This window comes from Thunnus maccoyii, chromosome 8 (assembly GCF_910596095.1).
Source record: "Thunnus maccoyii chromosome 8, fThuMac1.1, whole genome shotgun sequence".
NCBI lineage: Eukaryota > Metazoa > Chordata > Actinopteri > Scombriformes > Scombridae > Thunnus > Thunnus maccoyii.
Genome location: NC_056540.1, coordinates 18,987,129 through 19,103,201, shown reverse-complemented (window position 1 = coordinate 19,103,201; position 116,073 = coordinate 18,987,129). Strand labels below are relative to the sequence as shown.

Below are 116,073 nucleotides of genomic sequence, written 5' to 3'. Positions count from 1 at the left end.
TCTGGCAGCACATGGTGGCCCAACACCTTACTAAGACACTTTATGTTGGCTTTTCCTTTAATTTGTCATCTGTCTGTATATACAGCATGTTTGTTTGTGGCTTAAATTTAACATTAGTCAACAATTAGGTATTTATTCATCAACATTGTAACACTTGTAATAGTGATCAAACATTAACATGAACAGTGTCTCTAGCCTAAAATCATTTTTGGGGGTAAACTGAGCCATTGACTCAACTTGCCCCAATGTCACTGGCACGTTTTACTACACAACCTCTATTTTGATAAAACTGTTTCACACAGTGGCTCAGATCCACAGTTATGCTAAGTTTATGACTTGTTTTGTAGTTTACACTGACTTAAATTAACATGTAATAATGTCTAAAACTTATCTTTTTTAATTAAGATACAAGACTGATAACTTTAGTAACATGATGAATTCACTTGGCATGGCAAGAATCTTTTTTTTTGCTCTGTTTTTCTGACCACTCTCTCCATGTGCTTTAGTCCAAGATGGATTGAGGAATGTTAACTATTCTTTCTTAATCTGTGGTCACATGATTACTTTTGCTTATAGTTACCTAGATAAAGGGGGTGGCTCATTTTACCCACTGGCTCTGTTTACCCTGTCCTCCCCTACTGGAACTTGATCCAGTTTAGGAACTTGATCAAACACAACTGTAGTGGTCAAGAATCAAAATCAAACAGAAATCAAACAGAATCAAAGGGCCACTGACGCACCAAGGGCATGTGGTGTACGCACACAAAAGAAGTCCTTGCAAAATTTTTGCATTTCATGGTACCTGCTGGTTCTCTTGCTCTGGTTAAAAACCATAGACCCACCCAGGTGCATGCTGGTCCTATACCTACCTACCTACAAAATTTCAGGTGCCCATAATGCAACGCAATTCACAAAATAAAATGAAAACTAAACTAAATTAAATATTCTAAACAAGCAAATAATTAAACTAAACAAATACCTAACAAAAAAAATACTATTGAAATCTAATCTTAAGTAAATAAATAAAAATCAAACAATACTAGTAATAAAATAACAACCAAAGTAATAAATAGCTCCTACAACAACTTTATTAGAAATATGCATCATGTAAGCATCCAACATCCTACTTTGTGAGCTGCAGCTTCGACCTCCCTGCACAACGCCCTCATGCAGCTGCCGGTTTTCTGTTTCCTGTTTTTTTCACGCTGCTGGTTTCATGTTTTATGTTTTTTTATGATTGGTGGATTTCATAATGTGTGCATGTCTGTGTTGTTGCTCTGTGCTGTTTTATTGCGGAACTGTGCGGAGTCCAAAACAAATTTCCCCATGGGATATATAAACTAAAATAATTAAGGTGGGGAGACTGATACCTAAAATATTTATACTACAGACATACTACAATCTTGTTTCACATTAGATCGTGTTCTTGGCTCATGAACACTCTTAGTGCAGCACTTTTTGCTTCTCTACTGCTGTTGATGTGTCAATATGAGCAGCAACTGCCAACTATTTATCATCAAAACTGTCTTTATTTGCACGTGATATACTGTATATACAAAGAATCAAAATAAAATAGTAAAATGTAATGCCTAAGGTTTGGCAAAACACTCAGTAGTAATGAAAATGTAATAAGAAGCAGAGGTGATGCATTCACCTCATAAATCATGACACATAAGCAAACAAACAAAAAAAATCACAATTTTTTAAGCCTGTCTTAAAACAATAGTGTTGTGGAAAATTGCCTTGTCACTCAATAAACACACAAAAAGAGCATCAGCAGGTTTTGAAATAATGTAATTAAAAATACAGTCAGAAGTACGATGCAGAATATTTCTGAGAGAGAATATTTCTAAGATATTTCTATCTACCAACCGGGCCGTCAGCCAGTTCTTAACTACTTCTGTCAAAGGTCAGTAAACAGGTTTTAAATAGGATTATGGCTCAAAGCTCCTTCAGTCTAGGTGTAGAGTGTCTTCACAGATATACATTACAAGAATGACAACATACAGGTATGTTATCAAGTTTCAGGAATAAACGAAACATCTCCATTTATGTCCACAGTTTAAAAGGCAGTAGGCTAATATTGTAGATAGACACAGCAGATCGGTGTGTGGACCAGGTATCAACTGACACAAATAACCTGCTTACAAGTGTCCTATAGATATCCCAGGTTTCATGTTGCAACCCAGCTGTCTTAAAGGGCATGACAATACAGAAAACAATAGGAGATAGATAGAGGAGAAAGATATATAAATGATTACCATTGTTAAATTACTTTCACAGCAGTCAGGTGCCCAAATGAACATTGAAATAGTTTTTTATTGCCGTAATCACTCCTTCTATTCATACTGACCATTAGAAGATCTTTAAATATCTTTTGTCTCATCGCAACACTCTCATGGACAACGATTTTCAGGACTTTGGACTTGGCGGTTGGCATAAACTGGTTTGTGACTACATCAGGATGGCGACCCAGGTAGTATATGAAAATGGTGATATGGATTTAGATGACTGGATTCCAGTTTCTAGTGGGAGAGGACGAGGAAAGGGAGAAAAAAACAGGCGAGATGAAGTGAGCCGAGTCATTAAAAGAAGCTTTGAAGAGGACAGATCAGATGAAGACAGTAGAGTTGTTCGCAAAAAGGTTGTGAGAGAGGAATTTACAATAATCCTTAAATTCAGAAAGGAGGATGAGCGTGTTAATCTAAATCCGATAGTCGAGGGTATTGAAGAAGAAGAAGCTATGAGAGGTGGAAATGGCTACGATTTTGAGAGATGGAGGCTTGTTGGTAACATGTAAAACGGAAGAACAGAAAAATAAAGCTTTGCATATTGAAAGTATTTGCAAGAAAATGGTGTTAGGACCCCTCCCTTTCTGCCTGCAGTGGTTCAACTGACCATGTCCTACAGGAGCTTGTTGTCAGGGAGGGTAGTTAAGATAATATGGTGACACCTGTGTAGGTCTTAACCAAGGTTTTAACTACCTGCCTGGTCTCATTATCTCTCTCTCTCGGCTTCGCTCCACATCTCTCTGGGTTTTGGATTTGTTTTGACATTTTTGCTGCATACACATTTGTAAATAGTTATGTTGTTTTATTTCTAATAAAACATTCAATTGGCACTTTAACCTGACTTATCTCCTCTCTTTATCACATGCATTGAGCCTGTGTGTGACAAGTGGGGGCTCGTTCGGGATCAGGAGTAGATTAGCTTTAGCATAATTCGGCCTGTTCTGGTAAACTGGCCTGGATTAAGTTGGTGTGTTGCAACCTTCTGTGGCAGGCAGCTGCTACTGTTTTGGTTTGTGTTGTAGGAGTGTAGACTGGTTCATTGTTGTCAGTGAAAGGATTCTGGGTAAGAGTAGAGTGACAGGGACTGATAACAGGTATTCCTGTAGATAAAGAGAGATTGCTAAAAACAATTAATGGCAAAAGGGTCGATAGTTTTTCTGTTCTTTTGGAGTTTCAGGAGTCTGTACTTCCAGAAAAAGTTACAATTGGATGTATGAGCTTCCCAGTTAGGCCCTATATCCCTCACCTGCTTCTCTGTTACAAATGCCAGAGGTATATAACAGCGGTTTGCAAAGGAAAGCAGAGGTGTCCCAAATGTGGAGGTGATTATAGAGTTAAACACTGTAGAAATAATTTGCAGCATAAATGTTGTAATTGTGGAGGCCAACGCAGGATAACTTATGGTGATTGTGAAGTCAGGAAGACGGCTGTGGAAATTGAGCAAGTGAAAGCTGTTGACAACATAAGTTATGAAGAGGCAGTAAAGAGGGTAAAGTTCACCAATTTTAAAGATCATAAGTAGCTCAAATAGAGAAAACTAACACAGCACTGACAGTGGATAAGATGATTTTGTTCATTGCCTATGTAATCAATTGTATCAATCAAGTCAAACACAAAAGAGAAAATTAAAATAATTGTGAATTGTGAAGTTTTTGGGTATAAAAGATGTATCCTGGGAGTATATAAATAAAAGATAAGACAATCTGATTATTCTACAATGAAATGCAAGAAGTTTAATCGCAAGTGGCCAAGAGTTTAAAGGATTCATTAAAGATCTTACAAAGAAACCAGAAATCATATGTGCTCAAGAAACCTGGTTTAAGCCAATGTTAGACTTTGTTATTAAAGGCTATGATTGTATCCGCAGAGATAGAAATGAGGGCAGTGGAGGAGGGTGTATGATATTTTTAAAGGAAGAAATACAATATAGAGATCTGGGTAGAGGAACAGAGTTGGCATATTTAATAAGGACAAGAAAGAAGAAGGACAATAACAAAGGAAATTAAATGGCAGATAAGGTTGCAAAAGAGGCCACCAAAAATAATCACATTGATTTGGCAATCAGCTTCAGCAAGACAGAAATCAGGAGCATTATTAAACAGAGACGGAAAGGTGAAGGAAAAGTGGCAAAAGCAATGCGAGGAAGAGAGGAAAGGATGATGGTTTTACAGAGTTCAAAGGAAAGTGGGAGAAAGAGATGAGATAATAATATCAAGATTTAGATTTGGACACACTGGACTAAACATTACACTGTTCAAAATAGGTAAACATAATATAAGTGGATGTGAACGCTGTGGGTAAGAAGAAACAGTAGAGCATGTTATGCTACACTGTCAGAAATATGAGGCAGAAAGAAGGCATCTAATTCAAAACCTCAGAAACATAAAAGTACACTTTGATCTAATAGATATTCTGCAAAACAACTCAAGAAATAAGTGTTATTTCAGCATCTTAGACTAACTAATTTGAGAATATTTGAGTTTTTTAAAATAAATATTGTGAATACCACATTGTGGTCCACACTCCATACCAGTTGGTGGCGGTAATGCACCAATTCGTTGTTTTCCAACCGCCAACAAACCTCAAAGAAGAAGAAAACCCTCCTCTTGTTCTGCTGCATTGATCCCATTGATCCAACAGCATCATGAAGAAATTGCACTTCCTGTTTTCCACCGCGGGAGGCAGTAACGGCCACTAACGGCTCTGCGCAGGCGCAGTGGCACTTCACACAACCGCAACAAGCAAACATGGCGGCGGCCGTCGACAGTGTTGTGAAAGTGTAAGTTTACATTTATTTCTTGTGAGAGTAAAACGACCAGTCATACAGGGGCGAATGTGTAATTGGTTAATCATTGTTTTGCTGTAAAACGCAGGAGAGTGTAAACAGCTAGAAACATCACGTATCCCTCAATACAATGTTTGTCCCAAGAGGATAACGTTATCCGCGGAGCTGCGGTTAGCTTGTTAGCTGTGGGCAAACAGAAATGAGGCGTCGTGGAGCTACATTTCAGCCGCTACTCATTCAATAACTGAACTCCTCAGGATTGAGTATACATGGTGTGACACACAATATTACCAAACTGTTGCTAGTCGCCCGCCAGCAGACGAAGGAGAGAGTTAATTTGCTCTAGTAACCTGTCAGCTTGGCGGGCGCTTTGTTGTTGAGAGGCTCGCTAACAATCAACCTTTTGTTCCTACGTCCCTCCGCCGGAGCTGTCGGTGTGAAGGGTCGTACTGAAGTCATATTTTGGTAATATATGTGTGAGTTCATTCAAGATCTTACAGTCAAAGCTACAGTCTGTGAGCAGCCCTGCTATAACAATGCGACAAATGGTGAAGCCGAGAATTAATACTGTATTTGAGAGGAAGGGCACTCACCCCCCAGTACCATATTGTGATAATTACTCCTCATCGATACGGCGAAGATTGCTGCCGTGTCCTAAATATAATAATGTTAAAGATATTACAAAGCGGTGGAAGTGAGAATGATGAATTACATTGTATGAGGACGTTGTAATATGCAGGCAAAGTAGCAGTGGCTCGTCCAGTTGAGCCATTTGCAGTGATTACACACTGCAGCAAACAAAAAGCCAATCTGTGTGATCCCATAATCAGAGAAGTTTGATATGTGCAGCCACATAACCACTCAAGAAAATGTGTTTTAACGTGAAAACGAGCTTTAATGTGAATGTATACATTTTTTTCCCAACTCTTAATAGAGTTTGAGTTTAACATTTGATAAATGATCATAGACTGATAGATTTGATATATTTGAGCTGATATTAACTTATTGACTAACTTATTATTAACAGCTATGTTGGTATCTGCGTACGAGTCGACAGATTGAAGTACAGAAAGGCCAAATATATTTTTGAGGTAAAACAGTGTTTTGCAGTTGATAGAGAACTTTATTAATCCCAAACGGAAATTAAAGCGTTACAGCAGCCACTTGACCTAAATTAAAATACAAAAACAATGAGGTAGGTAAAAGAAAAAAAAATCAATTAAAGGCTAAATTATATAAAGTAACTAAATATACTAACTGAATATAAAAATGAATAAAATAGAAGATAAATAACTGCAACAATTAGACCATTAATCGATTAGTTGTCAACTATTAAATTAATTGCTGACTCTTAATTGTTTGAGTCGTCGTTTAAGACAAAAATTTGTCCAAATTATCTGGCTCCAGCTTCTAAAATGTGAATATTTTCAGGTTTCTTTAGTCTTCTGTGGCAGTAAATTGAATACTTTTGGGTCGTGGACTGTTGGTCGGGACAAAATAAGACATTCATCTTGGCCTTTGTGAAACAGTGATATATTTTTCACCATTTTCTGGACCAAACAACTAATCGAGAAAATAATCGATAGATTAATCAATGAATGAAACTAATTATTAGATGCAGCCCTACGATTTTTATTAATTTAACTCTGTTGAATCAGTTTAATTCTGCCATATTTATCCAGAAGTTATTATTAACAGCCTGTCCTGCTCTGTGGTATTTGACCTGTCAGTGTCCAACGTCCACATTTCAGGCTGGGCGAGCAGTATTACAGAGATGCCATGGAGCAGTGTCATAGTTACAACGCTCGTCTGTGTGCCGAGCGCAGCATCCTCATGCCCTTCCTGGACTCTCAGACTGGTGTGGCCCAGTCCAACTGTTACATCTGGATGGAGAAGAGACACCGGAGCGCAGGTATATAATTAGCGCTGAATGATAATTCATTATTATCATTTATATTTATCATGATGATAGAATCATATGTTATTTACAAATACTATCAAACAAATCAAGTTATAGAAAGGTCTTGTTTTACCTGCTTGTAGACGTTTTCTGATGTAATGCATCACAGTGGAACACAGTTAATTGCATTGAACATTAAACTGATTTTCTATATGTGATTTTTAAATATTTTTGTCATATCGATTTGTGATGTACATCAATAAAATAGTAGCATGCCATCTGTGCAGAACACAAACCTTACAAGACACAAAAAGGCTAATTTATTCTCAGGGTATTTTCAAAGTGCCATATATCACACTGAGACTTACTTCACCTGTTGGTTCCTCCGTTATTACTGCTGTGTGACATCAGGTGTAGCTCCAGGGCAGCTGTACACCTACCCAGCCCGTCGCTGGAGGAAGAAACGGCGTTCTCATCCCCCCGAGGACCCCCGCTTGGCTTTCCCTTCTCTCAAAGCAGGTATCACAACTGGTTGAACTTTTCCTGTCACGGAAACAGCGAAGGCGTTGGGTTCATTCATGCTGGTATAACTTTACCATTAAAATGTTTTATATCTGTTTATTGCCCCATGAGTAGGTCTGTTTTCACATTTGTGTCCTGATGTGCGAGCATAACTATTTTGCTGAATGTGTGTAGCAGATTTGGATTTGGGTCTGAAGCGTGATGCTTTGGGGGCGGTGGATGGCAGCAGTCTGGAGGCCCTGCTGAAGGGGGAGCCCCTTGATAGGAGGAGTGGAGTAACGGACCTCCGCGGCCCTGAGGATGATGCAGCCACTGTGGAGCCTCCTGCCACCTCTACGACCACTCACACGTCCTCTGGGCGTATCCGCAAGGTCAGACTCAAAGTTGGCTTAACACTCTTCTTTCCCTCCAAATCAGTCACAGTTTGTAGGTGGAATGACAGATTTCTCCTCCAAATCTCTTCTCATCTATTGATAATCTTTAGCCACAATTGAAAAGTTTTCCTTTTCTGTTAAATCATGTACGTTACACATAAATGTCTTGGGGTGTGTTTTTTTCTCTCCATCCTCTTTAAACATGATGTAACTGTCAAATCATCAAACTGTATCCTCTCACTACTCCTTCAGTCTGCTGAGATCTCCAGATTGTCAACGCAGCTACACAGCCAAACCACATATCCACTGGCAGACTGCCTCAATGTTTTTTAACCTAATATATGAAACTGACAACAAACAATGAACAATAACAAATTACCACAGCTCTTCTACAGTCATTCTTATATCACATGAATTCCACAGCAAATTATACAATCCTTTGTAAAGGTAAAATTTGTCTAGTCAGATGCTCAAAACATTGGAACAGACAACTGTGCGTCTTAACTTAGTATTTTCTTTTACTAGCGTAAAGAAATAAACTTCTTTGACCCTCCTTTGACACAAAATAATTCTTAATCAACAGAACACACTGTCAGCAGTTTTCATAGTCTCTTTGCTATTAAGTAATTTCAAAGAAAAACTGTTTCTGGAAAGACACATTGATGTAGAATCTTTAAAATGTCATTTTTCATTGAAGTGAGGTGAGCACCACTAACAAAACTCCTTTCATCCACCTCGAACTCAGAGACAGATTAAATCGGATTTATCTGCACAGCTAGATACCAAGAGACATAGTATGAAAATAGTTGTTTTAACAGCTTTAAAAGTATCATTGAAATAACATTTTACAAAAGTCATTGTTATTGATTAACTCACAGTGTGAGCTATGTTATCATTTCAGCACTGTTTGACTGTCTGTCCTTACTGCCTGCATCAGCAACATCTTTATAAAGTTAGTATGTATCCTTCATAGAGATGCAGGCACAGCTGGTGCTCCGGTAGCCTACTGGTTAAGACGCATGCTACATAACTGCAACGTCTGCGGTTAGAATCCAGCAGTTGACGTTTGTTGCATGTCGCCCCCCCCATCTCCATCATTTCCTGTCATGTCTACACTGTCCCTGGCATTAAAATGCCCCAAAACATATTTGAAAACAAATGTAGAAGGCATGTAGGAAATATCTGAACAGTTTAAAAACTTCTTACCAAGCATCAAACTCTAAATGATGGTTCAAAGGTAATGAAGAGTTCATACAGTGAGACCTAATCCAGACCCTCTCACTGCAGAGAGTCCTGGACCACGACGACTACTTGGATGACCTTGACGATGAAGACTTTGAGGACGAGACCCCCAAGAGGCGAGGCAAGAGCAAGTCCAAGGTGAGTGCTGTGTCTTAATCTGCAGTCAGGTCCACCTTAGGATGCCAGAGGTATGATCACGGGTCAGTTTAAGCGCTGGAGCTAAAGCTTCAGCACATATTGATGTTTTATTTCACCAAATGTCACAGCTTTTTTTGGCTGTCATCAGAAAACACATGAACATGCAAATACATATGTAAATGTTTAGCGCTTTTCTCTCAGTATCACCGTACATCTCAACTGTAACGTGTTCTCCATGGGTCCTTCAGGGTCGCAGTGACAAAAATGGCAAGAAGAAAACGGAGGCTGCAGCCGCAGCGCTTGAGGAGAGGGACAAACCTTACGCCTGCGACAGTGAGTACAAGCTTCCTGCGTAGCGCCTGTGTGTGTGTGTGTGTCATGCATGTCGGCAAGAGAGGCTTTTGCTTTTCCCCTTGAAAGACAAAGACAAGCCTTCTGCTATGCATGGTGAGATCTGAAAGACCCCATCTGGAACTAAAGTTTGACAATATAGAAATTGAAAAAGTTGCCCTGCTGGATGCATTTTGTTGTTTTTTTTTTGTTTTTTGTTTTTTTTCCCCCCCTGAGATGCCACTCCGTGTGTGCTGTATAACTTCCTGCTGGCCATAGCTCACTGCGCAAATGCTCACCTCCGCTGTATGTACTAGCGCGTCAGTCAAAAATTAACCTTGTTTTGAAAAAAAAAAACCTCCATAAATAAAGCCGGTTGTGGGTTGATGTTCGGCGCTGTTTTCTTGTTCCACCTTGGGCCTTTTTGGACGGTAGTTAGCCGCCATCACCATAACACTCTTGTATCACCGTGTGTGTGTGTGTCAGTCTGTGGGAAGCGCTACAAGAACCGTCCTGGCCTGAGCTACCACTATACACACTCTCACCTGGCCGAGGAGGAGGGCGAGGACCGCGAGGAGATCGAGGCACCACCCACTCCTCGCCAGCCTGAGGAGCAGAAGAGTGAGTCACTCTCTAGTGCTGAGAGAGAGACAGAGAGAGGGGCGGGAGGTTTGGTTGCATGCGATGTAGCATGTGTGTGTTTATAAAAGGGAAGTCTCTCTCTCATTCTTTTTTTTTTTTTTTTTTGCTCTTTTCATTTTTTGATTTTCATAATTTTGAATCCCAAATCTGGGATTAGACTCAATATTCCTGACTGAAACATGCTTGCACAGTTGGGATTCCTGGCTTTTTTTTTTTTTTTTTTTTCCAGCATATCATCCATCTTTTTTTTTTTTTCCCCCAACATATCCATCGCATTGCTTTTCTTTTCTGCACGCGACACCGTGTTTTATCAAATTCATTCAACAAGTGCGTGTTGTTAGTTGTCACACATTCATTAGTTTGGGTCATGAGTCAATACATCATCAGCTACAGTAGTTTCTCAGATAAAGGGGTGTTGTCGGCTGACGTGTCGGGAAAAGGTTTGTGAAACTGCAAAAATATTTGATTTGTAAAATATATTTTACTGAAGTTACACAATAAGTGAGTCCTGTTTTGATATATTCATCCGGAGGAAGTTAGTGGTATTCAACTGGTTTTCCATGATAGCCCAGTTTAAAGTGACAGTGTTAATGTGCACTGAACGGTTTCTTCACTCATTCTCAGCAACTAAGAAGGGTCCAAACGGACTGGCGCTGCCCAACGATTACTGCGACTTCTGTCTGGGAGACTCCACCTTAAACCAGAAGACCGGCCAATCAGAAGAGCTGGTATCCTGCTCAGACTGTGGACGCTCAGGTACGAGCCTGTCATGTCTCTTTCCATTAACAGACTGTTTGTTTGCTAAGCCCTTCCTGCCATAGTTACTGTTGCTACACCTGTCAGGCTTTCCGTTCTGTTGTTACAATGAAAACGGTAATGAAGCTTTAAGTCCTTGATTTCAGACAGAGGTTGACATGACGACTGTTGCTAGTGGATTTTATCAGCTGCAGCTAGCTAGCAGAAACACTATTAAAAACTGTCTCTGGCTGAGTTTTAATGTTTCCAGCTGACTTGTTTTAAAAGGAGATTCTTGTAGGAAGGGTCTTAAATATGCACTTGATGGCTACACGCATATTGTGCTAAAAGACTGAGGCTAAAGCTGCAGGCTGAAAGATGATGATCCATGTAGAAGAAATACAGAAACAGCATCGTTCTTGTGTTGCAGTGTAGAGCTACTTAGTCCTCGTATTATTAGTACAATAATGAAAAACGTGCTCTCCTTCCTCCAGGCCACCCAACATGCCTGCAGTTCACACCTGTGATGATGGCTGCAGTGAAGACCTACCGCTGGCAGTGCATTGAGTGCAAGTGCTGCAACGTCTGCGGCACCTCAGAGAATGATGTGAGCACCTTTATGATACTGCTGCTGCTGAAGAAAATGTTGATTTTTTTTTTTTTTTTTTTAAAGTATCTTTCTGTTGTCCCTTTTACTTCTTCTTTACTGGTCACTGAAGTAAGTCTCACAGCAGTCGTGGTAGAACTTGTAGACGGTACTGCAGATGCCATTTTGCTGTGAAAGAATGTTGGCAGTGTTGCAGTATATACAGATGTAAAGTTTGTTTTTACAGCAGCTCATGAAACCAAGAGAAAAACGTCCTTACACTCAGTGTTATTGCAGCTTTTGCATGTTTTGTCTTGCCTAGAACACAACCTAATACCTTAATAACGGCCTTTTCTTCTCATTCCTGAGTGTGAGTTCATAACTGCAGGATGTGTCAGGCTGACAGTGGTTTTGTCTGCTTTTTGTCCAACCAAAATCTGTCCCCGTTGAGACAGACAAATGCACATACCGTCCAAGAGTGTGAATGTCAGACATGTAACAAAACTTGCAGCAACCTGCTAGTAGGGTAGTGACAGATGATGGAAAAAGTCAACAATGTGGTCTAATCCTTTAAAAACATCAAAATCAGTCAGTCAGTCCCCTGAATATTCGATTACTCTGCACTGTCTTCATAATATTACACTTTAATTTTTTAAACTTACACAAATCAAGCAGGAGGACAATTCATTTTACATAATGAAAATCTTAAATAAATGAATTAAGTCATCTTAAAATGAAAGTAAAATTAATATTTTAAAACGATATGAAATGACAAACCATGATGTTAGTGGATATTGCAGCTATTCGCTAGTTTTCTTGAATCCTAGTTGGTGGTTTTGCTCTATTAGAATTGAAGTGCATGAAATCAAGCTTTAGTTTGGCCTTTAGTCCAGTTTTTTTTGGGTGTGTGTAGGCGGGGAGTCTGTCTCACAATCTGTGCCTGCTCAGTTATCTCTTCTTGTCTAATTGGTTGACTGAAATTCACTCTGACCTTTTTGTAGGACCAGCTGCTGTTCTGTGACGACTGCGACCGAGGCTACCACATGTACTGTCTAACTCCCCCCATGACTGAACCCCCAGAGGGTAAGTTGACACTCAACAAGTTAAACAAGAGTCATGTGCACTGTGTTGGTCGTACCTGATATCATCACTTAGTCCAGGGTTACAGTCAGAAGCCATGAAGGTCGCTGCCCAGATTGTCCAAGGTCATCTTAATGATACGCCACGTGCCATCCGGTCTGATCTGATAGGTCGATCAGACTGTCACGTGTATAGGTTAGAAGATGACTGATTGGGGATAAGGTTGGGGAAACTTTGTCTTGTTCCATCACTCCCTGAAATATTTAAAAGTAATCTACTGTTAAGAAAATGCTGAAAATAACAGCTGACTTGCTGACCTCAGTTGCCAAATATATTGTGTTTGTGACCCTTCACAATAAAATCTGCCCTGTATTTGCCACTTAAATGGTTTTAATGTGAAGCAGTTGAAGTAGGAACTGTTGGGTTTGCATTAAAAGTGATGTAATACAGCTCTGATGAACAGTGGTCCGCTCACATTTTTCTGGCCCTGATCGGAGTCCTTTAATATAATACCGGCCTGACTTTCTGATTCTGAGTCCGATCCAATATCCTATATTTACCTAGCAGAAGACATGTGGAGCGACTTAATCAAAATACTGAAGGTCCTGGTTCAAAAAACTATTAAATTGATCAGCTTAAATTATTGATACGTGAATGAATGTCTAACTGGAGAATGCAACTCCTGAAATTGATGATTCTCTAGAGAGACAACGTCTCACTCTGTTGTGGTTGTTCGAGATACAGAAACACTCAGAAATTGAACAGTGGTGTTACAGAGTGGACACTCTTCCCTCACAAATGATCCTCGGCTGAGTACAGACACAAACTTGCAGAGAGAAAATAGCCAATGATTAATTTTGGCCTGCTGTCAACTCTCAGCAATAATGTTAAGTAGCGTTGGTTGATGTGATTTGTAACTGTCGACGTTTATGTTAACTGGTGAAAGCGATCGTCAAACACAGACTCCTGGACACAAGACTTCCATGGAGGGAGACTTTAATGACTAAATTTTAGATGCAGGTTATTTCAACACCACATTGTACAGTAACAAGGCTGATCTCATTGTGTTTGTGTGTTTTTGCAGGGAGCTGGAGTTGCCACCTGTGCCTGGTTCTGCTGAAGGATAAAGCCTCCATATACCAGCAGAACCAGAGCTCCACCCCAGAGTGACATCACATCCACCACCACCACCCCCCCAGTCCCGCCCCCTCTGCAACGGGACCCCACCCCCGAGCAAAAACGTCAGACCTCCTCTCTCAGGACAGAGTTTCAGGCTCTGTCCAGCTGTAGCTGAGCCAGACTGCAGATCGGCTTCACAAGTGTCGACCGGGGGGACTCAAAACCAAAACAGACCTCAGACCAGTCAGCGTGGGGATCAAACCGTCACTACCAACCTGCCTGCAAAGCCCCCCGAGGCTTGCTGTCCAACAAGTAAATATTGTGCGTGTATATACAGTGTAGACACACACACACACACACACACAAACACACACACACACGCACACACTCTCTCTCCTGGACTGTTACACACACTAGATACAGAGACAAGAGAGCATGCAGTAACCATAGTAACTGCTGTCTCCATGGGAGCTCCCAGGAGCAAACGGATTAGCATCACAGCTAATTATCTGCACCCTTTCACACTCAAAGACACAGTGTGGACTGTGGAGACCACAGTTTGTTTGTTTTTTTTTTCTGCCAAATTATCTATTTTTACTCCCTGGATGTGGGGAACAGAAAACATCACCACATACTGTATATGTATTTTCAAAATGAATCCTGTTGTCAAGGAGTATTATTATTATTATTATTATTATTATTGATAGTACTGTTCTGGTTACTAGTGGACTTTTGTAGTGACATTTGTCTGTGTACTTTTGTCTCATCCATCGGAGCATTTATCTGTTCGATGAGGTTTCCCTTAAGGGGAGCCGGTCAGTGCCAAGGTCCATCGTCACAGGAAATGACACACGACAACGACCAGTCACTCTGCTCCACGCAGAGCTTTTCATCGTCACTTAAACCAGCTTTGTTTCATTCCACATCAAAGATGGTCAAAACTGAGTCTTAAGTTCCTGCCAACAAAAAAACAACAACTTTTGGCTTCGACTCGTTAAGCTGGTAGCACAAAATCTTTGGCCTTGCTACTTTAACCATCTTTTAATTGCTGATTCCGTTATTTAACGAAACACTACAACACTGAGCATACACTGTAAGTCGGTTGAGCTCATGAGACTAAAACATTCATCACATTTTCTACATTATTTCCTCATCCGACAGAGCTACATTGTCTTATATGGGAAAAACAAGATTTTTTTTTTTGAGAAGTTAGATAATGCTGTTCTTATCGGGGGAAACTGATACTGGTTCCATATTTTAGCCTGCTGTGTGTTCAATATATGAAAGTTGTAACCATGAAGGCGCATTCCTTTTTCTCAGAGATGTCTTTTGTGCTAGCGTTTTTAGAAACCAGTTTGGCAGCGACGTCAACCTTCAAACGAGTCATTTCTTAAACAGCCGCTGTCAAACTGATCACACACACACACACAGTCGATGACAAACTGTAGCTGCTTTTATCATTCGTCACACTGAGGCAGATTTGCATGCAGATTGCACCTGTATGAATGCACACACACATCAGTTGGTTTTTTTTTTGGTTGTTTTTTTTTTTTTTTTACATTTTATATAACCTGTTATGTCATTGGTATTGGGAGTTTTTTCTAGTAGAATTTTGTAAAGTCTATGGTATAGCAAACACTTCAAGTATATAGCTCCTAATGCATTCTATGTACTGTATTGACTTTTTCTATTTTTGTTATGACTGTGACATGTTTGAATTTATTTGATTATTCTGATATGTCCGACCTCCATTATGAGTATTTGTAAAATGATGTACTTTGTTGTACTATTTTTATTTTTTACATTTCTTTGGTAATGAAGCCGATTTAGCCTGACTGAAATAAAAATCACTTTGAATTTGAATCTTGTGTCCATTGTTGTTTTTCAGCATTCAGTAAAGTTAAACAGAAATTTTTGTTTTGATCAGCGGATGTGGTGCTTATGACCTGCTTTAAATATGTTGGTTTGATAGAGAGAAAGATCAAATGAGCCACAAAACACAAGAAAAACCTCAGTTTATTAGTGGTGTGTGTGTTTCCTGGCTTCAGCACTTGGACAGCTCCCTTCTCTTTAGCCAGGCTGTGGAGCTGTCCGTGGTGCTGAAGTGCAGCAGGTACAACCAGACCTCATCTTCAACTGTGATTCTGACTTAGACCTTGTTGGTCTGTGTCTCATCCATAATCCTGCTTCATGTGAAACCTATCTTACTATTATCCTTCACAATTTGTTTTTTTACTGCTTGTTTTCTACAACTACAACTAAAGCAGTAAATTCCAGAGAAATACAGTCCAGACTGTAAGTGACATTTTTTGTCCTTCAGCACATTCAGTTTGAAATAAAAATATGGATACTAAATTGAAGAGCCAAGCCTCAGCTTTAATTTGAGTAGGTTTATATTAACATGGAAAGAACTGTGAGGAGATAAAACCCTTTTAACACATAGTGCCCAAGGTTTAGGGGTTCAAACGTAACTGGATGTTTCTACTAAATGTTAAATAAAAGCTGTGTGTTGTTTCACCATTAGTTCATCCACAAAAGAGCTCAGACGTGGCTCAAACATGATCTGAGAGCTGCAATTTAGATTGAGGTGGAGTTTTCTGTTAATATGAGGAGTAAATACTGTCTGGACTGTTTTGTTTTATCAATATATGGTTAATCTCAGTGGAAGAATAGGCTGAATTTGTTTAACTAAGTTATTTCAGTCATCATCCTTTATGTTTATGACAATACTTCCCAACCACTGAGGCCAGAGTCAACATGTCTTATTACTACAGCAGCATGTCTCTGTGATTAGCTCCTCCACTCTTGTTGAAAATGTGTTTTGTCTATGAAATAGCTATTGTAGTGACTAGCTGCACTGAAAACCTAATGGACGAGATGTCTCGCTTAACTATACAACTTTATAAAAGATACTGAAATGTGCTTCTTTTAAGTATAGTTTTAACACATCATGCATCTTTTTTGCTTTCCTTTGGTTTAATCATGTAATTGATGATACATTTGATGGAGTAAATGCAGACACTGTTTGGAGTTCAGCAGATAAAAAAACATAACACCCCTCTGTTGAAATCCACGCTACTTTGGATCGATTCCTAACGTGCGTCTTGTCTGATTCTTGTCAAATTTACCACGTTAAATTCAAGTGCAAGTGGGGCAAATTTCAAAAAGATCATCAGTTAGAGCAGCCGTGTGAAAAGTACAGGAGAAATCTCACAGGACACAGCGTTTTATTGCACTCAACAACTTACACCCAGGGACTCTCGCCAAACACAAACATTCAAAAAACACCTCGTAGCGTACAATCGCCTCCGTTCCAGCACAAAAACATGACCTCTGTGCTGAGAAGCTTTTAGGAAAGAGGGGGCCTACGTTATGTACAAGGCCAAGACAACAGTGGCTTAGTGCAATTATCTGGAGCGTGATGATCAGCCATGCTATGCCAGGAAAATACACACCAATACACACAAAGGCGTGATGAAAACTTGACATTAAACTATACATAAAATAACTGCACTGACTAAGAAGCAACTATAGAAACTTACATGTATAATCATCTGGTCTTTGAGGTTACTTGTGGCAGTTACAGTAATAGTAAACGAATACACTTTTGGGATTTTTTCTTGGTTTCAGAATAACACCTTGTGGTGCAAAGATAGTACTGTAGGTAGAATACAAATCCAGTGTTTTATAAATTTGTTGTGAGATACAGTGCATTAACAGTTGGGTGTAAAATCTGGGCTGGAGGTGCTCGGTACAAAACTATGTAAAATACTCATTTATCAAAGGTAAACAATGTAGATCTCGGGCAGCTCAAACATGTACAGCCACCGTGAAATGAAATGAAACTCACCTGTCTGTCACACTTGATTAATAATGGCAGCAGTGAAAAGTGGAAAACAAGTTGGACTACTTCTATAAGTCCGTGTGTTTTACCATACACCATTTGTACGACTGTGTATGTATGTGTGTGTGTGTGCGAGTGTGAGTGTGTGTGTGTCCTCTACAGTCTCTCAAAGCCGATGGAGCAGAGGAGGAAGATGGCGTACAGCAGCAGGAGACAGAGTCCCAACCTGCGGTCCAGCTTCCAGCGGTTCAGATGGACGCACAGGACCTGAAAGACGGAGATAGAGTCACTCTGACGTCGCTGCAGCCAAGATTTAATTTCCAATTTCATCACCTTTCCCATTTCCAGAGTCTGAGAACAAAGTCAAAGGCCGAACCCCCCCCCACCCCTCCCCCCAGATAAGATGATCACAAGTGAGGAAAAACAGGCAGCTGATGTCACACTCTGAAGATTAATTCTTTGATCAATTTTTCACAGCAGTGGTCAGTTAGGGAGGACGGTGGAGATCTACTTACAGTCAGTGTGACTGAGGCCAACAGCAGGATCACTGAGTACACCAGACCTTTGCTGTTGATTGTCACCTAAAAAAATCACATAAAACTGAACATTAACATGTTGCTTTAACATCTCTTTATATATATATATTTTTGTATCTATTAGTGATTTTGTTCTTCTATAGCAATTTGCTTTGTGTAAGGAGAACACCAGTGGGGATATCGCTTTGTTTTTAGGATCATGGCTAAATGCTGTTGGGTAAGATATTTGCTAGTGAAAGCAGCTGATGTTACCACTGATCCGTAGCTGACAATGAGAGTCCTCAGTGCCCAGGGGAAGCCAAGACCCAGCAGCACATCAAAGATATTACTGCCGATGGAGTTGGACACGGCCATGTCACCCAAGCCTGCAACAAACACACATGTACGTTTGCACACACAATTATTATCATTAGAAGGAAGGACTTTGTGCACATTTTGACATCCTGATTTCCTGTGGTGAACATACAAAGACATAAAATGATGCACTAAAAGCGATGTGACATCTTAGAATCTCAAGCTAAATGTAGTTCATAAAGGTGTTATGTACGGATGTGTAGGTATGGTGATACAAATAAAAAGGTAATGAAGGGATGATGCTTTTTTTTCTTCCAAAATGTCAACCCAAAGTTGAAGAAAAATGTATCATGAAATGTTTTTGCAGATAGAAAACAAAAACGTGTGTAAACACTTTTGCAGATTTATTTTATATCTCTTGTTTCTGCCTTTTACAGAAAAGGGTAGTTGCATAAAATGAAAGCCCTAGATGTCATGTAAAAGTTTTAATTAGTAAGACCAAATAAATCTTCAATCAGGGTCCATTTATTAGCTTTTCCCAACACTTTCAGCTGTGATAACTCCAGCTGACTCCTGATTCAGAACACAAGACACGATTAAAAGCTCCAGAAAAAGCTAGTTAACGGACTTTGAGTTAAGATTGTTTTCTCAAATGAAACCAAATTAACCTTCAGGTGCAATATTTTGATTTTATTTTGTAACATATCACAATGTATAAACAAGCAACAGTGTAAATATGTGTTGAGATGGGTTAACACAAACACACACACACACACACACACACACACACCTTGCCGGGCGACGATGAGGCTGGCCATGCAGTCAGGGACACTGGTGCCGGCTGCCAGGAAGGTGATCCCCATAATGACGTCCGGGATTCCAAGTGTGTAGCTGATTATAGTCACCTGGACAGAGATACAGAGGCTGTTTATATTCATATGTGTGTGTGTTTGTGGGTGTGTTTGTGTGTGCGGGTGCGTGCGTGTGTTTCGTACCATCCAGACCATGAGGTAGGAGAAGAGGGCTATCCAGAGCGTGGAGGACAGGAAGGTGAGCAGGTACCAGCGCTCCCACCGAGGCAGGTTACAGTCGGGCACGGTGTAGTAAAGCAGGACGCTCACCGGCCAGGAGAGCAGCCACTTCACACGCACACACCAACCATCTGAGGACATTATAACACACACACACACACACACATTTCCCCACAGGGATCATTACAGATCTTTTAAATAAATGATTAATGTCACACCGACGGATGAGGAAGTATTTGTGAGTCTTCATCTTATCTTTTTTTAATTAGCTCCATTAGCAATAAATGCATCTATTACAGCGGAAAACATGTTAAACAGGTGAAGCAGGAAGCAGAAATGTTTTCTACAGCAGCATGAAATCACAAAACAACTTTTAACTGTACAGAAGACTGAAATTTAGGTTGCAGTGTTGTCAGCACTATTTCATAGAAAGTAGCTGGTTACTGGCTGCTGAAAACATCTCTAGATGTCAACAGATTACATCATCATGTCCTGAGGCCAGTTACATAAATGATATTAATGAGTATAAAACTTGCTTATTGAATAAATATGAATATTAATGAACCTCGTCCTTCCTAAGGCTGAATTATGATTGGTTAAGACCTACTTGTTACTATGGCAACTTGTCCCAGAAGTTGTTAATTAGTACCTGCAAGATTTGTTTAGCTATAGTTAGTAGAGTACAACTCTTTCTTTGTAGAAAGATGTTAAAGATGTGTGTAATCCTAAAACTTCAGTCTCTTTTTGCACTTCCAGAGGTGCCTCATTAGAATTTAAAAACAAGCAGACAATCTTTTAAGCATTATAGTCCTTATTTTCCTGACTTTCCTTATTTTCGGGCACCAGGACAGTGTGTGTTTCATGAGGAATGTAATTGTTTTAAACAGTGAAGTGCCATATTGGCCAGGTCTCCTTTGTAAAAGAGCTTGTGTATCTCAGGAGACTTCCTGGTTAAATAAAAAAATGTTGGATTGACTCGAAATAAACAACAGTTACCCCGAGCAACAGTGTGGCTCTTCGTGTTGTTGTTCGTGTGTTGTGTTTTTATTACTTTTTGGACAACAATGGAGCTCTGTGGCACAGAGGAAGATATATCAGGCTTGATAGGATCAATTTATTGTTTGGTTTTTATCTTTTCATGGGATTTGAGAATAATAAGAAAAATATCAAATTAGATAGAAGTCTAAGACTACTGTGGGTCTGTCTTTGACAGATCCAACAGTGACATGAACATCTAAAATCCCATTCAGCCTCTGCATTTGTGTACTTTCATTAACCACTCACCTGGTATGATGAAAGGTTTGAAAGGAGTGTTCTCCTCTTCTCCTTCCTCCTGCTCTTCCTCCTCCTCATCCTCTTCCTCTTTAGGCTGTGCTCCCCCTCCCGTCTCTCGCCCCGTCTCTTTAGCCCTCTCCCTCTCTCCCCCCAGCGGCGGCCTGTCTCCCTCGGCCACCGTCCCGTTCTCCCTCCCCCACGTCCCGCTACCACCCACGCCCTCCTCCCCTAAGGCTCCCCCGTCTTCAGGGCCGACCCGAGCCCGGATCAGCCTCTGCCTCTGTTGCGGGAGAGAGGGGTGACATCAGAGCGAAGGAAAGGAAAGAGTAAAGACAAAATGAGAAACACGACGGGCTTATATGAATCATCTCTGACTTTACTGCAGCTAACAATATGAGAGTTGGCAGGAGGAGCGGTTAGGCAGCCAGGCATGTCCTCACATTCACCAGAGGGGATTTGGAAAGTGCTGATTGGGGGCATGGCAGAGAGCAGGGGCAGATTTGGCAGTCGCACTTTAATTTGGCTTTGGAAATGTCAAGCACACATGCAGGAGAGTGTGAGGAAGCAGATCTGAAGATTGAGTTCCTGTCTGCTTTTGTGTCGGGGATAATATCATGCATTAGGCAGCACTCCGTGTGTATGTGTGTGTGTGTGTGTGTGCATGTGTTTTCTTTGTGAGCTTATTAGATGGTCTCCACAGTTACAGGATATTTTTGGATATGGAAGCCAAGATCTCTCTCCTCATCTTTCTGTCTATTAACAAGGGATCCAACTTTTTCTCTCCTGATACCTCAAGTCATCTGACATACTGAGTACTGATTGATACCAGTGTTCTCCTTTCCCCCAAATTTAAAATCTCACTGCATAGAACTCATTGGGATCTGCTAAATAAAGTCAATATCAGAATGAGTAGTATTTTAATATCCATAAATATTAGTCCCTCCAGGAAACTGCGATTGCAATAATTTACATAAATTCAAGAAATCCAGGCAATATTTGCTAAAAGCTTGCAATTTTGTTAAATTACCACAAGTTTTCCACATGCAGTGGCCAAATAAACAGTCCGCTTGTGATTTGGACCAATAGTCATATTTTCAGGTTGTGGTAACTTAAGTCATCGCAGTGCATTCAGGTGGAGGATGGAAAAACAAAAATGATGCCATAGACCAAGCAAAACAATTCCTGAATGCTCCCACATGAGGTTTGCATTCAGTGAGTCAGAAGAATACAAGTTGATGTTGTTCAGACAGTAAAGAAAGACATGATCTACCTCAAACACTTTGGAAATGAACCTCTATTTTTATGTTAATGGATTTATTTTAATGGCATTTTTGACTGACTTTATTTGATGCTAATGTTGAGGTGAAATCTTATTTAATAAAGGCTTATAAATGGAACTCAAGAACAGTATTTTCTTTTTATATAACTTTGAGTCTGTTGTTTTCATGTTCAGAAAATACATTTAAATATTAGCACTGAAATGTAGTTGTTTTTCTGTGATATGCAGTATCACACTTTTTATCGAAAGAAGTGATCACATAGGACACATCATCGGTAGAAGTTTTTAAACAAATCGCATTATTTATTTATTTTGCTTGCAATTTTTCCCAATTCCTGCAATTTTACTGGAATGAGAGCACTTTTTGAGAAAAGCCTCTGCAAAATCAAACATTTTTGGCTGCAATAAAAAAACAACAACTGCAAAATCCTGGAGGGACTGAAATATAATGACTAAAAATGTAATTAAAATAAACAAATGAGACCAAGATGAATAACATTTTTTATTAGCCTCTAAACTGCCGTCAATATTAAGCTCGATTCCTCTAGAAATTTGCTGTTTGCTGCTTTTTGTCTTTAAAAGAAACAGCTTCACTTTTCTTCCAGCACAAATCAGAGTCTCTCCTGAGGGCAGATTGTAGGAGAAGTCAAAGAAAAATGGGTTAAAGAGAGATTTGGTCTTTTGAGTAATTTTTGTAGCATAGTGGAGAGGTGACAGGAACCAATGGTGAGAAAGACAGAGTGTGTGTGTGTGTGTGTGGGGGGGGGGTTGACATACAATAGAACTTGAATAGAACTAGGGATGTTGCGATTGCAGTATAAAGTACATGTGTGCACACCAGGACGCTCCTAGGGACTTTTTTAGAAACATTACCACTAAGAGTACCACTGATGTGACACATTTGTCTCCCTTGTGGTCTTATTAAGATGTCACAATTAATTTGACAGTGACATATTGACACTTAAAATGCTGCACAAGCACATTTAAATACCCACCAACCTAGCCGAAAAACCAGGGGAACTTGGCGTTAGGTGAAGGGTGAGAGCGCGTACAGTGTACCTCGTTGATGACCATGCGTCCTGCCATGCGCAAGCGGGTGAAGGGGGGGAAATGCGGGGTGATGAGAAGACGGAGGCTTGCCTCTGAGAAGGAGAGCTGGTGGGGGTGCAGGTTCATCAGCTCATCCACCATCACAACCCCGGAGTCCTGACCGGCCACCACGCACGAGTCTGAGGAAGGAGATGAGCGGATTTTAGAAGGAAAGAACAGATCAAATTAGTAAAAGAATGACAGAGAATGACAAACAGGAAGGAGACAAAGAGGACAGAGTGATAAAAAGCTTGTCCATCAAAGTGGTCTAGTTCTAATTCAGCCGGTTGAGAATCCACACGGGGAACGGAAATGGGTTTGACTGGCAGCCTAAACTGTGTCACTAGGTCTGTTGAACGCTGCTCAGAAACTGATAGAATTCTTTGATGTTTTTGATGCACATTTACAAACAGAAACAGACTCATGTACCTGGCTTCAGCGGCACCATGTCGTTGTCACAGTCTCCAATGTTTCCGACAGCAGTCGTCCGCCGCAGGCCGCTCAGACATGGCTGACCTGCTATGCTGCAGTGTCTTTCTACCAGGCTGCACAGAGATCTGTTGAACCTACGCAAGAGACAGACGCACACACACACACACACACACACACACACACACACACACACACACACACACACACACACCGGCATTAAAGCTTGAGAGATATAGTGTTTTTGTTGCCTATAAATCGTTTAGTGGCTTGATACAAACAACACTGGAGTGAGAGAATGAGACTTACTTCATGATGATTATGTAGATTCCATACATAGAGATCAGGATGATGGTCTCCCACCTGCAAGACATAAACACGTTCATAAACTCCACATGCATCACAATGACAGTCTGCGACTGTGTCTCGAAAACAGATCTGATAACAAAACAACACAGGCTGCTGAAATATTAAAAGCTTTTCATCACAGTCTTACCACAGGACTTTTTCATCATAGATCACCTGCAAATATAATTAACATATACTTTAATTACATTGCAAACATGCACTTTTTACATATCCTATCAAAAGAAACAGAAAACAGTAAAAGAAACTGTACATTTTTTCCCATCGATATATCTATTAAAGTGTATACTTTGGCCTATAAGTACTTTCACCCAATGTGCAACATGCAAACTGCAACTTGCAACATGAGATCAATGCCTCTTGCATTAATGTTGACACATTTATTACTTATCAAAAGAAACATCATAATTTAAGCCCATACATGAGCACGCAAGAAGACTATAGGACTTGTGTGTGTGTTATGTGTTAACAAACCTTTTTAATAAGTCCCACCTTATTTATTCTAGTCCTATACTGTGATGGACAGATATAAGTTGCAGTTTAGGTTGAAAACAAATTGATTTCTTAGGGGATCATATTTATTTCTGCATATTCTGCGTATTTGGGTCAGTGCATAATTACAACTGAAAAAACGAGAAATTACATGAAACATGAAGGACTTGCCAGTGGCCAAGTATTGGATATTCAAGATTTCTCACCAGAATAAGCACCAAGATGGACAAGATGTAGAAGACAGCGTCACGAAACAGAGGCCACCAGCTCAGAGAGATCGGCTGGAGAAAGCAGACACACACACACACACACACACATTGTACATGGGATGTAGAGTCAGATCAGGCAGATGGTGAAACATGTAATCCTGCGATCAAAGTCTGGGAAAAAAAGAGAGTGTTTATGCTGAAAGAAACAGGACACAGCGTACGTACCTGTCCGGAGAAGATGCCACAGAGGCCAATGATGACCAGGATATTAAACACAGCCGATCCCACGATAGTTCCCACACCCACGTCTCCTTTCGTGATAAACACTCCTAAAAACAAAGAAAGAAAGAGCAAGCCATAAATCATCAGAAACAATTAATTTAGCAATGATGTGAAACAGTGCAAGAAATGATGGATTGTATCTCCCTCCAAGCTGTACATAATATCTCTCCTTCAAATAGAAATATTGTGTCTTCAGTTCATAACCACAGGGGCTGAGCAGACGTCTTTAATCTTATACTACTGACTGTGTGAATATTGCCTAAAGTCACTCTGATACTTATCAAACAGTCTTTTTTTCCTTATGAGGACTATTTTTTTTCAGAGGTGATATATGAAAGGATTTATCAACTTCTTTGAGACACATGAATTTAGAAGCAGAGTTTTCATTCTTCCAGTTTCTTCCAGTTTCAATGACGTTTTAATCAACTGTACCTTGTGTCTTCTATCAAAAGACAGTAGAGTTGAGTCCCCCAGGCAGTGTTTACCAATCCCTGTAACCTTTTTGATTGTTTCTGCTGTAAATCCCTGACGCTATTTCCAAGTTCCAGTTTCAAACTACTGTTGTTCATCCTTCTTTTGACTGAAGAAAAATAGTCTTGCTGTCAGCTTTGTGACAGTGCAACGTTCAACCAGTCTTAAATGTGTTATTTAGCTTAAGAAGTAGGAGGATTTACTCAACCTGTAAAGGAATGCTTTAGTCCATCTGAAAAATTCAAAATCCAAATTTGGAGACACATTGTTTTCCTTTTATAGTATAGAATTTTTTCCAAAAGCCTTATTCAATTGTGAAAAAACAGCTTGTGAGAACATCTGGGTCAGAGGTAATTTGCAGGTGAGCTGGCAAACCATCAAGCAAAATGAAACGCACTCGTCGTCTTTGTTCACGTCTAGTTAATGTTGGAAAGCAGCCAATCAGTGCTGCTCCCTGCGTACACTTGACTCCTCTCAGTCCTAATCAGGTGAAGATTTATGTGATTGCAGGTAATTGGAGTGCCGATGGAGCAATCATTGTGACAACCCGTTAGAGTGAGTAATTGATTAGACTGACCAATCAAAGAGGTGAAGAGCTCGGGGGCGGAGCTCCCAGCTGCCATGAAGGTTGCCCCGGCAACATCCTGGCTGAGTTGAAGGTTCTAAAGGGACAGAGACAGATGAGTTTCATTAAATTAAAAGGTGATATTCGACATTTTTCTTATTGCTAACAAACTGCATGAAAAAAACAAATAAATCAAGTACTGCCTGTGAAAGCCTGATAACTTATTCCTTTGTGCTGTAGACCTCCACTGTTGTCCGAAAACTAATAAACACACCGGTGAGCTACACTGTTGCACTGGTTCCTTGATTATGATGAACATGGGCACTGTAGTTTATTTTGAGTCGACCTGACATTTACCATCCTGCTGCTGTTGATACTCACGAATACACCAAATGCTTAGTAACCTACAGCAGAAAATATGCAGCATTTACTCCTGTTTGAGAAAAACTACAGTCTCCAGCTGTATTAGGAAAATCTACAGTGTTTTTTTAAAATGAAATTATATATCTGTGAGCTGTTTTTTTCCTTTTTTGTCTTTGCTTTATAAATGGGCTTAGGTCTGAGGGCCACAGACAGGCTTTGGAAGTGATTGTGTATTGAGAGACGGACAGACACACTGTTGGTTTTGGTCTTTCATGGAATTTGTTGACAATAATAAAAATATAGAATCATGCTGGCTTTATGCTTTAAATATACAGGGAAATGAAATATTGTGCAAGTTCTTATCCCGTGTCCCTGTGTTAGTTTTTCACTCTGTTTCACTTGGAAATAAGTCACAGTATGGAAACTAAATACACTCTTACTGCATTTTCACTGTGACTTTAAATATTTTGGGGTTCAGAAAACACACTGATGCTTTGGTATAATTCAGATTAGCACCTGAGGATTATCACCTTTATCAGGGTGAAGCTGAAAGTTCATTATTGACCTTACAAACAGCAGTTAGCCAAACAATGTCACCACATCGTCCATTTGTAGCTGTTATGGAGCTTTCAATCATATCACATGATCTTCCTCAGAAGAACTTTGAACATCTACAATTACATGACGACCGGGCGATCTCCAGCTGCTGAAAAAGATCATGTGATGCAATCAAAAGCTCCAAAACAGCAACTAAATCAAGCCCAAAAATGACACTTTATGTCTTATTATCTTGTTCTCAACCACATTATGAATGTTAGTTCATACCTCTGATACTTTTTCCAGCGATGGCACAAAATAAACATCACACACAATGGCCAGCGCGTGAAACATGTAGATAGCCTGTGAAGTACAGGAGACACATTATTAGGTCCAGGTTTGTGTTTCTGTGAGCTTTAACGCAACAAAATGAAGCTTTTCAGATTCTTGGCTTAAATTCCAGCACTCACGCAGAGAACATGAAGGAGTACCGCTCCCTGCCTCCTCTGCTCCAGAGTAAAGATGTCTTCAGGAAACTCACTGATAGCTGAGAAAGAGATGGATAGAGAGAACATGATGAATTTAATGAGGGAGGTTTAAATCATTTAGAGAAACAAGAAACAGCAGACCCTGAACTAGAGGAAAATAAATGACGATGATGTTGATTAATTTATTAGTCAATGGACAGAAAATTAATCAGCAACTATTTTCATAATTGATGAATTTTTCAAGCAGAAATGCCTTTGTTGCAGTTCCTCAGTTGTGAGTATTTGCTGCTGTTCTTTCTCTTTTTCTTTGTTGTTTTTATCACTTTTAGATTTAAAATTTTTACTTTTTACATCCAAGGCATTACATGATCAGAGCACATCTCTCAAATTCATCTTAAATCCCACTCATGTTTTTTAGTGGATTCGTGACTAAACCAGTTCAGTTGTAATTCAGTTTTTCGCTCATTTTCTTTGACATCACTCCTCTTGTGACTTCTCACTATTCTTCATTCCACCTACACCCTGGTTATTATATTTATGTTCTTTTCCACCTCTTCCAAAAGGCAGCGATTCTTAAGAATTTAAAGTCCCCCTCTAGTCAAAAATGTGTTTTTCTTCTCGTTCCTTCAGTTGAATGTTTGAGCTTCACTGTGCAGAATGATGTGCAGCCACATTCATCTGCTGAACGTTTTGTCTGCGCTCGCCTTAAATCTGAGTTAAAGGTGCGTACATGTGAGCATGATTTGTGACACCTAGTTTGGAGCCAATCCTGGTCCAATATGCAATTTGCACAAGTGTGATGTGGAAACTTGAAGCCTCTACTTCACATACACTGAGAGTGGACTTCACAGTAAAGTAGGAGACATCTTGTGTCAAACTGTTACACTTTTGAAATATTTAGATATTCATAGATTCTGGACTTTTCAATGAGGGAGAATTCATTTAAAGTATTTTTAACAAGGATATTGAACTTTTAGTGGAAAAACCATATCAGACACAACATATCAATCAAAGCAGATTATCTTCCACGTCTTAAAACGTGTCTGCAGGGGGGTCTTTAACCTTAACAAGCATTTATTTTGGCTGGTTTAGATAATGCATCATAATCATCCTCTTTCTAGCTGCAAGGTAATGTTTTCCTAGAATGTGCTGTCTTGCGCATCAGCTCAAACAAACGCCACGACTCACTGCGCCATAAAAAAAGCTTTTATTATGAGGCAGCGCACGGCAGTAATCTGGGAAGCTGCTTCCCAAATGACTTTACCCACAAGGTTTTCTGATTCAGTTGTGAGACAGGATTTCTAACACCGCCACAGATGATGAAGGTCACAAACAGCCGAGTGAAACAAGTGTGACAAAAGTGGATAAGATTCTGCACAGAGGGAACATTGTGCAGTCAGAGACTAACACGCATCACGTGTAGCGACGGGGACACAGATATGGTGCGATTTTATGACAACATGTCACATGATTTTGTTTGGACACCCTGATCAAACGATATATTTTTATCATCAAGAAAAAGATAATATCCTTGAAAATAGCTATACGGTAACTGAAAGAAAATGTCTTTGAGGCCTTTAAGTTTGAGTCTGCACTGTATTTCCCCGAGGCATCAGGTCAGGAAAACCTTTTTTTTTTTTGATATACAGCTCAATATATTCTCTATAATTGGCTTCAAAATCTCCTCATCTCAGCATCAGACTGTAAGACTCTCATCACCATGTCTCTCTCTTAGTCTTTCAAACAGCTAAATAGATCCAAGCATGCGAGCTGCTGATGAGAGGGTACTAATCAGCAGGTCATTACGACAGGGCAGGCACTTTGAACAGCTCCAGATGTACACGGCATCCAACCAGAAATTCAACATTCAGTTTCCTAGCAACCATGTCCCTCAAAGGCCTAACTGTGTTTAAACATCTAGATGTGCAGAGTTTGAAGAAATGAAGAATGAGGTAGACTGGAGAGGTGGGTCGATGCACAGAGGAGATCGCACACGCTCACGCTGCCTCGGCACACTAAACACACAGAATGATGTTACTGTGACGACACATTTATTACTGCATGAATATCCAAACTTTAATCTTTAATGGTTGAAATGTCACCGGGTCTTCATGCTCACAAGTGACTTTGTGAGTGTTTTTTTCTATTTTTGTCTCTCCTGTCTCATATAAACATACACACATATAAACACGGGGCAGCATGTCTCACCAGTTCTACTGTCCCTGGACTGATTGTTGTCATCTTTCGGCTGGATGAGCTCTCTCTTGGAAAAGGAGATGCCACCCTTCACAGTGGGTCCATGGGAGCCTATAAAGGGATTATTTACATATAATTACATACACTAGCCGACTTATAAACCTACTGATTCATTATTATTTTCATGTATGGATTTTTTTTTTATTGAATGAGCACCAATGTGTTTGTGAAACATGGTGAGTTTATAAAAAAAAAACCTTCACTCACTGCATTACTCGTTATTAGCCTATCTATATTATTATTATATTATTACAACATAATGCTTTAAAATAATAAACAGCACGGTTATAGACAGCTTAAGTAACAGATAATCCTACTAAAGATGCAAATCATGGAAGTTTCAAGTAATAATTTTCGACAAGCACCTGTAACATCATCGAAGTGAAGGATCCAGGCGGCTGCGACCAGACCGACTCCGCAGAAGCAGAGCCGGGGGAGGAGCAGCGTCTGCCTCGGTCTCCTCGGCGCCTTCATCCCGCCAGCCGCCGCCGCTCGCCGGGCTCCCCGCTCAGAACATGCCGCCGCCGCCGCCGCTGCTCCCTCACACACCGCCGGCCTGATGATATCCTGCTTACAGACTGGATCCGACTGGCCTGTTGCTTTCTCTTTCTGATTTATCGTCTTTCAGCTGTTTTGGCTTTGGGCTCCATCCACGATCCAGGATTCTGTCAAAGAGGTTCGGCCTGTCATCAGCATCTCAGCATCCTGCACCAGTCAGTCCGCTCCAACGCAGCATCCGCGTCCAGAAACTAAAAGCTCCAGCAGAAACACAGACAACGAGTCAGCCGCCAGCTCCTCCTATATAAAAATATCCCTCGATTCAGACCGTGCTCACATCCCTCCTGTCCTAAATCTGGTCCCTCCTCCCCTTCTTTAATGTTTTTCACTCCGGGAGGAGGTGTTTTCCTGGAGTCACAGACAAGACCACCAGGGAGCGCCTTGAGCTGGGTGGGGCGACTGGAGAGACTGGCAGCATGGGAAGGCATGGAGGCATGGACACACTTTAACATGCAAGCAATAAAAATGAATAATAAAATCTATTTTGTGTCTTAAAAGTTATCAATAACTGACTTTCTTGCAGCCTGGATTGCTTGAAGTTGTCATGGTTGATCTGTCTTGCTTGCTGTAATGAAAAATAAAGGGTTTGGTTATGCAGTTAACACCAACTTAACTAATCACTCTTCCTAATTAGGGTCTAATGAGGTAAAGCCTGGAAGAGGTGAGGCCAAGACAGTTTTCACAACAGGAGATAAACTATAAGCTAATCTGTTTATTTTACCCATCTCTTGTGAATTAATACATGAAAGAATCAACATGTGACTGTAATAATTTAAGTCACATGACAACTTGCTGTAGCAGCTGGGACAGATTTTCTGAGTAAAACTTCAATCAGAAGTAAATAAAATCCTAACGTTGTACACAAACATCTTTGGTAACTTTTGACATTTGTTTTTCTGATTTAAAAATATTTCATATATTATTTCTTCTATTCTAAACCAAAATGAAGCTTGTTGGATTTTTTAACAGAAAACATGCTGCTGTGTCACAGCAGGAAAATCACAGGTTTAAGTGATCAAACTAATGATGACTGAATTCCATTTAGCTGGTTCAGGTTCAGGGTTCTGGTATTGTGTGTACTGGATCACCATCACACTATGTGGCTTACCAGGACAATTCAATAGTTGTTATTAGTAACACCTGAGCTGTTCCTACTGGGACAACTCAATATATGTCTTCTGTTGGAAAACTAAACTTTTTCACTAAAGGTTTCCAGCAAGTTACTGTATGTCAAAATATCCAGTTCACACAGGTTTCTGAATTCAGAATGTTTGCAATCAAATTGCATGAATTGTCACCCACTCAATAGTCATTTATATAATATGAACATATCTTTCTGAACTAAACTCACTGCTATAAAACAATTTTAACTTTTTACCAAATTCCTAATTAATGTGCAATGCAATTTTTTGCTAGCATTTCTGTAAAAATGAAAATATTTGTAAAAAACTTTAGACTTCAGAGTAGAAAACACATTAATATTCAACTACAAGACCACGACCCTGCACAGGATAAGCGGGTATAGATAATGGATGGAAACAAAATCAGCCAGATGAAGAGAGTTAACATGTTTATAACTGGGAGTGTTTAGATCAGACGGGTGGAAGGGCTCCATAGTGCACCCTGCAGTAGGGCTGTAACATCAAATGTGTACTGCTCCAGAGGGTGTTGATGGAAAAAAAGTCTCCTGCGCAGCTTCCTGAAGCCACAAAAGCCAAAACAGCGAGAGTGAAGATGAACAGCATCAACAGTCCTGCCTTCTGAACAGCCGTCTCCAAGGCAACTGCACACCTTTAACAACAGAGACACCAGACGGAGGATAATTAGTGAGGAAACAGAAAAATCTAGATGTAAATATGATACTTGAGGTTATATTCTTCTTTATAGTTAGACTTGTCAAACATCACAAACCAAAGTGTGAAACCTTTACCTTTTGTACTGAGGGTTGAATGTCAGACTTCCAAGTACAAGCAGCTCCTCAGCCTCAGTTTCCTCCTGTCGACAGAGTCCGATATACATCACTAATCTCCTAATTTCAACATCAACTGTCAAACCTCAGTTTTCTAGTGGCGTTCTCTAGTGGCCACTAGTGGAATTACATGTATAAATATTATTACAAGTTCAACAGACTGAACAAAGGAGAGTGAGTTCTTACATGTCTTCTATATGTGGAGTCTGACATGCTGCTTTTCACCTCAGCTGAAGAGGCCAGCAGCTTAATTTCTTCTGCAAACGACAGAGGAGGAACATGTGATCCTTCCTTTTCTCCCATCATGTCATTCAGAATAGCACTAAAAACAAGGAACAGACATGGTGCAGTATGAGTACCAACAGATGACTCAGTGTATGTGATTACTTTAACAGAGCGAGAGAATTTTGTGTGTTTTTCTTACAACGAGGCTTCATCCTGTTGGTTATCCAACTGCCTCCTTAGCTCCTGATTTGTCAGCTTGAGATCCTGGAGCAGAGAAAGATGGTCAGACAGCAGAACACACGTCAGCAGCTCAAAACATCCAGACCTTCCTCTGACAGCGGTCAATAGCTGCCAATATTGCACATTTTGTTCTTGTATTCCACATTTGTAAATCTGTTATCATGTCTTCAAGTCTTCAATGTGTTCTGTTATGAATTTCTGTTCTGTACTGATGCAAAGAGACATTTGCCCTCAGAATAAGTAATTTAAGTGATGAATAAAGGGTTACATCACATGTCAATGGTGCTTTTAGCATGTTTCATCTCATTGTTTTGGTTTTACAGCCCACAGCTTTGTTTTGGTTCCCTCTAACTGTTCTCATCAACCTCATTTCTAACTGCAGCAGGCAGCTGTTTTTAGTGAAAATGCTCTCATGAACCAACTATATTACACCTGCTTAGCACCAAAGAGCAAACAGACAAAGTCAGTGACCAGCTGGTGAGCACAGTGGAGCATTGAGTCGCTAAAGACTTAGATATTTTCCTTAGGTGTTTGTGAAAAATTGAATATTGGACAAACAGGACTACAAATTAATGCTCATGTTGCTCTTTGTCCTCTGGATCTGTGAATGGGCGACTGTTTGCTAACATGTTCTCTATATCAACTCATAACAATACTATCTCAATGTTGTATGTTTCTGCTGTCCCCAAGTGGCAAAATCTACTGATGCTGCTTTAACTAATCAGCAGTTGATCTGAACATCTTTACCTGTATGATGACAGAACACTCTTCTACTGTTTCCTCTGCATGCTTCAACATCAAGTTTTTCTATCACAAACACACACAAGGGAAAAAATGTGACGTTCAAAATAATGAAAAACATCAAGATGTTCATGTTGAACTTCAAAGAGAGGTTAATTTATATGACAAAATCTTGACTTTTGGGTCTGCTTGTCTATTCCTACCTGATTAATTAACTCTTCCCTGTGCTGCAGCCCTAATTGAGCCTCTTCAATTTCATACTGAACAAACACACAACATAACAAAACAGGAGCTGGTTGGTGAAATTTCAACACTGGTAAGATAAACAGAGAGACAGATTCATGGTGATAATTCAGTGTTACCTCGAGGGTTTGAAGTGCAACAGTTAACTTGCTCAAGCTGTTCTTGTCCCGCTCTGTTTGCTGCTGGACGCTTTTGATCTGAAGAAGAACCAAGTCAGGATAAAAGTTCAATGTTGTCCAAAAGCACTTCGGAAACAAAACTTCTGACCTGAACATGGAGTGATCACAATAAACAAGATCAAACCCCATCAGCACATTCCCAAGTAAAGCTGTGATTCCACAAGAACACTGGACTCTTAGGACTTTTTTCTACACCGAGCATGTACAGTGTGACTCCACACTGTAACCAGTGCTCTAGTATATGTTGACAGATTGAAGTTGTTATGTGAAAAGTACCTCTTACCTCCGCAGTTAGTTTCTTATTGTGTTCCTTTATAATGGTGTATTCCTTCTCCTACACAAAAAGATAAAAACATGAAAGGTCACCTGAAAATATTTAAAATGACAATCATCAGGCTATTTGACTGGCTGAAGTTTAAATTCTACATATAAGGGTAGTTTAGGTTAATGTGAATGTTATTAAGTCTCAAAAGTAGTCTGAACTTCTTTGTAACATAGTAGGCTTTGGGAGAAAAATAACATTAATGTACCACGTGTGTCAAACTTCTGTAGTAATAAATCCCTAACTGGCATTACTCTTTTGAATTTGCTATCTTATGTTTACATCAACAAACTTGCAATCCATGATTTCAGATTAAACACATAATTTATTTAAAAATCTGAAACAAATAACCTTGTGGAAATGAATTCTCTTCTACATGATCTCCTAGATGAATTTCTTGGTACAAAAGCTGTACAAAAGCATCTAAAAAGTAAAATCTTTGCCATATACTACACGGTCTTACAAGAGATGCCAAAGCAGTATGGCCAGGTTAAATACTTTGGCCTAGAACCTAGATTAGACTATAGTAAAAGACACGATTTGCCACTAAATGACCAGAATAAAGTGGTTTCTGAAAAATATATTACAAAAATAATTACAAATGTTTGTTCAAGTCAGCTCTGAGTGCAGAGTCCAAGTTAAAAATTGACAATAAAGAATATGGGTTCTGCCTATGAAGCGCAAATGAACCAAAGAAATAGAGCTGCAGTTTATCATGTGTAATGTTAATAGCATAATATAAGACCAGATATCACAGATTTTGATATGCTTAATTTTATGATTTAGCTCGAGTGTGATCTTAAAGGAAGCAAAACAATTAAGTGATACAATTTCCTGAACTTATTTCACCGTTATAGCTGCGTAATATAAAAAATGAATACCATATCATTTCCACATGGTTACATTTTTATGTCTAAATATATCTTACTGATATCACATAATAATACAATAACACTTCTGGCCACTCACCAGATTCTGAATATGTTTTTCATTGCGTCTCTTTACATCGGGGTCATCAGCCGGAAGCAACCTGCAAGGCTCCGCTTCAACCTGCTGAACATCACTCACCATCTTCTCCAGGCTGCAGACATACAAAGACATCTACAAGCTTGTCTACATAAAACCCTTGAACAATTAAGTCGGAAAATGACCAATCATGTTGAGAAGCCAAAGAAAAAAGATGGGTCAAGCTGATTGACTGACAAACTATAAACTGGTGCCAGTCAATGCAGTGCTTTAAAAATAAATGAAAGAATCAATTCTGTATTTTGCTAATAATAAGTTAATGGAGGTCAGTACAGGTTAGATACAGTCTCTCTTCTTGGTGCAGATAATAGGCTGAATGACTGATTCCTACATAAAGGAAATTGCAATCTTAATGAGAAGATATAAAAGCATGTTCTTAGGTCTCTGAATTCCTTAAATGAGAACAGTGATTTTAAGCCTCACATCAATAGGATAGAATGTTATATTTTCTAAAAAAATAGAGCTGAGAGCAAAGTTTAACCAAAAATTGGACCATGCGGCACTCCAAAACATATGTATAACTCAGAACTATGCTAACAGAGAATTTCAGTGTGAAGTCTGATAGTTACAACACAGGGACTGCTACTAGACAGAATAAATGTGTGACTAGTTACACTTTCACTTGTTTCCTCAGAGCGGTGTTGTCTGAGCGCAGCACTGCCATATCATCATCTGCTACATCTAGCCAGTGCCTCATCTCAGTGTTCAGCTCCCTCAGCTGACTCTGGCTGTAATCAAGCTCAGCTATTTTCTCCAGCATCTCCTTTGGTGTCCTACACAAACACGCGCGCACACAAACACACACAGACACACACGCCAGAGAAAAAGCCTCATATATTGCTGCTAAGTAACTCAACCAAAAGATTTTTTCCTGTGTGGGTTTCAATGAACATCACTCACATGTTTTCCTCTGTGAAATCCATCCTGCTGGCTCTCTCCTTCCTGGTGCTTGTCATCAGCATATGGTTCAAAATTACCATGAGGAACAACAAACAACTTTTAAGATATATTTTCCATTTTTCTTCTAAACAGCATGTATTCCAAAACATGACATTTATTTAAAAAACAAACAAACAAACAAAACATTACTACCTATAACTTAGTATTTGATGTAGTAATCTAGGGCGGCAATTACAATCATTATTTTTATTACTAATAAATCTGCAAATTATTTTCTTAATTGATGGGTTTGGTGGTCAATAAAATGCCAGAAAATAATGAAAATTGTCCATCAGTTTTCCTGACCAACTGTTCAAACAAGTTATGAAATTAGTGATATTTATTTTAATATCATAGAAGACTAAGGACACTCACATCTGAGAAACAGGAGCCACTGATTTATTTGCATGTTTCTTAGAATTACGTTACTTTAATGAGTTATTTATTAATTATCAAAACTGTTAAAAAATAACTTTGTTGATCAAGCAATCAATTTATCAACCAAGGACTTCAGCTCTACAAACTGTTAACTTATAACATAACTTACATAATTTTCTGTAAATCTAACTTTGCAGAAAGCATAAATACCTACAAATAAATTGAATTGTACAATAATATTTTCAAACATTTCTGCCAAACCTGAGCCTGATTTCACCTTTGATATTTTAAAGAAAAGGAATTTAGACCAGTTTAATTCAAACTAACGTTAACTCTTATGGAAATGATCTTTAGCTAAATTAAACTAGCAAACGTTAGTTCTCATAAACATCAGGGGAAAAATCCGGTTGACCGTACTTTCCACATAATAGGCTACATTTCTACAAAATCTAAAAGCCAGTTGATGCAGCATAAACACACTGACCGAGAAGATGTTCACTGAAAACAGACAAAGTTTGAATAGTATTACTAACTTGAGGTCGTCGTAGCGACGATAGCTAACGTTAGACAGTTATTATTTACAAAGAGCATTGGGGTATTTTTTTATCTAGCTAAAATAATAACATTTTACATGACTGTTTAGACACTTTAACTGTATTTGGACAAAATAAAGTCAGCTCTTTCACGGTATCGTTAGCTGAAGTTAGTGAAGTTCAAAGTTAACGTAGGTTAAGCTAGTTAGCAAACTGCTGATATTGCTCTGCTTGATAGTGGCGCACTAACGGTTTTAAACTGATAACAGCTTTAAAATAGACAATAAAAAATCTTACCAGCAAGTAAATCCACACTAATAAAGTTATCGCCACTGAATAGTAGTTCAGGCTGTCAAACCAAGCGCAAAAAGCCCGAGCTGACCGGTTCCACCTATCTGGCAGTAATGTTTCAGTTTAAATGCTAGCTGGTGATGAAATGAAGAAATGAAAAAAACGGCGGTTATTACATTGCGATGACGTCAGAAATGAAACACGTAAAGGTTTCCATGGTAACATTTCCACGTATGAAATTACATCCTGCTTCTTTATCGAAACTTTCATCTCAACTTCTTAGTGATTAATTATAAATGGTGTGTAGCTACTTATTAAATTGTTTTTCTGCCAGAATGACATCTGCACTAATGTGAATAAATATTCATTTAAAATCATTTGAACTTCATGAAACAAATAGTTCAAAGAGTGGTAGAAAATAATAAAATAACACAATTTTGACACAATTTATTTAAGCACTTTCAAATGACAAAATCAAACATCAAACAGGGTGATCTAACAAAACAATACAAAAAAGTGAAAAGAAATTAAAGAGACATATATATTTAGTAAAACAATTAACAATACAATATTTTTGGCTTTAATATAACTTTTGTCAAAAACAAGCAAGAGCATCCGAAAAACAAAGTAATTTTGTCACTACATTTTAAGGCCAGGAGAATTAAAAGTGGTTCCAAAAGTGCAAATGGAAAAAAAGGAGTTTAATGAGGTAAACAGTCCAGTTGTCATTAAAAGCTGTAAGACACGTTGCTTGAGTCAGTACTTGCCATAGTGTTACACTCCAGGTGAGGTTTGGCCTGTAGTAGTCCCTTACTGAAACTGACAGTTAGATTTTAAAAACTTTATTCACTAAATGACTTTACTTTAGTCTGTAAACTGCAACAGCATGTACGATTTCTGTTTTCTTCAGGGCTTACACATGCCGTCCTATTGTTGTAATTTAACAATTGAGACATCATTGTGAATCCCCTCTCAATGTCCCACTTGGTGTAAACAATATCCAATAAAAAGCTCATTTAGGACTTCATCTGGAGCCGGAGTGGAAAACACCAGCAAAACATGGTCTAAGCACCTAACACACAACAGCATACAGGAGTCTAATGATGGTGTATTTTATAATCCTCGGGTGAACCTAGGAATAGTGCAAGCCACGTTTTTATGACTTTCAGGTCAGGCACCTTGGGGACAGCCCAGCTAAGTAGCCGCCACCATTTTCGAGGTGATGCCACCAAAGAGTTCTTGTCAGTGTTTGTGATTGCTTGTTAACTAAGATTTAAAATTTTAATTTTTCCACAGTCAATAAATACATTCTCTTTTCAGCATTTCTTTAAACAAACATTTTTAGTGCTCAGTATTCCAAATGAACACTGCATATTTCTGTGTTAATATTCTGAGGCTAGCCTCACTGAGTGTACAGATATCCTTCAGGTCAGGCAGGATCAGTGTATCTTCACAATAGTAAACCCACAACTAGCAGCACAGGTAAAGGCCAAGAAGAAGATACTGGTAAACCATTATACCCAGTAACACCCAAAACAATCACAAACTATTCTTGCTTCTTCCCTCCCAAGCTACTTCTTGAACTGAGGTGATCTTCCTTGCTGCCCCCCCCCCCGATAATATTACCCATCACCACTAAAGTAAAGACATAGTAAGGGCTGTTGAAACTCTGACTTTCAGCGGTTACCGGGTGGGTTCCAGTGATCCTGTGACCTGGAAGTTTATCCCGTCCCCGGGGAGAGGTGATGGGATGAGCGGGCAGAGCCAGCAGAGGTACCAGCGAGCGCCCAGCGTGTGATACAGGTTGCCCAGGAGTCCCAGGCTGTAGGGTCTGCGGGTAGAGTACCACTCCCTGGTGGTCTGTCCCCGAAACAGCAGGAAAAGATGGAAGAAGAAGAAGGCGGACACTAACAGGAAGCCCACTACGCACGTGTCAGCGATGAAGGCGAAGGCAAAGGCACGTGCTGAGACCTGGCCTGGGAGAGAGAAGGGATGGGAACACTGATTTAATCACAGGGTGAACACTTGAATTAGTTCTTGACATAGATTCAGATATCAAGAGCATAAAGAAGGCATCCTTTTTGATTAAAATTTAAAGAGATCTAAGAAGAAAGTAACCTTTAAAGTTTGCAATTGTCTGCTAGTAATGCCATTTTTTCCACTTTTTTTAACTAAAGAGGCAAATTACATCTCTGACATTAGTACAAAAATCTTATAAAAATCCCAAATTGCCATCAAATAATCCTGTTCCCTGATTTGCAACTAATGATCATTTCCATTATTGATTAATCTGTCAATTATTATCTATATTAAGCAATTAGTCAATTAGTTTGGTCTATAAAATGTCCGAAAATGGTGAAAAATGGCGATCACTGTTACCCAAAGCCCAAATGTCTTCTTTGTCCAGAACAACAGTCCATAACCCAAAGATATTTATTTTACTGTCAGAGAAGACTAAATAAACCATGAAAAAATCATATTTAAGAAGCTGGAATCTGACAATTTGGACATTTTTTTCTTAAAAAAATGACTCAAAACAGTTAATCAATCATGGAAATAGTTGGTGATAAATTTTCTATCAATCAACTTATCAATAAATCATCTAATCATTGCAGCTCTATTTGCAACACTGCCTTCAAAGGCTTGAAACACCCAGAGATATTAAAGTGATAGATACCAAGCTATAAACAGTATGGGAAAACATTTATACAATCTCATCGTCGTAAATATCTTCATATCACTCAACACTATTTTTAATGTGTCATCTTCATGTATTTATGAATGTAACTACTGATCCCTGTGGACTGCTGTGAGTGATTAATGGGACACTATGACCGGAGCTCGCTCTCAAGAGAGTTATGGGAGATAAAAATAGAGCAGACAAGGAAAAAAAAAAAGAGGTATGCAGCATGAAGCAGGGACATCTTTGTTGTATATGTGCAGTCATGTTTAAAATACATTTCTCTGGAATAATTAAAATAATAAGTCAAATCTTTGTAGTGCAAAGAATGTTGCAAATATTACAAATGTTGCATTTCTGTTGGATTATTTTAATTCTTTCTTTCTTTAACATACTTGGTCTCTACATTGCAGCTCACTCAACTTTAAAAGCAGAATGGAAATATTACATTCTACCTATTGATACATAGGAGTAACCCTAATAAATGGTACCTGAAACTAGCATGATCCAGGGTATGAGCAGCAGCAGGACGCTGTGCACGGTCACGCCTTCCTTCAGTATGACAATGAAGACCTCGGCGTTCATCAGCGTGGCGTACAGGAGCCCAGACCACATAAACAACAGGCAGCTCAGGAAGTAGCGGTAGTTACGGAAACCCACGCACTGGCCGAAAAACACGCAGTGGTGGTCGCGCCGCAGCACACACACTTTGCAGTCGTAGCAGTGGGAGCAGCGCGGAGGAGTGTGTGTCTCACATGTATAACAGTACCTGTGGGGGGAAAATAAAAGAGGACAAAACTGATTATCTATGGTCAGAGATGCTCCTAAATGACATTCCACACATGAAGTTTAATGATTAAAAGTACAAATACATTTTAATAATCTCACTGAAACACACTGTGATCATTAGTTGGGGCCATAGAAATAGTTGACATGTGTTCATCCTAAAACATCTTTACATCTGTGAATAAGAAGAATTATGCGTTTTACCCATGCTAGAAAATTCTTTTTTTTACCAATAAGCTGTTATGTTGCCACACATTTCCTGCTTCTTTCCCCAAAATTTCCACACACATACAGACAGGTGACAAACTAGAGGAAAAACTTGAATAAATGAGAGGAGAAAACACAAGAAATGCAAAGCCTGCCACTCAAGGCACAGGGACTCACTCAATGGTACGAAAATGATTTGAATCATATGTTATTGCCTTCGCAGTCACCACATCACGGAGAAATTTCTGACCAATGTGTCAGCCACCACCATCATCAAAGCACAGAATGAGGAAATATGTTTTGGAAGATCCAGACCCTCTAAAAGTAGTTATGGCAGTTTGTTGAGGCCCAGCACCTCACTAAGACACTTTGTGTTGGTATTTTCCTTAAATATGTCACCTGTTTGTTCATGTTTTAATGGTATTCTGATTCATGATGAGAGCTTCCACAAATTTCATATCAATACCATGGAGAGTACTTCTCAACTTGTGAAAACCTACATTATAAAGTGGGGGCAAAGAATCTGAATCTGTCCCTCGCAGGTCCCCCAACTTTATGTGAGTGTAACACTATTTCATTAAACCACAAATTATTCATTCAGTACTGCTGAAGTAGTTGTATTATTATTATTATTATTATTATTATTATTATCATTATTACTACTACACCTGAGTGTTGGAATTTGTTATCTTTTTTTCTTTAATGTATTGCTGCATGAAAACGCCAGTCAAGTCTATCTTACAACAACAGTCAGGTGTCCATATGAACACTAAAAGAGGTTTTCCTCGCTGTAATCATTCCTCCTGTTCATACTGGCTATTAAAAGATCCTCTTCAAATCACTTTCAATGTAAGTGATGGGGGCCAAAATCCACATTGTGTCCACACAGTCATTTTGTGCTTAAATGCATTTGAAAGTTTATCTGAAGCTTATATGAGGCTTGTAAGTGCATTATAAAGGGATTCTCTAATGGCCAGTATGAACAGGAGGAATGATTATGGCAAAAAAAAAAATCTGTTTCAATGTTCATTTCGGCTCCTCACTCTTGTTTTATAACAGACTTGAAAATTTGTGAACCCGTCCTTTAAGTGTACTACTATGGCAGCCATGCAAATATAAAGTTATATCATTACAGTACAGCCATATTATTGAGGCCTTATGCTAAAAACCTCCACAGTTCTCCCTCACCTCCACCCCTGACCCATGCCCTCTCCTCCCAGAAACACCCCCTTGATGCTGGGACTGGTTTTGAGGAAGAGCATGGCGTTCCAGCAGATGTTTCCCAGCATGAAGTACTGGGCCAGCAGGTGAACCGCCTTCCACAAAGCCGACCATGCAGTCTTCTGCTGGTCCGCCTCCAGCGGAGCCTCGACCAGGACCAGGTAGCTCACCTCCCCGGTGATGGAGAAGACCAGGAAGGTGTTGAGGAGCACGGGGAGGTGGTGACACAACCTCTCGACCCTGCAAAACACTTTACTGCCAAAACTCGTCATGTTTTCTGCCCGTTCACCTCTACGTGTTGTTGTTTAATTCACAGTTTGACGATCAGTTTAGTAGAGGGACTCATTTAACCGACGCACCGCAATAACCGTTGGCTAGCTTAGTTAGTCAAATTAGCATTGTTACAAACGTTAGCGGGAAATTAACCGTATTTATAATATTTAATATATCTTCGGGACGAATAACTGTGATATAAGAGCTGCAATTTTACTCAATTCTCTCTACAAAACCTCCTTCTTTACAACCATCTCTGCTGCTGGACAGAATCAAGCCTCTGGTGACAGATGTTACATGAAAATACATCCGTAAGGCAGAAGATGAATGAAGATGATGTGGTTCCGCTTGCTTTAAAATACAAATAAACGCGTAATGAGGATTTTAGTGTGGTTTTGTGTTCAAATGGTGGACATTTTTTGGATATTTTACCTGTTAAGCGACACTGTGGGACACTTCGCGCCTTGGTGGCATTATTTTCAGAATCACTTATATTCATTCTGACTTTCTGGTTGTAAAATTTAAAGATTTACCATTTAAATGAGGCCAGGATTATGACTGTAATCTAAAGGGTTGAAGAACAGTAACCTTCTTATTTTGGGTACATTATTTTCGGGGTTGTGCACGAAAATGGGGTGCCTGGTAAGAGTGTAAGATTTATATTAAATTTTACATATTCTTCAGTGGGGAAAAATACCACTAAAACTAGTAATACCACAATATAAAAAGTAAAACAAAATAAAATACTCTGTAACGAGTAAAGGTCCTGCATTCATAATTGACTTGTATTAGTACAAAAGTATTTATTATCTTCAAAATGTACTTTAAGTATATAAAAATATTTTTAATGCATAATGGTCCATCTCAAATATTATATGTATTATATTATTGCATTATTACTATTGATGCAACAATATGCAGACAGTATTTTGATCTCACCAAGTGGCCAGGTTGGAGCTAACGTGTATTACTTTATATACTGTTGTGGGTAGCTGATGTATAAAAATGTCTCACTTGAAAAGATAACCATATTTTTGTCAATAAAATCTTAGTAACAATACATATAAAGTACAATACTTGCCTCTGGAATGTAGTGGGGTAGCAGTATATATCAGTATGAAATGGAGATTCTCAAGTAAAAGAACAAGTACCTTTAATATTGTGCTGAAGTCCAGTCAGTACCAGAGTAAATGTAATTACTTTACTTTTCACAATTGGCTGTCTTGGCTCGTATATAACCTCTGTGCTTTAATTCTCTGCTTTGCTGAAAATTTTTGTGTTTACTTCCTCCACCTAATGAACATCTGCCTGTTGGCTCTAGTCTTTAAATCCCAAAAGGGGGATTTGCCTTGACCAGGGGTCCTGCTAGAAATCCTGGGCTAGAACTAGTTCACCATGGCCCCTGAAACAGTAAATATACTGTTTATAATGCTTATTATTTGGGACTTTATGTTTAATATGTATGTTGTGTGTCTACATTTTCATGGGAAAGTCCATTTAAATTGACCTTTTTAATAACCTGGTTACCTGTAAGAGCTGTCACTGCATCACCACACCCATGTGAGGATTGACAGCACGTTCCTGGTCCCTCCCCCAAAGCACAGATCTTAATCCCTGTTAATCTCTGCATCTACTGAGAGTATGCAGTCATGGCTGCACCGAGGGAGAATTTACTATCTCTTGGGCATCTGACTGGCACAGACAGAGACACTTTCACAAATCGAAGAGAGCACAGTCTAAAAAAGAGGTAAGACCCTTTATGTTGCTGTAGAGACAAGGAGTGACAGATGTGGGTTTGGGGCTTTTTTCTTCCTCTAAATCACAATTTGATTCATTATGTAATTACAAAAAATATCAACCCTCCAAAATAATTTGCATAATGCACTTCTTCTATAATAAGGACTTGTACTGTTCGGCACTAGAGGGAGTGTAGTGTAGTTTATGGTATTTTTATATGGAAACTACAGTATGTGAAATATTCTGGAAATACTACACTATAAAATACTATAAATGTATTAAGTTTGTAGCGTGTAGTGTGTAGCATGAGTTTTTGTGATGCTGTATTTTGATGCACTGTCCCTTTCTCTCACAGTTTCAACAGGTCAATGACATTGCAAGCTGATTTTTCAACTCATCAGGGTCCCCAACATCTGTAAGTTCACAGACAACATGCTGTCCCCTATTATATATGTAGGTTTAAAGTTAAAAACAAACAAACAAACACCTGTGTACATGTTTGTGAATCTGACTCTGCGTGTGTGTTTCCTGCAGCAGGGTGATGCATCTGCAACAACGCTGGCAGGAGCTGAAGGACAGAGAGCGTACAGCCCAGCAGCACAACAGGCAGCTGCTGCAGCAGTTTGAGGAGGCTCAGGGCACACTGAGAGAAATGATGGCCCGCACTGCTGCCATGAAAACTATTCGGGTAGAAACACACACACACACACACACACACACAGAAACCTTCTCTTGCCTTATTTAATGCCCTAATGCTGAACCTTCATCTCGACCTTTGAACCCTGCAGATGGAGTATGAGAGGTACCTTGAGGAGAACTCCCCCCGCTGGCAGCAGCAACTCAAGGAGAAAACACAGGCTGCTCAGAGGAAGGTACAAGCAACTCACAGTACTTGGAAATCAGAAATATGTAGCTAAAGAATACAGAGACTGAAAAAATGTCTATGAAACATTTAAAAATGTCTTAAACATCTCCTCAACCCACTTCTTATGAAAGAAAAAACACTAAGATGAATTTCTAGTGTAAAATTTGCAAAATTACAGCATAAACCATAAGACGTCTCTTAATAATTGTGACAGTTTGTGGCTAAATATGAGCTATCATTTGTTTAAAAAAAAAAAAACATGCACACAGGTGTTAATAATTTTTTTGCTTGTCACTTGTCACACTCTTCTGTCGATTGTACACTGTATGCCATGCAGCCTTATCAATATAACAAAAAAGTGTGTTTCCTGGACAGAGGATGGATGAGTATTTGAAGATGTGTCTGAAAAATACAGAAGAAGAACAAGTGACAAAGTCTTCTGTAGATCGACATTTACTTTCACAAGGTTTGTCCTCTTCCCTGCTTGATATAAGAAAGGTTATTGCCACATCTGTTCTTGAATTTAGGAGTGTTTTCCAGACAATTTAGGAGTGTTTTCCCTGTCTGCAAAACACTCCTAAATTGTCTGGAAAACACTCCTCAATTCAGGGAACACAAGGGACTTTAACAAATTACTTACTTTACAAGAATGTTCCACAAAGTATTTTCCACAGCTCAGTTGTGTGGGGAAATGTTTTGTTCAGATATTTACAGTGAGCATCACACATTCATTAAGTCCTACTTCACACATACTCTACAAACTCCCATCTAACATGTATCTCTGTCCACAGGTGCTACCAAAAAGCCACAAAAAGTTTCTGCACCTCAGGAGTACTACAGTCAAAACAGCCACTTGGACTACAACAAAGATGACGCCCTTCAGTCAACCTGGCTGACTCACCCTCAACCCCAGACAGTGAGGTTTCCTGTCAGAGTGCCCTATCGACCTCAGGGCTCCTCTCAAGCTCCTCCATCTTTCCTCCCACATCCTCACCCGTTCCAGCTCCAGCACCTCGCTGCCACTCCCGGTCATCACCAACCCCGGCCCAGGCAGAATCCACCAGGCTGGGCCTCCACTCAGCCCGACCACTCCTGGTTCTGGACTTCTGGTGCAGCTGGGATGCCTTCAGGCTATGAGGCTTTGTGGGGTCAGCTCTACATGGAGGAGCCTCCTCCTGAGAGAGGGGTGGTACCTGTTGTAGCAGAGGAGGCTGAGACGAGCAGAGCACCAAGCCTAAAGACGGAGAGAGGTGGTGGAAGCAGGAGCAGTCACTTATCCCAGGAGCTGGACATTAAACCAGGTGGGAACAGCAGGTTGACATTTTCTGATAACACATCAAACAGGCACATATCTTCTGTCAGTATGTGTGAGATATTTTTTTATACATGTATCTTCCTGTAATTTCTGTGTGTTTGTGTACATCCTTTACCTAGTCCGTCTGTCCAGTGGCCACACAGAGAGCAGCGAGAGTGGCAGAGATTCCAGTCAGCCGAGCGGAGAGAAGAAGAGGAAGAGGGAGAAGAGAGGAAGAGCACAGCGTACCTCCTCAGAGAGTGAAAGATGCAGTTCTCAGGAGTACGTAATTATATTCTTGATATATTTATCATGGATTTCCACTTTGTATTTTGCTGCAACCCATTCAACTACCCCTCTTTTCTTCTATATATTCTCTCCCTCCCTGCTTCTCTACATCATTACTAGTTCTTCCTACCAGCTAAAAAACCCATGTGCCCATTATTAGTGTTGCCCTCATTTTACTTATGTACTTTCCTTCTTATCTTAGATGCCATTTTTTGTCAGTGGTTCCCAGCATTTTTTTGGTATGTGACCCTTAAGAGTCAAGCAATGTCCTTGTCATCGTTAAAGAGTTTTTTTGGGGGAGTTTTTCCTTGTCCAAAGGGTCTGAGGATAGAGGGAAGGCTGTATGAAGTACAGACTGTAAAGGCCCTTGAGCCCTTGATTGTCATCTCCCTAGTTAAATTTACACTTTTCACTATTACATATGATCACATGAAATTGTGTTTCCCTGGGCTTTGATGAGAAGCCATGTAATACGAGAGAAGAATTTAAAATATTGAGGAATTTAAATTAGTATGTACAAATAATAGTAAAAGAAGAGCAACACAAATATATTTCATGATCATACAGAAAAATACACAAAATGTGTTTTTTTCAACTTATTTCCTTTGTTGTTGTTGTTGTCTCTCTCTCATGACTGTGGCTCAGGATGTAGACTTGGTGGTTGATTAGTTGCAGGTTTGGTGTCCTTGAGCAAGATGCTGAACCCCAGTTGCTCCTGATAGTTAGGTCAACGCTTCGCACGTTAGCTCACTGCCATCGGTGTGTGAATGAGAGGCAAATTGTAAAGCAGTTCAGGTAAAAGTGCTACATACTGTAGATGCAGCCCATTAACATTCATTTGTGGACACACATTCCATGATGTGGACATGGTCCTTTAGTTCCAATTAAGGGAAATCTTGATGCAACAGCATACAATCATATTTTAGACAATAGTGTCTACAACTTTGTGGCAGAAGTTTGGAGAAGAACTTTACCTTTGTCAACACCTAATGCGGGTCGGCTTTATTGCCAACATCAGTGTTTGATTTCACGACTTTACATTAGAGCAAATCCCTGCAACCAGATACCAACTTCTTGTGTGAAGCCTTGTGTGAAGAATCACACATATGGGTGTAGTATTTGGGTGTCCACCTGCTTTATTTGGGTACCTTTTGACCCCCATATTCTGTACCATTAAGCTATGTTCTAACTACCATACAACCATACTTTAATTTGCCCAATAAACTTTTTTTTTCATCAATTTCCCTCTCAGGTCATCTAGGACTTCCAGTGCCATTGTCATTGCCTCGGTTCCAGCAGCCCGAACTTCAGAAAGTGAAGCCTCATCAGAGAAAAGCAGCACCAGAAGTAAGAAGACAAGGCGGAGGGTTGAAGAAGTGGCTGCTGAATCACCAAGGATGGAGAAGGTAGCAAAGAAAAGGAACAAGAGCAAAGGAGACAACCAAGAAAGTCACAATGAGGAGAGTCAGTGTACTAGCGAGGAGTCAGAGGAACCCAGGAGTGAAAATGCGGGGAATCAAAGTCCTGATGAAAAATCAGAGAGCTGCAGGGACGAGTCAGGATCCCAGAGGGAGGAGGGGTCAGGGAGCGTCAGTATACAACTTGAAAATGGAGATGCAGATAAATCAGAGCAGGAGAGTAGCAGCTCTGAACAAAGCAGAACAGGACAAAAGGTTGTGGAAGTAAAGGGGCACGAAAAAGAACCAGGAGATGGAGAGGAAGATGACGATGAAGGTAGTGAGGAAAAAAAGCCAAACAGCCAAAGAGATGAAGAACAAGAGGACAGATGTGTGGAGGATGAGGAGGAGGTTTCTGCAAGAAAGAATACCATAGAAGAAGAAGAGGAAACAGGAGCAGAGGATGAGATGGAGGAGCAGGAGTCAGATGAGGACCACGGAGATGATGAAGAGCAGTCAGACGGGCTTAAGAACGAAGACGGTGAGATCAGAAAACAGACGTCTCCTCAGGATGAAGAGTTGGATGAGGATGAGAGTGAGGGAAGTGAGGGCAAGATAGAAGAGGATGATGAGGGATCAGATGAAGAGGAGGACGGAGGTGGGGAGGAGGATGAAGAGCAGAGGATTGACAAGGCAGGAGAACTAGAGGAGGAAAGAGATTCAGAGGACAGTATCATCTCACCACAGGAGAACAGGTAAGACAGGGAAGGAATTTGTGATTTTCCTATCAATTAAAACCTGAAAAAGAACCTGAACGACGTGCAAACTTGTGTTTTCAGACCTAAAAAGATTCACATTATTCCAGAGGAATCAGCTGAAGACGATGACGGGAATGATGGGAGCAAAACAGGATCATCTGAAGACGACTCAAATGAAATCAGTGATGAGGATGATATCGAGAATCTCCTCGCACCTCAAATGCAGATAAAGAAAAACGAGTGAGTGGTTGTTTTTGATTTTATGCCGGTAAAAAACATCCTGAAATATGAATCTCACTTTTGTTTTTGTTTACTTTTACATTTTTAGAGAAAAGGACCTGAAAACTGAAGAGAAACCCGAAGGTACAGCATTATCATTTAATTACAATTAAGATTAAATGGATACAAAACTATGTTGATTCTGATTTATGTTCAATTTGTTTTCCAGCAGTTTGTGACAAAGTGGAGATTTTTCAAGTCACATCGACAAAGACGGATCAGCAGAGCGACTCTGATGAGTTCGACCATTTTTACGACTAAATGTACCAAAGAACAAAGGACCAAAACATACGTCAGTCATTAAGAGTTGTAATATATCAAGAGCATTTTTATTCAAACAAGGGAAAGTGGATTCAAATTTGTCATCAATAATTCAACATCTCTCACTTGGAACAACCATCACATTAAACTGTGCTGCTCACATATTCAACAAGGATGGATTTTATTCTTGGACTCAATTTTCATCAGGTTTCCGTCTCCTCCAATCAGAACCACAGAAGCTTTTTAACTACAGAATAACAACAACACTCTCTAGTAGATGTAAGAGAATACTCATACAAGAGGTAACAATAATTTATTGAAGACATTGTTATTGCTGCTGTATCTGAGTGACCAATATTCAAAGTCAAGGCATCATCATCATCATCATCATCCAGAGTACACAACTGCTGATCAGGCCACCCCACATGTCTGTTCGTCATATAAAAATAAACCAATAAGCCAGTTGGTTTCAACTGTTTTTTTATACATATTTTACATTTTCAGTTTGTTCCTGGTAAATGCAGCTCATATCTGGTGTCAATAAGAAATTTAAGTCCTTATTCTGATTAGATTTTCACCACCTGAGCAGCCAAACAGGGGCTCACTCTCTTCTGGTCCTCTGACGACGCGCTGCGCTGAATGAGAAGTCTGCCGTACGTCCCGCCCACCTGGCCTTTGGTCAGACGTCCAGGATTTACACACACGCAGCCAATCACATCCTGAGTGAAAAATGAAGATAAGATGAGGTTTTAAAAGACACTGTGTGAATACGTCACAGATAAATAGAGCCGTCTAACATGGACATAAACTCTGCTGCAAATGAAAAATTCTTCCATTTTAAGGAAGGAAACTCAAGAGACTTGAGAAGAAACAACTCAAGAAGAATTATTTAAGTGAGTTAACATGATGTAAAATCTTATTTTAAAATATTTTCTTGCCTCATTATATTGTCTTCTGCATAATTAAAAATGGAATTGACATACAGACAATCTACTGTTGCACTCCCTGTTAATTAAAACTGTAAAAAAAAAATTAAAAAAAGTTTTTACAAGGCTTTTAACAGGCTGTAGTCTGGTATGTGAGCTCTGTACCTTAACAAAGTAGCGCAGCTCAGAGGGGATGATGAGAACGTCGGGGGTGATCGGCATCTGACCGAAGCTCTGGAACTTCTCATAGTCCATGTTGACCTCCTCCACAGGCGGGTACAGTGGGTAATAACTGACAGTTAAAACAGAAACATAGCGGTTGTTAATGCCGAACAATGTCAACATAGAAAACAGACCAAATAACCTGTTTTAAGTCTTGTTTACTCTCACCTTCTCTGGGTCAACATGTGCTTTAGTATGCGTGAGAATCTGTCCGATCCAGTGCCGCTGCAACACAAAACCGACACCATTACTGTTACTGACGGCATGCATTTACATATTTGTAAAACTATCACAGACTGTACACTGCTAATAATTCATTTCTAACTCAACTGCATTGATGCATGAAGGTATGTGACTACTACAAATAGAATTTCTGTTAATGCCCTTCGTCTTCCTCACCAGCTGATCTCCTCTGCTCCCATGTGGAACAAGATGTCAGTGGACGTCAAGCCAAAGGTCACGCCGTCGATCAGCAGGGTGCAGGGGTCAGGGACCAGCGTCACACGCTGCACAGTATGAAGAGAAACATTACATTTAGCTGATCATGAAATGTGACCATCTGCATTTCCTACAAAAAAACCCAACAATTTTCTAAGTTCCTCTGCTTGATTGTCCGTTTCAGCCTGTATGAAAGAGATGTTGACTCAAGTCAGACAACTGAGACTTGAATCAAGACTCAATTCTGACGTCTTTAGATTTGACAAAATGAGAAAAAAAAAAAAAGAGCGCTACTTGACTGATGTTAGGACCAATAACTCCCCAAATCCAAAGTTTTGAATCATACTATTAAAAATGAGGCTTGGGACTATACTCACAGGCCTATTACATATTTATGGTCATTAGAAAGTGACAAGCAGTTTGTTTCATCTACATATAAAGTCCTACAGTCGAGTCTTTGTATGTCTGACCTGGGCCTGGTCCTTGAGGTTCGGCACGGTGAAGGGAGGCTGTGGGTAGATGAAATGATGGTTGATGTCTCTCTGGGACGGCACAAACACCAAACGACAGCCGACACTGGCAAAAGAAAATATGATTGTCATTATAGAACAAGACAACTAGAAGAGTCTACAGCTGTGGTTGTAATGAGATACAGTGGTGTTTTGAGCTAAATGCTAACATACAATGCTCACAATGACACAATGCATCAGATGTAATGTTTACAACGTTCACAATCTTAGTCTAGCATGTTACCATGCTAACATTTGCTAATCAGCACTTGACGCAAAATACAGCTGAGGATGATGAAAATGTTATTCGTTTTGCAGCTATCTGGATGAAGATGCCAAACAATCGAGCGACTGAGCCATAGTGTAAGCATGGTTAAAAACACTCTGTGACATTCTGGTAAAAAGTGTAAAAAGATATGAAACGTACCTTTTGGTGCCATCCACGATGCTTTCAATACATCTTGAGAAAATGGCCTCAAAGGTCTCAGTCACCTGGGCTTTCTGTTTGGGAAACAGAGGAGACGGTAACACATATTCATCATCAACCAGCTTGATTTGAGCAATTAACATGTTGGACAAAAGGATTTCACGTTGCCTTTTTTTGACTTGAATGCTAAATATTAGTTCCTGAACAGGAGAGTAATCTTGGACGAGGACACAAACTGTTGAACGTACCTCAATTTGTTCATGTTTGGAATCCACGAATGGGCCCAACTGGAGAAGAGATGCACATATAACATACAGTCATGTAAACTATTCAACAGTGACGTAGGAACAGATATGAGCATATGTGGAAGAACTAAAGATTGCAATGCAGCAAAAAGAGAAACCATACCAGCAGGCAGACATCAGGACGGTCCCTGACAATGACATTGATAAGGTCCAGCAGAGGGTCAAAGGTCAGGCTGTCAGAAGGTGTGTACGGTCCGCAGGCCACCAGGACATTCATGGGATCTGGAGTTACATAAGAAAAGAGTGTTTTCATGGATGTGAAAGCAACTGCAGTCATGCCTTCCTTTGTAGATCAAAGCTTTCTGTATGTTCATGTTCTTTTTTAGTCACTGGATTTACAGCAAATGTTACAGACAGAAAACCATGAGAAAGGTGCATAGTACAATTATGTTAGTCAGTAGCAGGATGCATTGATGTCTGTATTGTGCAATATAAAACCAACATCACTCCTTACCTTCATCCATCTCCATTTTCACCTCAGAAGTGTAGAAGGGCAGAGGGACTCCCTGAAAAAGACAAAAATATTAACAGAAGATACTCAGATACACCCCACTCTAAAAGCTGAGATACTCTGTTCCATCTAATTTAAAATGTTCAAACAATATTTTTGATAAATATTGCATTATTTTAGACTGCAATACATTGTAAGAACTTAGGAAATGGGTTAAACTGTAGCTGACCTCATGGAGTTTAGAAGCCATCAGTTTTCTTCCTGTTGTGTTCATCCCCTCCATCACCACCACCTGAGAAAATATGACAGACGAGGAGATCAATCTATACTCCAAGATAAATGCTACCTGACACATTTGGAAAGAGATGCAAGCAAGGCAACATGTGAATAAGAAGGAGGAGCATTTGGCCTGTGACAGGCTGGGAATGGTTGTTGTTGTCAGAGTTCTCGGTCAGACGCTGGGTGAGTCTCCAGCCCAGGTCCTTGGCATGCTCTGTTACTCTAGGTGGCCATATAACCTGCTGCACACAAACTCAGTGCACAGGCAAAGGAGAGACCACCATTTACTACTAAATGGCAGTAATCGCACAGAGTCATTGATGTCAAAAATATTTCTTAATGCTTTTCAAAAAAGGGCTTTCAAAGCAGTTTCATTTGTAGGTTAATCTGTCAAGACAAGACGTTTCCTTCTGCTCACCTGACCAGGAAACAGGGAGTACTCTTTGAGCTCTGATAGGTCCACAGGTACTTGCTGACCACCTTGCTCTGGTCCTGCCTCCAACAGAACTGACTGTGCGTTCAGTTTTCCATTACTGTCACAGCACACCTGACCCAACACAGTTATACTGTCCTACAGGTGGAGAGAAATAAACATCAAGCTGAGCAGTCAGGAAAGTGTTAATTATACAAATGTAATATATATAAATAAGCTAGTGTGGAGTCGCAGTTAGTAGTCAAGCTGAGCACTTTTTACTGGCAGGGGTCCACATACCATGATGTTTATACAATTATTGTTTTATAACAGATGAGAACATTTACATTCATTTAGTTTAGTTTTTTAAAAAGCCTGTAAATCAGCTGACTGGTTAAAAAAACCCAACAAACAAACATGTGAGTCTGACAAGTTTTAAGATGATAAAATATAGAGAACATACAAAATATCTGTGATTTTTCCAAAATCTTTGGAAATTAAAAGGTTTAAGCTTCTGTGATTTTACCATTTTTTAATAACAGTTACACCTCTGTACCTGTGCTGGCAGAGAGACAGGGGAGAACTCTTCGATGTTAAAGTGCGTCCGGAGGCCTTCACCCAGCTCCTCAATCTTCTCTGTCAACACTGAGGAACACAAATGCAAAGATCTGTATTATAAATGGGCAATAAGTACAAAAAAGTCATAAGGTACTGTCTTTACTTATATAATCAGACTGTACAGTTTCTTTTAAGTTGTAACCTCAATACATTTCAGGCGAGCATGTTTTCAGTTTATAATGAAGTCAGTGTTGTGTATGTATGGCACTTTTTATGTATGGTTACATGAAAAAGTGAAAAGTCCACCACGGTCACTGCCACTTATTAGTGTTTTTTCTTTCCTCTACAACTCTAAAATATATACCAAACTGTAACATCATACAATTAACTCTCTTCTTTGTAGTTTTACGACTTCACAGGCACTTCTGTTTTTTTTTTTTTTTTTTTTAAATTTCTCTCACCATTTCGAACGTCGCGTAGCCTCTGGAACATGTACTTGTAGCTGCAGCGGAGGCTGTCTTCGGGCCCTTCCAGCAGCTCCAGCTGGACTCCTACACCAGGAGCCTTCCTGCCAACCCAGCGAGTTCCCTGCACAGCCCCGAACGTGACCACCACCTCTCCTTTCCCACCACGCTGGCTGTACTTCTGTGAGGGAGTTGCACTGCAAAGACAGGGGAGGAGAAAAGTTGAGTCAGGTGACAACTAATGTTCACCAGAACAAGTGATGGTGGTTAAGTGATCAGTGTAATTTACTATTCTGACGCTTAGGCTGTGTGATGTTTTCACTTCAATTTGTTAAATAACCATTTGGAGAGTGTGTCAAACTCATTTGAACAAGCAGGTCAGTAGTAAGAATTAAAGACTATCCTGGATCTTTGGATTCTCACCATTATTATGGTATTTATACTTGTGGTTTAACACTTACTATTATATAAATTAAAGAAAGAATAAAACCAGCAACAACTAAGTCTCTTTGTAACAAAAAGCAGCTCTGTATACTAATTCGGAAACAAGAAATATGACCACACAAGCTGATGTCTACTTAGTTGAAGAGAGAAAATGATTTTAAGACTAAATAGTTGTTAGGATATGATAAAAGTGAACCACCATCAGAACTAGAAACTGCTGTTTTTCAGCAGCTTTCTGACTGTTGCTGTGTATTGTTGTGTACCTGGGAGAGAAGCTGGCAGGAGACAGCAGCAGGCCAGGGCTGGCCAGCAGAGCTACACTCCTCTTCGATTGAGGGTGTTCTGGGGTGGTTAACGCTCGTTTCTGAGAGCCCTACACAAACACACAAAGACAGGGTAGAGGATACTAAGTGAGCAAGCTCTTAAAAACATATCTATATAAAGAAAATTTAAACAAGAGGGGCAGCTAATGAGCCACACTTCTTTTATCTCAGCTTAGCTTTAAAAGTGCAGACCCCAAAATAAACCCTGTAGTTTCAGCATGCCACTATCATACCACTACACACAGCAATTTCATTAGTTCTTACTCCGACAAACAGTTTTTTTTTGAAGAGTAAACTGTGGACAATACTCTCTGAAGTCAAAGTTACAGCTTACCTTAGCAGGAGTAGAGTAGGCATCCAGTAGATTCTCCTCCTCCTCCTCAGCTTTGATTCTGAACACACAATATGTCAAGGTTTGTAACACAAGGGCATCACAGCGGACAGATGAACTCCAGAAAGAGGTGTTGCTGGATATTTAATGTTAAAATGTTGCTGAGAGTTTACTGCAAAGGATACAATTCTTGTAGTGAGTGGATGTCTCTAGTTCTGTTAAGAGTTTCTTCTCTTTTGAAGCTTTGTTTGGATTTATTCTTCTTGTTTAAGACCTGCCAAGAAAGTGGACACACTGTAAATACAAACTGATGCTGAGGACAGTGCACTCACAGTAGAGAGCCCAGGTCAAACCAATAATATCAGAAACACAATCCAAAAGTGACACAAAAAGTATTTATTGAATATATCATGAATTATTCAGAAAATATGAACATGGTCACCTCATGTTCAAATTGTTCCAGAGTGACCATGGTAAGTTTTAGTCCACCTTTTGTGGTGCTGTAAGCCACCCACTCCAGCACCATCTCATCCGCCTGTATCCTGTTACAGATACACTGCTCCACCACTGAAGACAGAGGAGATATGAAGGAAAGGAAGCAGAGCCGGTAAACAACAAGGCGACTGTACATACACAGAGACAACATGAATGTGATATTACAACAATGACTGTGACTAATATTATATATAAGAAGTGAAGGGTCAACGCTTACTACTTGAGCACATGATTCACATAACAATGGCTTAAATTTTTTTTTTTTTTTCATATTTTCATTTAATTCAGACAGTACACACTAATTAACACTGACATGATGTAAATGTGCCACATTTGGCCAAAAGGTACATTTTAATTGGCAGTCAGAGGAGGTTGATGTTGTTGGAATGGAAACTAAGTTAATGTTAATGAGCGAGACAAAACAACATAAAAGCCCATGTAATGATAGAGAAATGACAAGAAACCCAATTTAAGTAATTACAAAACAGTCACATACTGTAACGTTATATGACAGTAATCAATTAGCAGCAGATGAGACTAAACATCACTAACAATAGTTAGCTTCTTACTCTTGTCCAGGACGGAGTCATCATGGCAGGGTATGTCGAACATTTCCAGTTCTGACTTTAAGCTTTCTGATGTTACCGCTGACATTGTTTTTAAGTTTTATAGTTACTAAATTACGACGAAAGTGTGTTGGAGATCAACCGTTGGTTAAGTCCAGAGCTGTGGCGACGCTTCAGTGGCTAACGTTAGCTTCTGCTCTCACTTCATAACAACACCGACCGCTTGAAAGAGAATTTTTTAAAAACAGAAATCACAACAATTAGCTTCGAGTTAAGTGCTGGAAACAAGAGCTCGGAGTAAATCTCAACATAATTTCATTTTACCGCGAAAAACGGCTCTCGCTGTTGGCGGCCGGAATTTACGTCATATCCGAAACAATGCTCTTCTTCTGTGGTTTTACTGTCGGACTACAAACCAAAGTTAGAGGTGCATGCCGCCACCTATTGTACCGGAGTGTGTAACATCATTACTTTAAACAACAAAAACTAACAAATAAACGAAAAAAACATTACAAAGAAGGTATATTCTGGACATGAAACCTGTTTTGTTTAAATACTTAAATAAAGCCCTTTGAACCTGTAATTGTTGTCTTCTTCTTTGTTGATTTTTAGAGGCGATTTGCATAAAAAATGTTGCTTTACTGCCTTCTACTAGATTGAAAGTAAGACTCAATTCTCATATCTAAATCATTATATATAAAATAAAATAAAGTTCATCCCCACCCCTCATCCCATTCTCTAATATAACTTCTCACTCTAGGCTCTGAGAGGGCCTGGAAACCTCTTTCAACAGCTCCTGCACTTCCTGTAATCCAGGAATTTCCACTATATCCAAAAGCTTTCTCGCCACATCAACTATATCTAATCACCATGGCCAGGCAGGAGTCTGACACAGCGCCACAAAAAGCCACTGCTGCCGCTTACTGTTAGTGTTTATTCTAATTTTGCCCTCATAGCAATGAAATATATTTGTTTAACCAGTCTTGATATCCCAGTTTAACTTGTTTTGAACCCAGATGCAATACCACAACTTACATTACTATATAATACAACCTTACAGTCTCAGTAAAGCTTTATACACTTCATGAAACCTGCAACTAGTATTAAAGGACATTATATTGTACAGATACTCATGTTATTGTACCACATTGTTTATTTAGGGGTATCAACACAGGATTATGTCAAAAAAAATCCAAAACTGCAGTTCAATGTTGGTCTTAAAACTATGTTAAAGCAATGATATCTACTGTAACACACAAACTATAATGAAAAAGATGTATTTTGTCTAAAATTAAAAGTTAAATAGATATTTCTATTCTCAGCACAATTCCTAAATGCATTGCTACCTGCCTTAAATTGCAGATATATTATATTATTATATTAACAGCTTTCAACCAGAAAAAGAACTCTTTTAAAACACACAACGTTCTCAGATTTCTGTTCTTGTGGGCTCTTCATCACTCTCAGGATGCTCTTCCATCTGTAAAAGCAATGAAATAACACATTTTTGGTGACGTTCAAAATCCAACATCTAGAAGGATTAAAGTGTTTTTTTTAGTATCAGTTTGGTGATCAACAATCTCATCTTGCTCACCTGAACAGTGTGACACCTGCCCTTGGGAATGAATTTCCATGATGTCACCGTCCTCAGTGATTCACGGAGGGAGGCCGACAGTTCATGAGTGTCAGGCACCTGACAAACAGATACATTATGGATGCACATCTGACTTTTGTCATGCTATCAACGCATATACATGTATCCCTGTACTGTATGTAACAGGTATATTTGCAGTGTATCAGATGACCTGATAACATCTTTGCCAGTCATGTCAAATTATGTTGTATATAATTGACTAGATCCACACATATATTTTCAAATATTTTCATATTTTCACACCTTCATGCTGTTCAGGCAGGCATTTCTGAAGTCCATGTTACTGCTGCAGCTCACGATACCAATGGACGAACTGAGAATCACTTCAACAGCTGATCGCAGCTTCTCTTGGTCCTTACATGTCACACACACACACAACACCCAAACACACGCTATTATAGGAACAAACACTACATTATTTCAAAACCACACAGCCGCAGAGACATTTCAACTCTTACAGTTAGTGTGTGTCTGTGTATCTCAGACTTTGCTTGCCTTATTTCTGTGATTTTGGGATTTCAGTGTGTTCTTCAGCTCAGTCTGAAGTGCTGTTGTGACCGCTCGGCTGTTGTTGTTCAGAATATCCTCCAGGTGGTGCTCTATCAGTGCCTCAGTAGCTACAGTAGGATTACAGAAAACTCAGTTGATACCACAACTGCAGTGGTAACTTCTTCTTGTACTATGCCATAGTAGAAGGATACCAAAAGTGACCAAATGCTAGCTTCAATGCAGCACTGTGTGATTAAACATACTGCAGCTGTCTCTCACCCATAATATCAGAGAGCTGGGAGATGAAGGAGTCGCTGTGCTGCAGGAAGAGGAAAATCAAGAGCTTCTGTTTCATGGGGAGAAGATTTGATTCTCGCTGTGGCTCCTCACAGTTTTCTTGTTCTACTGTGTACACAATGCCGCTGCTATGGGCAAGATCTGCAGAGGGAAAAATGCAAAGGTTAAAAACATCTTTGCAGGGCTCCCTGGTAGCCTAACGGTTAAGTCACATACCACAACCACAACATCCACAGTTTGATTGCCAGCCGAGAGACCCATGTTGCAAGTCACACCCCTCTCTCTCATTGTTTCCTGTCTCACTGCATGACTCTCCAGTAAAAGGCCAAAATATATTTTTGCCAATAGAAATTTTGAAGGAAAAGGAACAAAAACATAATTATTGGTGATGAAATCCACTGCAAACTGTAAACACATGGCAAGGCTGGACAGGCTGAAGGAACATGGGTAAAACAGTGGGTTGTAGAAAATGCACATGTATTTAACATTGTGGTAATGATAAAGTAAACCTTTGGGTTGGGCAGGTCATTGTTTTGACAGTTGGTTTTCCAGCTCTAGTATCTTGAGTTCATTCAAGTTCAGTGAGTCAGCAGATGTTATATGAAAGTGGGGAAATAACAGCTTTAGCATCTCAAAATGTGACCCATTTCCAGGTCAACCAACCTTTACTACGATAATGTTTGTGATAGAAGATCTCTGGGGGCCAAAGAGTGTGAGAAGTTTATGTTGTGTGAAGGAATGAATTTATTACTTGTGATTAATGTAGATCTGTGGTCTTGCTTGTGGTTGTGATTCATTGTGTAAAGTACAAGGAAAAGAAACACTTAGCATTATGCAACAACAGTTTCTGAGAAATCAGGCCAATTCTTAAATTTGACTATTTTAAATTTTACATAGTTCAAGAGTAAAGTGTCTCTTTACAGTAAACCAGTTCACCAAACCAACTTAGATTTAGATTAGTTTTGAATTAACTGAACTTAATGAAGGTTTACATTACACCTTCAAGAAGGCAGAAGTTAAGTTAGATATGCTGACTGTTGACTGGACACTAAAGAATTATTTGAACTATTTCACAGAAGACCAACCACCAGCTAGTAGAGAGAATCACACTCAGTAATACTGATTAAATCATTTAAATCATTGCTACTGCTATTATTATTCGTCATATTTCTACTTTTATTATCGCTGTTATTGTTGTTGTGCTTCTCTGTGTCTCTCTCGCTCCTCTCCTCCTCCTTCCTTTTCTCTCAACCTAACCGGTCAAGGCAGATGGCCGTCCACCCAGAGCCCCGTTCTGCTCGAGGTTTCTTCCTGTTGTCGCTCATAGAGGAATGTTGGGTTTGTGTATATTAAAGAGTACGGTCTAGTGCCGGAAATAACATCTGTTGTGATTTGGTGCTATCCAAAAAAAACTGAATTGAATTGAATTGAATTGAAATTGAATTGAATTTTCCAAAACCATTTTGCATGTGTGAAGAAAATGGAACATTTTACACTTTTACACAAGAATTACACTGATATTCAACTATTTTCCACACCCTTTGGGGGAAATTTAATACTATCCAGATGACTTTTTGTGAATCAAAATACTGAACAAAACATTCACATGATCACATCTGCAAAATGTTCAACTTTTTCCGATCTGTAAATCTTACAAAATCCATTACGGAAAAAAGATTGAAGTATAATTAGGTGTTTCCAGCTGAACCCACTTATTTAAAATTAAAGAAAGGTCATCGTCAAAATTAAATACGGCAATTAAAAACACTGATTTCTGGTATAAAACGGGATGGGAATCTGTAACCAACTCAAATACATTGTAAACCACTTCACCACCAAACTTCCTGCTCTATTTTCTTGCATTGTGAATTTCAATGTGAATCAGTGCAGATTAGTTGCATATGAATGTAATTCACATGAGACACATTTGTACAAATCAACGGTGAACGTTTCCCTGCTGGTGCCTGGACTTGCATTTTTGTCTCGGAGCGGAAAGCATGTCACCACTCCAAGAGCTGGTCACTTTAAGGTACTTGTTTTTGTGATGTGCGAGTGCTCTTTTTTTCAACTTCCATTGTTCTGTCTCGTTTATTCCTCTGGTTCAGATTACTGGCTTTTTTGTGGTCCATTTAAGTTTTTATGAGCAGCTTCAGGCTGGGCTGTGTGCACATTCTCTCTCGATGGAATAAACACAAATGGTCCACATTAGTTATGTGCAACTCAGGCCTCATATTCAAGAAGTAAATTTGAGTATTTCAGAAAGTCACTTTTTAAGACTGGTTTACCTATTCTGTATTTAGGACCTACTCCAGGTTCAGTTTCCACACTGTCCAGGAAAACTGGCCATTACAATCCCTCTAGCAAAAGACCCTAAATCTATCCTGACCATCAGTATGTGTGTTACCCTGCAGTGGCTGCGGTCTACCTGTGAAGGAGGAGCAGTGAAGGCCCTGCAGGCCCAGTTCCTGACAGTCCAGATGAGCAGGGAGGTTCTGGAAGAAGGCGGAGGGGCCAGTTACAGGAACATTACTGGGGCTGTATACCAACACCTGAACACATGTGAAGTCAAGGAAAAAATCTGTGTGCTTGTCTGTTTTCTTATGTGATACAATCAGCAAAGGATATTTGTATTTCAGTGAGCCGCGTTGCCAGATTAGGGTACTGCTGCACGCAAGGGCTCAGAAGTGTGACAAACTGGACGCTCAGCTCTCCGTACAGGCCTCGGTCCATGGCTTCTGGTGGGATACTTAGTGGAAACCTGCCTCCAAGAACAGGATGACCTCCCTGACACCAGTTTCCTTTCTTCACATGCACCGGGGGACTTCAAATCGAAAGAGAAAGAGAGAGAGAGAGAGAAAACGTTCTGCAGCCAAGAGTCCACTTGTTGACAGCACGATTTCCAACATGTTTTTGTAGCATTAATACATGAAGATAAAGTTGAGTTTGGTTACACTCGTGAGCCTTTTGGGTTCTGTAATCAACACAACACTGATCCACACAAACAATCAGCACTACTGACTGTGTACTGCTGGTGACATCCAAGAGCAGTGATGGCTGGACTGCACGAGCAACTTTACTTTTGATATTCACTCTGCAAGACAATAAACATAATGTTAGCAATTCATAAAAACAGACATTCCCATTGGTCATTAAAGTTTATGAACTGTCTTACACCTGAGGGGATTTAACTGGTGAGCCTTTATCTTGTTATCTTGTTATCTTATTTTTGTTATTATGTTGTAACTGCCACAAGCCAAAAACACAGAAAGCCACTATCAAAATCTGATCTACATCTTTGTTTGTGAGGTAAATGTTTACTTTTAAAATAACTGACAGACTAATCGATAATGAAAATACGTGTTAGTTGTAGCCCTACAATTTATAAAACACATACTTTATAAAAGTATGTGTTTTATAAATACAGAATATATAATTCATGCCAAATTTATAAATAAGGAAAAAACAAAGAGATTAAAGTGTCATAAACAGTTATTTACCAGAAGGGTGGGAGATTTGCTAGATTTACCAGAAAAGGAGGCTAAGAGCTTTGCCTGCATAGTTGAGTCATACCTAAATTCTTGCTGGATGGTCTGCTGATTGAATTTGGATTTGAGGTGTATTCTGATCTGTGAAAATGAAGGACAGTCAACTTTTTGGAACAATACTTTTGGAACAATACTGTGGAAAGATGTCAGAGGGAAACTGATCCTACCCCGGCGTTAGCTAAACTGAATGTGTGCAGGAAAGCTTCAATATGAGGCTGCCAATCTGGACCGACAAGTCTTGCATCCTTCATCTGTATAGTGTAAAAAGATTATGTGTGATCATCTATGAAAAGTCTAATTTGAAAGACAGTATATTCAATTTAAAAATGTTACAGTTAATGTTTTTTGTTTTAGATGAGAGAATTACTGAACTGCTTAAAATTTTTTAAGAATGCTCTGCCTCTAACATCAGTAATTATTATTCAGACCAATAAGATGCTTGTAACTAATCACTGTTGTTTGTACCTGAAAGGACAGCAGTAATCTGAGGGAACCGTGCAGATCAGTGAAGGCACACAGCTCCTCAGGGTCAGGTTCAGGACACGGCCCTGCACAGGGAAACATGATGCTCTCCTTCAAGTCTGTGAGGACTAATGCAACAAAGAGAGGTTATACAGTATATACACAAACTAAGGATGTATGTACAGTATGTGTTTAGATGTGTGTGTGTGTGTGTGTGTGTGTGTGTGTGTGTACATGCCAGCTTGGAGTGCTTCCATTTTAATCCCCGTGCACCATGGACCAGCAGCTGCAACTGCGTTACGAATGAGAAAACTGTCAGAATGAAATGCTAACAGCTGCCGGCCACATTAATGTCACTTCAATTTGAATCATTTTTACAACGTGAGAACAGAGTTAAATAAAACTAAATTCAGAGCTATAATATTCCTCTAGTCTTCTAGTTTTTCCACTGTCACAGTAGTCATTTTGAAATGTATCCAAACCTGTACTTACTGGATGGATTGCAATTTGTTGTCAGATTTCTCTGAAATTATCTTGCAGATCTTTATCTGAAATCTCATTTTATTTATTATATGGATGGTTAATAATCATGTTATCAATGTCATTTTTCAAACAGAAACAATATAAAATGTATTGCTTACTTTATAATACTCATAAAAGCATGAGTTGTGGAAAGTAGCTCTGGTTATATACTGTAAAAACATCTTATTAGCAACAATAAGTCAATTAATCACAACTTAACTACACTAGCTAGTTATTTTGATAATTGATTGATCGTTTATGACATCTTTAAAGCAAAAATGCAAAATATTTGATGGTAAAATGTGAGAATTTGCTGCTTTTTCTAGTCTTAAATGATAGTAAATTGAACATTTTGGGTTTTTGGATTATTGGTCGGACAAAAGACGACATTTGATGAAATCACCTTGGACTCCAGGATATTTTGATGCACATTTTTTTACTGTTTTCTGACGTTTCCAGGCAATTAATCGAAAAAATACTGATTAAAATAGATATATCTATGATAATGAAAATTATCATTAGTTGCAACTGTTTTCTGCTTGCAGGGATTAAAGTAAGAAAAGATTTGTGAGCCTGAAAAGTTGTCCAGGAGGAAATGTGTACAATGTATTGAATTAACTATTATATGAATTTAAAACTGCTTTATGCCTGAAATCAGGCATGGTGCCCGCTTGTGTTTTAGGATAGGTGTTTATAATTGTACTCTCAAACATTAAACAAACATATATGTGCTTACGAATAAGGAAACTCATTGTATCAACGTTTTGATGCCTTCTTCCACTTAACAGAATGATTTGCCTTTATATACAATAAAAACAGTGATAGTAAAATGTATATTTTCCTGACATAATGCACTATGTCACTTTATAAAACAACCTACCTCTGTTGAAGCACATTTGGTGTCTCTTTTGATAGATATTTCCCACCAGACATGCTGATATATCTCACTTTTAGGCACTTTTTAGGCACTAAAAACTTACCAGTGCAGTTCAGGCTTTGAACTGGAGCTGCTGTTTCAGGCCATAGCAGCACCAAAAGCCCCCCAGCAGTCTTCACACCCTGCTGTTGTCTTTGCTTTCTCAAAATCATGACCAACCGCAGCACCTGAGAAGGTCATATCAAACTGCTAGCTTAGCATTAGCATTAGCATGCTATATGTTAATTAGCTTCAAACCTTCGCTAGATGGGTCAGTCCTATTTTCTAATGAGTTCGGTTCCACTATCTAATAACAAATGTTTTTTTTATGTCCAAACGTTGTAACGTTGTGTTTCTGGCTAGAATAACCCTTCAGCATTAACTTACCTGCTGTATTTCTCTGAGCATCTTCAGTGTTTGGACACATTAGCTAAACTTCGCGGCAAACTGGCTTAAGGAGGAAGAAGCTGAAGTTATCTTCAGATAAATATGATATTTAGTGGCTGATTCTCAGTTTTTTTTCCACCGCTTACTCTTGTGAAAGTATGTTGAACAACGTAGCAAAAGCCTTAACGCTGTTTAAAAAGTTTCAGATTTATGAGACCTTTACTTAGCTTATGAAAACAGAAAAGAGGGTAATTTCACTGCTTTTTCCCATCCAGATCAAAAACCACACACTTAGTCTTGTCAAATGACTCCAAAGATTCATTAAAACAGTTTCCGATTTGTGAAACCTTATTTTATTTGTGGAAACTGAAAAAGGGAGATTTTACTACTTTTTATCCCATCCAGACCAAATTAGACCACATATTTTCAGTTTTCACAAATAGAGTACACCAGTGGTTCTCAAACTTTTTCACATCAAGGACCTGGCACTACGGTTTGGTCCTACTTTTAACTTGTGGTTCAGTTTTATTAACTTTTGTTTTCATTATTCAGTTGAGTGTTTGTTCAATTGTTTGTTTAGTGATTCAAGCCTGTTGTAATGCTGTAACTCCCAGTTGAGATTATCAAAATACACTTATCTATCTACATAAACTGCTAGTATCTCAGACCCTGCACAGTCATGGTCCAATCCCACAAGTATTTTCATTCATTTTGTTTGAAAGCTTTACTCAGGACTGTGTGGGCGCGCACAGACTGGGCCTGATTGATGTGTTTCTCACTTTTGTTAGTTTTGTTGCTGGTGAAGTTAAGTCTTTATTATTCTTATAAGCACATAGAGATTGGTTATCTCACGTAAAACATTAAATAGCCTTGCATAACTCCAACTTGAGTAAGTCTAATGAATCACAATAACTGGAAACACCTGTGTGGGTATGCAGAGCTTCTAATTTGTATTACTGCCTCATATTTTATTAGCTAATCATGTTTTTATGTAAAACCAAAATGAGAAGTAATCACGGTATAGCGATTAAGTAAATGTAGAGGAGCAAGAAGTACAATATATCCCTCTGAAATTTGCATAAAATGGAAATAAGTTAAATACAAGTGCCTCAAAATTGTGCTTTAGTACCGCACTTTAGTAAATGTACTTGGTTACTTTATATCACTGGAGAAGAGGAATATTTTTGTGCATTAAAGCTTTCTACACCCCCATAGCACAAGTTTTGTTAAATGTGTGAGTTCACCGCAAATACCAACGTTAATATTTTTTTGTAAAATGACCATGAGTCACTGTAATTAGGCACCTATAACAGAAAAATACTGTGTGTTTGTTGTGGATTTGATGCTCCACATCTTTTTAACACACAGGAAGTCTGGTGAAACCTTTTCCAGTCAGTGATGTTCCCAGTTTTTACATGTTTAGATAGACACTACACATAAATCTGAGTAAATAACATAATTTATTTTATTCATCCATTTAAAATACAGTGATGAACTATGAAAACAAAACAAACACCACAATATCTCTGTATTATGTGTCTAGCTTACATATTTACTTATATTATGGATATTATATGAGGTTCTCCTTCAACACAAATCACTTTCCCTCTTTCTCAGACCACTCCCTGTATCCTCCCGTGTAATTACGTGCGCTGAAACACAAGACAGAGACACAGAATGTATAAGTTGTCAACATTACATATTAAATACATACATCTATAAATATTTAAGAACAGAGAGTGTTGCATGTAGACAGTCAAAGACTTTTTTTCCTGTGAGGGAACAGAGGAGAAATTGAGTCTCAAGTGTGTGGGAGTCTTTTGTTGGGGCATCATGAATCTAAAAACAGCGAGGGCTATTATTGTACGAGACTTGGACTGTCTCTTTTAAAGTATGATGGGCTGTGAGTGTTATGCATAGCAACACAACTTATTTACTTTATATATCCTATTTCGTGGGCCTTGGCTGTGGCGATTCCCCCTCGCTTGCCCATCTGGCACTGAAACACCAGTTCTGGGGCGTCCAGCGCCGGCTTGGTTACTCCATACTTTGCCTTGAATTCTTCCGGCTCCATTGCAAAAGCAGCTTCTACTGTATCGACTGAATGTTCGAAGAGAGGAAGGGAGGAGAGGCATAAAAGTATTTTAAAATTAAACAGATAGACATGAACATTAATAACTGATGCAAAACATGCAGAACCTAAAAAAAACAGACAACAGATCACTGACTTATCCACCACTTTGCATTTTTGCATAATCCAGTATGATCAACAAGACACCCAGGAGAACTTGAGAATGATAAGTGGTGACGCTGAGAGAATAAAACATCTGTGTTCAGTATGAGGCTGTGCTACACACCATTTTATTTTAACACAATTTAAAAGAAGCTCACCTGGGATATGGACAGATCCTGGAATACGGCCTTTATCCACTTCCTCTTTAGTGCGGACATCAACCAGGAGGAGATTCTGGCTTTTTCCCAGAAGCCCTTTCAGATCCTCGTAGGAGATTTCTTTGGTGACTGGTAATGAGAGAGGAACCACATGAAAGGCTCAATGGTTCAATGGTTTAATGCTTCCATAAAATTGCACCATTCAAGTTAGGCTTTGAGCGATAAAACAGTCTGAGACATGATTTTATTATCAACCGCCCTTTTTAAAGAGAAGCAACTATTGTTTGTGTGACTGTGTAAAGCTAATATGAGACCTGCTCTGTGGGGTCCTTGCACAAAGAGCTGCAAGCATGGATACAAACAGCTGGATAATTAGGCATGGACCAAACCATAAGTGCATTGGTTTCAGCCAATTACATGACCAATCCACATTGAATTTGAGGAAAAAGACAGCACTAGTATCTGATCAGTGTTTGGTATCAGCAGATGTCCTGAGTTGAGTTTATTGGAAACAGGAGACCAAATCACACTTCATTACTCATACTTGGCTGTGCTTACATTGCTGAAATAACCAAAAATCTTGAACCAGGCAAATATACAAGATAAACCCTGGCACCCACCTCCACTTACAGGGTTCATTCTACTCCTGAAGATTGCTCCCTCATGTTGGTACATTTTTTAGTAGTGAGTGTGTGTGTGAAAAGGGGAGTACAATGCCCACAGTCATTTGATGCACGGTATGCGAGCACTTATCATGTTTTGCTTCATTTAAGGGTAAAATTATGAACATGGTTTGTTGTATGGTGCTGCTAGCGGCTGCCTCCGGCTTCAGCTTATCTACACCTTTGCTGTCTGCTGAGTCATGCTGAAGTGGCTATATATGCATAATAAATAACTTATTATTTACACAAGGAATTGTTTCCTCATTTATAATGTGGAATTCTTGCGCGAGATAGTTAAGTGAACAAACCATAACCTTAAACGCAGTCTAAAAATAATGCTAATGCCACAATAGTTGTGGTAGTTTTATTATTAACCGACTATAAAAATTAAATTACAGATGTTAGCTATCTTAACTACTTAGCTGTAGCTAATTAAAGTTTCTCAACTAACGTTAGGGACGTTTCAGGTCATTCATAAAACTCAACGGCTAAAACTTGTTAAGACTGAACTGTAGCAGTGTGTGAAGTGAGTAAAATATCATTTGTAAACTCACCTGCCATCCTGGCAGCATGAAGCTTTGTATATGAATGAGAAGTTCTACACCTTCCTGGTTACGTTGTTTGGTGACAAATAATTGGCTTAGACGTCGAAGGAAGGCGGGACTTACCCTGAATGACCAATAAGATCAATCTCTCACCAGCGTTGTTTTCACATGACACTGGTGGTGGCAGCTTTGATATCCTTACACAGTGAGAAGTACTGAGATGTTTTACGTCAGGAAAAGTGGCAATACAACGATGAAAAAATATTCCTGCATTCAAAATCTTGTTACAGGTAAAAGTACACAAGTATCAGCGGCAGAATGTATTTCAAGTATCAAAAGTAACAGTGTTCATTATGCAAAATGGCATCATTTAGAGAGTTATATATATTTTTTGTGACCAACTTTATTGCCCCCCCCCCCCTTGTAGTTTGGTAAGGATACAGGGCACACAACACAAAAGAAATTATCATACAAAGAATATTCTACATTAATCAAAAACTCAGATGTATCAACATCTCTGTCTAGGGTCTTTACATTACTAAAACAACTCAACAAAGAGCGGCCTCTAACCACAAGCTGAAACAAACTGAAAAAAACAAAGGAAAGAAACAAAAACCATAGAGTGTAGCTGCCAAGCTTATATCATCTGTTTGTACACACATATTTAGATACATAGCATATGTCTACTGTTGCAGAGTATACAGGATCTTGAAATCCCCAGTCCAATCACCCAGATGGAAAAACAGCATATCAAAGAAACTGAACCCTCCTCCCCTCCTTGGCCCTCCAAATTTGTTTACACAAGAAAGATTAAAGGAGTAGTTTGAGCTCTTGAGCAGCCTTCATCAAAGCTCGAATAGATTCTATTTTAGAGAGTTATATATCATATATATAACATTACTGGAATATTAATACTGATTCATTGACATATACATGTAAGCAGCATTTTAATGTGTAAGCTAATTTTAACAACTTAAACTACTGGGTAGTCTAATCTATAACAACACATATTTTATAGCCTGATCTTATATTTAATGCATAAAATAGTGATCTGACAAAATAGCTAAAAACTATAGCTATTAAATAATTGTACAATACAGCACAATATTTCCCTCTGAAATGCAGTGGAATAGAGGTACAAAGTAACATAAAATTACATTACTCAAGTAAAGTACAAGTGCCTTAAAATTGCACTTTAATTCAGTGCTTGAGTAAGTGTACTTAAAATCTGAATAAATTAGAGGGGAAACAAACACAAATGAAAGAATATCTTTAGGTCTACCTTAGTAAAGCTCCAGAGACTTTCCTATAATTGCATGTTACGTTGCACAGTATATCTGCAAAACCTTTCTAGTGGAAGCAAAGATTCAACCAAGACATTTTACACAGTTTTATTAAAATAAGTTTTAGTTTATTACAAAAGTTTTAGTCTTAAGGTTATATCCTAAAAAATAATATTTACAATTAAATAGAGCCACAATAGAATTAAAAACACTAAAGTAAACCTACAGAGGTTAATTTGCCTGCAAATAAACCCGTAGATCGAGCCCTAAAATAACCAAAGTTAATTCTTTGTTAGTGGTATTCCTTGATCACCTCAGCTCATTTTCCAATATATTTACATATTCCTTGAAACATGAATGTAAACATCTTCTCGACTCTATAATTAATAAAAACATCACCTCAGAACTTGCTTTTGTTCCTGATCACACTGTCATCCCCCTCTGTCTCAAAGGGCCTGTTTAGTGTTGCTGAGAATGAGATGGATTGTCAGTACTGAACTGGATCACAGAGTTCCCTCTCTGCTATAAGAAGGGTTCCCAAGTCCATCATTGGAGTCTCTCTTTGCCTTTTTGAACATCTGATACTGCCAGAGGATCACGGCTGCTATGATGAGGAGCACAAGCAGGGCGACTCCTCCTCCTACTATCCCCGCCAGCAGTTTATGGTCTGGAGATGTAGGAGGGTCATACCGCTTACAGGAGAACTCTGAGGGCTCACTGTGTCCTGCTTTGTTCACCGCCTCCACGCACACCTTGGTTCCAACTTCCAAATGCCCCACTAAACCTCGTCGCGAAGTGTCCCCAAACTCCAGGACATCTCCTTCACTGTTCTCGACCACCACTCTGTACCCAGACACCTTAGAAGATGGAGCACACCATTGGATCTCTACCTTCCCTCTGTTGTCCCCCTGTTTGACTAGCAGCAGGTCTTGGATGCGTGGAGCATGAGGAGGCTTGTCATCCCCGCTGAGCCCAGGACAGAGGCACCCAGTCCTGGCTGAAAGCTCGGAGCAGGGCTCCTGATTCTCAGAGCAGGGGTTGTACTGGCAGATTTGGGACCGCAGAATTGGAGTTTTCACAGGGGTCAGCACTTTGGGAGGAGTGCTGTGGTTGTCTGTGTCATCATAGTCATAATAATCATCTCTCACTATGATCCGTGGATGAGTGGCGGGAGGGGAAGTAGAGGCGGCGTGAGTGAATAGGTGGGAGTGGAGGAGAGGTGAGACACTCAGAAAAAGAAGCAAAGCCAGGTTCCTGCGCTGTGACATCATCTCTGTGGACAGAAATGACAGGAGTGATGAGACGGTAAGTACAAAAGTAATACAGCTGTAAATGAATCCTCAACTCGTGCAATTATGTTCATCCATTCAGTCTAAGTGAAGAGATAAATCTTCACTGATTGTTTCTCAATTGACCTTGTAGTTTATATTAAAAGTTTATCTTGAGGCCAATTCTGAGGTGGTGTTTGAAGAGCAAAAAAAGATTGAAATAAGGAACTGAAATCAAGAAGCTGAAGTTATTGTTGTAGTAGTTATCATGGTGACAGAAAACAGACATGCCAACAAGGATCCACAGTGATGTTTTTTCTCTTTAGATATTTCAATATGTCACTGTTGAGAAAGACAAGAAATGTTTGTTGGCAATGATAAGACAAAATAAATAAACTTCTCTGCTCAGGTTTGAGCCACCTGGATGCTATTTCATTAACATTTATAGCTCTTATATGACTTTGTGAATAGACAAACATTCATCATGTTCTAGTTTCCAGGCTGAAACCGATTTAGATAAATAAATATGAAGTGTCGGGAGATAAAATACAACTATTGGGGTGAGCCTGTCAGCGCTTGAGTTTTCTCCTGGCAGCAAGCCAGATGTTTTCTGTGGGAACCCAGACTGTGCAAAATGGATTTTCAGTTTACACCCTGTTCTGTTTTCTCTTTTTTTTAAAAAAGGACTCACTCACTGTAATAGTCAGAAGATCTTTTCTCATTCGTTTGAATGACACGTAACACAACGAAGATGACTGAATCTCTAGGAATAAACATGTAATCACTTCAGTGTTCTGCATCTGGCCAATAGATATATTACTGTAGCGACAGAGAGAACGAAAACCAAAGCAAGCAAAGAGCTGTAAATGGTTTACTGTACCTGTTTGATGGCAATAAAAGTCTATTCTCTCTTTCTTTCTTGTTCCCACTCCGTCTGCTCTCAGCGTTTTACCCACTCCGTCTTCTGTTCTCACTGTTTTAAGTTGTTGCCTTCAGACTCTCTCCTCCTCCTCAACACCCCCTCTTTTTCTCAACCCAGTGCCTCTCTCTCCTCTTCTTTCCCCTTCATACTCTCTCCTTTCTGTCTTTTTTCACCTCTCGCCTCTCTCTCTCTGTCTCAACAGGGCTTCCACCCAGCTATCGCTGCTCTTTTATATTTCTTTGTGTGGAATTTTTGTGTGAATGTGTGCTGGGAAAGGCGGGGTAGGGGGGTACGGTCGCCATGTGTTTGTGTGCAGCTCAGCATATTAATTTGCTTAGTAGCAGTGGGGAGGCAGGCTTGTGCTTGTTGCAGAATGTGTTTGTGCAAGTCTAAGGTGTAGCTGTCCGTTTTTGATTACTTGTTTAAAAGTTACAAACTTCCTGCACACTCTGCAGGTGTTCTCGTGAAACGAACAGGAACACAAGGTCACTTCAGTGTGTGTTTATGTGTGTGGGGGGTGAAGAATGCATGCATGTGTATTTATTATAGACCCCCTCCACCTCTTGAAGCCCCCATTGTGACAAGCTGGAGGGAAACGATAAAGGCTCTCTCCTCTCTCATCCTTTTATGGGGTAAAGCTGGCAAAGTAAGCGAGTTCTTTCTTATTCCAAGTGCCCGTGCCCGCAGAGACTTTCCCAACTTCTAATCTCAAAGGATTCACTTCTCCTTCTTCTTTCTCTTCTTCTTCTCAGAATAGCCTAAATTTGAATTTAGTGGAATTAAAATCAGTTTTTGTTAAATTCAGATGCATACATGAGGATTTTTTCTTTAACAAACAGCAAACAAGTTAGTGAGGTTGTGAGAAAGTGTATCTGAATGTATAAATCAACTTGTGTTCTCATGGAAGCAAAATGATTTAATAGTATATATACACAGAATGAGGCTGAGAGAACAGAAACAATAAACTTTTGAGAGATTTATTAACTCTTTAAAGAAACAGCCAAATTATACTGCTGGAAATGGACATAAGTTGTACTTTATGTATTAATGTTCTGTTTACACACAATATACGGCATGTACATTGTGTACAGTTGTGTACATGCATGAATATATTGTCCAGATGTACAGATTAAGATTGAATGTGAAAGAATCCAAAATAAAAAAGGTATTTCAAACATCAAAACTATCTCCATCACATCTATAATCTGTCTCCTAAAAAATGAATTAGCTTGAGCTCATGCAACACATGTTGTTTGCCCTTTCAGAACTTGCAAAATTGCTGAAATAAATCAACAACTACAATTTCCGAGTGGCTCTGAGTTGGGTGTGTGGTAAACCATTTTTGCAATTTGTATTCTTCTGCATTATGTCTAAAACTGTAACATATGTGTATCACTAAAGGAAGTATGACTAAATCCAAGCTAAGTAAATGGCTGCTTCTTTGGAAAAGTCTCTGGTGATATGTGAGATTCTAGGAAAGATGCTGAACTTCTGTGAATGCTCGGAGAAGGTGGAGACTGTTGTGAGAGATGTCAGTAATAGCGCTGCCTATATGCAACTTGGGATCGAGACTGGATGGTACATTAAATCCAACTAAAATTTTCTTCTGAATAAGATGACACACTGCTCTCTCACACTGGGTGGCTGCTTCAAGCAAAACATCAGTACAGAAGTAAAAGATGGACTGAATAGAAAAGTACAATTACACTTCCTGCAACAGTCTGAACATTTTAACTGACAATTTATCAGACTTCTTCTTAGTATATTTTAAATTCACATGCATACACAAGGAATTTTTCTTTTACAACAGCAAATACGTTAGTGAGGTTGTGAGAAAGTATATTTGCATGTATAAATCAACTTGTGTTCTCATGGAAGCAAAATGATTTAATAGTATATATACACAGAATGAGGCTGAGTGAACAGAAACAATAAACTATGAGAGACTAATTAACTCTTTGAAGAAACAGCCAAATTATACTGCTGGAAATGGACATAAAGTACAGAGTTGTACTTTATGTATAAATGTTCTGTTTACACACAATATGTATGTATATTTTGTACAGTTGTGTACACGCATGAATATATTGTCCAGATGTACAGATTAAGATTGAATGTGAAAGAATCCAAAATAAAAAAGGTATTTCAAACATCAAAACTATCTCCATCACATCTATAATCTGTCTCCTAAAAAATGAATGAGCTTGAGCTCATGCAGGACATGTTGTTTGCCCTTTCAGAACTTGCAAAATTGCTGAAATAAATCAACAACTACAATTTATGAGTGGCTCTGAGTTGGGTGTGTGGTAAACCATTTCGCAATTTGGATTCTTTCTCATGTCCAAAACTGTAATATATGTGCATCACTGAAGGAAGTATGAATAAATCCAGGCAGAAGAAATGACAAGATCTTTGTCTCTGATGACGAGGCACGCTCTAGACGCTGAAGTTCTGTTGAAATATGTGAGAATGCTTGTAAAAGGAGGTGGCGGTTGTGAAAGCCAACACTGACAGCGCTGCCTGTATGCAACTTGGGAACCTGACTGGAGGCGGCTTCAAAACAAACATCAAGACAGAACAACAGATGGACTGAATAGAAAAGTACAATTACACTTCCTCCAACAGACTGAACCTTTTAACTTTAATTTGTCTGCATGAAGCTGATATCACTCCCACATTTCAGATCTTAGGACCATAGTTTCCAGTAATTTTAAAGATTTTACAGTGTTGATTGTTGGACTCAAATATGTAACTGTTTAACTCCTTTGTGTATTTTTGTTCTCATTGTCAAACCTCAAAATTATCATGCAACACACTTGGAAAACTCTGAAACACAGATAATCTATAGCCAAGTGTACAGATAGAGGAGGGCTTCTCCTTTAGTCTGCCCTCAACTCAACGGCTTTTTTGAAGCTTTGAATTTCAGGTTGTTATGGCTGCATGAGACAACCATCTCTTCCACCTCATATGTGCTCTCCTGTCCACACAACACCAGGAGCTGATAAGTTTCAAAAGCCTGTAAGTGGGTGGTACAGGTTGCTGTGACTTATCAAAGGTTTAAGGGATTCATTTCAGCATTCATTACTAAACAAGACAATCCATCTCCAGGAACTCTGAGTTTGAAGTCTTTGTTCTTTAAAGAAATGTTCTCACATTCACAGCACAGTATTAGCAAAGCATTTCATCATCCAGCTTTATATGGTCATTTCCTCCCATAATATTTTAAGTTCTGACTGTAATAAGCATACTGCATCGTTTTAATCTTGGATTTATGACACTAATAATGCTGAACCATCTCAGCCTGTTTTCTTGAACAAACAAAGTTTCAAATACAAAGAAACACACATACAAATACATTGATTGGTTTCTGCTGTTAGTACAAAATTAGTCTATGGTTGATAGACGCTGCCAGGCTCATATTCTTTTTGTATGAGTGAGCTCATATGTAAACTGGGGTACTGGAGAATAAACAGTTCCTCTCTTGTTCAAATAAGGACAGAAAAAAAGCAGAGGCAAACACAAACAAGTATACGAAATGTTTACATGGATCACAAACAATCTGTATTTAATCGACTTTTTTTGTCCCTTGTACTTTGGCTCTCGCTGTCATGTCCTTATCATTCATCTCAGTCAAAAACCAAAAGGACTCTGGACATTTCAAACTACTTTAAAAATCTCATTCTGTTATGCCATATCTTATGTACACAGTGCCATGTCTGTGACTAATAAACAGCTCCTTGTTCACTCATGGTCATGGGCAAGTTGGTCATGATGAATGTGTAGACACACCTTTCAGGTGAAACGACGCACAGCACAGGAGGCAGACGCATAACTGTGTCTAGATGGTACCACTGATATGATTGTTTTGTCTTCAATGGTTTTCCTACATGCCTGCATGTGCTGATGAGTAAAGCTGTCACAGTGTTCACATTTAAGCTTCAATGGTTTTCTTGAAGGTGGGCGACATCACTAAGGAGACAGTGTTTTTTTTATATATAGTTTTCCGCTGCCAGAAATAGGCCAACATGCAGAAATTTTGTACAAACTGTGGCTCCAAGGTCCGTGACTATGACTCATGCTACTCTAGATAATGACTTGCTTGCCAGTGCAGATTCATCCCTCCCACCACTGCAGCATGTTTGAGCATGCTGCTCAGCATGTCATCACCACCACCATCATTTGATTGTAGATAGCGCCAAAGTTTCACCATATGAATTCTTTAAAAAACTAAACATCTTTATTTCTAAACTCAATAAAATGCTAGTAACTTAAGGGAGGAATTCCCCGACACCCACTGATGAGCAAGTTAAAACAAACAAAAAAAGAGTTAACTTTCATATTCACTCTGACAGTCAGCCTCCATCTCTCAGACAGTGACAACAAGCCCTTTTCAGGCCCAGAAATGTGGGGCCTCCTGACATTCCACTTATAGTACGCAGATGCTCATTCCCTCTGCTACCCACACCTCTCTGAGGATTTAAAGAATTCCAATTCAAACAGGAAGCTCTAGGCTACTATTGGCTATGTCCCCCATCACCTTTGACTTCCCAGCTCACAAAAGAAATCTCAGGGTAGTCTTGTAACTAGACTTTGTGAAGTTGTGCGCACGGCTATTTTTAGCTAAAAAACACTGTGGACATAGAGCAGGCAGTGCAAATGTTGCAGTTCCTCTTGAGGATAATTGGAAACAGCCGTGGTGTGACGATGAAGCGCGACCATTTGATGACAAAGTCCCACATTCCTAACTCTAGTGCATTTTTGTGTGCTCATAAACAGTGTAGAATTGAAGTGGAAGTGTAGAAGTAGAAGTGGCATAGTGATCAAAGAAATCCTTTTTCAGGGGGAGGAGAATAGCTGAAGGACCATTTATCTATCTTATTTATTGTTGATATACAAGACAACTCATTAAACACTGTCTTGAGTGTTGTGAAGTTATTTCAACAAACTTGGACAATGTTGAGATGCCTTGGATGTTTTCTGATGAGTAACAGGATGTGTCACATCTCAAATAGATTACACAATGTCAAATATGAGCTCTGTGTGGAACGTGTTCATGGTGGCCATTGTGTAGGTGTTGTTACCTGGCAGCATGACTGCTAGGTCATAATCAATATTTACAGTACATGTTACTGCAGCACGTTTTTGGTGTTTGATCTCACTAGATTACATCTTCAACCCACCTACTTTATATCAATCAATTTTTTAAATCATGAGTTTAATTTGTCCTGTGAGTCCTGTCATTTTGATGCCATGCAATACTAGACACACCAGTATGCAGTAATATGACAACTGGCTTACAACCTACCACAATCACCATAATCAGGGTACAGGGGCACACAAAATGTCCTTTTTAACAGACATTTTGACTTGTCATAGTTTGAAAAGCACAGGTGTTACTAGGGCTGGGAATTGGTACTTGATGCCTTTAAGGTATCCACCAAAATAACCCAGTGCCAAGTAGCATTGAAACTTCTCCAGTCAAATGATACCTGCATTCGATCCTTCTTGTACCCAGATCTAGAAAAAAATGACTATTTGTACGGTTTTGTGCGTGTGATTGGCCCACTACTACAACAGCTGCAACCCATTCAGTCTGTGGTGATAATACTTCATTGTACAGTTATTTGATAAATGTTTCAATGATTTGAACACTTTCAAAATGTATTTGTGCAAAAATAATCTGGATGGGGAAGAGCGGAGACATTTTATGTAACTGAATGCTTCCATTCACATGATGGATATCGAATAAAGTAGAAAAAAAAGGTATCAAATGAAATACTCTATTGATGTCAGTATCACTTCAAGGGTGCTGGTATTGGTACTGGTATCGTCATTTTTTAAATGATACCCAGCCCTAGGTGTTACTGATAATGACGGCTCTATTTTATTCAAGTGTCCCAGTAAGCAAAGCCTGTAAGCCAGCATGAACCATACAAGACCGTGAAACCTGCACACGCAACTGGAATGCAGCCATGATTCATCTTACTAATTACTCATGTGCTTTTCTTTCTATGACATGTTAAAATGTCTGCTGTGAATAAAAAAGGTCAAATAGCAAGACAATGAAACCAAAGCAGCTAAATTGTTGTAAATAGCTGTAAGGTGCTTATCGGAAAATCCTCATTTGGCCAGGCAGCTTTTTCTGTTCAGGAAACGTGGAACTCATCAAAATGGATCATGACTGGGACTGTTTAAAGCTCACACTGAAACAATTTTTAAAGAGGAATTAGTCATCTAGTATTGAGTGATATGGTGCTTGTCATTTTTACGATGCTTGTGTTTGTGGCTTGTGCCGTTTTGTATTTATTTCCTTGTTGAGTGTTGTGCTGATTTGTATGTATTTCTTGTTGAGTTTGGTTCTGTTTTTGTATGTATTTTCTGATCATTATGATATAGTATGATGTAGTATGTGGTATTAGTTCAGGCTGTATACTTGTCCCAATACAAATAAACAGTAAACAAATAAATGAAATTCAGTCATCATGCATTTTATTATATACATCTGTACCATGTCCAAAAGGCCTCAGTGAAAAAAGGCCAACGCCTATGCAAAAATATGATACAAATAACTTTTGTACTAAATAACTTTTGTGCTGTGTTTCTGAGACAAAGCAGAACAAACAAAAATAAATATTAGCTGGTTTAGGGTCTGTTAAACAATATATTTGTGAAGAAAGTCCTTGAATGAACTACACTTTATGTAATAATAGGGTAGCTTCAGCTCTAATGCTTGTCCTTGCAATCCTCAACAGCCCCTTACATAGAGTTGTAGCCCCACTCAGTGGTGGATGCATGTTATTGTTGCCTACTATCAACTTCAACAGATTCCAAAAAAACCAAAAAAACCAGAAAACATTTGGATTATCTCTGAGAAAAATCTAACTGTTGTTCTTTCCCATTAAAGCTAATTTTATTCAAGTTAACTGATTTTTTTCCCTCCAAAATGTCAAGATGTTTTCCAACCACAGTACACAGGAGACTAAAGGAGGGAATACAAACATTTGTCTACACAAATCTCAGTGTTAATGTACAGTGTGAATAATATGCATATTTTATATTTATATATATTGTATAAAGAAGATTATAGTGCAGTTTCTGCCTTGTTTTTGCAGTGCTTTTGTTGCTCACTCACTTGAAAACTCTGCACAAGAGTGAAATTTGCCCTCTTTAATTACTGCTGCCTGTCAGTGACTCTCTCTGTCTCACTTCATAAAGATGACTCAGGGGAGGAAGGGCATCTTTTGTTGAAAACTAAACAGCTGACCTAGATGTTTAGAACAAACTAATTATCATACCAGCCTGGTTTTAGCCTTTAGATGGTTGTGTTTTTGACAACGGTGAATGCATTCTGGTCTTTTACTTAAGTAAAACCAGAAATAGCACATTGTAAGTACTTAGTCACATTCGTGTAAGTAATGAAATACATTTACTCAAACACTATACAGCACACAAGCACAATTTTGAGGTACATTTCAGAGGCAAATATACTTTTTACTCCACTACATTCATATTACAGCTTAAATTACTTGTTACTGTGCAGATTATGATTTTACTTACTATATTTTACATTGGTTTATAAAATATGATGAAATGAGATGGATTAAACTACCCAACACCTTGACCAGTGGGAACATTAGACTATTGTTTACACATTTGATACATTAAGCACATTTTGCTCATAAAAGTTCTGTACTTTTATGGAACTATACATTTTTAATTATGATTATTTGTACATTGTATTGTTACTTTAACCTCAGTAAAAGATCTGAATACTACTTCTTCACCATTATAAGCAAAAATTATCAATAAGATAAGTTACACTTTATTGTCCCTGAGAGGAAATTTGTCTTTGGCTCAAGTGTTGCATACAGCTGCATATAGAGAAATACAAGGTATGCACACTATAGGTACATAATCTCCATGTGTACAGACAAAATACACTAATACACTATGTTCGAGGTGTAGGCCTGTACACTAATTCACCCCGATCATTAAGTTTTCCCTATTCCTAAAATAACAGAACACAATGATCAGTGGTCAGTAAAGCGGCAGAGCAACTGAAATAATAAATTAATAAAAACAATAAAAATGATAAAAGTACTGAATTTTCAGTAAATTGTACTTTCAGTATGAGGAGAAAAAAGCCATATCATGCTGAGTGGCCCCTTTCAGAGGGTTATATAGGCTTATATATTATAGGATTATTATTACAGATGCATTATAGTGAGTCAAGGTGGATCTGGTTTTAACTACTGTATATATGGTTATATAGTTACAGTAAACCTATAACAATACACCATATTTTATTAGGTATATGTTTTGTATTTACTCAGGTACAGCACTTACGTACACTATGGAGTTACTTTTACTTTATTTGAGTATTTTCATTTTATGCTACTTTATAGCCTACTTTTGCTCCACCACATTCCAGAAGAAAATATTGTACTTTTTACTACACTACACTTGTCTGACAACTGCTACTTTGCTGATACAGACTTAAGTTCAGTTTTTTAAATAGGATGAATTGTTGCACATTAAACCCACCAACAGTATACAAAGTAGTTCAATTTGACTCTACCTTGAACTGCAACAGTAAAATGCTGTTTACCCATTAAACTATGAGTAATCCACAATAATCCAATATCATATATATAATATACAAAGCACATTGGCCTTTCTGCTTCATTAATACTTTTACCTTTGATACTTAAAGGTATATTTTGCTAATAATAGTTGAGTGTAGGACTTTTACTTGGGGTATTGTTACTCTTACTCAAATAAAGATTCTGAATACTTCTACCACTGCTACAGATATCAAGTAAATGCAGTGTCTAAAAGCAGTGCAAAAAGTACAAAACTCCTCTATGAAATGTAGTGAAGAAGTAATAAAGTAGCAAAAATGTTCCAGTAAAGTACAGGTACATCACTTGTACTTATTATTTGAGTAAATGTTGCCTACTTAGTTAAGGCTGATTTATGGTATAGGTCACTCGACACTTTTCACAAGTGTCGCTTAACAGAAATGAAAGAGTCGCACGACGTTTTCAAAGTATGCTCCTGCGAAAGGTTTTATCTCCATGGTAACCAGACGCTGCCCTCCAGCCGGCTCGTTTAGTCACATTATATCGTACTGACCGGGACTAATTAAACAAGGACGTTACAAGTTATTTAAAGTTACAGACCAAAATATCAGTAAGGAAGTTCAGTGATAACTACAATCTCCATGGCGACGTTAGTAAAGGCTCATTTATGGCAGGTCGCTCGACACATTTGAACTTTGAAAAAGTGTCACTCGACATGTCGCGCACCTGGAGAATTTTATGTCGTGGACACAAACATTTTTTTGTCGGGTAGTGTTACTAAGGTCGCCATGGAGATTATAGTTTCCCTTAAACGTCCTTATTGATATTTTGGTCTGTAACTTTAGATAACTTGTAACGTCCTTGTTTAATTAGTGTAGCTAGCTCGTAGCAAATATACCGAAGCATAAAGTGAAAACGTTACAATTTTGTGTCGAGCGACCTAACACAATCAACCTTTACTTTCCATAATTTTGAACCAGCGGACACCCGACTCTGTTGGAGTTGAGTGGGCGGGAACACTGAAGCGGCCAGTACAGTATGTACAGTGACTGCTATAGTACATGGATCAAAAATAACGTTAAAACATCATTTAGAGCACCTTTATTGTAGTTCAGCAGATAGGTAAACAAAGGTCGTACCAAACGGTTGATCCCTTTTTACGGTCTGGCCCAGTTTCTTTATAAACGCTCCGTCGTAACCATGAATGTAACGGTCGTAACCGTTACAATAGCAATTTATAACGGTCGAGCTAACGTCGCGCCAAAGTAGCCCGTCGCAGACAAATGAATACAAAAGATTTACAGTGTAAGGTCGAGAGAGAGAGACATCTTTAACGGCTAAAAACAGGGAGCCGTAGCTCTCCATAAAGAGAACAGTGAGTGTACATGCTAGCTAATTCGCCAAACAAGTTTCTCAGACATGTATCTGCTGTTAGTAACCGAAAATATAATAAAACGGATTTCACTGCCGGCGGTAAAACTTCACACAATGCAAATATCAGTCCAGTGAGTCAGAGGAAAGTAGGGCTGGCGTCGGTGAGGCTGAGGTTGTGAAACACTCGGGTTTCTACGTGAATCCGAGGAGACACGAAGTAATAAACTCGTCCCACAAACCGCGCAGGGCTCCGCCATTGGTTGCAACCGTCCATCCGCCGGGGAAAGGAGGCGGAGGCGAGCTGTTGAATGACGGCCGGAGCTGTGGTTGACACTAAAAAGACACAAGGCAGCCACCGCGACCCACACGGGCCTACCTATTTCACATTTACACAGTGTGGAGACATCAGATGAAAGAGGAGGAACGCCCGATCATTGCTTTTAACATCGGGGGATGTTGCCTGACAGGACGATACGGCGTCGAGGCTAAGAGGACGTTTTCACAGGTTGATGATCCGTATTTGGCACCGAGCACAGGGAAGCCCTCAAAAGTAAATACATGGCTCCAGTCTCTATAGGCTGTTCCTAGAAAGACGTGGTTGTATTAAAAAAGAGAAATACGCGGCGCCAGCTAATTCCTGGAAAAATACAGACCTCCGAACCAGAATGACACATTTAACGTTTGCAGGTTGGGGTTTATTTGCTGAAGTTGACGCTCTGACTTGGGCTACAAGCAGCGTGTAGGGGGGCTTGTCTGTCAGTAAAGGACCGTCTGTCTTACACATTTTGACAGATAGCCAATCAAATCTGCTATTCAAATCGGTGCTCTTATGTCAGTGACCTATATCTCATGCATGTGCACCAAGAGCCCGCAGTAACCTCTCCACCAGACCAGACAGCATGGGGTTCAACGGGTAATCAAGAGCAGCCGCCCAGCAGAGTGTCCGGGACGGAGCAGCCGGCTGCAGATCCTCAGATGGAGCAGCGAGATGCTCCCCAGGAACCAGAGGGGAGGAAAGATGAGCAGGCAGCGGGCAGCGAGTGTAAAATCACGCCGGAGGACACCAACGTGCAGCTGATCGAGGCCGGGTATAAGCCGCCCCTCTCCCCGGCTTCTGATGCCGAGCCGGGGGTCCAGGTGGAGAGGCACGGCCACGGAGCCGGATTCGCCCCGCCCGAAGGAGGTTTTGGCTGGCTGGTGGTTTTTGCAGCAACCTGGTGCAATGGGTCGATATTCGGGATTCAAAACTCTTTCGGCATCCTGCACAAGATGCTGGTGAATGAGCATGCAGACATAAATGACAAGAAGTCTCAGTTCAAAGTGGGTAAGTACCAGTCTGTATGCTGAAGTGAGCTTGACACTGACTGAAATGAAGCAATACATCATGTGGTGGACAGTACATTTGTCCTGGATGCATACTTGGTTACAAACCAGGTGATATAAAAATAACCAGGTGGGAAAACTGGACCTCCAGTCAATGATTATCATAAGACATAATATCAGCGTGGCAATAACCAATGATATCTTAGTGTCAATAACCAACTCAACTACTATATACAGCATGTCTTACACACATTCAACAGTCTAAAAGAGATATGGGTCAGCTCGGAGTTCAAGTGGGTTTATCCTGCACTTAAAGAGACACAGTTACATAGTATTAAATGACACATGGGTCTCACTACTACATTTAAAGGCTGCATATTATTACAGAGTGTTCATGCATTCTGAAAATCTCTGTACCCCTCTATTTGAGTCAGTCATTTGCATGTTGTAGAGAGCGCTGATGTTAAATGATTAACAGGCATTTCCAACAGTGTACTTGTCATCTATTCATTAACACCGATGTTATTCTAACTCCATTAACCAGCCTCTGTAAATCCAGTTCAGTTTGTCACAAACAGCCCTTTGATGGAGTGTTTCCCCCCTGAGGGCTAAAAGTTATAGAAATGTACCACAGACATTTAAACAGTCTGTGAACCCATGAGCATACTGTGCCTTAAAGCGTGACTCAACTAAATTTTCCAAAGTGGGGCTGGTAAAAAAAAAAAAAAAAAATGTTGGCTCCAAATTTTTGCCACCCTAAATATTCCATAGTATCTAAAATTTTTAATATTTATCTGTTTTGCCCTGCTTTTTTTGGACTATTTGCAGTAGAATAACATAGGAAAGACCAAGAAAGAGGGATGACGTGACAAAAATTCATTGCTAGATTCAAACCAAGGACAGTACTGTTTTGTACAGTACACAAAAAAACAGCTGTAAGCCCTCATGATAATTTCATTTCCAGGAATTGATATTCATTGTGTCACATCAAAGCTGCTGTTGACTGCCGATTCTTCCCCACATGACCAGAATACGGTCAATGTTCACCCCTCTGTCTTAACTGCGTGCTTCAATTGAAGCCATTCTGTTAAGGATTATATCACCAGCTTTAAACAATAGTCAAACCATTTTTCTTAACATCCTGGGTGCTTCAAATTTGACTATTCGTGTTAAAAAAATCACTTATGTTACTTTCAAGGAATGACATACTTCAGTTGTGTTTTATGCAGAGGAATTAGTCACAAGCTGAAGTTTGAAAACAAGGAAACAGGAAGACCTGCACATGCTTCATCTGTAGTGAATGGAAAACTGACATTTTTTTTCACTCATATCTGTTATTATAGTGGACAAATGAAGCTCAAAACTGCAATCTGACCAATTTAGAGTCACTGTAGCACTTGAGTCTGCATCTCCAGCGGTTTTGTCAGATCCTTGGCTTCTCGCTTTGGGCTTTTTAATCATATTAACAAGTGACTAAACTTGACTAAATGACTAAATTATGTGAGTTTTTACTTCTATCTTAGCAAACTGCCCATTCTAAAATCGCGTAAGCTGGTGTAAAGCAGTGAAATGATCTGTCGAGATTTTAGTGGAAATGTTGAGATGGAAATGAGATGTTTTTGAAATAGGGTAGTAGCAAACAGTAACTGGAGCGGGTATTTTTCTAAACTTCCTGTCAAGTTCCACAATCACCAGCAAAAAAATTAGGGTCAGGATGTGGGAAGGGATTACGGTTCTAAGACTGTTCCCTGGAACAAATTCAACCCTTCAGCATCAGCGTGAAAAACAGTTACAGGAGTAGAGAAAACACGGCTCGAGGGCCAACCTAAGAGGCTCAGACACGATCGGGGCTCATTTGAGTTGTTTGTGTAACTGCAGGTTAATATCTTCAATGGCATCTTGACAAATGCTGTGGGCTGAGGGCAGTGTGACGAGGCATTGCATTACTTTCAGGTTTTGTGCGATAGAGAGCCTGAGAACCGTGAAGGTGTCCGGCTTGTAAACAGATACAGTAGTTGCTTTTCAAAAGTCAACCGACACCAGACACATTCCTCATATCTGGTAAGCAACACAAAGCAGTGTCTAGCAAGGTATTTCTTCTCCGTTTACCCCCCCACCCCCTTTTTTTTTTCTTTCTAGGACTCTGGAGGATTTCATTTCCAGCAGGTCCTTGGATTTAATTTTTGGTTGTTCGGTGTTCTCATATGTGAAGGGATTAAGCAAGTGGGCTGAGTCCTGACCTTTTCCTCTCAAAATCAGAAGAAAACAGAGGGGAAAAGCTTAACTACAATAGTCGCAGTTGTAAAGGCTTTCCAGTCTGAGGGGGTACAGTCAGTAAAAGTTAAATTAACGTGTAGAAGGATCTTAAAACATCACGTCAAAGTGGTTCACAAGCATTAAAACTACAGGACCATAAGGAGAGGAGGTGACAAGGAGAGATTGGGATGTAATTAAATCTTGATTAGAGATTACCATATCTCTCTCTCTAGCAAGCTTGATTACATAGGGTATTTATTAAGCCTTGAGGGGTAAACAAGAAATTTTCAAAATAGCTCAGGAGTATCAGGGTGGGGGATGAGAACAGTCTTTTTTTTAAGAAGAAGAAGGTAATGAAGGAGAGGTGAGTGGGTTATGAGTTGCAGATGGTCTTGTATTTTTCAGTGATTACAGTGTGGCACAGTCAGAGGTTTCATCCCTGTTGTGGCCACACGCACAAAAATGCTGGGGTGTCAAGGTGTGTACTCAAGTGCAAGTATCAAATACAGCATTCCTTGAAATTCAAAACAAAAACTGCAATGCTTTTATAATCAGTGGGGAGTGAGCCTCTTGTGAGTTGGTATGTGATTGAACGGGGGTGCACCAAACGTGGATGAGAAGAGAAGTTCAAGCTGCTTCGGCACAGTTTGCAAAATATGTGGGTGCCGAGGCAGAAGAAAGAGACTGAGTGAGTGAGTGATTAATTTTTTATTGATCCCTTAAATTATTTCCTTCTAGTGTGAAACAGATCAGTGGGAAGACTGATGTGACAAGGAAAACAGAGGCCCGTTCTAGCACACTGTGTCCTATTTGTGTTGAGTTGAAGAAGTTTGTGAGCAATATCACCTTCATTCTTAATTATTTCAGATTTTGTCCCTGGGAGAATTTCAGCACCTTGTCCAATGACAAGAGTAATACTGCAAAACAGTCTCCGTTAGTAATGCTGCTCCATCAGTAGGAGGAGAAGATTTTTTTTCACTCAAATTCCAGTCTTAAGTGGACAGTATAAATCTTACTGACAGTGGCACTTGGGCATTAAGTTTTCCATTAAATGTTTAAAAGACACTGATGATGTTTAAATGACTTTGACACACTACAAACAAGCTTATACTGTAGGCCCGGTCTTGCACAAACCAGGCTTTTAGCAGTGTGAGTGGGAAAATGGCAGATATCTGAAGTCTGCAAGGTTTTACACACACTTAGTCATATTATACAGTTCAGAATAAGTCAGGGTTTGGTGATATTCTGTGAAATGATGCAACTTGTCAACCGTCAGAAATTATGTCATAGCATTGTGGCAATGTTGCAAAACAACTGTTTTATGGCAGTATTGGATTTCTGCATCAATGTGATTTGTGATTTGCTGGATTAGACAAAAACAGAAACTCCCATCTGGCTATTTGATCCTTAAAGTTGCTTTATTTCTCAAATGTACTATATCACAAACGGTAACAATATTGTTGTTAAATTAACAGTGGTAACACACAAGTAAAATTAGTCAGAGTTTGCTTACGTGGGTGTTCAAATGTCCGGCTTGATTCTGATATTTGATCATGTCACTGTCTTCTTGGTATAACCTGGTCTCTGTGTTATTTGGTTTGGCAATCATAGTATCAGTGTCAATGTTAGGGTAGAATCAAAATCACTTTTAAAGGGGACCCATTATGCTCATTCTCCACTAGCGTGGCTTTGCATGATTCACAGTTAAAAAAAATCCTTATTTATCTTATACTGGCCCTTTATGCAGCCCTTCAGTTCAGCCTCTGTCTCTTAACAGGCAGTCTTAGCTCCTGTCTCTTTAAGGCCCCCCTCTCGATGAGCCCACTCTGTTCTAATTGGTCAGAGTCGTATTAATTTACTGCCGATGCAAACCCAACATTTCCTGCTTTATTTCTTCAAATTAAAAGCTTTTAAATAACTAAATAGTGGGAGGCTTTTATTATGAAGAATTTACAGGAAATGAACTGTGTTCCTCACTGAATTAGTAGCGGCGCTAAAAACCGGTCGACACAATAAGATATAAAGATATTTGGAGCTATTTGTTCAGTGGATCAGTTTGATGAAGAGCTGCAGATGACCAGCACACCTCTAACAGGTAAACTACTTATTTTACTTTGCAGTGCTGGGTAATGGAGTCATGGCTTGGCATGACTACCCCCAAAACAAGGGAAAAATGCCATAATGTTAGCGGAGCAGTGAACTTGCACGCTGTGCGTGGAGCAGATGACCATATAAAGAAATATGTTGAGAGCTGACATCATCTTGGGCTGAAAGTAGAAAAAAACAGTGGAAACCGAATGTTCAGAGCAGTCTGACGCCGGTGCTTTTTGCTCACAGGGATTACTTCTACATACGTTTACCTCATTATTTGACACATTGGCCACTTTTCATATGAACATCCAATGTTGTAATATTATACATATGACTGAATATAAGGAAAAGCTTAATAGGTCCATTTTAAACTTATTTTCGCGTTGAAGCTGCTAATAGGCAACATTTAGTAGGTGTTTATTACCTATAAACTACCTTGGATTAGGATCTTGACTGCAATTGTGTTGCTGTCAGGGTGGAAAAACCTGTAAAACAGTATTTAAAACATTATGGTACACTAAAACACTCCTGAAACAAACCCTATTAAAATAATTTTAGGATGAATTTTAGGAGAATCAGTGTCCCATTCAACCCATTCATTGGTTGGGGAAATTCTGGGATCCCCTAAGCATTCAAATGAGCAATTACATAAAATATAATCACAGGTTAAAGACATGCATTTCTGAAGCTGTGGTTCAAGGTGTAGTCTTTCATCATATCCAATTTGGACGCTACAGAATCAACTCAGTAAACAGAATTTCCCAGCCAGCATTCAAACAGGTGTCTCTGCTGTCACAAGCAAGCTGCAACTGTTACCATACTGTGCTCTGGGTAGTGCGGTATTGTAGCCCCGCTGCCCCAGATTTCACCAGCATCTCCAGGGCAGCTGGAAATCCCAGGTTGGCAGATCAGGGAGTACTGTGGCATTTTTGGCATTCCAGAGGGCAAGGGGAACGAGTTCAGGTCGGATCAGTCTCTAGAGGCTCCACACACTCATTAGCAGACAGACAGCCATGGACTGTTATTTTGTTGGATGATGGTTCATTTTAACATCAATAAATTCATGTATTTATTTTCAGACAGTTTTCCAGCAGGTGCAAATGGAAATAGTGACGGAAAAAGAAAGCAAGCTGATTCTCTCCGACAGCAAGGAGTAGATGGTTGACACGTAGAATCATCCTTTTCACATCTAGAAGCAATGTTTTATGATGAATATAATAACTTTGAGAAACACAAGCATTGACAAACCCACCAGCAGTTTTACGATGGTGTCATTTACTTGTTCGTAATTGAAATATATTAACATATAAGAATATATTGATGTTAAAAAATGCTATATGTGGCACCTTCAGTGTTGCCTTTTCATTCCAGAGAAAACTTGTTTAATGAGACTTTCATAGTTTGATAAGTTAGTATTTGAGCAGCACAACAAATTTTGTATAAGGACCGAAGCCTGCATGCTGGTGTAGACATAAAAATCGAGTCATACTACATACACTCACACATGATATACTGTACTCTCTGCAAAACATATCCAAGATGTACCCATACATATGCCCTTCTTGCATTATTAATTGTGTCAACGCAAGCAGTTTGCACAGCAGTGACTACTGGTTGCTCAGAGCATGATATGACTAGTAAACATCAGAATATTAGTGAGTGGTACCAAGTAAACAACTGATGTTGCATCCTGAACCCCCTGCTGTCAAAACACATTTGTGGGCTGAGATTACACACAATCCTCTGCAAACTATGCAGCCTGACCTGATGTATTGTATTGTATTAGCAAGCTAGATAACAGATGCTAAAACAAGGCTTTGCAAACACGTTACTCATGTCATTATACAGTAGTAGCTTATGTAGTACTATTTAGTTGACAATATAAGCAACTCTGAAAGTAATAACCTTTTTAAAAATGTATTTATGTATTTACTTCTTTATGGTCTTTATGGCTAGTGTACACTGTCAACTAAAAAAATCATTACAAGAAATCTCTTCTAATTTTTATCACTTCAGTGCTGCTAACTTGTGCCGTGCCTCTCAGGCTAAACATCAAAGCAGTGTATTCTTCTTATTTCCCAAGACATAGTATAATAGCAGCTGTTAGTATCTGTGTCTTTCAGCTAAAATTAGCATGTACGTCAAATTACATTATGTTGCCTTGCCGTAGTACCTGCTGAGGTCATTTCATGTGGCCTTCAGGGAACGCGCTTCCGTACAAAGTCTATAGTCTCCTACCTCAGCCTTTCCGTTGATGTTACAAAAACATGTATGTCTGTTGTTACTTTAACCGTGAGTGCCCAAGACAGTTTCCAGCTGAATATGTTTCATTGTTTAGTTGATGAAATATATCCCCCCTGTGTCTGTGGAAAATTCTGTTTGCCACGAACAATTCAGTCAGAAAGCTTTTGGACAATGATTTGCTTTTGATTGTTTTGGCTCCACTTCAGCATATTGAATTTAAAGTGAAACAATGATTATGAGGTTAAAACTAGGGTTTCATATTTTGACAACAAATACATTTTCTCGCTTACTTCCAGTGTCATCTATCTGTGCAGATAGTTTTGGTTTTAAACAATCTAAACTGCTGCCACTGTGTACATTGGAAGTGAAAGAAATTTTGTTGTTGCTACTCAAAACATAAAGAGCATTAGGGGACTATGTGTAAGAACTACAGTTCTTACACTGTTCACTTGACTTGGATGTAAACACCCTTAAATCAAAGCTGAAAGTTGGCACTTTAACCTAATTGTCGGATTTAAAATCTATTGTGCTGGAGTACAAGGCCTCGACAAGAAAAATGGTGTCGGTGTCTTAATAAATTCTGACTGTACTGTAGCAGCTGGTAAACAAGTGCAGAAGTCTTTGTGGGCTTAATCTTTGGCTCAATAATACATTTGCACTGTTGAGGTAATTGTTCCAACACAACAACTTAAATGCAAATGCAGCGTTTAAATGTTTTAAATTATGGTTTGAAAAAACATTGATTCACATTTCTGAAAAGCATCATAGCAGAGTGAAAGGACCTGAATGATATCTTGACACTCACAGTGAAAGAAAGGATAGTTTGTTTGGCAGGATGTTTAGGATAACGAACTCATGTAGGACCGGTTTAGCTATGTACTCACACATGAGTCAATTTAGACACATATTCAAGCATGAATAGAAATATGGTATGAATAAAACTTTAGCATGTAAGGTCTGGTTTGGTTTTATTCTGTCATCATTAAGCAACATGACATAAAATATACATAGTACAGTAGACTTTTGTTCCTCCAATGTACAGACGAGTCTCTGGCTCTCTCTCTCGCTGTCAGACTGAATCCATCACATATAGAAAGAGAAGCTTGCACGCACACACACACACACATATTTTCATTTTCCTTCAGTCTTTGTCGCTGTGTTGTTTTTCTTTTGTTTGGAAATGTTCAGACCTAATCGTCTATAATGAGTAGGCTACACTCCACTTGAGCTATTCACAGTCCTTTGCATTTGCCAGGACAGGGGGAAATGGGGGTTTGGAGGTGGAGGTTTAGCTTGAACACAGAGAACGAAGTAACATTGAGTGAACATCTCATTTTCATACAGTTTACCCCAGAGACTGCAGTCATCTTCTTCGCATTGGATTCAGCAAAGAAAGCATTTGGAAGCAGGCTTGACAAAGTAATTGTGTAATTTGTCGAAACATGACAACAACCATCAGTTAAGAGTACTGCTTGTACTACTGGCACTCACATTATTATATTTTCTCAGAGCTGAATTGGTGCTCCCTCCAGTTATACAATTTTCTTGTAGAGACATATCCCTATGGAAGCTGGGTAAAGGAGGAGAAGTTGACAGTAGTAAAAGTGGTCCTGTCTCCCTGTGGCAATATATCAAAACAGGGAAGGACCTGAAAGGAGGAGATAAGCAAACAGAGAGTCTTAAAGTGGTAATCCTTCATTTTTGTTATTTTGTCTCCATCCTTGGTGCTAAGCTTGCTCTCAGTTACACAGTGCATCCAGTACTGTAACATATTTCTTCATGGATTTTCTATTGATACATTTTAAGTTTCTGTCAATGGTAGCTGTTACTGCTCATGCTGTACTCAGTCCTTCTATTATAGGAAAAGATAATATGCCCTTTTCTGCAAAAAAATCCTCAAGCATGTACTTATAACTGCAGTACAATAACATACCAAGTGCAGACGCAGCTAGAGCCAAAAATTAACGGGACTGAAGGAGCATATGGGAAATGCATATAGCACAAGCTACAGATGGAAAGAGTAGTTTTCTAAGACTCACAAACCTGATTAACTGCAAAACGTTTTACCACTGTGGCTGATACTGGGCCCCAGAGGATGAACCGTTAAGAGAGGATGCACGTTGCAGGCAGAAGAAGCATATATTTAGAAGGGCATGTCCAGATGGATGGTTGAGAAGAGTTAAGATCCTGTGGTCCTTCCAGACAAACCACCTGGACATGTGGGGATAGACAAGGAACGGAAAGTCGTGCTGTGATAGACTGAGCGATGTGACAGCAACATTAATAAGAAGGAATATGAGAAGCTGGAGACATACCAGTGAAGGCAAAAGTGATCCCAACGGAAGAGGCAGGCAAGACTGTGGCCATTAATTTCTTAGATTCCAGGGAGCAAGTCATACTAAACCCTACCTGCTTCTGTCAGACGTTCTGAGCTGCACACATTTTTTAGGTGATTAACACTTAGGGCTATGTATATATGTCATAAATGTCAGTAGTCTCTTAACATCCACCCTTTTTTTTGGAATTTTCGCCTATTTGGCATACCCAAATGGAAAAGCAGAAAACAGAAGAACTTGTGAGGCTTGGTAACATCTTTTAGTTTCTGGAAATGTGCTTGTTTAGCGTGTGGCTAAAACACAACCAAAACTAAATCAGTTCAAATATGGCTCAAAAAAGTGTTTTTGGTCCTTGTCTATAATGAATCATATTTGAATAACAATAACTAGGACATGTTTTATGCCAGAACTATGCAAATCACCACATACCTTCTACATCTTGTCAACCACACCTGTATAAAATTTCAGACCTCTAGACCCAACCTTATAAGATCAAGGGAGTTTTTAGTTTGTGGTTTCAGGGTGTCCCTGAACCTCTCCAAAACATCTCCAAGTGGCTAAATTGTGCCAATTACTTTTATTCATTACTGCATGATGCTAAGCTGCTTACAACTAGCTTAAGTGGGTGGCCGGCAACCTGGTGGATGTTAAGAAGTTAAATTTTCAGGCAATATGTTTTAATTCTAACAGTATGCTGTGTATCTTTGCATACACAGTTGGGACTGCAGGCTATTCAGTAAACCACATCTTTTGATGATTCCACTGAATTTGGATGTTGCCATAATCATGAAAGTCGTTTAATTACTAACATTTAATACAAAATAACCTTCCTATTTGTATGCTGATATTCTGTCATCTACACTGTAGATAACAAAAAGAAATTTAACTAACTGGAGAGATTATTTGGCCAAAGTCTGAACGTTTTGGAGTGAATTCTAGTTTTTTGTATGCAAATCCTATACTGGACTGTCTGAGAGCATGTTTAAGGGCAGTCTCTCCTTGAAGACATCCATGCACTCGGCATACACACAAAAAGTGACACAAACTGTTAAAATCCTGACAACTTTTTCAACTCTGCACACCAATCACCACGTGAAGTGGATGTGCTTGACGCATTGATGGTTTTGGAAAGTTACAAAAATTGGTGGACGCAGCCCCCCCTACCCTCCACCCCCACAACTGTGACTTGAGAAAGGTCTGGGAGTATAGGATAACCTGACAATCTGAGATAGACAATCTGACAAGGACTTAATTTGAAGCATACTTATGAGAGTGCTCCTTTGCTTTCTAGATTTGGTGGTGCATTATGGTACTATAGTAATGCTAAGGTGCTTACAGGAAGCCAAACCCCAAATCCTTGGCTTATTAAGGAAAGTAGGCTAATCTGATCTCATTCAACTTTGCCATGGAAAATTTTTGTCTCAATTTTATATATTTTGATGATTAGTGTCTTAGTATAAATGTGTTGGTAAAGTAGGTCATTGTAGACAAACTCATTGAAATTCAGTATAGCATTTAACCTATTTTACTGTTGTGCCTCTGGATATGGGTATCTTCTCTATGCTACTGTATACTGTATGCCTTGAGATGTGGTTTAAAATGCCCCTATTCATAGTAGACTAATAAAGTGTTCTTGCTGATGTTGGGTCTTTGCAAAACTTTGAAGATTTTGTAGGGAAAGCTGCAAAATGGTGGGGAACGTCAGCAGAGTTCATGAAGTACATGTTAAATGGGAGAATTCCTTCTCTCTTGTTCTATTTGAATAAATAAACTATAGGAAGGCTGAGGTGTGGTCCCACCCTTAAACTATACACAATTTGCAGTGTAGTGTACACTATGTACTAGCAGATGTATACACCTATAACACACAATGTTTAGGTCAACCGCCACAGCAAAGACTGTTTGTATAGTCCGGTAGAAATCATATTTCACACTGAACTCAGTGTGTTTATGTGTGTACATGTGTGTATGGAAGTAAATTAGTCAGTCCACCTGTTTATCAGTCTCTCTGGTCTCATTCCCGCTGAGTTGTTGGATTAGTGCGACCCACAGCTCAGACTCCATGGTAGATATTAAAGCTACCTTTGCTCCCCAGGAGACTGGGATCCAGCCATTTATTTGTTTGCACTTCAGGGTACGCAGTGTCTCTGTTGGATCACTCTGGCTCGATATGTTTTAACACTGGATGGTTATTACACCACAGGCCAGAACTGTCCACTTTGATCCACTTTTTGATCTGCTTAATCATCAAGAGAAATCTTATACTGTGTCTGATGTGCATGAAGTAAAGATGCAATAAAGACTTGAGTTACATTAAATTACATGTCAGATGGAGGAAAAACTAGGGACGTGCATTTAAAGGCTTTCAGGTTTTCTTAATCTTCTTCAAATGCGACATTAACGTGACATCAAGGTATTCTCTTTGTAAGAATCATGAAATACCTCCAAGGCAATGTAAGTACAAGATAAACAAGTTTAGCTTTGACTATGGCTTCCTGTGAGATCACCGGTGTGACATGTGCAAACAGCAACAACAACAACAATACATGAGGCCAAATACGATGACTTGTATACAAAGGCTTTGTTGCTGAGAGATTTTTATTTGAATAGAATTTTTCATACAATGATTTTCTGAGTTTTTTCATACCTCTACTATAATACTTTTTTCATGCTTTAAATTTCAAGTGGAGCGGTGTGTACAAGGCAATCGTTGGACTTTAGGCAAGTAATAATAAAGCTGTTTTGAGGCAAATCCTGCAGCTGCATATTATGTGGTAAGTGGGTTTAAAAAAAACTGTATTGCAACTATTGAAACATTACACCTTAGAAAATGAGTCAGAGTATTGTTTTTAGGGAGGAAAGGGAATCCATTTTTCCTCATTGTGTTCATGTCAGTTGCATTGCACTGTATTGCATCCTGTATGTGTTTTGTTGATTTCCACACAGTGCATTTCGTGTTACACGGACTTTGTCCTTGCAATTTGTACACGCAGGTATAAGATCATCTTTATTTGCTTTAGGTGATAGCTACAACTGAATTCTCTCTCCTCTCTTCCTCTCTAGCCTGGGTCGGGGCTCTGGCCATGGGGATGATCTTCCTCTGTTCACCCGTGGTCAGCATTTTCACAGACCGCTTCGGCTGTAGGAAGACAGCTGTTGGCGGGGCGATTGTGGCGTTCATAGGGCTGCTTAGTACAGCCTTTGCAGAGTGAGTTACATTCACCTAAGACATCAATCGTAAAAGTCACACTGTAAATAAACCAATCAGTCGGATGATCTGGACAATACACAGTTTGTGGTGCCAAATCAGATCCTGATGCATACAACCTACAAGCAACTTATTGGAATACATTTTTCAGTGTTAGGCACTAAACAACAGATAATTAATTCAGTCTCAATCATCATACCAACATAACAGTCATGCAATCAGCCAACTTTGATTTAATTCAGAATAAATACTTAGATAAATATTTTTTTGTTTGACAGTTACCTTTTTTAGCCATGTTTGCTGCAGGCTAATGTCAGGGATGGCAATGTCAGTCTGTCATTTGGTTGTGCACCACTTTGGTCCAGACTGACCGCTATTGGATGGATTACTATGAAATTTTGTACAGACATTCATACATCCCAGACAATGTCTTTGAATGACTTTGACTACTTTAGAGCCACCATGAGGTTCACTTTTTAGTTATTTATTGAAATATCTGCAGCATGGTCCCCAGAGAATGAACTGTAATAACTTTTGAGCTGTTGACTTTTCATCTTGTTCAAAATTAATCAGCTCAAAATTTAAATTTGCCCAACAACATGGTAAACATTATTCCAGCTAAACATTAACATGCTAGTGTGAACATTGTGAGCTTTTTAGTACGCTAAGGTGAGCATTTAGCTCAAATACAGCCTCACAGAGCTGCTAGCATGGCCGTAGGCTCTTAGTCTTGTTCATTTCTATACTTTAAATCAATTTCTGTGATTCCTCGGCCATGTTGCACTTTCTTGCAATCATAATTTTGATACCATAGAAGCTGCACAGAGCCAGAGGTAACATGAAGGACAATGAGACACAGCGATGCTTGTAGGTTAATTTACATGTTGTCTTGCCTTTAATGACACATCCTTTAGTAATGTTTTATTCTATGAATGTGTAGTCATGAACAAATTTCCACTATGAAGACATATAAATATTTATTGTAAAGAAAATACCAGCAGATATTCAGGAAGAAGCCTAAATCCAGTCCAAACTTGAAGGCACAAACTATAAGAGAATTATAGGTAGAAAAAGAAAGTACTTTGTTATTATTAATTGTCAGTACATAGTGTTAAAGAGTCTATATGCTCTAAAGAAAACATATCATATGCCAGAATCACATGTAATTGTTTTCTTCTCCTCTCTGTGTTTAGCTGAAAGGTTTTAAAAAATCAAAGTATAAATATTCTTTTATTGCTTGTTTGTATTGTCATTGTTGCAATACAAGTGGTTAATTCATTGACTCATTCCATAATGATTTTCTGCTCCTATTGAACAACTTATTTTCATTTCCCTTTCTCTTCCATCCTGTCTTTTATTCCATGTCCTCTTCCTCCTCTTTGTCCTTTTTCATTTTCTCGTCTACCGCAGCTCCCTGGGCCTTCGCTATTTCACATATGGCATACTGTTCGGCTGTGGCTCCTCCTTTGCCTTCCAGCCCTCGCTGGTCATCCTCGGCCACTACTTCCGCCAGCGCCTGGGCCTGGCAAATGGCGTGGTGACGGCCGGTGCCAGCCTCTTCTCCATGGGTCTCCCTGTTTTGCTCAACAAGATGGTGGAGCCTCTGGGCCTCAGTGGGACCTTCCAGATCCTCAGCATCTTCATGCTCGTCCAGGCCCTGCTGGCGCTAACGTTCAAACCTTTACTACCTGCTGGAGGAGGCATGGGACCGCCGGGCATGGGTCCTGGTCCTGCTGAATCCCAAACCCAGCCAGGGGCCACTGCTCAGGGCGGGAGCAGGTGGAGCAAGGACTTGGCTGAGGTCAAGAAGTACTTCAACCTTCAAGTGTTTCACATTGTCACATACCGGGTGTGGGCATTTGGAGTTGCTACAGCTGTACTGGGTTACTTTGTGCCATATGTCCATCTGGTAAGAACATCTCATAGGCATTCTTGTTGTCACATTACAAGTGCTCATTGTGTATTTGTTCTTGATTCAAATTGGGTTATCTCAACTGTACAAGACTGTACAAATGTTTTAAAAGTAGTCACAAAGAGATCAATGTTGCTGTTTCTTGCGTATCTCCTGTGTGAAATCAGTTAGCTATGTCACATTTTGTTTATGTTTGATAGATGTTAATGGAAGATTGTATGTAGATACTAAGCTTTGTGTACTCAGCAGTCTTTCATTTATCTGAGCTGTGCTTAAACATTACCTAATAGGGACTACATACCATAACATTCTTGGGTATTTTTGGAATGTGACTGCTGAAATGTAGGAATCTTGCCCTCTTTATTGATATTATAGGGTTACATAAACAGCATTATGGTGTTGATTAGTGGTAGTTGTGTAACCATGTGTATGTTATAAAAATGATGTCCCTCAGCTGACTTGAAATGGCGAGAGGCAGAGAGGGAGGGAGACTGATGTCATAGCTGCACTGTTGCACCGTGGGCGGTCTGTTGCCATTTGTTTTCTTGTGGGAGAGGGCAGTGGAATGCATGTCAGCAATGTAAACGAGCAGTGAAAGCTGAAGATCTGACTCATTTCTATTAATGTGATAATTAGGTTTGTGAGAATAACTGCTGTGAGTACAATGATTAGAATCCAAATTTCAGGTACGGTGTATTTCCAAAAATACAACCTATGACCAACTTTGGCGTTAAACAGTCAGATGGCGAGATAGTGAAGGATGAGGATAAAGTGTAAAGCTGCAGCGCCGATCTGTGAAGTTGATCCTTCTCTATCCAGATGTCGGATGTTCCAGCTCCGGCCTCCCTCTGTCAGGCCTGTTGTTTCAGGCCCAGACCCAGATGTAAACACAGCCCCGGCCTTTGTATTGGCTGGACCACCTCAGGAAACCTCTCCTGTATGGCCCCTCTGTATCCCCGAACATGCCTATCCTATGGCCATTGATGAATGTAGACCCCTTCAAAGCAGAGCAAATATTTCACAAGGACCAGCATGTTCAGGAAAGACTTCAGAGAGTGGTTTCATGTTTTGGATCTGATTTGGGGGGTCAGGGCTGAGGGGAGTGGGAGGGTCTGACCTATATGCATTGGGTCTTCCTGTCCTGCTGTTCCAAAGGTCTGTAGATGAAGACATTTTGTTATTCTAAGACCTTGACTTTGGGGTTATGGATGGACAATTCCTCCACTCTACCAAATGTACACCCACTTGCTGAGTTCATTCACCTTTTAGGCACAAAAACACACAAAAAAGTTCATCAGCAGGTTGTGTGATATAGTTATGAGCTCATCCATTAATGGTAGCTTCTTTCTTGAGTTTCTCCCATAGCACAAACACACTGACCACCGTACAAACAGCCAACTCTTTTCTTTTTGTGTCTCAGATAAACTTTGTGGAGGAGCGGTTCAAGGGGACCCAGAAGGAATGGGTGCTGCTTGTGTGCATAGGAGCTTCATCTGGAGTGGGACGCCTCGCTTTCGGCAAGATTGGAGACCTCATTCCTGGTCTTAAAAAAATCTACATGCAGGTGAGGAAATGTGTGAGGGTAGAGAATTTGGGCCGTCCACTTCTTTAATGTTTTGCACGTTTCTGTGTCAGCTCATGCAGTTAAAAGTAATACGTGGGGCTGGAGCATCGACTTGAGACTGAAAACATCACAGCTAAATCTCTAATATTACCTCCAGTGTCACTTTTTAGCCTGTTAGTAATGTGTTTGCCATAGGTTGACTGCTTTGGGGTGGCAGCAGCGGCGGCCTAGGGGGGGATGCGCTTAGCAAAACCCAAAATGCTATTGATTTCTGAATGAATGGATATTTAGGGTTATTTTTGGCATTAAAAGATTTTTTCAGACCTGCACAGTTATAGGGGAAACACTGGTAATCAATTTACAATATGACAGTGAATTTTATCTTTGTTTTCTCATTTCTAATTTGTGAACCTCATTTTTTAAAACATCTCTAAAAGCTTGAAAAATGGGTAATTTGTCATGTAGTCTTGCAAAAGCAATAGAACAGTGTGTTTAATAGAGAAAATATTCCAAATAAAAATTCCATACAGCAACTTTAACCAAAAGAAAACCTCATATATGGCTGGACCATGTATGTTCAATGTGTGAAATTGTGGCCAGTTTGTTACAGGGATAGTCAGTGGTAGTGTCTATAATGTGAATTCCTGGATATTAAATGTTCATCTGCAATTTTCTGTAGTGGTCCCAGTAATATTTGCTGTTAAAGTGTACTGAAGTAGCATGTCACATGACATGGTTAAGCTATGTTTTAGTAAAAAAAAAAAGTTATGAATGCAGTTGCAAGAACAATACTTTCCACTCATATCTTAAGATGTTTGATTGGAAAGAGAACTTATTTTAATTGTAATAATTCTAACTATCCTAATTATCTGTTCACTCACCCAGCTATTTCATCTGTTTCTATCTGTGGATGTCTTGTTTTTCTATGACTCACCCTGTATTGAGTGTTTTTGTTTTTGAGTGGTTGTTATTTGGTCCCTCATGCCTCTTGGCGCATGGAGAGCTGTTTTCTCTCCTACTCTGCTCTATGCTGGACTGTTACAGTGCATAACCAGATGTTTAATTTGAAAGAGAACTCATAATGAAGCAAATGACACTCAGTAATAGTAAATGATAGAGTTTATTATTTATTCAGTATATTATACAGTTTATACACGGTGAAAGGTATGAACATGACATACAGTACAGTATGTAAAGTTGAAAGTATTCTGTTTTTTTATTGGGGCATGTGTATTAAAAGAATACATGATATAATTGGTGTGTAGCAATATATTAATATGTAGTAGGATGATTAGTAAATGATGTAGAGGAGAGAGAGAGATTAAAGATGATGTAGTTGGGTTGTTAAGAAAGGGGTGAAGATCATGTAGAACAAGAAGTTGAGTGTAATTCTTTTCTATATGTTGATGAGTTTAGGTTGTATTACTTTATGTAATTCTTTAAGAGGTTCCCATAGTATGATAATCCACTTATGAGCTATAAAGAAGGAAGAAAAGAATGCAAAGTCCAACAGAAAAACCTATAAAGAAGAAACAAGTGTTACATCACAGTAGACAGAAGTTTGTGCACTCAGAATGTGAAGGTATATACGTTTATCACACATTAAATTAGGAAGCCTACCTGGGGCTAGCTATACAAGGCAGCTTGTAGAAGAGATGTAAAATCTTTTGCGGCCATCTCGAATGGAGCGAAGTTGTTGCTTGGAGCAAGTAGGCAAACATCAGAAGTGAGACGAGGGTCATCAACATGGTATACTTCCCTTCGCAAAGCATCAGCATCTCCTCCAGGTGTGCACATGAAGCTGAACCAGCCCTCTGGTGTGGCACCATAGCCGTCCATAAAGGATCTCAAATGTGAGTCACCAATGACAAGAACAAACTGGAATAGAAGATAATATGTTGTTCATCAACGCCTAAAAATATTAAAATACTCATGTGTTTTTCAAGCTAACAAACTGGACAAATAAGTAATCAGAGCATCTTTACAAAATAATCTTACCTCTTTTTCATTGGATCGATTTTTGCCTGGGTAAAAAGTCTTGTGCACATAACCACTGATCTTAGACAAAGGCCACTGCAAGACCTAGTGGTGCAACCCCATACACTGCTGTGAAAACAAAAAGGGCCATTACACATCAGGAAAGAATTTCATTAAACATAGTACACATGGCAGCTAGTAACCGTCAGCGCAGATATTGCAGCACTTACTAACTCTTTCTATTACATTGTATCTGCCTATTCAATGATCAACATATGTGGCTGTAGTTGTTGCAAGAGATATGTAAATATTGAGCAATCACAAGTCATGCTACTGACTGACAAACTTCTAAAATTGTGTTATTTTCTGCTCTAAGTTTGAATGTGTGTGTGTGTGTGTGTGTGTGTGTGTGTGTGTGTGTGTGTGTGTGTGTGTGTGTTAAATGTCTCAGCCAAATTGTATTTTGTCATAAAATACAAGTCCCACAAGATGGCGGTAGCTACATTTAAAGTAGCGTATGGAAACCGTGAAAGCCACAGATTTTTACACACAATCCTGCAGGTGTAACAAAAAAAAAACAGAACAAACGAGAGCGGATCAGAAAACAAAGAGGCTTCATACGAAAATATGACTAAATATACTTATCAAACAGAGAGAATTACAAATAATGGCCCGTCTTTAATATAACCCTGCTTCAATAAAGGCCTGGAAGTTATGATAGTTAATCGCCAACATGTCGACTAGTTTGGCCGAAAATGCGGCCACATTGTTCACACAAGCTAAAGCACGGTCAGTGTTGCCAAAATCATACAAGTTAAAGCATGGTCCACGTCGCCGAAATCATACAAGTTAAAACATGGTCAGTGTTGCTGAAATCATACAAGCTAAAGCACGGTCAGTATCACTGAAATTCCTGAAGTTTTGGGAACAAAATGCGGCCACATTGTTCACACAAGCTAAAGCACGGTCAGTGTTGCCAAAATCATACAAGTTAAAGCATGGTCCACGTCGCCGAAATCATACAAGTTAAAACATGGTCAGTGTTGCTGAAATCATACAAGCTAAAGCACGGTCAGTATCACCGAAATTCCTGAAGTTTTGGGAACAAAATGCAGCCACATTGTTCATACAAGCTAAAGCACAGTCATGTAACTGCAATTTCTGGTAAATGTCTAACATACTAATGAAGCATTTTAATTACCTTGGAGAGATGAACAAAATGGTCTGGATAGACAAAATGGTCTGGTCGATGAATTCAGAGGTCTTTAGTCTTCAGGTGGTGGTATCCAAGAGCAGCAAAATATTCCGTGATAAATTTGGAATAAGCTGCTGTCAATGAGTAGGACTCCCGTAAAAGCCCCCTGAGGACGTAATAGAAAACTGTTTGTACTGATTAATTTGAAAGTGCAACGGCCAATGGGGAAACTCCAACACTCAGCCGACCAATGGTGTAACTTCATCAGTCAGTCAGTCAGTCACGGACACTCGTGTTTGTAGGGCTGGCCCTGCTGTTGCAGTCAAGCCAAAAAGAAGACATGGGGTTAAATATTAACATTTGTGTTTTGAGGCACTTTTTTTTGAACTGTTAATATGCACTTTGCCTTTGTTTTACCCACCCCTCTGGCACACACACACACACACAGACACACACAGACACACACACACTCTGAACCAAAGTGTATTTAATATTTTTCTAGTCAATGGGTTATTTAGTGTGAGTGCTGAACATTACATCTATTTAGAATTGGAGTTGCTTAAATCTTGTTAGTTGTTAATAGGCTGCAGATAAACATAACTCAGATCCTAATTTGCACCCACTTACAGTACCAGAATGAAAAGGCGCTTTTGTGTCGCCAGAAGAATTACCCGGCTGGATAGCGGTAGGGATGATTCAGTTCAGAGCTGTTTGAGAGGTGAATACAAACAGGCTTTGTCATTTCTTGCTGGTGTACATGTTGTTCCTGCTGAATACAAACACCACAAACACTGATTTTACTCTTCATGTTAATTACTAAAATAATTTTGTTACATGCATCTTTGAAATTTTCAAATCTGTATATATACATTTGCAATTTGCAATGCACTGTTGGCCACTTAGATTGTGCAAAATAATGTTTTCTATCGACAAAGAGAATGTGTTTACAGCGTGCTGCTCAATATTTTCGATGAAAAGGCTTTTTCTTTCTTATATCCAGAGTTTAACACTCCGTTGGTTTCTTGTACAATGTGGTAATTGTGAAGGGAATTACAGTAACACCTTTTAGCTCATTGTTATGGCAAAGAACCTACCTTCTCACGAACTCTGAGCTCAGTGTAATACGGCCCTCTGCAGCAACTAAGAATAACTTGAAGCACAGATCTAACAACTATACAACAGATGATGAGATTGAGATATAGTGGTGGTAATACCAGCCTCCTGCATACTAGCAACTCAAGCTAACCATGCCCACAAGGATCAAAACCAGTGTTTTACATTGTTACATTTTTGGCTGGACTGCAGTGGACCAGCCCTGTAAACACGAAAGTCTGTCCCTGACCGACTGACTGATTGATTGATGAAGTTACACAATTGGTTGGCCAAATGCCACCATTTGGACCATACACGGTCTAGCCATGTAATGGGTTTTGACCCAGTCTTGTTTACACATTTAAAGGAAAATGGCAGCTCCTGTATTTGAAAAAAGATCAGCATGGTTGATATTCTACATCAGTTTCTTGGCAACAAATTATTTTCAGCCCTTTTTCTTCTATCAGATCAACTTCTGTGTAGCTGCCTCGTCATAGGTGAATCAGTTTGTCTTAATCAGATTTTCTTTCTACTCAAATACTTTATGTAGGTTTTTATGAAGTCCCCAGAGTACCTGGAGGGTACACTCGGTAACAAAATGATCACAATAAGACAAAAAGTCTGGAGGCCAGTTCTCCATACACGAGCAGCCAGCAGATGTTATGCAGGAATAAAAAAAGGAGCCAACTAAAAGCAGGCTGTATGTTCTCCCATCATTTACTGCCATCAGTGCTTCTGTTGGTATTAAAGAAATCAAACACAGGCAGCAGGCAAACACATACACCTGCATAAGAACAGGGGAGATGAGGGAAGAGATGACAGAAGAGAAAAAGAGAGGAGTTTGTACAATAAATAATGGATAAAGACAACAAAGAGTTTAAAAGCATGTTAATACAGTGTGTTCCTCTTGTCTGTTTTAGGTGGTGTCCTTCATGGCTCTGGGCCTGATGTCCATAATGATTCCTCAGTGTTCGGTGTTCGAGGGGCTGGTGGTTGTGTGTGTGTTCCTGGGACTCTGTGACGGATGCTTCCTTACCATGATGGCTCCCATAGCGTTCGAGCTGGTGGGGCCCATGCAGGCTTCGCAGGCCATAGGCTACCTTCTAGGCCTCATGGCTTTTCCCATGACAGCGGGTCCACCAATCGCTGGTGAGAAAATCCTTGCCTCCCTCTTTTTGTCCTTTTTTTTGGTCAGTTTTTTCCCCCTAAACACAACACATCACTGACTTGTACAGAGCGATCCTGCACTGACTTTGGGATGTTGGCAGCAACAGCGCGCAACAAGCTGATTTATATTAGCAAAGTAAAACAGTCAAACAACGATAGAAAGAATGTAGAAAGTAAAGGTAAGACAAATGCGTGGCTGGACAGATTGTACTTTGGATTTTATTTAGAGAGGTGTGGGCTTGCAGCCAACTGCAAGCTGTCTCCAGGGATTTGTCTTCAGGAAAAAAAGAGAGCATACAGGGCCAGATCTCAGTACTTAACTCCCTCCACGTCTCCCCTGCCTCCTACCTCTCTCGTCCGTCGTTCTTCTCTCCAGCTGCCTCCCTATGTTATTAATCTTTACAATAATAACAGGAGTGTATATAAGACTGAGGGCAGAACATTAATTTGATGACTCAGGCTTCCTCATGCTCTCTCTTGCCAACCTCTTTAAGCTCTCACACATACCTGGACTGCTTTAACTACCAACACTCTACCCTCCCTTTGTGGCCTCAGCTCAGCAAAATAGAGCTTTCAGAGATTCTGAAGGTGAATATCAATTATTTGACATATTTGTTCAAACACTGATTCACAAATTCAAGCTGCTGAATTAATCAAAGCAGACTCTCATTTTATTAAAACGATTTCTTCTTTAGATAACATCTTGGGAGAATGCAATATACTGACATTTATTAATGACTTATGCCCACACAGGAATGTCCCTGGGGATATAAGACTCACATTTTCTTTCTAGCTTTTCTTCTCTTTATCTGACTTATATTTTTTATATTTTATCTGACAATATTTTTTGGATGAAATGTGACTTATTTTAGGAGGCAAAAACATTGCTTCTCACATTTTTTAAAGTATAGTTTCACATATAACTAGTTAGTTGATTTTGCTTCTTTTTAGAGGAAAAAAACCCACTTTGTTCCCTCCCCTGTTGTTCCCAACAGATCCCGCTCATTTTATTCCTGGAAGGGATTTATAGTATCTAGAACATGTGGGATGCCACTTTAGGAGGCTAACTAACCAAAGGATTGCACTATTTGTGTTGGCACACAATGGCCTGCATTCAGACATAAAGTACAGTATAGCGCCATATGGTTTCAATTTTCTTTTTGAGTCACTACAGATGCAGATGTTCTCGCCTGTAGTCAAAGGCTCCTCAAAGTCTGAATGAGATTATCACTGTACCAACATATGTTGTCCTGTACAGTCTGTACAGTTCAAGAGCAAGAATGCATACATAACAGGCAACAATGTAAGTGTGCACCCCTTTCACTGCTGCTCACACACTCAGCGGTAGATTAAACATATGGTGCAGTGTCTTAAACCTGTTGACCCTGCTTTGTCACTGTAGGTACTTATTGTCTGCTTTACTTCATGTATGAAGAGAAATATTGAATGTGAATATGTTAAAGACAGGGTGAACGAGTATGGGAACAAGTATGGACCCAGATCTATCTCATCTGACAGTTTGAAAATGTACAACCAATTTATTATAGCCATATGTATTAACAGGTTATAATAAAACCTAACATACTTTCATGAGAAAACCATTTGAGAATAATTAAAATGAAAGACATTCTACTAAAGATGTCAAATGTCTTTGAAAAATATACAACAGACTCAGCCAAAATTTGCCAACCAAATTTAAGGAAATTTCACAATATTCAGAGTTGAAAATGTCATGTTTTACTTATTCACTCTGCAGTACACTTAGAAATCACTGCAGCAAGGTGAGACATTAAGCCACAAGAGGTCAGCAAAAACGAGATTTCCAGGTGGTGTTACATTTAGAGCTGCAACAATCAGTGAATTAATCAATTAGTCGATCATCAGAAAATTAATCTCAACTGCTTTGATAACCAAATAACCATTTTCGTCATTTTTTAAGCAAAAATGCCAAACATTTGCTTCTCAATTGTGAGGATTTTTTTTCTTTCTCCTCTGTGATGGGAAACTTCATGTCTTTGGGTTTTGGACTATTGACAAAATGAGACATTTGAAGGCATCAACTGGGCATTTTTCACTATTTTCTGACATTTTATAGACAAAATGACTAATTGATCAATCAATAAAAACAAAATTCAGCAGATTAATCGATAAAGAAAATAGTTACATTGCTCTTTTAGAGGAACAGTTCAACATTTTGGGAAGTATGCTTATTTGCTTTCTTTCCAAGAGTAAAATGAGAATATTGATACCCCTCTCATGCCTGTGCATTAAGCACAGAGCTGGAGTCAGGATGTGATTAGCCTAGCTTAGCTGAAAGACTGAAAGCAGGGAGAAACAGCCTGCCAAAAATGTGCCTACTCGCACATGTAAAGCTGACTAATTAAAATGTTGTATATTGGTTTTTGTTTTTTTTCTGAACACAAACAAAATGTAAAAATGAAAGTTTGACGTTACAGGGGGAGTTGGGTGCTGGAACTGTTTGGCTAACAGCACAGACGCCAGTTTTGTTGTCAGTTTACACCTCAGTTTTTGTATAGATTGAGCAAATGAGATTCAACATTCTTTTAGTGAGCTTTAGAGATGCTGGTTGGCATTGTTTTGATTTTTATAGAGAGCCAAGCTAGTTGTTTCCCCCCTGGTTCCAGTCCTCAAGCTAAGCTAAGCTAATCGCCTCCTGGCTGCAACTCTGTACTTAACACACAGACATGAGATCAATCTGCTCATCTAGCTTTTGTGGAAAAAAAACGTACCTTCTGAAATGTTGAACTGTTTTTATGAAAAGATCTATCTAAAGATTTATCTTAAGTAGACATTGTGCTTCCTTGATTAAAGACAGGATAACATGAACTGTGTCCCGCTGCCTCCACTGCTCAGGTCTCCTACGTGATTACTTTGGAAACTACACGGTGGCCTTCTCTCTGGCTGGGGTGCCTCCTATGGTGGGGGGCGTGGTGCTGTTCTTTGTGCCCCTGATACACCGCAGGCTCCAGCGAGGCCAGGCGGTGTCATCACCGGAAGAGACGTCCACGACTGCCCACATGTTGCCCACCGGCCATCCAGCGGGGGAGCCCAAGAGCTGCTCCAATGGAGACATCCTGCCTGGCTATACTGACGTAGAGACACACATCTGAGTCGCAGCGTACAAAGGTAACATACGTGTATACACGTCATATATCTTCACCTGGAAAAACATATTTCTCCTTCTTATTTTTTTTTACTTTCCATTTGTTGTTTTTTTCCAGGGATTCAGCCCACCAGCACCTTTTCTCATCCTTAGATTGCCCTCCAATCATGGACCGATCCTGTTGGCTGATCTTTAACCTCTCACCCTCCTGGACCCTCAAATGTCTGTTTGTTATTTTGATGTGGAGCAAAATTGAAAAGGGCGCTCTGGCTGGAAGCCACAGAGAGGAAGACAAGAAGTCACACAGTGTAAGATGATGGAAATGATTGAGGAGGATAAGCACAACACAGTCTCAACTGGGATCGTTTAATCAGAGGGGACTCTGTAGTAACACATACCTCCAAGAGGAAAGAAATGAAGAAAATTTTAACCGACAGTGGTAGTTTATGATTTCACAGTGTTTATCTTGCTACCTTAGCTTTCTGAAGCTGTAAAATATTACTATGCTTTGTTTTTAGATTCCATATAAGACAATGTTAAGATAAAGAGGCATATAAAATAAGAATTAGTGAAGGGATGCATTCACACATTCACTGCTTTGTTCTACTCTACTCTAATCTACTGCCCGCATTTTCCGCCACGACAGCTACAAGAGACACATCTGTTGCAAATGTTACGGGAGGTAACGGACGATTCTCCTCAGAGATCAACCACCAGACACAATCACCTCAACTCAACCGCACACTGTGCCACACTGTACTCACAGCCAGGGTTCAAAACCCTTAGCGACATAGTTTCAGCTACTCAACCAGCCTGCCTGCATTAGAGACAGATGTGTGATTGTGGCAGCTGTTGATGACTCTGTACCAGGAAATCCGATTCACACGTCTTTCACCCTAGAGTGTTTGATTTTTAAAAAAAATGGTTTTCAGTGATTTTGCAGCTTGTTGCAGGTTAATTTATGCAGTCAACGTTAGTAGAGATGAGTCATGAGGGCATTGTGATTCGTGTGAATTAATGAAACTTTACAGTTGTTACAAGGTCTTCTCACGAGCCTTAAATTTCAGCTTCTTTTTTCTCCGTGTCAAACTGTTCTTGTTATGGCTTTGAAAACACAACTAGCTTTTGTGTAGTGTACATACTGTATACTCGTTCAAGTGGAAAGAGTTGGAATCATGCAACAAAAGATCGGCTGCTGGTAGCGTATATTTTCTTCATGCTCTGAGAAGGCATTTTTTTTATTGTTTTATTTGGACCTTTTTCCTTTGTGTGAATGTGTGTGTGTGTGTGTGTGTATGTGTGTGTGCATGTGGCACCTTTTCATCCACATTTCTGATAGTAGAGGCATTATATAACATGAAACTACTACGTTACAACCTGTTGATGCTGTTGAAACTGCCGAATCTCACAGATAATCCAGTCCAGGCTGATGATTTGCTGCTTTAGGTCAGTGAGGGCATCACAATCAAAACTTCACGGCCTTGTTGAGATATTCCCTCAAGAAGGCAGTTCGCAGTTACTGTTATGTTTCATAAACGTTTGGACCACTTACCTCTGCACTCTTAGATTACAAGTTCTCTTGAACAATCGACTTTAATGAACAGATGTGAAAGTAGAGTTGCAATAATTGACAGTTTGTTTGAGTTACACTCTGTAATTATTATATGCATAACTGGAGAGCAGAGAGGGTATTGGGACACAGTAAAGGAAGGAAATGCCCTTGCACCATAATTAACTCACAATGTGTCCAGGTGGTATTCTTCTCTGTAAGTTTCCTTCTTGGCTTTCACTGCTGTTATTCAGTCAGCTTCTGTGTTGCAACACTTTAGGGCCTAAAAGTTATACAAACCTCACTGCTGAGGGTAGTTTTTGAGGGCATAATGCCATAGGACAAACAATAGGAAACATACACCTACAGTATACCTCATTAATCAAACAATTCTCAGCAATCCAGTTGAACACGTTGACATTCTTCATAAACTTTATATTCCCACTGCTCTGTGTAGTGATTTGTTAATGCAGTTGGAATCAGGTCTCAGAGCCTCGAAGCTGCCAAACGCCTGTTTTCAATCCACCTCGCTTCCTCTAAACCCTTGTTTAGTGGCTGTTTAGGTTCCACGAAAGGGTGGAAATGTCAAACGTCCATACATTCATCATATAGCAGTTGGTATATAATCAGTTGGTATATAATCAGTTTATAGATTTATCCTTCCTTCTTATTTTGCTTTTATGTCCGTTTGCTCTGTTGTTCTTGATCCTCACCATTCCTGCTCTCTGTCACCTTTTCTGACATATTTACTAGTTATCAACAATTTCTCTTTATCATTGAAGACATGCAGTTATATAAATGTCTCATATCCATAACTAAACAACGATAAGCATCGGAGACCCATACAAGATTTAAAATGTGTAAAGCATGTTTGAAAGCAAAAACATAGGCCTCTAGTTTGACTGAGGTAGTGTTAAATTTTATGGGAAAGTTATAGTAAAAAATATGATTTTTTATATATATATATATATATATATATATATATATATATATATACATATAAAGAAAAAGGGTAGGGGCAGTTAAAAAGTATGGGCTGCGTGAGCTGTTCGTGTACCAGGAATATAAGCTAGTGATATCATGAATCTTCATCACAGTAAATCATAACGTGTATTTTTGAGAATCCATCCACCTCTAAACTAAACAAAATCACATTGACCAGAACATACAGCTCCTGCACAGTAATCTCTTCATTTGCAGTATTTTCTCTTTTATTTTGCTTCCTGTAACCGAATCTTCTCCTGCGTAATTATCAACTGTGAAATGTGTTGCAGCTTATAGTGTATCTCTGTGTTATGAACGCTGCAGGAGACGGCAGCCAACAGCAGAACTGCATGAAAAATGTAATTTTACTCACCATAAGCACTGGACTGCATCCACTAACAATGTAAAGAAAAGGCCGGGTGTTATTGACTGATTGCACCAGTTTACTGCTGTCAAACTTGAGGCCTGTGTCACTTAAAGTCCCAGAATCTCGCAAATGAAAGAGTGAATGAAAACTACTACAATAATAACAAAGTAATGGCTACCAGAGGACTTACCCTCTGGCAGCCATATTGGAGGACCCCAGCCTTTTGGTTAACAGCGGCTATAAAAGGCTGATTGTGTTTCTATGCACAAGACGAATGCGTCTCAACATTTTAATGGAATTGTGAAAAAAATGTTGACTGTGAATTTTTTTTTTCCTTTTTTTTGTGTTGAATGTGTTGTCACCTTGTTACAGTAGCTAGCAGCTTTCCGTCACTTTTGTTTGTCTTTTTAATGAAGAGACTAGGACTAAAAGTCAAGACATTTGAGTGACAGCAGCAGTAACCTCAATCTGAAAACAAATCTGCCTTATCAGACCAGTCTGAACAGCATTACTGAATTTGCCCAACTGCGATCCAGTCCTCCACTGGGCCGCCGCGACGGCATCTGAGTTCGTCGCTAGATTTGACACACAACTGCAAAACCTGTAGTGTGAATTTTTTCAGATCTTAACGCAAGTTTTATTCATGATTTTCCATTTTTTTAACTGTTGTTTTCAATGTAGGTGATTTTCAGTCATAGATCAATATGAACCACCTCCTCACGTGATTTCACCTGAGTCAGCTTCACCCATTTCACCCACCCATTTTCTGGTCAGAACCAGCTGAGGTGGTTATTACTCTACTGTAGATTCAAATAAAGGAAACTGACATGTATCAACATATTGTATGTACTTTATATACTTTTGTAATGGTTTTTAATTAACCATGAGATGGTTTATTGTTTTAATTTGTTTTAATGATTGATTTTTATTTGTTGGTGTTTTTAGTGATACAATTCAATGACTACTGGAAAAAGAAGAACTTTTGAGTTAGTTTATCTGTTCGGATTAAAGTAATACATAAAAGTGAAGGAGTTGAATGAATGAAGAATGATGACAGTATGTCTGGATGGTTGCATGGTGTCTGCTGAACCAGTGTTTGGCTTGCCAAAGTCTTTTTGTCTATGCAGCGCTGCGGGGGCTCACAGTCCACTTCCTGCGACCGCTTCACTTTCTGAAGTCTGAACATGTCAAATTCTGAATGATGAATGTTCACTTGGACTCCTCAAGTTTGCATTTGTCTCCTGTAGCACTCGCTTGTATGTTACCTGAACCATATTCTATTAACACTACTACTTGTAATGGTTTTTAAGAGGTTTTTTTTTCTAATAATTTGAAAGATTCTGAACTTTTGTTGGACTTTTATCTGTTTTCCCTCACAAAATGGAGAAAATGTCACTTTCTCTCTTGTTGGTGCTTGCCTATGACACACAGTATACAGGTCAGAGCACCAGAGAGGCACATTCAGCATCTAAATAAAGACAGACTTATAACAAACACTGCCCTACACATGAATAATTAAGCTTAGTTGATGCATTCTTCCAAAACCAGTTCAAATCTGATCAATTTAACTCAAATCAACATATTAATACTACATGTATTAACAAGTAATGTGTCAATCTTACTTATATAATCAGTTTATAATATGCAGATCTCTGTTGCTCAGCTCCTAGAAAACTAAACTTGCCTCTCAGTTTCACCTCATTAGACTTTCCCCCTGGCTGAAAAAGAACACTCAACAAAGACAATCCGAGCTATTGCAATATGGAGTCTTGTTATTCTACTCTGCAATGTGCTGTTTCTCTGCTCCTCTGACCTCGATCTTCACTTACTGTTTAACTGGCGGGCTTTTCCTTGGCCTAAAACCATATAAAACAAGATGTGAAACAGGATAGCTGAAGGTCTATATATTATGCTGAGCCATGATTTAGCAAAAGTCCAACACCTCACACAGACAGAATACTTAAATAATGCCAGTGCCGTTGCCAGTTCCAGTCATCAGTGATATTTTTGTTGTTTTTTACTGCCATTTTTACTGCCACGTGAATAATGTGTAGACCTTTATATGTTCCATATGTTCTAGAAACCTGCACATTTTTCATTATATTGACTGTAAGCATCATGTTTTTCCAACTTTTGCTGGTGATATATTCTCACATATGTCTCTGTATGGTCCAGGCCTCCCTGCAGCCTTACATGTTATAGTATGAGTCGTATTTTTGTGCGGGGCTCTGCTAAACTTTCCTGTTCTAACCTCCAGTAAGGTTGCTGCAGTAAACCTCTATTGCCTCTCTTCACTTCTTACAGCTGTTGGCTTCTGTTCTACCTTTTTTATATCACACGATTTCTGTTTTAGTCATTTTACAAAAATGTTCTAACAAGGCCAGTTACATCACAAGATCTGAAATTAAGTCATGCTGCTAGAAAATTAATGTAATTTTTGTGGGTTTTTTTTTTTTTTTGGTCAAAGTAATTTTGAATCTGTATCAAAAAAGAGGCAAATCTTTTTCTATTAAACCAACAATAAAGACGTAATATGAAAACAACCCTTGCTGTAGTTGCCGGTGACTCTTTTGTTGGCTTTTTTGTCCACTTCCGCATGAGACGCTGCAGGTGTTTTCGATTGCTGGAGATTAACCCCAGACCCCTTTCATAAAGACGTGGCAATTCAAAAAGCGAAACGCAATACTCTGTACTGTTGGGGACACACTGAATGTGTCTTCAAATGTGTGATCTACTTGTTATCACCACAGCAACATGGCCGAGTTCATTCAGGCATAAAGTCCTCCCATGACTCCTACACTAAGAAACTATGATTTTTACAGTAACTAACTGGCAGCAATTGACAAGTAACTTACTGTAAAATAAATTACAGTAAGTTTACTGTGTTTATATTTACACTAGAAACATTGTAACTGTAAAATGAAACAGTAATTTGATGATACTGTGTAAGATTTATTGGGTTCTATTGGCAGAAATGGAATATAATATTCTTAAGTATGTTTTGATAGGTGTATAATAAGAATTGTTAGCTTAGAATGAGCCCGTTATATCTACATAGGGAGCGGTCATGGATGTATCATAAGAGCTGGATACCAGACCGAAAATGGTGCCTATTCAGTCCAATAAGAATTATTCAGCTGGCGCATATGCCAAAAAAAGTTTCTAGCTTCTGTGTTGCTCACTGAATGAGTGCCCACGAGTTCCCTCTCGCCCCTTAGACTTTACATTGTGGTGACGTCATGGATTTTTAAATCACTTTTCTCAGCTTGAGGAGAGTTTTACAAATATAAAACCATAAAAGCCCAGAACAGACAAACCAAACACTGGCTCTAGAGAGGGCCTTTTGCATTTTTCGCAAGTTTCTCAGCCACCATAGGTTCTCTTACATGCTTGGATGGGGAGGGAGAAGGATTGGTATTCAGTTGGTTGCAATCTCACCACTAGATGCCACTAAATCTTACACACTGGTCCTTTAATGTCATTCTTGCAAGTCACTGTTTAATTCAGCTCTATGTGAAGCACGCAGCAAACTTCAATATTGAATAGAAAATATCACAACATGCAATAGCACAATGTGCTGTCATCATAACAATAAATAAGCTACAGTACATGCCTACTTGTCAGACTAAAAAAACTGCTTTGATGACAGACTTCTGTCTTCTTTTCTGCTTTCTTGTGGAGGGGTCATCTGTGATGTGTGGCCTGTCTTTTACCCACATCTCTGCAAGTCTCTGAGCAGTTTATTTACTGCGTCATCATGTAGCCTAGACACAGTGTCATCTCAACTGACACACGAGTGCTGACAGTGAAAGGCCATTTCTGATTTTATTGTTGTTTGCACTAATGACTCTTCTCACGTTGCAGTGCTTTACTTTGATTTTTTTTAGGTAGTGTTCTACTCCACTATATGTGGCTGAGACACACTCCACTCAAACCTACCTGTGACTAAGTTATTTAATTATAATTGGTGATAAGTCTAAACATAGATACATGTCTTATACCATTTGTGCTGAACTTGCATAGTTTGTACTGGACTATAGTTGAATTTTCAAGTGAGACTCAACATCAACAAAGGTAAACCATCACCTAGGAAACAGACAACCAGTAGAGGTGCCTGAGGCCCAAGATGAAGCTGTGGTTTCCTGTACCAGGCCGACACCCCTATAACCTGACCTCAAACGTACAAGAGCAGATGTATGTTAACTGTCAATGTTCCAAACTTTGTGTTGTAAGTGACATACCAAGAAATGATATTCTTGTATAACGCCAGCAAGATGTTCTGGCGGATCACCATATATGGGTGTAGGAAAGTTACAAGGATGGGAGGAAGAATATAAAAAATAAAGACAAGAGAGCCAAGAGGCCTTTTTTGGGAGCTCTTTTTTGGGTCGTGACATAAGGTCTTTTTGCCTATTTTGCATTTTTATAACTTCTATAACTTCTTTAAGTCCTAGAGAGGGTCTTTTCTTGTTTGCATTTTTATACTCAAGTTTTTGTATTCTTTTTTTTAATATTTTGTATTATTCACTTTTGTAAAAACCAAATAAAACTGGTTTGTATTGTTATATACTCTAAACCAAAGTTCCTGACTTGTGCACCTCTCTGAGATCCTCTCGTAGTCCCCAAAGTAAGGCTGACATGAGTTTTAAATTTGTTTATATTGAAAATTTATAATGACATTCTGCTAAGGATAAACATGCAATGCTAAATAATTATCAGATTTGGGAAGGTTTAGAGTTGTTGATTATGATCAACCTTATGCACCTGAGGTAGAGGTATAATATCAATAAAGTATCAGATTGAAGGGTTTATTATATTTGTTTAACTGGCTAAACTGTTAGGGCCAGGGCAGTGAAGCCCGTCAGACCGTCAGAGTAGGCCTCCTCCAGTGATGACCTGTTAGAAGGCCATCTTGGAGTACTTTCAAACCCCCAACACCTATTTTCACCCACACACTTTTGTTGTGACCCAGCTGTCAGGACAAACTTGACTAAATAGGCCCATTAGTGCGGTTCAACGACAGCTGGTGATTATAGAAGCCAGGCTGAACTGTGGTTCCCTAAGCAGGCTAAGACGGTCTCGCATGTAGATTTTGGGAACCCGTATGATACCTAGGTCAGAGGTAGAGGACAGCCGTCTGTTAGTGTTTTGTCCAACATTAGCAGGGGGAATCGGTTGTCTGTCAGGCAGAAACCATTACAATAACCTATTTTTATTTAGATATTTTATATGGTCAGTCGGTGAAGCAGCATAAATCACAGTGAGGGGGATAAATTTTTGTCCCCACCGGACACAAAAATATCTCAGCGGAGGCAGGGATATATAGACCAGGGGAGGGAATTAACACCAGGGAATTAACACCAGGGAATTAACACCAGTTTATTCTGTATGTGCAGAATTAACTGCTGTGAACATATTTAGATTATAGATGCTCCACATTTGAAAATGGCCAGTGGGTGTCTCCATACAGTGAAAACAAGGGCAGCAGAACTCTCTCCATTGCTGTAACACTCATGTAACACGGTACATTGTCCAGAAGGGGTCCCCCCTCCCTCATTTCATAGACTCAAACATAGGACTTCAGCTAATGAACTGGACTCCTTGTATAAAAACTGTCTCTGGTTGTGAGACCATAAACACCAAATGGAGGTCAAATCCGATGATTAGATGTGTTTCAGATCAGAAAACATTTTCCACTCCAGCTTTAATAATACTACTAAGAATGAAGGATACCACGATACGTACAGTAATTAGTAATTCTTTCAAGTAAGTGTCACATTAAATAAACATGATAATGTTTACAGTAGTATATGTTTAGTGTAACAGGAGCTGAGGAGATGGTAATGAAAAACCATCATCTTGGTATACTAGTATTTTTCTCCAATGTTTGTCTTTTGTGTACAACTACAGTTTTTAAAAGTTTTTAACAGTCCAAAGCATCTGGAGCACTGAGGTGACAAACATGAAAATCCCCACAGTTACAATTTGTAGAAAT

At 39.3% G+C, this 116,073-nt stretch overlaps 10 protein-coding genes across 17 annotated transcripts; 3 read left to right on the top strand and 7 right to left on the bottom strand.

Moving 5' to 3' along the window:
• The first annotated feature begins 4,964 nt into the window (after nucleotides 1–4,964).
• LOC121901446 (zinc finger protein ubi-d4-like) lies at nucleotides 4,965–15,607 on the top strand. Of its 3 annotated transcripts, none has more exons than XM_042418238.1 (11): nucleotides 4,965–5,070; nucleotides 6,828–6,988; nucleotides 7,388–7,495; nucleotides 7,676–7,869; nucleotides 9,160–9,252; nucleotides 9,501–9,585; nucleotides 10,069–10,203; nucleotides 10,849–10,980; nucleotides 11,454–11,566; nucleotides 12,547–12,628; nucleotides 13,710–15,607. In XM_042418238.1, the coding sequence occupies exons 1-11, from the start codon at nucleotides 5,039–5,041 to the stop codon at nucleotides 13,793–13,795; spliced, it is 1,221 nt and encodes a 406-aa protein (XP_042274172.1). In that variant the 5' UTR covers nucleotides 4,965–5,038; the 3' UTR covers nucleotides 13,796–15,607. The 3 variants fall into 3 exon arrangements, with proteins under 3 accessions (XP_042274172.1, XP_042274171.1, XP_042274173.1); XM_042418237.1 differs by having other exon boundaries at nucleotides 7,673–7,869; XM_042418239.1 differs by lacking the exon at nucleotides 10,069–10,203 and having other exon boundaries at nucleotides 7,673–7,869.
• Nucleotides 14,723–31,569, bottom strand: LOC121901445 (sodium/potassium/calcium exchanger 3-like). Of its 2 annotated transcripts, XM_042418235.1 has the most exons (18): nucleotides 30,622–31,569; nucleotides 29,916–30,516; nucleotides 29,503–29,601; nucleotides 27,277–27,353; nucleotides 27,095–27,169; nucleotides 25,919–26,003; nucleotides 24,814–24,917; nucleotides 24,586–24,660; nucleotides 24,018–24,043; nucleotides 23,831–23,884; nucleotides 23,522–23,658; nucleotides 23,063–23,232; nucleotides 20,734–21,004; nucleotides 19,414–19,580; nucleotides 19,209–19,323; nucleotides 18,377–18,489; nucleotides 18,104–18,169; nucleotides 14,723–17,855 (listed from the first exon to the last, which is right to left on the bottom strand). In XM_042418235.1, exons 2-18 carry the CDS (start codon nucleotides 30,022–30,024, stop codon nucleotides 17,745–17,747), a joined length of 1,854 nt encoding a protein of 617 aa, XP_042274169.1. In that variant the 5' UTR covers nucleotides 30,025–30,516; nucleotides 30,622–31,569; the 3' UTR covers nucleotides 14,723–17,744. The 2 variants fall into 2 exon arrangements, with proteins under 2 accessions (XP_042274169.1, XP_042274170.1); XM_042418236.1 differs by having other exon boundaries at nucleotides 23,144–23,232; nucleotides 29,916–31,569.
• Nucleotides 31,570–31,663: 94 nt separating this feature from the next.
• On the bottom strand, nucleotides 31,664–37,374 carry LOC121901447. The gene is made up of 12 exons (XM_042418241.1): nucleotides 37,201–37,374; nucleotides 35,954–36,001; nucleotides 35,668–35,826; nucleotides 34,997–35,108; nucleotides 33,989–34,039; nucleotides 33,646–33,723; nucleotides 33,487–33,543; nucleotides 33,290–33,349; nucleotides 32,502–32,566; nucleotides 32,264–32,399; nucleotides 32,039–32,103; nucleotides 31,664–31,899 (listed from the first exon to the last, which is right to left on the bottom strand). The coding sequence occupies exons 2-12, from the start codon at nucleotides 35,974–35,976 to the stop codon at nucleotides 31,701–31,703; spliced, it is 1,005 nt and encodes a 334-aa protein (XP_042274175.1). The 5' UTR covers nucleotides 35,977–36,001; nucleotides 37,201–37,374; the 3' UTR covers nucleotides 31,664–31,700.
• Nucleotides 37,375–37,626: 252 nt separating this feature from the next.
• zdhhc24 (zinc finger DHHC-type containing 24) lies at nucleotides 37,627–42,680 on the bottom strand. Its single transcript, XM_042418821.1, has 3 exons — nucleotides 42,056–42,680; nucleotides 40,366–40,643; nucleotides 37,627–39,170 (listed from the first exon to the last, which is right to left on the bottom strand). The coding sequence occupies exons 1-3, from the start codon at nucleotides 42,358–42,360 to the stop codon at nucleotides 38,878–38,880; spliced, it is 876 nt and encodes a 291-aa protein (XP_042274755.1). The 5' UTR covers nucleotides 42,361–42,680; the 3' UTR covers nucleotides 37,627–38,877.
• A 552-nt stretch (nucleotides 42,681–43,232) lies between these two features.
• LOC121902484 (glutamic acid-rich protein-like) lies at nucleotides 43,233–49,253 on the top strand. Its single transcript, XM_042419799.1, has 11 exons — nucleotides 43,233–44,108; nucleotides 44,454–44,513; nucleotides 44,633–44,786; nucleotides 44,887–44,970; nucleotides 45,339–45,429; nucleotides 45,755–46,264; nucleotides 46,398–46,539; nucleotides 47,798–48,697; nucleotides 48,782–48,940; nucleotides 49,029–49,063; nucleotides 49,149–49,253. The coding sequence occupies exons 1-11, from the start codon at nucleotides 44,011–44,013 to the stop codon at nucleotides 49,238–49,240; spliced, it is 2,325 nt and encodes a 774-aa protein (XP_042275733.1). The 5' UTR covers nucleotides 43,233–44,010; the 3' UTR covers nucleotides 49,241–49,253.
• Nucleotides 49,254–49,279: 26 nt separating this feature from the next.
• Nucleotides 49,280–56,805, bottom strand: pola2 (polymerase (DNA directed), alpha 2). Of its 2 annotated transcripts, XM_042419801.1 has the most exons (19): nucleotides 56,715–56,805; nucleotides 56,394–56,612; nucleotides 55,772–55,896; nucleotides 55,515–55,603; nucleotides 55,333–55,390; nucleotides 54,939–55,048; nucleotides 54,229–54,428; nucleotides 53,766–53,854; nucleotides 53,216–53,368; nucleotides 52,748–52,810; nucleotides 52,522–52,573; nucleotides 52,171–52,289; nucleotides 52,011–52,049; nucleotides 51,763–51,836; nucleotides 51,297–51,402; nucleotides 50,788–50,894; nucleotides 50,557–50,613; nucleotides 50,332–50,458; nucleotides 49,280–49,959 (listed from the first exon to the last, which is right to left on the bottom strand). In XM_042419801.1, the coding sequence occupies exons 2-19, from the start codon at nucleotides 56,476–56,478 to the stop codon at nucleotides 49,807–49,809; spliced, it is 1,806 nt and encodes a 601-aa protein (XP_042275735.1). In that variant the 5' UTR covers nucleotides 56,479–56,612; nucleotides 56,715–56,805; the 3' UTR covers nucleotides 49,280–49,806. The 2 variants fall into 2 exon arrangements, with proteins under 2 accessions (XP_042275735.1, XP_042275734.1); XM_042419800.1 differs by having other exon boundaries at nucleotides 56,394–56,782.
• Nucleotides 56,806–57,525: 720 nt separating this feature from the next.
• zgc:195212 (DUF4554 domain-containing protein) lies at nucleotides 57,526–65,271 on the bottom strand. 3 transcript variants are annotated; one of them, XM_042419987.1, is made up of 14 exons: nucleotides 64,663–65,271; nucleotides 64,340–64,463; nucleotides 63,076–63,129; nucleotides 62,829–62,923; nucleotides 62,543–62,626; nucleotides 62,401–62,456; nucleotides 61,850–61,921; nucleotides 61,456–61,651; nucleotides 61,256–61,379; nucleotides 58,813–58,971; nucleotides 58,540–58,661; nucleotides 58,288–58,398; nucleotides 57,985–58,083; nucleotides 57,526–57,870 (listed from the first exon to the last, which is right to left on the bottom strand). In XM_042419987.1, the coding sequence occupies exons 1-14, from the start codon at nucleotides 64,681–64,683 to the stop codon at nucleotides 57,820–57,822; spliced, it is 1,368 nt and encodes a 455-aa protein (XP_042275921.1). In that variant the 5' UTR covers nucleotides 64,684–65,271; the 3' UTR covers nucleotides 57,526–57,819. The 3 variants fall into 3 exon arrangements, with proteins under 3 accessions (XP_042275921.1, XP_042275919.1, XP_042275920.1); XM_042419985.1 differs by having other exon boundaries at nucleotides 62,829–62,965; nucleotides 64,663–65,268; XM_042419986.1 differs by having other exon boundaries at nucleotides 62,841–62,965; nucleotides 64,663–65,235.
• Nucleotides 65,272–66,109: 838 nt separating this feature from the next.
• Nucleotides 66,110–68,372, bottom strand: tstd1 (thiosulfate sulfurtransferase like domain containing 1). Its single transcript, XM_042418972.1, has 4 exons — nucleotides 68,270–68,372; nucleotides 67,054–67,182; nucleotides 66,600–66,762; nucleotides 66,110–66,314 (listed from the first exon to the last, which is right to left on the bottom strand). Exons 1-4 carry the CDS (start codon nucleotides 68,274–68,276, stop codon nucleotides 66,260–66,262), a joined length of 354 nt encoding a protein of 117 aa, XP_042274906.1. The 5' UTR covers nucleotides 68,277–68,372; the 3' UTR covers nucleotides 66,110–66,259.
• Nucleotides 68,373–68,729: 357 nt separating this feature from the next.
• Nucleotides 68,730–71,867, bottom strand: LOC121901892 (LRRN4 C-terminal-like protein). The gene is made up of 2 exons (XM_042418971.1): nucleotides 71,692–71,867; nucleotides 68,730–70,816 (listed from the first exon to the last, which is right to left on the bottom strand). Exon 2 carries the CDS (start codon nucleotides 70,812–70,814, stop codon nucleotides 70,047–70,049), a length of 768 nt encoding a protein of 255 aa, XP_042274905.1. The 5' UTR covers nucleotides 70,815–70,816; nucleotides 71,692–71,867; the 3' UTR covers nucleotides 68,730–70,046.
• A 9,111-nt stretch (nucleotides 71,868–80,978) lies between these two features.
• On the top strand, nucleotides 80,979–109,674 carry slc16a2 (solute carrier family 16 member 2). 2 transcript variants are annotated; one of them, XR_006097404.1, is made up of 8 exons: nucleotides 80,979–83,013; nucleotides 95,003–95,147; nucleotides 96,558–97,056; nucleotides 98,480–98,623; nucleotides 103,808–104,036; nucleotides 106,929–107,201; nucleotides 107,297–107,486; nucleotides 107,825–109,674. XR_006097404.1 is itself a non-coding variant. In XM_042418870.1 (7 exons), the coding sequence occupies exons 1-6, from the start codon at nucleotides 82,539–82,541 to the stop codon at nucleotides 107,183–107,185; spliced, it is 1,749 nt and encodes a 582-aa protein (XP_042274804.1). In that variant the 5' UTR covers nucleotides 80,979–82,538; the 3' UTR covers nucleotides 107,186–107,201; nucleotides 107,297–109,674. The 2 variants fall into 2 exon arrangements, 1 of the variants encoding a protein (XP_042274804.1); XM_042418870.1 differs by having other exon boundaries at nucleotides 107,297–109,674.
• The last annotated feature ends 6,399 nt before the right edge of the window (nucleotides 109,675–116,073 follow it).

Excerpts from the sequence above, each read along its gene's own strand:
- LOC121901446 (XM_042418237.1), top strand. The coding sequence starts at position 5,039 with ATGGCGGCGGCCGTCGACAGTGTTGTGAAAGT. Across the intron at positions 7,496-7,672 it reads TTTCCCTTCTCTCAAAGCAG|CAGATTTGGATTTGGGTCTG; the intron begins GTATCACAACTG and ends GAATGTGTGTAG. Across the intron at positions 10,204-10,848 it reads CCAGCCTGAGGAGCAGAAGA|CAACTAAGAAGGGTCCAAAC; the intron begins GTGAGTCACTCT and ends ACTCATTCTCAG.
- LOC121901445 (XM_042418235.1), bottom strand. The coding sequence starts at position 30,024 with ATGAAGGCGCCGAGGAGACCGAGGCAGACGCTGCTCCTCCCCCGGCTC. Across the intron at positions 27,354-29,502 it reads GTCCAGGGACAGTAGAACTG|CTATCAGTGAGTTTCCTGAA; the intron begins GTGAGACATGCT and ends TCTCTTTCTCAG. Across the intron at positions 24,918-25,918 it reads GCTCTTCACCTCTTTGATTG|GAGTGTTTATCACGAAAGGA; the intron begins GTCAGTCTAATC and ends CTTTGTTTTTAG.
- LOC121901447 (XM_042418241.1), bottom strand. The coding sequence starts at position 35,976 with ATGGATTTCACAGAGGAAAACAT. Across the intron at positions 35,109-35,667 it reads CTGAGGAAACAAGTGAAAGT|CCTGGAGAAGATGGTGAGTG; the intron begins GTAACTAGTCAC and ends GTATGTCTGCAG. Across the intron at positions 33,350-33,486 it reads GGGAAGAGTTAATTAATCAG|AAAAACTTGATGTTGAAGCA; the intron begins GTAGGAATAGAC and ends TGTTTGTGATAG.
- zdhhc24 (XM_042418821.1), bottom strand. The coding sequence starts at position 42,360 with ATGACGAGTTTTGGCAGTAAAGTGTTTTGCAGGGTCGAGAGGTTGTGT. Across the intron at positions 40,644-42,055 it reads GGCATGGGTCAGGGGTGGAG|GTACTGTTATACATGTGAGA; the intron begins GTGAGGGAGAAC and ends TTCCCCCCACAG. Across the intron at positions 39,171-40,365 it reads CTGGATCATGCTAGTTTCAG|GCCAGGTCTCAGCACGTGCC; the intron begins GTACCATTTATT and ends TCTCTCTCCCAG.
- LOC121902484 (XM_042419799.1), top strand. The coding sequence starts at position 44,011 with ATGGCTGCACCGAGGGAGAATTTACTATCTCTTGGGCATCTGACTGGC. Across the intron at positions 44,514-44,632 it reads CATCAGGGTCCCCAACATCT|CAGGGTGATGCATCTGCAAC; the intron begins GTAAGTTCACAG and ends TGTTTCCTGCAG. Across the intron at positions 49,064-49,148 it reads AACTGAAGAGAAACCCGAAG|CAGTTTGTGACAAAGTGGAG; the intron begins GTACAGCATTAT and ends TTTGTTTTCCAG.
- pola2 (XM_042419801.1), bottom strand. The coding sequence starts at position 56,478 with ATGTCAGCGGTAACATCAGAAAGCTTAAAGTCAGAACTGGAAATGTTC. Across the intron at positions 55,391-55,514 it reads ATCCACTCACTACAAGAATT|AATCAAAGCTGAGGAGGAGG; the intron begins GTATCCTTTGCA and ends TTGTGTGTTCAG. Across the intron at positions 50,614-50,787 it reads GGAGCAGAGGAGATCAGCTG|CGGCACTGGATCGGACAGAT; the intron begins GTGAGGAAGACG and ends TTTGTGTTGCAG.
- zgc:195212 (XM_042419985.1), bottom strand. The coding sequence starts at position 64,683 with ATGCTCAGAGAAATACAGCAG. Across the intron at positions 62,627-62,828 it reads CCTTTCAGGTACAAACAACA|ATGAAGGATGCAAGACTTGT; the intron begins GTGATTAGTTAC and ends TACACTATACAG. Across the intron at positions 62,457-62,542 it reads TCAGTTTAGCTAACGCCGGG|ATCAGAATACACCTCAAATC; the intron begins GTAGGATCAGTT and ends TCATTTTCACAG.
- tstd1 (XM_042418972.1), bottom strand. Across the intron at positions 66,763-67,053 it reads AGGATCTGTCCATATCCCAG|TCGATACAGTAGAAGCTGCT; the intron begins GTGAGCTTCTTT and ends TCGAACATTCAG. Across the intron at positions 66,315-66,599 it reads CACGAAATAGGATATATAAA|CGCACGTAATTACACGGGAG; the intron begins GTAAATAAGTTG and ends CTTGTGTTTCAG.
- LOC121901892 (XM_042418971.1), bottom strand. The coding sequence starts at position 70,814 with ATGATGTCACAGCGCAGGAACCTGGCTTTGCTTCTTTTTCTGAGTGTC.
- slc16a2 (XM_042418870.1), top strand. The coding sequence starts at position 82,539 with ATGCATGTGCACCAAGAGCCCGCAGTAACCTCTCCACCAGACCAGACA. Across the intron at positions 97,057-98,479 it reads TTGTGCCATATGTCCATCTG|ATAAACTTTGTGGAGGAGCG; the intron begins GTAAGAACATCT and ends TTTGTGTCTCAG. Across the intron at positions 98,624-103,807 it reads TTAAAAAAATCTACATGCAG|GTGGTGTCCTTCATGGCTCT; the intron begins GTGAGGAAATGT and ends TGTCTGTTTTAG.